The 144,179-nt window shown below is 37.8% G+C and overlaps 8 protein-coding genes and 5 pseudogenes across 9 annotated transcripts in view; all 13 read right to left on the reverse strand.

Moving 5' to 3' along the window:
- Window positions 1-20,854: 20,854 nt before the first annotated feature.
- On the reverse strand, window positions 20,855-28,520 carry LOC146486309 (uncharacterized; annotated as a pseudogene). The gene is made up of 6 exons (XR_014859568.1): window positions 27,132-28,520; window positions 25,879-26,142; window positions 25,289-25,413; window positions 23,892-24,938; window positions 22,534-23,542; window positions 20,855-22,080 (listed from the first exon to the last, which is right to left on the reverse strand). The product of XR_014859568.1 is annotated as an uncharacterized LOC146486309 (transcript).
- A 1,701-nt stretch (window positions 28,521-30,221) lies between these two features.
- Window positions 30,222-31,701, reverse strand: LOC146486310 (uncharacterized). The gene has a single exon (XM_085097043.1). It carries the CDS (start codon window positions 31,699-31,701, stop codon window positions 30,229-30,231), a length of 1,473 nt encoding a protein of 490 aa, XP_084953169.1. The 3' UTR covers window positions 30,222-30,228.
- Window positions 31,702-36,759: 5,058 nt separating this feature from the next.
- On the reverse strand, window positions 36,760-38,569 carry LOC146486311 (QRFP-like peptide receptor; annotated as a pseudogene).
- A 1,211-nt stretch (window positions 38,570-39,780) lies between these two features.
- Window positions 39,781-41,425, reverse strand: LOC146486312 (adenosine receptor A3-like). Its single transcript, XM_085097051.1, has one exon. It carries the CDS (start codon window positions 41,423-41,425, stop codon window positions 40,478-40,480), a length of 948 nt encoding a protein of 315 aa, XP_084953177.1. The 3' UTR covers window positions 39,781-40,477.
- A 1,699-nt stretch (window positions 41,426-43,124) lies between these two features.
- Window positions 43,125-44,644, reverse strand: LOC146486313 (QRFP-like peptide receptor). Its single transcript, XM_085096170.1, has one exon. It carries the CDS (start codon window positions 44,624-44,626, stop codon window positions 43,577-43,579), a length of 1,050 nt encoding a protein of 349 aa, XP_084952296.1. The 5' UTR covers window positions 44,627-44,644; the 3' UTR covers window positions 43,125-43,576.
- A 13,347-nt stretch (window positions 44,645-57,991) lies between these two features.
- On the reverse strand, window positions 57,992-59,038 carry LOC146486314 (QRFP-like peptide receptor). The gene has a single exon (XM_085096182.1). The coding sequence runs from the start codon at window positions 59,036-59,038 to the stop codon at window positions 57,992-57,994; it is 1,047 nt and encodes a 348-aa protein (XP_084952308.1).
- A 10,645-nt stretch (window positions 59,039-69,683) lies between these two features.
- Window positions 69,684-70,818, reverse strand: LOC146486315 (uncharacterized; annotated as a pseudogene).
- Window positions 70,819-77,094: 6,276 nt separating this feature from the next.
- LOC146486316 (QRFP-like peptide receptor) lies at window positions 77,095-78,482 on the reverse strand (annotated as a pseudogene).
- An 11,621-nt stretch (window positions 78,483-90,103) lies between these two features.
- Window positions 90,104-92,873, reverse strand: LOC146486317 (uncharacterized). Its single transcript, XM_085096212.1, has one exon. It carries the CDS (start codon window positions 91,094-91,096, stop codon window positions 90,161-90,163), a length of 936 nt encoding a protein of 311 aa, XP_084952338.1. The 5' UTR covers window positions 91,097-92,873; the 3' UTR covers window positions 90,104-90,160.
- A 25,337-nt stretch (window positions 92,874-118,210) lies between these two features.
- LOC146486318 (QRFP-like peptide receptor) lies at window positions 118,211-119,260 on the reverse strand. The gene has a single exon (XM_085096514.1). The coding sequence runs from the start codon at window positions 119,258-119,260 to the stop codon at window positions 118,211-118,213; it is 1,050 nt and encodes a 349-aa protein (XP_084952640.1).
- Window positions 119,261-124,333: 5,073 nt separating this feature from the next.
- On the reverse strand, window positions 124,334-125,929 carry LOC146486319 (QRFP-like peptide receptor; annotated as a pseudogene).
- Window positions 125,930-130,749: 4,820 nt separating this feature from the next.
- On the reverse strand, window positions 130,750-131,799 carry LOC146486320 (QRFP-like peptide receptor). Its single transcript, XM_085096525.1, has one exon. The coding sequence runs from the start codon at window positions 131,797-131,799 to the stop codon at window positions 130,750-130,752; it is 1,050 nt and encodes a 349-aa protein (XP_084952651.1).
- Window positions 131,800-143,981: 12,182 nt separating this feature from the next.
- LOC146486321 (QRFP-like peptide receptor) overlaps window positions 143,982-144,179 on the reverse strand; it is a 1,050-nt gene continuing 852 nt past the window's right edge. The window contains exon 1 of the mRNA XM_085096535.1: window positions 143,982-144,179. This exon is cut by the window's right edge and continues 852 nt beyond it. Within this exon, the coding sequence (XP_084952661.1) occupies window positions 143,982-144,179 (198 nt within the window).

The following is a 144,179-nucleotide window of genomic DNA, read 5'->3' on the forward strand; positions in this document are numbered from 1 at the left end:
ATAAACAATAAGGCTAGTGATGTTTCTTTAACCCATAAGATATATTGAATAGTAATTTATTAATTTTTTTTTTTGGGGGGGGGGAGGGAGTCTAACAAGCATTGATTGTAGTTTTTTTTACAAGCTAGTATTGTAGTGTCTGAAAGTTTTTTCTTTTGTTTGATTATCAGTGCAAAATAACAATAAACGATATGATTCACTAAGAAGTATAATTTTTATGCTAAAACCTGCTGGCTACCACAAATTTCTTGCTAATATTTACTAGCAATAATAATTACATGAATGAATATTACATGAAAAAATGATAGAAGGGGTTGTTTTCACCAAATTATTCAGTAAAATCCATCTACTGCCAAAATAATTATGTTAGTAAATTTGCCAATTACAAGTGGAGTGTTTGATAAGGATATAATTATGATGAAAGTTGTCACTTTCTGCACAAGGCTGTGCAAGCATTATCTACAGGTCGTATGCCACACAAACTTGGGGTACTTGGCTTCCATGTTTATGTACAACAGGTACACTTGCAGTAGAATGAAATCGAGCAGGGGCCTTCCCCTGTATCTACTCAATAATAGCGTCCAATTAATTGAACCCTTCAAGGGAAAACTTGGTGTTCTTCCTTATAACATATAGCACAGAAAGTCACACCACCGCTCATCTATTTTTTTTTTAACAACAAATGGTACTTAAGACATGATTTCACACTTTTGCAACAGCACAATTGCTTTGGCCTCGCAACAGGAATATTTGTCTGCAAGGGAACCCACAGTTTTCTTGTCTCATACTTCGTCAATGGAGTATTTGCATGTTTTTTTTTAGATGAAGGGAAAAATAATATTTTAAAAAGGTTAGATTATTTTTACTTACATATTAATGTGCAGCACATTAACAGAGAACAGTTAAACTATCATTACCTTCACCTTTATTTTAAACTCAGTGTACATTATTTGTTGAGTTATATAAAAACTCCAAGCAATATATTATGTTATAACTTTTGTATATTTTAAGATTGAGGAAGCTTAATATTCGTAAGCCTCATATTGATTTCTTTTATTGAGCCTCCACTCCACTACTTTTACCACGCCTGTGGCGTTTGAAAAACCAACTGAAGATGATTTTGAATACATAAAGCTTATTTTTTCTTTTCATTGTTTGTCTGTGTACATGTGGGAAATAAATAAATGCAAAGATTTTAAGGTACTTCTGCATTTCGAAGTCCAGCTTCAGGCTTCAGTATTATCTACACCTGTTTTTTGACTTGTCAAGTTGGGTGGCTCTTCACTGTCACAGACAGTGTGTTGACTTTCTTGCAGAGAAGATGGTAGTAAGTAACAAACAACAAGTCCTTATTCTCAACTGCCCCTATACTGTAAAAATAATCTTTAAATCTGTATGTACTATTACATTTGAGATTAAACTTTCATCCGAAGGTAACCTAACACCACGGCCCTTTACACTTTTTAGGACAAATAACTAATTGTTCTTATTTTGCATGGAATATGGAACAGTTAGAACAAAATCTGCCAAAATTCTCAAAACAAAATCTCTCAAAATTTAAGAAAAATGTTCAACACACCATTACCTCCGCCTCAAAGGGGCAATTTTTTCTGAATTATTTTTCTTTGGCAAGCTGGCCATGGGCCGTGACTGACAAAAGTGAAACCTTTGCTCTCGTGTGCGGTGTTTGATCATCGTAGAGATGTCTTCAGCGTTTCCCTTGTGGCAAAACCGAAAGGGAATTAATCGAAACGGCAACCTCAGTGAGATGGACTCCACTCCACACCAGATCAGTCATCTCCAAATTTTTATCCACGACAAGGTTTATAGATGTTGAAGAACTTCTTTATTTTTCCATTATAACCTTCACTAGTAAATAACATGTTCGAAATATTTAGTACGTTGACGACACCAATGTCCTCTCTAATACGTTTAATGTTTCCATACTTGCGAACGGCTTCACCAATTCGTTCTCCTTCCGCTCTTCTCCCAAACTGACTGATAAAATGATATTTTCCGAAAATAATTTTTTGCAACAGCGACAGTAATCAGTTTAAACTGCTCGCATTTGGCCGTGTCATTTTACCGTCGAATGACAGTAGTGGCAAACTTCCTACGATAAAACGGCTAATGTTTAGTCGGCTAGAAATTGTTTCACTGACATAATTCAAAACCCGTCTTTGAATTGGAGTCCTTCTTATTTTTGGTATGAAAAAAATAGCATAAAATAACCGTGACACACATAAAAAATTACAAAACAGCGAGTTTGACATTTCAAATCTCCCTCCAAAACAAGGAAGTTGGTTGGGGGGTTTCCGGTTTGGTTAACTTCCGCAAATGACCAACGGACTTCCTGTCGGTCTTCCATTGTTATGCAGACAACCAATCGAAAAAAATTAAATTTTTCCATTATCCCAGAGTCTCTACTGGCGTCCACCCGCTGACCAAAAAGCCAGAGGACTCTGGGTACGAGATTGTGTCCCCAGAGTCTTCCCGGCGTTGCCCCGCTGACCAAAAAGCCTGAAGACTCTGGGTACGAGATTGGGACTGGAGTGGAGTGGACTGGATTTGTAAAACATGGACTGGATTGGTAAAAGGTGGATTGGTAAAAGGTGGATTGGTAAAACGTGGATTGGTAAAAGATGGATTGGTAAAACAATAAATGAAACAATAAACTTTATTTTGTTTGCAGATCCTTTTCTTTCTCTTTTTATCTTGATTATCAATACAGTGATCCGATCAAACAATGTCAATGGTATACATTCCAAATAATTCATTCTTTACTTTTACTATTAATTCACTTCAACATTAACTGTAACGAAATCATAATAAGCAATAATTCCCTAGTTTTCTTTATATTGTATCAGAACGTAAATGCAATATTTCCGCATTAGTTCAACGACAACAACAGTAGTATGACACTTGAGGGTATAAGCATACATTTCAAAACTGTACCATTTCTGACCCCCAACTCACCAACATTCACCGCTTAAATCAGCCCAACTCATCAATTTTCGATTTTCATACATGACACATAATTTGACCCCAACTCAACTATCATCAATACCTTTCTCAAGCCCTTTAATACAATATTTGATTTCCAAGACCACTGGCTTGATATACTTTGATACAACAGCTGAAAAAATCCTCGGTTCCATATCCTATGCATTTTCAACACACAACTCCACCTTAAACTACGTATTTTTTACCACCAACTCATCAATCGCTGATTTGAATGATGAATACAACACTTTTGAGCTCTTGTTTGGATTTAATTAACCTGTAATTGAGAAAAAAATAATCATAAATTTGAATTACAAATGTTATAATTCAAATTTATGGATGTTGTGTGACTGGGTGTCGTTACTGTCACGCGTGACGTTGTGTGACTTGTCATGAAAATGGACAAAACCCTTGTCGGGGGGTGCTCGGTTGGCTGTTTCTTGCCTAGCCCCAGCTAGGTCTTTTTCCCGCCGCTGACAAGGCGGCTGTCCCTTCCCAGTTTACCTCTGGGACAGAGGTTAAGTCCTGGGACGAACTCTGAGCACCCCCCTGGAACCAGTAGGGCCTGAGCGGGCTCACCCTGGAGGTACCGTCCACTGGAAGACATCCCCCACTACTCAGTAATTCACCATCTGCACAAGCCGTCAAACAGGTTTCAGTCAGGGGCCAACTGACACCACCCTAAAGCTTCACCAGAGTTTGTGAACTAATGTAACAATGGCCCGATTACCTATATATTACACTCAGTTCTGAAATTTTTACACTTGTGGTGCTATTTTTCTGTATATTGCGTAATATTGCTTGACTTGGATTAATACGCATGCGCTTTTCTGCACGTACACGTTGACACAACCCAAAGGGGACTGGACACTAGTCTTTTATTTATCATGTCCGCCATTTTGTAAAGAGTTTGTGTTGGTAAATTATCGTTCATGTTTTGGGATATTTGGACATTTATTTCTCCACTTTCATCATTCTGATGTTTGTAGACGCTTTTTTAGGTAAGAATATCATTTATCTTGCACCCAACAATAGATTTTATTATTGGATCGACTCGCTATCGAATATTCGTGAGGCTGTGACTGTATCGATAGAATGAGCTTATTATTTTTGCACATTGACTAAATCCTTAATTGGGATCCAAGAGTTAAAGGCATCATTGTATCCTTTCCACTTTACCAAAGCTTGTTTCTTCTTGTAATCTCTCCTGATGACTTTATCGATTCTGAATATCTCCTGATTAGCTTTCAATAATTCTGGTTCATAAAAGCTCCCTTTAATTTGTTCATCGTTTAGATCCTTCAGTTTATATGTGATTGGAGTAGTGTATTGAATTTTATCGATAATGAAGACCTCTTCTGTCCAGTTTTCTGTATAACCTCGATCGAACACTTTTCTTTTATACTTTGATATTCTAACCTTGTCACCAACTTTAAATTTTGCTTTGGTTGACAATTGTGTTAAATTTCCATGTAGATTGAAGTAAACAATTCCTTTATTCTTTTTCTTAGATGCCTCTGTCGGTGTCATTTTTATTGAACTGTGTTTAGTGTTATTATACTGATTCAATATTTCAGGCAAAATATCCAGATACATTGTATTGCCTTGAGCAGTGAATTTTTTCCACATTTTATTTTTAATCATTCGATTCCAACGCTCAACAACTGATGACTTCTCTTCATTTTCAGTCGAATACAGTGTAATGTTATGTTTATTGAGCAAGTCTTTGAAATGTTTGTTGTAGAACTCTGAGCCTTTATCAGTCCACAGATACTTTGGTTTTCGACCCTCTTTGAATATGCTTTGAAATGCTGTAGTTATAGTCTCACCTTTTTTATCTTTTAATGGGACAATCCAACCGTATTTACTGAAAACATCTATAGCCATGAGAAGATACCTGTTACCTTTATTCCATCTACTGAATTGTTGCATTTCAACAAGATCAGCAGCCCATATTTCATCAATATTATTTACAATAACACGCCGCCGAGTAAAGTTACGCCTTATGGGTTTATGCAGCTCATTAGCTAATTTTTCTTGCCAGTTTTCCTGTTTACCCGACGGCTTTTGACGTTTTTTGGAACCCCAAGACCCAGTTTCTGTTTTGTATTTATCATATTTCGAGCCAACCAGTGACCCCACTGCCGCTCATTACATGGCACATTATCCAATGCTCTCACCATCTTTTTATCAGCTTTGTTTTTACATTTTTTGTCATCTTTGCAGACTGAATAATCAACATCATGTTGCATGGCTATTGCATCTGTTTTGCCTGTTGGTTTATCATATATTTCCAATATTTGCCTTGTTTTGGGGTTTAATTTTACTTGATTTTCCAAATCATTGTATGGACCAGTGTATTTGTGCCCTGGAAGTACCCAACCAGCTTTGGGTTTTGGTAGCTTGCCAATTGCTTTGTGTATATCAATTGAACCACCACTTTTGGGTCGTCCTTTTAATCCTTTTTCATATTCATTCCAATTTGGTGGATGCCAACCAATTGAATCATAGCTTGAACAACTTGGTGTATTGTGATATTTTTTTCCAATCTTTACCACACTATCACATGGATAATCTTTGTATTTTTCTAATGTCTTTTTCCCAGCCTTGCCAGTCCAAAATTGACTCGACAATATGCCAGTATCTGTGCTAAATGCACTTTTGGCAATGTCTCCAGATTTGTATCTATCAAAGACTTCCTTTGTTGATGGAATTAATGTTCCAACAACATCCATCGACTTCGATGCAACCTTACCAGGTGTGCCAAGTTGTGCCAAAATTGTATCCAAATTACCACCATCAAGTTCTTTTCGATCAGTTTTGTACCTTCTTTTTGGTCTTACTTTGGATGATAATTTATCAAACATCTCTGATCCAGTCTTTTGAACAAAAGGAGTTGCTTTAGAGATAGCATAATCAATAGCTTTCTTCTGCAATTTAGGGTTTCTAAGTGCTTCAGACCCATAATATCGACCCATTTCAACTACTTTCTGTCCCAACCATGGTATTGCATGTTGAATTAACATATCAGCACCAGTTGATGCTAAAGTATCCATTATGCCCGCCCCTTCGGACGGGCTATTTAGTTTCCCTGTTTTTTAACAAATTTGGTTTTAGTTATACCACATTCAGCACATGTACAGAAGAACATGAGCCGACCATTTTTGGCTTGCTTGTAACCTGAAGGCTGAACACATTCAGTTTGTTTCTTTTGTTTAACACAATATGATTTGACCATTTTATATCACTATATTAGATTAATTATCATCAGAGTCAGACTCATAATCTGAGTCACTTTCATCATTGATGAATTCTCTGTCAGACTCATGCTCACTGTACTCACTTGAATCATCTTCAGAATCTGATACATAATAACATTCTAAACAAACATCTCCAAAATGATCAGTTTCTTTTTGACAATCTTCGCAAAATTTTCTCATATACTATTGATTAGATAATTTTTTAAAATATTGGATTATAAAATTATGATTGACACTTTGATTGTTCATGTCAAAATGTGCATTGTGGATTGTTTTCAATATACTTGTACCCTTTTGTCTCTCAAATAAATAATACAAACACCAATAACCACACAATACGGAATCTCTTTCTTGAATTTCATCACCTGAATACATCAATCGTTTGCCACTTGTTGACATGAATTGCATAATTTCTTTTGGCATAATTAACCCAAAACTATCAAAATATTCTGCATATTTGTCTCCGTTTCGATAAGCAACCCAATGTGTACCTGGTCCAATCTGTGAATCCAGGTTAATGATACCAACTTCACCTTTTTTCATCTTTTGTGGTAGATTATCTCTGCTGTAAATGCCTCTGAAGTGTTTTATTTTGAGTTTTTTGACACAATCAATGAGTTCAAAGTTACTGAGTGGTTTATTTATGAATTTCACAGAATGTCTCCGATTAATGGAATCCCCTTGAATGGACTGTTTTTGCCTAACAACAGACCTTTTCCTTTTTTGGTTTATTTTTTCCTTTGCCATATTGATCCCATGTACCGAAAAATGGAGGCGGTCTATAATTAACTGGTAGGACCAAACCACCACCTTTTTTGGTTGTGTTTGGAACAAAAACTGGAACTGATCTTTTGGATCTACTTCTATCCACCTGCAAGCCTTTACCCATCAATGCATTCAAAACCATTGGAATGCCAATTGAAGCCAATAATGTCCCCAAAAAACCTCCTGATTGTGCCTTAGTTGGTTTAATTACAATCTGTCCACCAGTATGTATTGCATTGACAATTTGCTTCTTTTGTGCTTCAGTGAGCCAATCTTTGTATTTTATTAATTGATCAATTTTATTTTGAGGAATGAGGTAACCACCAACTTGTCCTCTACCAAATATTTTATTGACTCCCACATTTGCAAGTCCAGAAAGTGCTCCGGTAGCTAATGGTCCAACTGCTTTTGCTGCCATTGGTAGTAATTTTGTGCCAATTTTGAACAATGATGACCAAAGACTGCCTCCTTGTTGTACAGCTTTTCGTATCTGTGTTTTGCTTATTTTAATATCTGCTCCAGTTTTGTTTTGCATTGCCTTTTTCAACCTATTTATTTGTGTTTTGGTTAACATCAGCTGATCTGGACCAGTTAATTCAGAATTTGATAATCTTATTGTTATTGCTGAATTGTTTTTTAATGCTTTTGCTAGTTTATCTTTTTGCCCAATTGATAGTTTTACTCCATGTGAATGATAAGTTGTCATATCTTTTATATAACTAACGTTACATAAAATTTTTTTGGATGGAATTAAGTTGGATTTATATCATTTTGAATGGTTAGAATAGAGTATCAAATCAATTAGCATATTTATCGAAACAATAGTTTTCCATCTTTTGGGATGAGCTCAGCTTCTTGTTCATATAATGTCAATGCATAAACTGAATATGCAGCGTTTGTTGTACCAGATAATTCATAATGAAATGTCAACTTTGTGGTACCATCTTTGATATCCATTTTTTGTTTTGTTAAATCGAAATATAAGAATGGAAATATTGTTTTGAAATTGTTGACATTCAATAAAGTTCCTTGACTGTACTCATTGTTTGCATGCACATATTTGAGAATATCTCTGTAAACTCTGGTTGGTTCAGCTTCCGGTGTATAATGAACATCAGGATATTCATTGCCATTTCCAACTGTCAGATGACAATTTGACATTTTCATATCATTTGCTACATTGAATGTATTGTACAAAAATGGATTTGCTGTTTGTGCAGCAAGATTTGCATCATTGATAATGAAAACAAACACATGTCTTGGCTTTGAAATCCCACTTGTTATCTGAAAATGGCCACTTCTTTGTGTTGATGAATTGCTTCTCTCAATATTTTCACGCAAATAAACCCATTTATGAGGCTTTAGAAATTGATTCATGTACAGTGATTGTCCTTCTGAATTGAAAGTGATTTGTGGCACAATAAGCTCCATTCTGGTAATCATTACACGACAATCAGCCCCAGCTTGCCATATTAGAATAGTATCAGATTCAATCTGCAAATTTATTTCCAATCGTGTTGATGGCAATAACTCATCTCTCAGTGCTTCAAAGAATGCGTATCGATTCAATGGTATTTCTGTATTGACAACCACTGATAGACCCAAAAGTGCTTTTCTTGCAGCAAATCCTTTATTGTAGTTATCTTCAGCCGATCGTTCTTCAGCGTGTCGACTTGTATCCAAATAGAAAAACTCATTTGTTGCTGTCGATTGAGCATATCCTGGACTATATTCCAATAGATTCTTAATATTTACACAATGATTTGCATCATTACAATCATATACCATTTTACCATTCAATCTTACATCGAAATCATGTATAAGACTGTGTGAACCATTAACAATACCATTATGGTCTTCAGCTGCTATATTCACATTTTGCATTGTTTGGACTTTAAAACCAACTGATATTCTTGCATTATACCAATCAAATGGTATTACTTCTCCTGTGTTATCGACTACGAAACGATAACCATCTTTCTTCTGTGACCTATTATTTCCTGGATTACCAGTATTCAATGGTGTCTCCAATTGGAAGAAGACATCTTCGTATCTCTCAATGTATTTTGGATTTCTGAATGATTTCATGTATACAGATATGTTACATTATTTTCATTTTCTCCTTCTTTTGAGTTTTCCGCCGGATATCATCCTATTGACTCTCTCAGCTATTTGAAAATCAGTCAGTGGCTGCTCCATTTTTGGTTGGCTCATTGTCACTGATTTTGTTTTGGAAGGTTGTTTTTTGCTCAATAATTGAATTATTTTATCACCTGCTTTATTACCAGCAAACTCACCAGTTTTGGTGACTGCTTTTTCAGCTGCAGTTTTGGCTCCTTTTTTCGCTAATTCTTTTGCTGTTTTCCCTAAAAGTTTTGAACCAACTGATCTAAAAACATCCATAATTCCTTCACCATGAATATGTTTCATCGCATAACGACCCAATTCTGGGTCAAAACGTGGTTTAAATTCACTTTGTCGTACCATATATTGATATATTATATTAAACTAGACCTGAGAATCAAGCTCATGAACCAGTCAATGCCATTCAAGTCAATTGGCCGACCCAAAGCGTCAGTCACTGTTATCCCCATTTCTGAAATAATTGATTTGGAAACTGGACTGAATAATGCTCGTTTTGGCTCAAAAGTAAATGGATAACTCCTTGTTAAATTGTCAGTGGGTATCATTATCAGTGTATTTGTGAATCGTCCATCACTGAGGCTATCAGTTATTATATCACAATTAATGTTCAAAACGTCAATATCATTGGTAATATTTGGCAATTTTGTCCCGTGTTCAGTTTGGTTAATTAACTTTGGTTCAAATCCAATAAGTGCTCCAAAATCAGAGTTTCTAATATCAAGCTTCCATTGGTTGTCTAGCTCAAAGACAACTCTATATGATGAAAGCACAAAATATAGATTGATGCCCTTGCTGGAAGATGGTTTATCTCCATTTTGAATTATTGATTGAGTGATATAATCATCAAGATCATCATATGAATACATTCCATCAACAAATGTGATTGTCTTCCAGTTTGTACCATTATCTGGGCTGTATTTGATTGTATTATTGTTGTATCCTGCATTGACATTATGCCACGAGTATGTCATTGAAACTCAATCCACAGCTAGCTCATGTCTCATTGTTGTGTCAAGCTTCAATGGTGGATCAAATTTGATAATAAAGTCTTCAGGCCGACTTCGACCTATTTTTTGTCGGTTAACAGATGAAATATGTATCGCTCTTTCTTGCATATATCATTACATTATATATTGTTGCAATAAATCAATGAGTTGTTTGTTGTTTATCAAGCCAAGTTGATTCAATTTATGGGCTATCTGTGAAAATTCCTCTTTGACTCCATTATTACCAGCCAAAATGGATCCACCAAGCAATTCCATTCTGTCAATCAAATCATTAGCATCATTGAAATAAACAACACCAGAGCCCAATTTCTTGAATTTTTTGCTGGATTTATGGATTGGAATCTCACTGAGTTGGTTCAATTCATCGAATACCATTTTGGCAATATCGCTGTATTTCTTCTTTGAATTAAATCTCTTGGTCAATAAATCGATTGTATCGAAATCAACCTTTTTGTCCATTACTTTGCGTTTATCTTTTGTTGCCACAAGTCTGAGTTGTCCCATTAATTTTGGAATATCAATCATTAGTCCAACATATTGCCCAGAAGATGATATTTTGTATGCATTTCTCTTTGGTTGAGTATAACCAGAACCTTTTTTGATGGTTTTCATTCCTTCTGGGATTATTTTAATGCGCCCTCTGTATTTTTGCAATAATTTGATATCTTCATCTATTCTATCAATTTTGTCTTTATTTTTTATCTTTCCTGAACCCTTTGATAAAGGACCCTTCTTTGCTCCAAGTTTTTTCAACATCTTGCCAATATTTTCATCACAATCATTGATATCGATATCCCCTTGCATAGAAGCTTTGAAAACAGAACTCGGAGCTGACAGATTGTATTGCATCAATTTTTGTATCTCATCATCATCAAAACCAGCATCCAAATTTGATTCAACATCAGGTGACATCATTAATGGTTTATAGCCAATTGGTAGCTTTGCTTCTGGTGATTGTGATTGTGGTTGTGTTTCAGGCTGATAAGTTAACATAGCAATGTCTTCCAAACCTGAAGTCAACGCTTTTTGGTTTTTCTCTAATTGTTCAATCAATTTGTCTCGTTTTTCATCAATTGTTTGTTTTGTTTCCTCTTGAGCTTTAATAATTGGTTTGAAAGTTTCTGATAAACCTTGTTGTAAATCTTGTTTATCATGCTTGTACTCCTTCAATGTATCTCTAACTTGTTTGGTTATTGTTCCAGCCTTAATCTTGGCTTCAGATAATTGTTTTAATCTCTGTAAATCCATTATATTATTAACTTATATTAACTTATCTCAACTTATATAATGTATTGATATACATGGAAATCCCAAATTATGACAGACATGATAAAAACACTAATTTCAAAAGATTGTATGGTTACATGCCAAGTGACACGTTTCGGATGTTAATATGTAGTAATTTAGGATCTGGAAAGACAAATTTATTGTACCATATGCTGATGAAACCCCTTTTGTATTATGATAGAATACATTTATATGCCAAAAATTTGGAGCAACAAAAATACAAGGATATGATTCAAACATTGACTGATATATCAAATAGTGTCGGGTATAATGTCCTTGTTTGTAGTAATGATGATATAATTCCAGTAGAGGAATTGAAGGATGATGATGCCCAGAAGATAGTAATATTTGATGACTTTATTTGTGAAAAAACCAGAAACCATTGATTGATTATTTCATTCGTGGCAGACACAAGAACTGCTCTGTTATTTATCTGAGCCAATCGTTTTACAAAACACCAAAAGATATTCGACTCAATTGCTCTCATTTCTGTGTCTATGACTTTCCTAGCAGCAATGAAAGAAGTCTGATACCCCGTGAGTTGGGTGTCGAAAAGGATAAATACATTAAAGCAACCAAAGAGAGAATAAAAGCGAAATAATGGTTACATCAACAGAACAACATATTACTGGACGGAAAACATTTTTTGATATTAATGTTTTAAAACCCGATAATAACGATCAAGCGGCGAATAAAAAATATGTCGATGATGAGATTAAAAAAATACCAGCACCTGATTTATCTACATATTTGAAAAAAGATGGCACTGTTGAAATGACTGGAAATCTGGATATGGGTAATCAACAAATTACTAATCTTGGAGCCAATATACAAAATACATATGATGTCGTTAATTTTGGTTTCTGTGATACTAAATATTTGCAAAAAGTCTCCAATAGTGACCTTGATATGGACAATCATAAAATCAAAGATATGGCGCAACCAACTGATGATAATGATGCTTCCACTAAAGCATATGTTGATACAGAAATAGCTAAAATACCATCTGTTGGAAGTGATTTGAGTGTATATTTGAAAAAAGATGGAAGTGTTGCAATGACTGGAAACCTTGATATGAATAACCAATATATTCAAAATATCAAAACACCAAAAGCTAATGAATCAGATAAATCTGCTAATGTTGGTTTTGTTGTCAAAGAGATAAATGATTCCAATGCCAATTTAACCCAACAATATAAGGATTACATGGCTCAATTACATTTAATAAGCAGCCATAAAACAAATGAATTCAAATATCTTACAGATACCGATGAAAGCAGTTCAGAATATAATATCACAGTGAATGGAATAGCTGCTTTCAATCAATCCCCGCATCAGAATAAAAAAGCGTATGATATCACATTGATTAAAGACAGTGGAAGCAATGATTACAGATCAAGGATAGGTTTCAATATTTATACTCTTGCTATTGGAACATACACAATTGTGTTTGAATTCTACCCACCAGAAATGACCAATATTCAATTATCATGTACTGCATCTGAAGCATACATCCACAAAGCTGTACAGCGTAATTTCACTGCTTATAGCAAATTATTGGTTCAATTCAATAACAACAGCAAACAAACTCCAGATTACATCTATTTGACGATGCATGGCACAGCTACAGCAACCCAAGTACAATGTCATCTGGTTGTTTATGGGGTGAAAGATTGGTCAGATAGTGTGTATCCAGTAGTGTATGATGGAGTTGGTAATGAGATGTTTGAATACAAAAATGGAGACATGCAGATGAAAGTTGATTTGGATATGAATGACAAAAGAATAATCAATCTTGCTGATCCAATTAATGATAATGATGCAATGAAATTTGGTTATTTTATTAATTCATTCAAAACAAAATATTATGGAACTATTGCTAGTGGTGTTTTTCAAAGAACAAATCCAACCAATAATTTTCAATTAGCTGCTGACGGAAATAAATTTTTCAATTTGTATTCAGTTGTTTTCACAAGCAATATACAAGTTTCAAATGCACAAATTTTGTTAAATGGAAAAATACAAGGTCAAACATCAAGTAGTGACACATATCATAGAATAGGAAGCATAATAAGTGGAAGTAATACATTTGATTTGCGAAAATCAACAAAATTTGTCAGTATTGGTTCAATATCAATCATGGATAGGATTGGAGCAGGAACTGCTGTGACTGGAACTTTTGAATTAAAAGTATTACATTCCGATAATAAACAAATGGAACTATCCAACAATAAAATAATGTATTCAGGAAATTGGATATCAAAAGCACCTTTTTTTTTACAACAAGGTGGAATAGATTTTTCATTTCCAGAAAAAATCAGAGTTGAATCAATGTACGTTGATTTGAGCCGACAACTTTACCATGGTGTTGGTTTCAGGTTTGGAACAAAAAAAGGCAACAAAGTTGAATACAAAATTTTTCATCAATTTATTTCCAAGTCAGCCAAATATAACATCAATCATACTTTTGATAACATTGTAAGTATTCGAGGTGCAGCAAGTGTACCATTCCGATGGATCATGATTTGTCCAATTTTTTAATTTAATGTGGTTAAATGATATAATATGCCATATATTGAAGATGAAAATGGAAACCATATTCTTGATGAGAATGGAAACAAAATAGAATTTACTGTTGAAAGCATTGATACACCAAATGATTGGAAATTTGTTTACAAAGAATCAATCCATGTCAATGATGATGGTCATTTGGATACAGAAAACAGACATTTGGTCATCAAAAATGGAGTCAATTCAAATCATGCAATTTCACTCCAACAATTGATAAACAGCAATGAAGACATCATAAAACCATATGTTGGAACCAAAATACAGCAATCAATGCTACAATTGGATGATGATTTCAAAGGGTTGTTGGATTCAACAATCAAAAAAACAATTTATCCCAAAGTGGATGAAAAAATAGATACAGCAATCACAGTTTTTGCAAATAAATTAAAACAAGACGCTGCCAATGATGACCCAATGGATGCAATCATGGCTGCAGTTGAAACAAGAATCGCCACATTATTGAATGCTTTCAAAGCTGAATTGGTTGAAGGTGTCAATGAATATCTCAACAACCAAGTTGCAATGAGAATTGGAAGAAAAAGTGGTACAATACCAAAAACAAATTACCAATGGATAAAATTATTGAGCAAAGGTGACATTGAAGGAATCAATACATTGCAGGAAATCATTGTGACAAACACATATATCAGGAGAAATGACAGATATCATCATTCCAAATCTGATTTGGTAGCATCATCATTCCATCAATTGGAATTTTTCTTTGATGTGTCATTTGAGAACTATTATTGCTATTTCAACAGTCATCCATCTGATTGGACAATGGAGTATTTTGTTGAATACATTCGGATACAACTTCCAGACAACAATGAAGAGGAGGAAGAAGAAGAATAAAATATTGTAACAACATTGTATAATGAAAGAATTACCAGAATTGCAAGAATACATTAGAACATCAATGACTGATATTAACCGTAAATCAAAACTTCCAATATTACCAAAAACGGAATGCAAAATAAAAGGTATCATAATATTCACATATTTGCATAAAAAAAATTTTAATACAGGATTACCTGATGAAGTTTATGAGGAACTTATCAAAGATGGAATTGGATTAATTGGGCCAGGAAATGGTTGTTTTACAGCTTTATTACACCGATTATTTGGTTGGCATCCATATATGAAATCACATGGGATATTGCATGATGCTTATGGTCAATTTTACAACAAATATCATCGTGACAAAGGTTATATGTATACAATTGATGAATCAAAAACATTCAATTGGATGAAAAAATGCATGTTTTTGGGTCAAATAACTGGTCTCTATTATTGCATCAAAAATAAGATAACCATATAATATATGCAAAAGAAGAGATTAATAATTGATTTCAATCATATTTCAAATCGATTATCAAAAGAAGAAATTGATGAATTGAAAGCTTATTACATGTCATATCACAAAAAGATGTGGATGTACAAAAGTGCATACAAAAGATTAAAAAAATGGGAATTCGCTGGGAATATTTCATCCATTGTGTTTGCAACTGGTGGTATTGCATCATCAATTGCAACCAGTGGAGCTTCATTATTGGCAATATCATCAGTTTCTGTCGTAATTCAAGCTTATATGAAGCATAAGAATATTGAAATAAGGTTGTATCAATGTCAATATGCTTTTCAAACTTATGGTCATCTATTGAATGAAATAAAAGAAATAATGTGAAATGGTCATTTTGATAGAGATGATTTGACAAACAAGCTTACTCAAAATGATGATTTCATTTTTTGATAATTCGCCGATTGTCGATAAATGGGGTGATAAATATGATAAAAAAAATATCAGATATTCACTTATGTATAATTGATTATGCGGATTATTTCAGGTCCAATAAGACTCATAATTTTATCCCAATAAACATTGTATAATTTCATGGTTTTTTTAGATTTTGTCAACTCAATTTGGGAAGAATCAATTTTCATCAATTGCAATATTCTATGCAAAAGATATTTCAAACTGATTATTCTCTTTCTTTTACCATTGATTTGTTGCAAGATTTTGTTTATTTCAACGAATATTTTATGAATTTTGAAATTGGTTGAACAACTGATTTCAACTTTGTTTTTCAAAATAATTTGATCTAATGTATGCGACAAATGGTATTTTCTATTATACTCTGTTTTCTTGTATATTTTGAACAAATTGGCATGAAAATTGATGTATTCTGTTTTGAAATCTTCACCAACAACTTGTCCACAATAAATGCAAGTCAATTGACCATAGATATCTCGAATGTTTTGATTTTCACAGCATTGTGGCATATTTGGTTCATCATCATTGGATGATTCTTTGTGATAGTCACAAAAGAAGCAATAATCATAGCAATGCAGGGTTTGACAGAGAGATGAATCCACCTGCATGGAATCATCTTTGATGGGAATTGGCATGTGTCTGGCACCAATCGTACCATTCTTGTTCGTTTCATTGGACATTCGCCCAGCAAAACTTTTAAAAATTGAAAATGAAAATTGAAAATTCAAAAAATGTTAAAAATTGAAAACCAAGTTTTAAACACAAATTTTGAGGCACAAGTTTTTTGTCACAAAGTTTGTTTACAATCTAAAATGACCATAAGCGAATGAATCAAGGCCATTTGGGTGCAAATATCGTTTATCATCAAAACATGGCAAAGATGTTTTATTGATGACAAAGCTTTCAAGTTCATGATTGTGGCTTCTGATTGTTTTCATTTGGTGATGCTATTGTTTCTCATTGAAAAGAACATCTTTGTAATCAGAATGTTTTATTTCTTTTTTGATAACATTCTTTTTGATTCCTTTGGCTGTTTTTCCACCATTGTTGTTGTCTTTGATGTATGAATACATTTTGGATCTCAATCCAACAAATTCAGTGATTGGGATTCCAGCAGCGTCATCTTTGAATTTGCCAATTACTTTTTTGTTTGTGGCATCAAAGAATTGATGATTGGATGGATAATCTGAATTATCAAACATCTTTCTGTTTTTCCAAAAATCTTTGTAAACATCTTCAGCTTCAATTTCATATGTAAGACTATCAGTATCAGTGAATAATAACTTAGCTTTGGCACCATATTTTCTTTTGATAAAGTTATAATGGAAGTCATACATGATAGTCTTGCTTAAATCCAGAATACACATCCCAACATATGCCGGCCTATTGAGAGTCAGTGATTCTTTGATTTTATGAACTGCAACCAGATTCTTATTAAATATTTTGCTGCCAATAAATGTTGGTTTTGAAGCTAATTTTGTCAATTGTTTTGGTGTTGTAACTAATCTAATATCTTCTCTTTTCCTGATATTTTCCATTGTTTTACCGAAGACACTGTTATTCATCAATTTGAAAAAGTCCTTCTCGAATGCATTTTTGGCTTGAGTTCTTTGATGAGTATTGAAGTCAATATATCTTTTTAGCCATGGACTTTGATTAAAGGACAGTACTCTATGGATTTTAGTTAATTCCAATCCCAATTCACGGTACAATTGCAAGTTTCTATAATGCAGCACATATTTGTTTTTATTGGCAAGAGTTGGAATCAATTTGGTGACTTGTCCAGTTTTTATACCGAATTTGTTTGCAATTTTTTGGCAATAATCTGAGAGCATATTTTGTGTCACTTTGATTTGCTCAGCTGCACATGGATAATCATTGTGCAAGTCATGCAATTCATTGGGATATTCCAAATCGACTTCCAAAAGGTATCCTTTATTACTTTCTGCATTGCGATTGAACCAATTGATTTGGTTTATTTGTTTTTCAGTCAACCATTTAAAATTACCTGTTGGGAGATATTGACTCATTGCCCAACCATATAAGTTATTTGCATCCAAATACATGAGATATTTGCTGGCTTCATTTGGATTCCAATTTTGCATATATTTATTGTTTGCTTTGCCATATCTATTGGCGATATAACTGATGCCGCCACGTAATCCTTTTTCAACAAATTGATACATATCAATATCAGTAATAAGTTCCAATTTAACATCAGTCATCTTCAACATTGCGTCCCAACTGAGCCCAGGAGATGTGAAATAATGACATGGATCCAATCGATAGTACTCCAAGCATGTTTTACTGAAGTTTTCAAATACATCCACCAACAGCAATACATCAGATTGGAGATACAAATCATGATATTCTCCCATTGTTTTCAATTCAAATGTGTCCCAAACAGTTTGAGCATGATTGTATTCTTCATCAGTAATACGCTCATTATTCATTTGACTGAAAAAATCGTTTTGACTTGGTAATTGTGTTTCATTAAATTTCTCAAAGCTGTCCATATAGTCATATGGATAAACACCTTTTTGCTTCATTAGCTTGAATTTATCATCTTTGAACACTTGTTTCGTGTGTTTAAAAGCTTCTTCAGGCAAGTTTTTAGCCAGATTACTCAAACTCTGATTCATAAATTGGAGACTATCAATGAATGCCAAATGATTGCCCAACATGAAGGCCATATATTTCTCCATATTATGAGGAATAACATTGATTTGATGCTTTTTGGTTTGTCCTTTTTTGTCTGTGAAAGTATTATTTTCAATGATTGATCCAATTTCTTGCATAATAGAATGGCTATCATATCCTTTCAAATTATGGAAAATAACTGGGATTTTATCTGTTAATTTAAAATTCAAATTATATGATTCATGAGCTGAACCACGATATTTTCCAGTAACATGACAATGATCCCTGACTGTGACATCTGATTCAATGTATTTATTTCCACAGATGTGACAAGAAGTTGCTGTTTGGAAATCATTTTCATCATCTGGAGTCATTTATTAATGGTTTATTAAACTTTGTTTTCAGAATTTTTTTGCAGTATTTGACTTCATTCAGCATGGATTCCATAAATTTGTAAACAGCTTTTTCTCCTCGATAATATTGTATTGGTTTCGTATATTTATCATCATAACAGCAAACAACAGAATCAGTATATTTTTGATATGCTTCAGTAAATGATTTTTGGTTGGATGGTTGGCAACCATGAATTGGTTCAGTGATAGCTTCAAAATCAGCATATATCACAAATGGAACTTGCAATTGTTTCTTAAAGTTTTTGAAATCAATCTTGGATCCAATTTCAGGCATTTTAAGAGCTTGTTTTCCTTTAATTTCCAGACATATTTCTTTGCGATTCAGTAACACTCTTTCAGATGAGAAACATTGCAAACAATCCATACAAAAGTGTTTCTTATTTTCGTTTTTTGTGTGACGGAACATGAATCTATTAAAATCTGTGATAAGACAATAATGTGTGTTTTCATTTTCAGAAATCAGCAGCAAATTCAAGACATCATCAAACTGTTCTTTTGAAATATAAATTGGATAAGGCTGCTTGTTTTCATAACCGAATACATTGATGTTAATACTGTTTTGGGTTTCAATTTTGTTATACTGTTTGATGGAAATAGGGAATTCAATGCCATCATAATTCAATCGTTTAACAAATGATTTATCAGTTTTTTTGATTCTTTGTGGGTTGTTATTTCGTGGATTCAAATGTCTGATATGACACCATCTGAAGCATTCATTGTCTTTATTCTGTGGATTAATAATACCATGTTTTGAATTTTGCAGTTCAGTTGAAAGTTTAAGAGCCAAATTCTGAGAAAATCTTAAATCGAAAGACACTCACGAAAAATCGGATTTTTTTTTATTTGGCCAAAACATCCCTTGGGGTCAACCAACTTAAGAAAATATATCGAAAAATTCCAACGCTTTATATAAAGGGAGAAATTTTAAAAAGTTTGAAAATCGGGTAAAATGGCGACATTGGGCTCTATAAAAAGCCCGAATTCTCGCCGAACTTCGGGGAGACGGTGAGCGCGTAAAGAAGATCCTATAAAAACGAAACATGGCACAAATATTAATTGATGTTTGCTCGTTAAAATCATGTAATAGTTTTCTCATGTTTTGGTCTGTGGCCGTTACAATCGGCATATTTATACGGTCACTATATGTGACTCTCATTGCGCGATAAATTGAAGGCCAACTTCGGCTGCAATAAATGGTTTCTTTTATCCTGGAAAGTTACAGCTTTGGAAATAAAGATTTCCCGTGTCAGTAAAATAAACTGTCCTGGCATATAAACAGCTAAAATTGTATGCAAATTTGGAGTCGATTTTAGAAATACATCTAAAAATTACATTTAAAGCTTTGAAGAACGACTTACCATTGTATGTATCTCGTTTAGTTATTCCTTGAAGTATGTTTCAGCTTTGATACAACGTGGTGAGCCACATATTGGAGTGTAAAATAGTTGCGAATATTATATTTTGAATGGAAAACCTTTGGCGGAGAAGGATTCATTTTCAAAGCGCCGGCCGAATCGAAATTGTGATGTAGAGCGAGATTTGCCGAAAAGTTATTTCAATAATATACTAAATGTGTCTTAAATATATTTTGTAATGAAAAGGAAGAAGTTTTCGCAGCAAACATTACGACCGCCAAAGGTATTCCAAATTGCATTTTAATTTTATCTGGAACTCAATATGACCTTGGAAAGTAACGCAAGCCGCTCGCAACAGGACCGTTCGTTTATTACGTACCCCACCCGCCGGGGGCGGCGGTGGTTTTTGCAAGGAAAAAAAAACAATGCCTTCTTTTGAATTCTTATCCCCACTAAAACCAAGAAAACCAAATATTACCACCCCAAGAACTAACTCGTTTTCAAAACGAACCCCAACCCTCGCACTCTGGAACGTTTGTATTTGATATGCTGAACTGTTGTGCTACGTTTCTAGACAAAAAAAATCGTTACTCCGGCAGGAAAAAAATCATTGCGCCATTAGAAGGTTGTAAGATAAGCACAAAATGGATCGAAAATCTTGAGTGCCGAAAACACAATTTTCTAAGGGAAAATGCTTTTAAATTGGGAATCTCGGGAATCCAATTTGGCACGTTTTCCGCGATATTTGCACAGGAACCTGATGCCCCACAATTGTAGCCAATACAATTTTATATTGTTTGTGCCAAAAAGCCCCCCCCCCCTCGCAAAATACGTGTTTTTCCAAAACTTTTACTCCCCCCCCTCTAAAACCACAGGGTGAACATATTAAAGCAACTATTTTTTTCCCACGCTTGAAAGAAATAGGTAACAATACTAAATTAAAGTTCACATGGTTCTTGATAGTGTAGTTATGGAGTGGTTTCGCAACTGCAACTGGCCACGGCCTTATAAAGAAGTTCAAGGTACAGTGCCTTGCGACGAATGGGTTTCTGAGGCACCTCCAATTTCAGTTCCTTACAGATGTTTTGCAGCATTGCAAGCTTCAATCTCTCCAGCGATCCATCCTTCTTCATTGCACAAATATCGTACTGATCGTACGTGATCAGATGGGGTGCTGTAGGGTGATGCAGGTGACTACTTCTCTTGCCCGTGCAAAGTTCTCTTCCTCTTGACAGGCCTGTATGTTAGCGTCGTCAGGAATCTGTTAGCGCACCTTCGCAGCTAGGCGGGAGAAGTATGATGTAATCTGCTGCGGTGTTAGGAACTCAGAGACTTTGAACAGACGGACACCGTCGGTTCCTAGTGCACGTCTCATTTCACGGGAAACAACATCCCCGTCCAATTTTTTTCCGGTGGTTTGGCCGATGGCAAACTTGGCATCAAGGTAGGCTTTCTGACTGTTGTTAAATCGATAGGGCTTTTTGACGCATTTTAGAGCCCATCCTTCTTTGATGTACACGTCGTCTAGAGCCCCCTCTGTAACTGGAGCAGTGATGGTGATGTGCCCCGCACCCTCTTCTAATTGGGCCTTGTAGCCTAATTTAGCAAGGTCTAACAAAGACCTCTTCTCTAAAGATTGCGTGCATTTTTCTAAAGACAGGTGTTTCTCTAGAGAAGATAGTCCTTGAAAGACCTTGACACACCCATCTTGAGGGCAAGAGAAAAGAGATGTTGCTTCTTCAGTGGCTCCCTGAACGTTTTCCGGTAACACTTCCGCCTTCTTTGTCTTCTCCGCGCGCTTTGTACCCACGGATTTAAAGCCACCTGGTGAGAACGTTGACGCAAGCCAGCTGTAGCCAGGTTCTAGAACTGAAATGGGAGCAATGAAGATCAAATTAAGAGCACAATTGGACATGGTTTTCACATGCTTCTGTGTCGCTAGCTTTCGAGTCAAAATATATAGGCCTCATTTGGCTTTACTGTAGATACGCGCGCCACGTGCACAATGTTGTGGAAAGAGGAAAAGGAAAAAAAGACACAGTTTGGACTTGCGCGCCCCTCAACAGAAGCATCCAATTTCCTCCCGCCTAAGAGAGTATACTCCTTCCCCTAAATCAATAGGGTTTCCTATATCTCCCTCAACTTCAATGCATGTAATAAGGTAACTTGATACTATGAATAAAAATGAATAAAAGGAATGAATTGGTAGAAGTCTGTTGTGCAATGCAGCTTTACTCTACTTTTCTACTGGAGGTTCCCAGACGATCATAAAATACACCTAAACACACACTGCATGACCCAGTTGCACGTATTTACTGCGTAAAGACGTCTCCAATGTGATCTCTTTACCACTCCCAATGCCGTACGCACGCCAGGCTGTGGTGCTGGTCCTGTCAGCACCAAATACGAAGTTGTTTAGCTTGCTGATGGCGGTTATCTTTCGGGTATTATCCACTACAGGTACCTCCCGAATGGTGTCCATGGAAACTACCCGCACCCCATCTATTCCTCCATGCGAGAGTAGAGCACCTTTCAGCTCGTGCGCTGTCGTCACATCATTCCCCTTGTTAATGTGGATCCTGACGTGGGCTTTACAGGTTGCCGCCAATCTGTCAGCAGCACCTTTTCCCCCTTGTGGGTCGGAGAAGTCAATACGCTGGATGTGGACTCCAGTGGTGGCTGCTACCATGGGGCAAGATAGAATAGTGGCAGATGAGTGGTAGCAACTGGCGTTGTCCTGCCTGAAATACGCATTCTTTATCTCTGGGTACTCCAATTTCAGAGTGTGCAATACGTCCTGCATAATCGCCACCACTGCTGAACTGTCTTGGTTGCAGGACTGGATGGTATGGATGAACCCCTGCCACTGGAGTACACCGTTCAAACGCCGATAGACCACAGAGATGTGCCAGGAAACTCCCCTTTTACCAAACCAGTCTGCTTGCGATTCCCTGTATTTCTGGGGCAAGAACTTCATCGCCCAATCGTTCACGATCAGCACAGTTTCCTGGTCAAGCTTGTCGAGAATATCTAATCGTGCCTGGTCTTGGTTAGCGGATCTTAGTATGTGACATTTCCAAGAGAGGATAGCCAGTTTAGCAGTTTCAAAGATGAACGTCGCTTCATCTTTGTCGTCCTCATTTGCAAAGGTGCTTTGGCTGATTGTTCTTGCTATGTCAGCTAGGGTTTCAGTGAGGCCCTGGCATTTGTCGCACCTGTCCATGTGCTGATGGTTGCAGGTCTGCTGGTACTCTCTTTCGGTACTGTCGCTAAGAGCAAACACAACGCAGTGATCTGCTACTTGAGAGGTGTTGCTGATATGAACCTGTTACAACAAATTGACAAACAAATTCTCACATTAGCGCAGTATCACGAGTACCGTAACATTCCATTCCAGGGGCTTACATTGCAGTATGGGTTTACAGTGAATTAAGCCAGATTTAAGAGTGACCTAAATTAACCTCCCATTAAAATAATTGTCTTTTTGTACTAAAACTGGAAGAAGGGGAGAATAACCTGGTTTAATTAGAGGTGATTATTTTTTACCTCACCTTGTGAGCAGGGAGGGGATAGGGGGTTGGGACTAGTAGGCAGCTGTCCTATAGTTAGGTTCGAGAGGGGTTAGGCTACTAATGAATATAACATGAATATAAAAGTAGTACCGTTGTCAGTACCTTGTAGTCCCCTTTCAGGTAAAACTTGTCCGCCTTGAGGGCTTCTGTAACTCTTGTCTCCCATTCCTTACCGGCGCCAAGCTGACTTATCTGACGTACCAGTGCAGCAAGATTGTCAAATGCACGAGCACCCTCTGCTGCAAAATAATCGAGCCCCTGCAGTGATTTCCTTACAGAGGCACTGCATTCAGAGAGTACTCGCAGCATAGTCGACTCACTGAAAGGTTTGAATCCCGTCTCCAAACAGTACTGGGTGTATTGTAGAACAACTCTCTGGGGGATCATCAGGCGTATCACATTGGGTACCTCGATCGTATCACCTGACGATAGCTTCAGATTTTTCAGCCCGAATGGTAGATCTTGTACCAGATCGGGACTGGTTATAAAGCCCAGAAAGTGGTCCAATTGGCCGAGTTCCACTCGAATTCGCGTAATGGGTTGTTTTTGTACTTGGGCTCCCCTTCCAAACTGCCGCTGATGTAGGTTGGCCATAGTGAAGCGGTACCTCGTCAAACCCGGAATATACCGCGATATGTCAGTGAAGCTTCCAACACCAGCCATAATAGAAAGAATTTGCCTGCATGTGTCCCAGCTGGCTGCGTTGTCGTAGGCTTCCGCTAACGCTTCTAAGTACACTTGGTCGGAATGTGGGAGCTCCTCAACGCCCAGTGCCTTATTCATGGCGGTAGAAGACGCTAAGCGTTGCCACAAACTTCCGGCACTGTCAGGGGAAACAATCTTCAGCACGGCTGATACTACTTCACTGGCTTTCTTGGTTTGGCGTAACCTAGTTTTTTCAGATGCCTCGATCCAGTTGACCCATGGTTTGCCGAGTAGTTCCAGTTTACAGGAAATCAAAAACTCGTTCAATTTCCCACGAGGTTCAGTTACAGGAGCAGACTCATCGCTAGTGGATGCAGTGCTTGCAGTGTCTGGCGATAAGAACATTTCATCGGCTTCACAGATTGCAAGCTGGCCAAATGTTTCCGAAAAGTCATCGAAAGAGTGACCGTTATCACTTTCCTCAGGAGATGGCAGCTTTTCACTCTATAAAATAATAAAGTTCTTCATTTAATATTCGACATAATAAACGGCAAATTCAACATGGTCAACGTTGCTTATTCAATTCATCGTCGTCGTTATCGTCATTGTCGTGTCTTAAGTCAATTTGGTGTGACGTCATGTTAATAAACTTTAACAGCCTAGGTTTTAAACGAAGTGTCGGCAGGATTAAAACACTATTGAGTCGTCACACCTGAACCAAAATATGTAGATTAAACTGTTTCATCAAGACTTAACTGCGTGGAAAGGTACTAAGCTGTAGAAACGTCATCTTTACGAGCGTTTTACTGCAACGTTATAAAAAATAATCCCTCTTGACTATTAGTTTTACTCACTTGTGGAACAGTTTCCTCGCATGGTTCGACAACTTGTATGTTTGGAACATCAACGACTGCTGGTCTCTGCTGCTCTTGGCTGCCAATGGCGTCGTCTATGTATTGCTTACACATACGGCATATCGCTATTAAGCAAAATAATTTATATATAAGAATTTCCCACTCAAACTTCAATCCCGCTGCCCAATTAATTAGGTTCTTCTATAAACTCTTATTCTTAGGCCATTATGCATGCTCTGAAAGGGAAGGGAAAGGATATTCTCGCTTCGCGCACGTCCACGCGAGCAGCGCGAATGTCCCCTTTCCCTCCTTTTATGGGACCAGCCACGCGGGACTTAGACTACGAGCAGTCTCTCATATTTCTAACAGATATTAGTATAAATCTACTGGTGTTCTATCACGATTGCTGCAATCTGATTGGTTACTCTACTCACTATCTATTTTTGTGATAGATAATGATTAGAGAAAAGGTGATCGACGTGCACAGTTTAACCCTCAAAATAACAATGTAATGAGGTAAAAATCGCCTCCCGCGGGGAGGTGAGCCCGCGAGGGAAAAACGAAAAATGAGAGTTCGATCAACTTGAAACCTTGAAACATCAATGCAACTACAGACGTGAAAACTCGGAACTTACGAGATCCAACTTGAACTAGCTTTCCTGTAGATCTCAACAGGAAAGCAGCTTCATTGCTTCCCAATCCTCGGTCTCCTTTGGCTGACGTTTTTTTGTGTGCAGCTGTTTCGGCGGGAACGCTGCATCTTACTTTCGAACATCTCCAGCGTATACCATATTCAGCTCTATGGCGAGGGCATATTGTCATTGACGCATGCGTTTCATCTGCTGTGAAAATGCCTAAATACCAAAAAAAAAAAAAAACAATCGAAAAATTGTGAATTATAAACAGTAGCCAAACAAAACACTCTCATGAGTACAAGAACTTGGGGCGTGGCCATCGATTTGCTGTCGAGGTGTGAAAGAGTGTTTTCATATGTAAAATTGTTGCAAACATGTGAATGATCAAATTCATCAACACAAATTATCCTATTGCCCTATCAGCGAAGCTTCAATTTAACCCCGCTCTTATCTCAATGGATAACACCCGTTCCATCTCTTCTACTGCAATGCACGCCTCTCTCCCTCTGATCCCCCACTCTGCTGCACAGTAGTTTATATCACCACACCCCACAGAGAAGGGTACAAGAGCAACGGGCAGAGTGCAAGCTTTGGAAGGAAAATGCAACCACGCGCGCGGCTCTCTCTCTTAAGCTCCGATCAATTTAATTCAAACTTCAGCATCACCCGGGCCCGAGCCGAGAATCCCCTCTCCCCCCCCTGCCTCGAATGTGTTCCCCAAATCTATCGTGCAAGGCGCGTTTTGTCTGTCTGATGTATTCTGCTGTGAAAGGAAGAAAAAGGGAATGAGGTTGCATTTATCATGCATGGTGAGAAACCAAGTGTATTTCCACCCTAATGTCAATTTGTCGCCCGGGAATTGTCCACCCCCGAGACATGGCGCGGCTTTCCCCATCATATTTTCCCACCTCCAAGCATGTCTCGCAGTCAATTCTTCATCGTCAATCTTGCGCGTCACGCGACCAAAGAAATTCTCGCCCGGTGCTAGCCGGGTTCTTATTTTTCCACTCTACGCCCATTGTGAGGCCAGTCAAACCAGCAAAGCATTTAAATTAAGGAACAGAATCGTAAAACACGGCGACGTCAGAAATAGAAGGTTTTTAAGATCTTCGTGACTACGCTATCCTATATCCTCAATGGTCCTCAACAGGGTCCAATAGCTGAACTCCTAGCAGTAGGCAGTTATAGGCTATGCAGTAATCGGTTACCTGCTCGGGCTAACAGCAACTTGCATTCGCTGTCAAGGGCTTTATCGCCACTCAGCTTGTGTTGTTCCAAATGTCTTGAAACATCTCTTTCACATTGTTTCAGGGAAATCACTTCTGTCTGCCCTGGATAATCACTGCTCAATCCGCAGGCTGTTGCGCCCTCCAGTAGGGAGGAAAAACTGCACGATGGCGAAGCCATAGAGATCAGCAAACAGAAAAAATCCCTCTAGCCAAGCGTGGCTGAAGGTTTTCTTAGTATCTTTCGTAAGTCATAATTCGATTAGCAGTAAAATTACCACAGCACGTGCAAATAAAAGAATTGTGAAATTCCGTCTGACGCAAGATCTCGGTTACGCTGATGATGTTTTCATTTACCGAACGTAGAACTCTTTTTATTTTACTTCTTTTAAATTTCCTCTTATAGGCAAAAACATAATAAGGATGGTGAGATACATTTATTTCGCTGCAACATTTACACAACATACAGCCGCTCGGGCCGACCCGAAATTGGCAACCTCATGTGATTACGTGACTTCTATAATTATTCAACATTCTTGAATGACGTCTTGTGGGTCACTTGAAGGGGTCATTCCTGTTGCTTATTACAACTGGTTGATGATTGATATCTTTGCTCATATGTGCCATAAGAAGTTGAAATTGAATTGAAACCAGTGTTTTCCAGCGCATTGGTGTTTGTATCGTTCTCAAACAAGGCGATATTACTATAAACTGCTGTACGTCGTCCGCCGTGGGAATGTCCCCAGGTTCAGTTGAATTCACAGATTCCTATGTTTTCAAAATACCGTTTAACCTCTGATTTAGCCGTCCTTACTCACGATCAACACACCACTTATGAAGGGAGAAAGTCGCTCAAGGACAGACGATGACGGTAAGTCGTTCATTTCGGGTTAAATGAAATCCTTTAGATGTCATTCACGAATCAACTCCCAATTTGCACACAATTAATAGCCGCTTGTATGCCATGACAGTTTATTTTACTGACACGGGAAATTTTTATTTCCAAAGCTGTAACTTTCCAGGATTATAGTACAATGACTAAGCTTTCTTTTAATGTAGATTTGATGATCAAACGACATATACCAGAAACCATTTTTTGCAGTCAAAGTTGGCCTTCAATTTATCGCGCAATGAGAGTCACAAATAGTGACCGTATAAATATGCCGACTGTAACAGCCACAGACCAAAACATGAGAAAACTATTACATGGTTTTAACGAGCAAACATAAATTAATATTTGTGCCATGTTTCGTTTTTATAGGATCTTCTTTACGCGCTTACCGTCTCCCCGAAGTTCGGCGAGAATTCGGGCCTTTTATGGAGCCCAATGTCGCCATTTTACCCGATTTTCAAACTTTTTAAAATTTCTCCCTATAGTGTGTGTGCGGATGACGTCACAAAATTACTGGCGGCCATGTTGGAGGACTTACGTAATCAAAATGGCGACTGAAACAACAGGGGTTGAGCCTCTGATGCTCTCAAATTATAGCGAAAATCTTGAAGGCAAGGTAAAATATAGGTATCTCGATAAAATTTCTGAGATTGGTATAGATCCGCTTCTCATCCCAGCTAAAACGTTGAGCGAGAAATGCCTTCCACCAGTTGAATCCATGGATTTAAAACTTACTTTCGTATCTTGTGCTCGATACTAGATTTATTCCAACGCACAATTTAAAGCTTACAGAAGCCTTCAAGCTTACAACCAGATGGTTAGTGGCTTCATTTCCAGTGTCATTGGATGTATGATTAACAAGAGGTTTGTGGTGTTGGCCAAAGTAAGACATTCGCAGAGACTGAATGAACCACTAGTGCAATTGTGGATTATAACAAACGAATAAGGTACTGTGATGTCAGCACATTGTGCAGGGTGTATGGCTGGCCTGGGTGAGTGTTGCTCACATATAGCAAGTTTACTATTCTATCTTGAAGTTGTCACCAGACAAAACGGAAGGTTAGCGTGTACGCAGGTTAAGTGTGGCTGGATTTTGCCAAGTTATGTTGAAAAGGCTGATTACGCCAGAGTTAATGACATCAACTTTTCTTCAGAAAGAAAACTGAAGGCAGCCTGGAGAAGTCTTTAAACGATCTTAGTTTGTGCGGCAAGAATGATAACAGTGATCAATCCTCTACAGGGATAAAAGAATCACCTACAGTACAGGGGTCAGTGCAGCAACCAACTAAGGATGAACTTGAACAGTTGTACAGTTCTCTCAATGAATGCAAAGTCAAACCTGTTTGTCTAAGTTTAGTAGAAACATATGCAGATGAATTTATTTCAAAACGAGAGGGATACCATCTATCCGAGATTTATTTGATGAGAAATACATAAACCTTAATTATACTGAGCTACTAGAACAGTGCTACAAAGTTGAAATAAGCCTCACAAATGAGCGATTAGAAATGATTGAGAAAGAAACCATAAACCAAGCAAAAAGCAGTGCTTTCTATCATCACAGGGCTGGACGAATCGGTGCATCTCAATGGCATGCAGCATGTCACACTGATCCTGCACAGCCATCACAATCTCTTATCAAAACAATTTGTTATCCCGACGTGTTTAACTTCCCTTCTGCAGCTACAAGGCATGGCTGCAAACATGAAGAGTTGGCAACAGTGGCAATCGCTGAATATGAAAAGCAGATGAAGGCAAAACATAACAACTTTAAAGCAGTCAAGTGTGGTACATTCATAAACAAAGATTACCCATTTTTGCATGCCACTCCCGATTTCATTTGTTCCTATGACTGTTGTGGCCTTGGGTTGGGTGAGGTTAAGTGTCCCTACTGCATTGATGCGAAAGAGTTTGACTCTTATGTCAAACGTGGCAATGTTTACAGTGATCTTGAGAGTTTTAAAATTTTCAACATGAATCTAAGTTTGTTGAAATTAGAAGATGTTTAAAATACCTTACAGCAATATTTCTGATATGTGACAAAATAAGGGACAATGTCAATCAGGACATTATAGCATTGCATTAATGTTATGACCCTAGAATTATGAGCATTATCAATTATTTTTTCAATAAGTGTACCAAATTGAAATGCAAAGCCACGTTTAGTTGACTTACAAAGAGTGAGTTTTAGTCAAATGGTATGATTGGAGGGCACAGATTCACTAATGCAGAACATACCCTGATGATTCTATCAATCAAAGGGGTTTCCTTCTCTTCTTTTTTCCTGCATGTGAGGTAATCTGTAGGTAATGTACTTTGCAAAATAGTGTATTTTTGTCTCAAAACTCCAATCACCCTTTCCACGTGTATTCGTACCTTTGCAATTTTTCTTGTCTTCTCCACATCGATTGGATCTAACTGACTTTTCCCTTTGGTAAGAGCAGGGATATTTAAGCTTGCCTGGTAGTACCATACGCTTTCATGGACAATGAACCCTCTGTCTGCAAGAACTAAGTCTCCAAGCAACAAGTTTGTAAAGAAACCAGAGTTTTCAGTTACAAACTTATCTGATGCCCTACCACCCCATGATTTACTGACAAATGAAATTGATCCTTGGGGGGTAATGCCAATGAGCACCTTAACGGTGTTGTGGTGCTTATAATTAGAAAATGTTTGTGCCCTTGCCAGCAAATTGGTAGGCCTGTCAATGAAAATCTCAAAACAGTCGATAATCACAGTTGTTTTTAGACCAAATGCATCTATGAAACATTTCGGCATGGTTTTCTGAAGGTCTTTGCGCTCAGGCCACACTATCAAAGGAGACAAGCGAATATCCATTACCTCGATCCATGAATTGAAGACTCTTGAAACAACAAATCGAGATACACCAAACCGATAGGCGAGATCCTGGTGAGGTACGTTTAGCCGTAATTTCATAAGGACCATAATAAATTCTTGAAACTTGCTTAAGCGAGCACGGGAGAATTGCCTAGTTGCGTGAGGAGCAATAAAGGAAAATGTTTTTATCAAAATCTCGTATGAAGGCAATCCAGTGTAAAATTTGACCTTGTCATCATCATTACAAAAATACTCTTCATCATAAACTTGTCCTGGCGCCCCCTGCCGACCAGCTAGACAGGCAGATTCGTCTGTATTTGTGGCAACATGTTTTAATTTTAACTCTCTCATATCAGCTGTAACATCTTCGATGTCATCAATTAACGCTTCAACTGGCTCGCTAGCCTCCTCCAGTTTCATAACTTTCACTTTTTCCTTTTCTTCTCTTTCGGCTTTACGTTTTCTGCGCTCCTTGATTCTGGCACTACGCTCCAGATTAGCTTGTGATTTTGCTGTTTCGTCGATTGATTTTTTCTCGTGACCAAGGTGCACAGTTGGGATCCAATCGGGATTGAATCTATCCCAAAGTTGGGCTGCTCTGCCACTGATAAAATGTTTCCCACAAACTCTGTCGTTTTCTAAAATCTTTTCTGTCAAGTCATCTCTGCTGATTGCCGCTAACCAAAGAGTACGTCTTTCTGATGACAATCTTTCCGTTTGTTCTCCTTGGTTTGTTAAAATTTTCGGAACACGGCAAAACGCTGCATTCGGACACTTGTCGCTTTTGTTCCCACAACCAACAATTAAACAAAACGACGGCATTATATCAACAAGACCAATTCACACTCTAGTTTGATCGTTCGAAGGCTGCTTGCACTGAAACGCGCGTGGATCAAGGCAATTTTTCTCATAGAAACCATTTAAATTCGAATAAAAAAATTCAGGCAGACAAATTGTAGCGTGCAATCAATGAACCGAGACAAATCGCGCAGAGATACGCCGTGAGACTGGTAGATTTTACTTCACTCGTAGTCATGTCGAAAATGAAAATGATCCCAATTTATAAGAAACTGTTGCACTAAAACCAATTTTTATTAGTTTCACCGATTTTCAACACCGGGATCATGTTTTCAAATTTAAAAGTAATCGGGCCGACAAAACAAAGTGAGCGGAATAATTGGTTTTAGAAATTGAAAAAAATAGGGCTAAAAAAATCGATATAAAGGGGCTTTGTGGTTAAAATATACCTTAAATGACAAAAAGGCACTGTGAATTAGCTACCTTTCCGATTTTAATTCACAAGGAAGGAAAGGAAAATGCGAGGTATATCTTGAAAGCACTTGCGATGTCCGCACTCTGAATGGTAAACACAGGGAAAACCCATCAAAGTGGTCCTCCAACATGGCGGACGGTAAATCAAGGGTCACGTGTCCGCACACACACTATATATATAGCGTTGGAATTTTTCGATATTTTTTCTTAAGTTGGTTGACCCTAAGGGATGTTTTGGCCAAATAAAAAAAAAATCCGATTTTTCGTGAGTGTCTTTCGATTTTCGATTTTCTCAGAATTTCGCTCTTAATATATGAACTGCCAGCAAGTTGTTCATATTGGATTACATTGATATAATGTCCATAGATTGATTTGATTAACCAAGCTGAGCCTTGACTGATCCATTTGTGAATATCTTCTATGATTTGTTCAACATTAACATCCAAAAAGGGTGTTAAGTCATCAACATTAATAATTGTTTTGGGTTTACTATTGAAATATCCAATTCTGGAGACAATTTGATTGCCTCTTTGTTGTTCAAAAGAGATTGTCAAAGTTTCAATAAATTGTAATCCTTTCATTCGTGGTGATAATTGTTTCATAAAATGTGCAACTGCTAATCTGGTTGTATTAAGTTGAACCAGGGGGTCTTTTTCATTTTTGATTCCAACTTGATAAGATTTGGTGAAACCCTGGAACGCTCTGGCAGTTTCTGTTATCTGTGTTCTTGGCAATGGAACTGGAGGTATTTTTTTCATTCTTGGAGCTGGTATTGGTCTCCTTGGATATGGTTTTGCAGGTTGGATAATTAAATCCATTAATGGGGTAATCTTTTTTGTTCTTGGAGCAGGGACAGGGGGAACTTTTTTCAATCTAGGAGCCGGAACTGGTTTATCCATGAATTGTTTTGGAGGTGCAATAATTGTATTTTCATAGTCTTGTACCATTTGTTTTACTGATTTCCTTGGCAAAGGAATTGGAGCATATTTATTTCTCCTTAGCAATGGAGTTGGAGTTTGATTTTCTTGTTTTCTCCAACGAGGTGCCGGTTTTGGTTTTTGTTTAATATTTTGTATCAATAAATCAATCAGTTGATCTTTTGCCAAAGTCGATAAATTATATTTATTCATATATGTATATGATATATTATTTTTGGATGTGCGTTTGTTTTGTGTGTGGATTGTGTGGTCTGTATTTCGCGGTACCAGGTTTTGCATAGATGAATGCAGACTGGCGGCAGCATTCATATCCAGATTTTGCGTCGAGGGAGTACTGGATCGGCTCTATTTATTTTTCTTGTTTCAGCCATGTGGCCTGAAATCCCATTGAAATCTCAGGTCACCAAATAATTACCAAAATTCCTTGCCAGGGAAATGTTTTTGCAATTGTGCTCTGTATGGAAATCGATTGTTTTGAATGTCATTAACCACCTTATCAAATGCATGATTAATCAGTTGCTTTTCATCTTCTGTGAAATTATCTGAATTGACTTCATCTAATGCTTCTAATGTCTTAGGAATACATGATTTCAAATGAATTGATTTACTGGCATTTTCCATTTGTTTTTGGGACCATTTTTTCAAACGTTCTTTTTCAACAATTTTTCTCTCATCATCCTAACATTTTCGTGGTTTTATATTGGATGATTTGAAATGATTATCTGGTAATAATGCTTCATCAATATATTCAAATTTATAAGATTCTTGATTCAATTTGGAAACAGCAGTTTTGCATTGATTTAATCCTTCAGCAATCATTTGAACAAGACCAGGATTGATTCCAAGATGTTCTTTCACTGAATACATGCTTTTAAAATAACTGATTTCATTTGTTTTACAATTAATTGCTTTTACACATTTTCTGTTTCTATGATTATTTCCAGCAAATTTGTAATCTCTATTTTTGGCTGATTTCAGACAATTTTCTTGTTGTGTCATGAGTTGTAGATTCTTAATTCTATTATCATCTTTAACATCATTAATGTGATCAATAACCATCTTATTTGGAATAATATCATGATAACATTCATAAATGAATCTATGAGCTTGTAATGTTTTTTGTTTAATATTATTAATAGAATTAACAGTAACTGACAAGTAACCATTGTCATTTTTGAATCCAGAAAATGGTTTCAATGTATCGCGATTGATTACCTTACCAGATTTTGAGGCTCCATAATTGGTATAAATTGGATGTATGTAATATACTTTATCCTCATAAATAATATAATTTTTGACTGGATTTGTCGATAATGAATTCTTACCAGCCGAAGAATCCATATTAGCGTTTTCGTATTTTAGATTATTCTTTTTCATCATAATTTATATACGTGCCAAATGTTAAGCCTTGAATGTTTCCAACTCATTTTCAAAATTATAGATGATTCAAGGTGTAACAAGAGGCTAAACACCAATGACTGAACCAAAAAAGCAACACGAGGATATATACAATAAGTTGTAAAATCGGTTGTATCAAAGTATATCAAGCCAGTAGTCTTGGAAATCAAATATTGTATTAAAGGGCTTGAAAAAGGTATTGATGATAGGTGAATTGGGGCTAAATAATGTGGTGTTTATGAAAATTCAAAATTGATGAATTGGGTGGATTTACGCGATAAATACGGGTGAAATCGGGGGTAAAAGTGGTATAGGTTTGAAAAATGGTCTAGAACCAATAAACAACTCACTACCACTACCACTACCACTACCACTACCACTACCACTACCACTACCACTACCACTACCACTACCACTACCACTACCACTACCACTACCACTACTACTACTACTACTACTACTACTACTACTACTACTACTACTACTACTACTACTACTACTACTACTACTACTACTACTACTAGTCAAACAAGCTCTCCTTATGTCGAAGAACCTTCACTTTGTTAATAATTCTGGATTTTATTTCAATTTTACGAACATGATAGGACAATACCATCCATCTAATTTAGATCCTGAATCTTTTGATAATGACACAGTCAGACGATATTCAACCTATACGAAGGAGAAATATATATATATTGGCGACTCAGCGTTGAAAATTCAAAGAAACTAGAATTTTACAAAGTTTCAAAAGATGAATACTCCACATCCGATTATTTACACCAGCTAAGAAATTATAATGAAAGGCAAAATTTAGTGAAGTTTAAAATAAGCAATCATAAACTTATGATTGAACTAGGTCGGTATCAGAGAGATCATATACCCAGGGAAAGCAGATTATGCCCATTGTGTAAATCAAATCAAGTGGAAAATGAATCTCATTTCTTGTTTCAATGTAGCAGTTACTCTTTTCAGAGGAAGACTTTCTTAAATCAACTAAATGAGATAATACCTGCCCTTGACAGGAAATCAACCTCAGAAAGCATAAAACTACTCATGAACTCTAACGATCATCATGTAAATAAGCTAGTAATGAAGTTTATTTCCTCTTGTACAGATATACGTGATACATTGTTATTATCAAATGAAAGTGATGTAACTTAGGACAATATTACTATTACCCTTGTTTCATGAATAATTACTTAGCTTTTGCAATACTGTAAAATCTTGCGGTCATGCAAATAAAGCGATTTACTACTACTACTACTACTACTACTACTACTACTACTACTACTACTAGATATAAACTAAAGTAAAAAGCTGGGCGATACTCGGTGCGAAAACCTGTGTGGTATTTTTTTCTTTTGTTTTCTATCTTTTCTTGCCCCACACGCTATTATTCCACCCGGGGATTATACCTTTTGTTTTTCTTAGTTGTACGTCTTTTTATGCCCAGGATGAGCCAAAAACCCGTTTTGGCTTTAACGCACCATTCTAATTAAATGAAGAAACACTATCCAGAAAAAAGTGCAACAGCATAATGCGGGATCTAAGTTAACAAGAGGCTGAACAAGAACCGGAAAGGTTCCTGCTGTCGCATATCAGAACTTACCTAATTAGCTGTTCACCGAACAAAAAAAATGGCACAAGAGACAAGATACCGAGAATGGTGAGGGAGCAAAAGAGACATCGCCAAGAACAAATGAACGCCATTGACGTCCAGTGAAATCTGTGGATACAATTTCAGGAAGTTAACTTTTTAGCGTATGAACACTTACAACGTATGACCAGCCGCAATATCGCCGGACCAATCTCATTAAAGGTTTGATTGGCAATTGCCAGCAAAGCTATTTTATCAATTTTAGTCGTCTATAAATGAAAAACGAGATAATTTCATTCCGCAATGCATCCTGGTCGAACAAATTCAACATAGATCGATTTAATGTTTTATTTTCATACGATTACTTTTGTTCCTACAGAGTATGGTTTGTTTTCCTTGTGAAAGCGTTCTTTCTAGACCAGATATAAATCTGCCAAATGCTATAATTTTAGGATGTGTTCGATTGACCGTATTCCGGAATATGAATAAGCGAAATAGATTTCTGTTTTTTAAGTAATTTGAGTACACATTTCTGCAAACTTTCCCTGACACATGATATTTCAAGAGTCTTTTCGTACTCCAGTAACTCCTAAAACCTCTGAGGAGGGATTTCTTGTCATTGTTGCATGTAGCCAAGGATGCTTTTTACAAGATCAACTGTTATCAATGTGCGCCAGTCTCAGAAGGAAGTTGAATAACAATACCGCTACAATTAAATGAATGATTTAACATTCAGAAGCGCACATATCACAAATGTCTGTCAAAAGGCAGATAGCATGCTGCTCTTCCCAAAAGGCTGAAAAGGAGACAATAAAATTTGCATACATTATTTCACCAATTATCGAAAGAGAAAATTAATTTGATTCGGAATCCTTTCCAGACGGCTATGACCTAAAAGCTATGTCATGGCTCTTTTAAAATGGTTGAGTTGCTAGTGATTCGAATTTGACAACTGTTCACAAAATCCCAAGAAAAACCACCGTAAATCATTTTATTTCCGAAGAGGAACCATTGTTTAACTTTGACTCAACCTTACAAATAAATTCGTAAACGATTCCACATGAATTGAAATTTGTTTACTTTATATTCGTAGGGCCATGTCGTACATCGTAGCTTGGCTCTCTGGTTGGGAATCCCGATATTTTAAAAGATTCCAAAGGCTCTGACGATATCTTTCATTCAGATGAAAATAAATGCATGGATTAAGTGATGCGTTGGAGTAAAATATAAACTTGACTGCAAAGTTCCAATGGTCTATTCCACAAGGAATTTTTTCCTGCCACGCGAAAAGGTGTAACAATCCAGTGATATCTATAGGAAGTATACACACAACAAATAAAACTATGATGGCCAGAATTTTCTTAATGATCTTAGTGTCTTCTTTTCGCCTTTGCCTTCTGAATGAGGACACTGTTTTCCAAAATGATCTCTGTTTTAGTATAGACCTGAACATGAGTGAATATAAAACCGTAATGACTGCCAAGGGGATGGCAATTAAGATAACTGATATCGCCACGAAGTAGATTCTTTGAGCTTGTAGACTGTCAAACACGGGTTCCCAGCTGAAGATGCAGTATCGTATGTTATTGACTTGTTTGAGACGCACTGTGTAAAAGTAAGTGCCGTGTAGACCCATAGATGTTAACCATATTAGTGGAATAAGGACTCGTCTCCGTCTGGGTGTAATGATGGGGTCTCCATATGGCTAAACCACTCCTGCATACCTATCTACAGTGATGACCAAGATACTTTGAATAGATACAGCGGTAGAAATGTCTTGGAAGAAATAGACAAGTTTGCATAGAATGACTCCAGCAGTCCCGTCTTTGCACGCTGGTGAAGATTTGAGCGAGCTCTCGCGGAACGGCGAATGCCGATACCATTAAATCTGAGATGGCCATATTTGCGATTAGCAAGCTGGTAGTCGTTTGCATGTGTTTGTATCTAGCAACGATGGCGATGAGTGCAGTATTTCCGAGCAGTGAAATCAGCATAATGACAGAGTAACAAGCTGCTTTGATCAGTGTTGAATCCATAGGCTCATCTTTTGTGAATGGCATGCATTTAACTCCAGTTGAGTTTGGGTTCGTTGAATTCTCAAGCGAATCATCCATGGTACTACTCCAACAGCATTAAACGGAGCTATCGAGTTGACTTTCCAAGAACTGAAATAAAAACAAATTGTTGTTTAACGAGAAGCATGCAAGTCTGTGTATTAAAAAATCTTTTAAAATTTCAATAATAATTGATAAGCCCATTGACCATATGGTCGATAAAACATCACGTGCAGTGGTTTTAAAAAACGATAAAACCTCCTTCTTATTAGTATGCGGTGTTTAATGGTTTTTCTCGTATGCTAATTGCCAACGTTCACAAAAGTCATCATTGTTATGAACTCCGTAGTTAACTAACTTGCATAAAAGGATCTTATGGTCTATCGTGTCGAAAGCCTTCTTTAAGTCAACGGAAATTACTCCATTGATGAAACCATTATCTATATTGACAGACCAGCTGTTGGTAGCTTCTAGCAAAGTTGGTAGTGTACTATGCAGAGATCTGAAGCCAGATTGACAATAAGCTAAAAGATCTCGCTCTTTTTTGTTGTTCTCCAGCAGATAAGGAGATACTAGAAACAAGATTGGTGTGACAAGCTATTATCTAAACCACGCAAACTAGATTTGAAAAGTTGTACTAGTACTCAATCTCGTGCTTGTAGTCGAATCTTAAAGTCACTAATTTAAAAGCTACGACGATGGCAACCGCGACGACAACACCTTAAAATAATAGGTTTGACGAGGAAAAACAATCACTCTGCACGTGCGTTTTAAGTTTTGGTACATTTCTCTTGCTGCAAAACAACGGCGTGAATAAACCAAATTCAAGGTTTTGTGGAAAACTAGAGCACACGACGATTAATTTTTCATTCCGTTCTTGTTTAACTTGAACGCCACTCCTACCAAGTTGGATCCTGGGCAGATTGCGTTTTTGTACAAGTTAAACAAGTTGAAATTCGTTGGCGTTGCCGCCACACTGACCGATTCACTAAGCCCCCCTAGGCTTGGAAACAAAGAAAATTAATAAGGCCTCTCGCACCCAGGGCCTGTCTTGTTTCCCTTCAGGTGGGAAGTGGTGGGTAAGGCAGCTGCAGATTTCTTGTTTTTTCAAGGAAGGATCATCAATGATACTCTGTCCGGGGTTTACGTGTTGACGTTGTTTTCTTGGGGAGCTGTTTATTTGGGGTATTTTGTGTAAAGTCTAGTTTGTTAGGGCTTATATAAAAAGGTTTCAGCGCACAGCAAAAAGGGTTACCTTTTCCCTCAAAAATGTTATACAAAAGGATAAGGGTTTGGATTTCGGGGCGGAGCCTCCCTCAAAAAAAAAAAAAAAAACTCCGTTGAGTGTCTCTCGCCCCTCACCCCCTCCCCCTTCTCGCTGTCTTGCTGCAGTCAACAATCATATTTAACAATTACTCTACCAGCGTGCGTTGGATACGAGATGCTACTCGTATCGAACAAGCGCGGATGCATAACTGTTCTATTAAAAACAACACGAACGAATCCCTATATCTTGCTAATTTTGGGGATATTTTCTTTTTCAAATATGCGTACTCTTACCGTATTTGCATGGTATTTATACCCAGCCGCTAAGCCAATCAAACATGTGGAAGTCCCTTTTTATGATAAGCTACTTTTTAATAACAACCAATTAGTTCGGAAAGTGTTCTTCAACAGACGTTGAGTGAACTAGTAGGTGTTTGTCATTGTAATATTTTCAGAACTGTCTTATTTCTTGGTAATGCCATAGATTGTTAAGAGCTGTTGTTATGTTTTTATACCCTTACATCAAGGTATCAAGGCCAGTGTACCTATTTATTTTATTACACAATGTCATATTGTCTAGTTAACGATCACTCACAGCTTTCTTATTCATTAACCAGCCGACATGAATAAATTGCAAGCGCACCGAATGATGAATAAATTAGCACGTACATAGGTATAATTGCCGGTTATAGTCCTTTTGCAGAAGACCCCAATGGTTTAAAACAAACAACAATAAAAGAGATGCCAAACGCTGGTCTGCGAATGCATGTATTCAAAAGTAAATTGTTTTCACAACAAGTTTTCAGCATTGTCAGCGTCCCTTCTAAAATCTAAACGAACCCAGAGTCGGCAAGCTTCGCTCTCGTTACACTCAACTATTCGGCTCGTTGTTTATACAGATAGGCCTGTTTGTTCAGTTGTAAACCTTCCGTGATAGATCGTTTTGTCTGGTTACGTTTTTTTCCATTTATTCTTTTTGAACAGCCTATCTTATCACTATTCCATCTTACCCTTGCTTTAAATATTGTAAACGATCGTTGCGCCGGGTTTCCGCTTATCTTCCTCGGTCCCTAATAAAGGCAACGAAGATTACTTGAACAACAAAACTCTCCTAATGTGTCTGACACGAGTTGCCTTACTTCTTTTATCTTCCAGCAGTAAAGAATCGGGTTGAGAGACGAATTTAAGTAAAGAAGACTTCCTGTAGATGCCCAAACGATTTCCGCTCTCACACCAGTCCATCCATTTACTCTGATTATTATGATGGAGACCAAAAAGGGAACATAACAAACAACCAATGCCAACTGCACCCACGCTATGCTAGAAACCGTCTTCTTGTATTTTCCGATATTCTGTGGCGTCATTCCTTGCTGATTTTGGCGGTCTTGCACCTTAGCTTGGTGCTGCTGCAATGTGAGAATTATCTTCATGTAACAGAATATCGAGATAGATAAAAAGACGACTGAAAGCACAGCTGCTATAGCGAAGAAGATATGTAACAAATGAATCCAAAAGAAGTAAATAAATCTAACTGATATCCCAGCTAGCCAAATACAAACAGTGAGTGCACGAGTTCGCCTCAGTGTTACGACGTTTTTGTATCTGAGTCTCAACTTCAGGGCGAGAAGCCTGTCAACACTGATGGCGGTCGAGGTCGCGATCGACGTTCCGCAAAGAAAAAAACTTGAACCATAATTTATTTGAATAATCTGTTGAATGGAGTTGAAGTTGAAGTTGATCTTTATGCCGCCAGCATTCAGCAGGAGGATGACAAAGAGCGGTTGTGATATGAGACCAATTAAAAGATCAGTTGCTGCCAGACATTGAAATAACAGTTTTGTCAGTGGATGAATAGAAGATGCTTTGTGAAGAGCAATAAGGATCAGAACATTACCCAGAGACGAAATGATGGAAAGAAAAACGTTCAAAGTAGCGTAAGATACAGCTACTCCAGATGGAATTATGTTTGCTTGTCTCAGCGTGCTCGTAAAGTTCCTATTTTCAGTCCAGTTCGCCATTTTTGGCTGTTTCCTAAACGGCTTCAAATCAGAAAACGCAGTTGCTTCACTGACAAACGAATTGGGTTTTAATGAGACCAGTCGTTGTTTAATTTTTGTTAGATGTAGTGCCCTTCAGGTTACAAGCCAGCTTTCGAGGTGACTACACGGCAAAGAACAAAGTTTTACCAGCGTACTTGCTTAAATATACCCATTTTAACCTGTCAGCTGTTTCAACAGCGCGTCTGTGAGTCTGTAGGTTATCGCAATTAAAATGTGGGCATTCATTGGGCACAATTTGGCAGTATTTATGTAGCCACATTACGTTTTTTTCAATTGGCAACATTCACACGGTCATAAATTTAAAAAAAATAAATATACGTAAACAGCAATAATTTTTTCGGCGAAATGGTTCTTGTTATTCAACACTCCAAAATATTTCCACCGTTCGGCTCTGGTAGTTCATCCGGCGAAAAGAGCGCTGCAACTCAAATAACAGCTACATTCGCCATTTTTTAGTGCTGCAATCGTCAAACTCGTTCGCAGGGCCCTCTCTCTCCCTCCCTCGAAGTGAGAGGAACCTGGGAACAAGGTTGTGTTATTATTTTATTGGCATAAGATATTAGCAAGACCAGTTGCCCTTTTTAAAAAAGTGTAGCTAGCTTAAGAATAATGCGAACAACACGACAAACAGAAAACTGAAATAAAAGAAGTTGTCAGTCACAGCAAATTTATTTCCTCTCACCCCACAGAATGTGGTGTTAGTCGCGGGATAGCGCAGAGATACCAGCAAATCTTCTGGAGATCTTTTCTCTTTCCCGCCTAAATTCTCCCTCCCCTTTCCCCCCACCTTTCCCGGCAAATCGACCCATTTCCTGTGCTTTCTGTCTGAACGTTATAAAAGCTTGGGTGAAAGATAGACAAAAGTGCATCTAGGAGCCGTACCATGAATTAGAAGAAACGAAATTTTGTGGATTTAAAGAAAAAGTGGATTTTACATGGGAGATTTCAGGGCGAGCAGTACCTTAGACCGGCAGATAATTTCCGTGTCGGTAGACTCCCGGATAATCCGAGACAGTCGGCATATATGATGAAGGCAACAGATTAGTACGGGATAAGTTCGTCTCATGGATTTGTCAGCGTCAGTAATGTCTGATACGAATAAGGGCCTACCACGGTTCATTATCCACTGGATATTTTTAAAAATGTTTCTTTTTCGAAAGCAGTGCAATCCGTTTCCATTCTAGGATAGTTTTTGAAACGTATTAATTTGATCTTAATTTCAATTTTTACTTTGAAACTCAGTAATTTGTGTTGTTAGTTTACCTTTCCTTTTATTAAATTTTCAATCAAGTTTTACCATTTTAATTTTAATTAGTAAAATAGCTCAAAAAAATAAACTCAGAGAAAAATTTCAACGTTTCCGTAGTTCACTGTTAAGTGAGAAACTGCCTGGCAATGAAATGAACCCATCAGAGCTCGCTGAGTGATCAATCTCAAACCTGAGACTCAGTATCTTTGATCCGTGATAAAAGCCTTTTCCAGATGTTAGGCATTGTTACAAAGATAATTCCTGAATAAGTCTGAGTAGAGAAATAAATTCAATAAAATGTTTGCTTTTATTTACCAGCATGGTTGGTTTCCACAAGACTAATAGTAACGGCGCCAGTTCAAATATAAATAATTTTATTTTATATGGATCAACTTACTTTAGCGCTAAACAAGCTAACGATGCTTTTTACAAGATCAACTGTTATAAATGTGCGCCAGTTTCGGGAGGAAGTTGAATAACAATACTGTACAATTAAATGAGTGATTTATCATTCAGAAGTGCACATATCACAAATATCTCACAAAAGGCAGATAGCATGCTGCTCTTCCCAAAAGGCTGAAAAGGAGACAATAAAATTTGCATACATTATTTCACCAATTATCGAAGGAGAAAATTAATTTGATTCGGAATCCTTTCCAGACGGATTTGACCTGAAAACTATGTTATGGCTCTTTTAAAATGGTCGAATTGCTAGTGATTCGAATTTGACAACTGTTCACGGAATCCCAAGAAAAACCACCGTAAATCATTTTTTTTTTTGCCGAAGAGTAACCATTGTTTTACTTTCACTCAACCCCACAAATAAATTCGTGATCGATTCAACAAGAATTGAAACTTGTTCACTTTAATGCTCGTAGGGCCATATCGTACACCGTCGCGTCGCTCTCTGGTTGGGAATCCCGACATTTTAGAAGATTCCAAAGGCTCTGACGATATCTTTGATTCAGAATAAAATAAATGCATGGAGTAAGCGATGCGTTGGAGTAAAATATGAACTTGACTGCAAAGCTCCAATGGTCTATTCCACAAGGAATTTTTTCCTGCCACGCAAAAAGGTGTAACAATCCAGTGATATCTACAGGAAGTATACACATAACAAATAAAACTATGATGGCCAGAATTTTCTTAATGATCTTAGTGTCTTCTTTTCGCCTTTGCCTTCTGGATGAGGACACTGTTTTCCAAAGTGATCTCTGTTTTATTATAGACCTGAACATGAGTGAATATAAAACCGTAATGACTGCCAAGGGGATGACAATTAAGATAACTGATATCGCCACGAAGTAGATTCTTTGAGCCTGTAGACTGTCAAACGCGGGTTCCCAGCTGAAGATGCAGTATTGTATGTTATTGACTTGTTTGAGACGCAATGTGTAAAAGTAAGTGCCGTGTAGACCCATAGCTATTAACCATATTAGTGGAATAAGGACTCGTCTCCGTCTTGGTGTAATGATGGGGTCTCGATATGGCTGAACCACTCCAGCATACCTATCTACAGTGATGACCAAGATACTTTGAATCGACACAGCGGTAGAAATGTCTTGGAAGAAATAAACAAGTTTGCATAGAATGACTCCAGCAGTCCCGTCAATCAGCCATCTTTGCACGCCGGTGAAGATTTCCGCGAGCTCTCGCGGAACGGCGAATGCCGATACCATTAAATCTGAGATGGCCATATTTGCGATTAGCAAGTTGGTAGTCGTTTGCATGTGTTTGTATCTGGCAACGATGGCGATGAGGGCAGAATTTCCGAGCAGTGAAATCAGCATAATGATAGAGTAACAAGCTGCTTTGACCACTTTTATACCCATAGGCTCATCTTTTGTGAATGGCATGCATTTAACTCCAGTTGAGTTTGGGTTCGTTGAATTCTCAAGCGAATCATCCATGGTACTACTCCAACAGCATTAAACGGAGCTATCGAGTTGACTTTCCTAGAACTGAAATAAAAAGAAAATTGTTGTTTAACGAGAAGCATGCAAGTCTGTGTATTAAAAAATCTTTCAAAATCTCATTAATAATTGATAAGCCCATTGACCATATGGTCGATAAAACATCACGTGGAGTGGTTTTAAAACCCGATATAACCTCCTTCTTATTAGTATGCGGTGTTTAATTTTTTTTCTCGTATGCTAATTGCCAACTTAACGTTCACAAAAGTCATCATTGTTATGAACTCCGTAGTTAACTAACTTGCATAAAAGGATCTTATGGTCTATCGTGTCGAAAGCCTTCTGTAAGTCAACGGAAATTACTCCATTGATGAAACCATTATCTATATTGACAGACCAGCTGTTGGTAGCTTCTAGCAAAGTTGTTAGTGTACTATGCAGAGATCTGAGGCCAGATTGACAATTAGCTAAAAGATCTCGCTATTTTTTGTTGTTCTCCAGCAGATAAGGAGATACTAGAAACAAGATTGGTGTGACAAGCTATTATCTAAACCACGCAAACTAGATTTGAAAAGTCGTACTCGTACTCAATCTCGTGCTTGTAGTCGAATCTTAAGATCACTAATTTAAAAGCTACGACGATGGCAACCGCGATGACAACATCTCAAAATAATAGGTTTGACGAGGAAAAACAATCACTCTGCACGTGCGTTTTAAGTTTTGGTACATTTCTCTTGCTGCAAAACAACGACGTGAATGAACCAAATTCAAGGTTTTGTGGAAAACTAGAGCACACGACGATTAATTTTTCATTCCGTTCTTGTTTAACTTGAACGCCACTCCTACCAAGTTGGATCCTGGGCAGATCGCGTTTTTGTAAAAGTTGAACAAGTTAAAATTCGTTGGCGTTGCCGCCCCACTGACCGATTTACTAAGCCCCATTAGGCTTGGAAACAAAGAAAATAAATAAGGGGTGCCCAGGCCTCTCGCGCCCAGGGCCTGTCTTGTTTCTCTTCAGGTGGGAAAGGGTGGGTAAGGCAGCTGCAGATTTCTTGTTTTTCCAAGGAAGGATCCATCAATAATACTCTGTCGGGGGTTTACGTGTTGACGTTGTTTTCTTGGGGAGCTGTTTTATGGGGGTATTTTGTTTTAAAGTCTAGTTTGTTTTGGCTAATGTAGAAAGGTTTTACTGCACTGCAAAAGGGTTACCTTTTCTGTCAAAAATGTTATATAAAAGGATAAGGGTTTGGATTTCGGGGCGGAGCATCCCTGAAAAAAAAAATTATGTTGAGTGTCTCTCTCTCCCCCACCCCCACCCCCTTTTCGCTGTCTTGCTGGAGTCAGCGGTCATATTTAGCAATTACTCTACCAGCGTGCGTTGGATACGAGATGATACTTGTATCAAACAAGCGCGAATGCATAACTGTTTTATTAAAAACAACACGAACGAATCACTATATCTTGCTAATTTTGGTGATATTTTCTTTTTCAAATATGCGTACTCTTACCGTATTTGCACGGTATTTATACCATGGCCGCTAAACCAATCAAGCATGTGAAATTCGTTTTTTATGATAAGCTACTATTAATAACAACTAATTAGTTCGGAAAGTGTTCTTCAAACAAACGTTAAGTGAAATAGCAGGTGTTTCTTATTGTAATGTTCTCAGAACTGATAACGCCATAGATTTTTAAGAGCTGTTGTTATGTTTTTATACCCCTTAAATCGAGGTATCAAGGCCAGTGTACCTATTTATTTTATTACACAATGTCATATTGTCTAGTCAACGATCACTGACACCTTTTTTATTCATTAACCAGCCGACATGAATGAATTGCAAGCACACCGAAGAAGGAATAAATTAGCACGTACTTACCTATAATTGCGTTAGAGTCCTTTTACAGAAGACCACAATAGTTTGAAATAAAAAACAATAAAAGAGTTGCCAAAAGCTAGTCTGCGAATACATGTACTCAAAAGTAAATTGTTTTCACAACAGGTTTCCAGCATTGTCAGCGTCCTTCTAAAATCTAAACGAACCCAGAGTCGGTAAGCTTCGCTCTCGTTACACTCAACTATTCGGCTCGTTGTTTCTACAGCTAGGCCTGTTTGTTGTGTTGTAAACCTTCCGTGATAGACCGTTTTGTCTGGTTACGTTTGTTTTCATTTATTCTTTTTGAAAAGCTTATCTTATCAGTATTCCATCTTACCCTTGCTTTAAATATTATAAACGATCGTTGCGCCGGGTTTCCGCTTATCTTCCTCGGTCCCTAATAAAGGCAATGGAGATTACTTGAACAACAAAACTCTCCTAATGTGTCTGATACGAGTTGCCTTACTTCTTTTATCTTCCAGCAGTAAAGAATCGGGTTGAGAGACGAATTTAAACAAAGAAGACTTCCTGTAGATGCCCAAACGATTTCCGCTCTCACGCCAGTCCATCCATTTACTTTTATTATTATTATGGAAACCAAACAGGAAACATAACAAACAACCAATGCCAACTACACACACGCTATGCTAGAAACCGTCTTCTTGTATTTTCCGATATTCTGTGGCGTCATTCCTTGCTGATTTTGGCGGTCTTGCACCTTAGCTTGGTGTTGCTGCAATGTGAGGATTATCTTCGTGTAACAGAATATTGAGATAGATAAAAGGACGACTGAAAGCACAACTGCTGTAATGAAGATGATACGTATTAAATGGATCCAAAAGAAATAATAAATCCAACTGATATCCCAGCTAGCCAAATACAAACAGTGAGTGCACGAGTTTGCTTCAGTGTTACGACGTTTTTGTATCTGAGTCCCAACTTCACGGCGAGAAGCCTGTCAACACTGATGGCGGTCGAGGTCTGGATCGACGTTCCGCAAAGAACAAAACTTGAATCATTATTTTTTTGAATAATCTGTTGAATGAAGTTGAAGTTGAGGTTGATCTTTATGCCACCAGCATTCAGCAGGAGGATGACAAAGAGCGGTTGTGATACGAGACCAATGAAAAGATCAGTTGCTGCTAGGCATTGAAATAACAGTTTTGTTGGTGGATGAATAGAAGATGCCTTGTGAAGAGCAATAAGGATCAAGACATTACCCAGAGACGCAATGATGGAAAGAAAAACGTTCAAAGTAGCGTAAGATACAGCTACTCCTGGTGGAATTATGTTTGCTTGTCTCAGCGTGCTCGTAAAGTTCCTATTTTCAGTCCAGTTCGCCATTTTTGGCTGTTTCCTAAACGGCTTCAAATCAGAAAACACAGTTGCTTCACTGACAAACGAATTGGGTTTTAATGGGACTAGTCTTTCTTTAATTTTTTGTTAGATGTAGTGCCCTTCAGGTTACAAGCCAGCTTTTGAGGCGACTACACTTCGAAAACAATGTTTTACCAGCGTACTTGCTTAAATATACCCACTTTAACCTGTCAGCTGTTTCAACAGCGCGTCTGTGAGTCTTAGGTTATCGCAATTAAAATGTGGGCATTCATTGGGCACAATTTGGCAGTATTTATGTAGCCACATTACGTTTTTTCTAATTGGCAACATTCACGCGGTCATAAATTAAAAAATTATAAATATGGGTAAACAGCAACAATTACTCGGGCCGTAAGGCAGCACGAGTTAAGTCTTTGGTCGCGTTATCAAATTATTTTTTTTTATTTTTTGGGTCGCGATGGGCCGAGAGATAAGACTTCTTGCCACGAGTTAAGTTCTCGGTCTCGTTTTATGTATTCGGGCGGTACGAGTTACGTTTTCGGTCGCGTTATCAAATTCTTCGCATTTTTTGTACTCGGGCCGTGAGTACTTAAGTAATTGGGGAAGGGAAGGGGAGGGCCATGATCTCCCTATTCTGCGAGTCGCTATTCTTTCGAATCAAAACATCTGGCGTCGGTTGTGAAGCGTTTGTGAATTAGCGCTGATCGAGAGGGTTCTGGAGTCGTTAGAACAAAAAGGTGATGGCAATGATAGCATGTCGAGTGGCGAAGAAAGCGAAAATGCGACGATGAAAGCCCGTGGATATAGTATAAGAGAAGAGGAGGTAGCTTGAACGTGGTGCACTCGGTTTCGTCTGATTGGCAAGTTAGCGAGGGTGACAGTTGTGCAAGAAATCATGAGCCTTTGGAAGGTTTGTCGCACGAGCAGCACGCGAATGAATTTAACTCCGCGCAAGATGATGTAGATGGAGGACGTGTAAAATGCGAATGCGAAATCGAAACAGAAAAGTATAGCGAGGTTTTGCAGCTTTCTTCGGGCCCTTCGCAATGCAAGATGCTGCAGAATGCTCAGAAAATTCAAAGAATTCCAAAGATTCGAATGCAGACCTCACCGCAAGCAACACCAATGTTTCACAGCATAAGAATGGTCATGTCGAATCGAAATATCGATCGCAAGTGCACGCTGAGGAAGAGGGGGAAAGAGAGACAGTTTCTGACTTAATGAACGCTTGGAATAATAGGGCAGCAGAGGTGCTCGAGGTTTAGGTGCATAGGATCCATTAACCCGTTTTAACTTTCAAAGGTCATCTTTAAGAAATGCCGAAATCCACGTTTGAGAAAACTGCTGCTCTTTAGCTTTTATTTTAATGTCCACGCCTTAGGTTTTCATCCAGAGACTTACACGTTCGTTCGAACTACGCATAATAACATCAAAATAGCCCCAAAAGAAAGTACCGCTAAATAGCTTTGATTTTGGTGACCACAATCAGACTTCATTTTCCAATTTGACTTTATAGAGATGTAATCGGTGTCGGAATGCAGACGGAATGCAGTGGAACTATCTGAACAGAAATGGACCCTGAAGGACGCAAACAAAACATTTCGCATTAAATGGAAAGTACTCAAAAAGTGCAAACCCTATAATAACACTAACAAGAAATGTAACCTATGTCTTCACGAAAAGTTTATTTTAATCTGTAGAAAAGATCTTTGTAGCCTGAACAAATGCAATGAATTACCAAGTTCATGCCCCAGCAGAAATAGATATGTACTCAAAACCTCTCGAATAACGTAAAGTAACCGTTTGTATCATGGCACGTGAATTGTATCACGCCACGTGCATTAGTATGTTATCGCCCAGCAAACGCTTGTTTTAAATCACCAGTTCGAATGATTTCACAAAAACCATGCCCTCATATAAATAGATATCTACCAAAAACCTCTTGTATAACGTAACGTAACCGTTTGTATCATGGCACGTGAATTCAATGACGGCACGTGGAATTGTATTTTATTGCCTAGCAGCTGCTTGTTTTAAATCTCCAATTTTGATTACTTTATATAGCCAGCTTTTGAATCTTTACTGTTCATTCGTTGAAGTTGCCTGATGAGTGTGGTCAGCTCCTAACCATACGAAAAAGAGCTGTAGCAATAAAACGATAAATCACTTCTGAAGCCTGAACTATATCTATCGATTTTGGGGAGGTAGCGATGCTGGAAGTTATCACTGCTAAAATATCGTACGCTTACGTACCAAGCAGTCAAATATGGCCCGAGTATAAGCTGATAACAGCTTCTTGTTTTTTCAGCGAAATGGTTATTGTTATTTGAGACTCCAAGATATTTCCACCGTCCGGCTCTGGTAGTACGGCTCTGGTGAGGAAAGAGCGCTGCGACTCAAATAACGGCTGCGTTCACCATTTTTACTACCGCAATTGTCAAACTAGTTCCCAGGGCCCTCTCTCTTCCTCCCTCGAAGAGAGAGGTACCTGGGAACAAGGTTGTGCAATTATTTCACTGGCATAAGATATTAGCAAGACCAGTCGCTATAGTGTAGGTAGCTTAAGAATAATGTGAACAATACGACGTACAGAAAACTTAAATAATGGAAGCCGTCAGTTACAGCAAGGTGAATAAATAGTGACAGGCCATTCACAGATCCTGCAAATGTGTTGCATGAATCTTATTGCTTTTCCACATGTAGTGTTAAAGAGATTAACTACAGATTGGCTTTAACCAATATATGTCTTAACGAACTGCCTCTCTTATAAGAAATAATTGGAGGTTCTTTAAACATTTCTTTAAGTTTAGGTTGTGATTCTATAAGATGCCATTTTTCCATTAGAATCTGTTTAAGGTTAGGCACAGATGGGTTGTATTGCGTTACAAAGGGCAATTTTTCTTTTTGCACTCTTGCGTTTTCTTTGAGAGCTTTCTTTCTGTCAGAGAATTTGACCTCCGAGAGTGTCATTTCTATAAGGTTGTTCAGGTAGCCTCTCGCTCGAAGGCGTAATTTGAATATTCTTATGTTTTCTACAAGAGTCTCCTCTAAAGAGTTAGTGCTTAGTAGTCTTAGGCCTTCACCTTTCACGAAGGCTTTTTCGACTCCAGGTGGGTGACAGGATTTAAAGTGCGTGTACTGGAATGTTTCAGTAGGCTTAAAATAAGTACGTGTGTCAAGGATAGATTTTTTTTTTCAAACCGTACTCCTTTGTAGATGCATGTATCAAGGAAAATGGTTTCTTTATCAGAAATATCAGCAGTGAATTTTATTGTAGGATGATAGTTATTTGCATGCTCAATGAAGTTGTTGATTTCCTCTCTATTAGTGTCCCATAGGGAAAACACGTCATCGATATATCTCTTCCATACCAACGGCTTTGCACTGTGCTGATCGATAATTGCTGTCTTAGTCCCCATAGCCGTACCATGGGTCTGGAGAAAGTTTTTTTCCATTAAATTGGACAGAGTTTTCTTGTAATATAAGTCTCGGCATTTCTTTAAGATAATGTGTTGGTATAGGGGGCGTTGCCGTGTAAAATGTGTCATATGCATGGCATATGGTCGTGATACCTTCTCCTTGTGGTATGTTTGTATATAGACTTGTAACATCCATTGAGACAACGATTGCATTTTGTGGAACTCTCGTTCCTTAAATGAAGTTACAAAACGACCTGGAAACAAAGGACACAACATTTAAAGTATTTTGCTTAAATGTTCTCGTTCTCGTTCTCGTTCATTTCTTACGCATACTTCGTGTAAACTTATGAAAGGACCCTTCAGTTTGATTATTAAAAGGATAAAGTCTTTTATCTAAAAAGATAACGAAGGTTGAGTTACTGACTTGTGTTTTCATCCAACACAAACCAATATAACTCGTCTTTTTTCTTTTCTATGACAGAGTATAGACATGTGTGACTTAACTCGACAAACAACAAAGCCGTCTTAATGTGTTTCTCGCGAGTTGACTCACTTCTTTTATCTTCCAGCAATAAAGAATCACAGATTTAAAGACGAGTTTCGAAATGGAAACTTCTTAAAGAGAACCAAAAGATACCCTCGCTTATTCCCTCCCATCTGTTTATCTTTACGATTATAATGGAATAAAGCACGGAACATGAGAAACGATCAATATCAGCCATGCTATGCCAGAAACTGTCGTCTTGTAGCGAGCTGTAGTGTTGCGCGGATTCACCGCACCGAACGACAACTGCCAAAAAGACGAAGATTACGGAACCAATAAACACTTGACTTATCTCCATACTTAAAAATCTTATAGAGCACTTTACGAACCGTCTAGAGTTCACATCACAGAAAAAAAGTTGCCTGTAGTGTTCTGCTAAGTTGGCCGGATTCAGCTCACTTCATAGTTTAGTGGCCCAGGGCTACTGTTCAAATGTTGACTTGTTCAATGCCAAATACGAGCAAAGACGTTTGCGCAGCGAAAAATCACAGCTTCGTTATATTTTAGCCCCTTTACGGTTAGTTTTAAAGGTATTACTTTTTGTCTAGGTGGTCTCGCTTCGTTGTTTCAGGCTTTAGTTCATGCCCACGAAACACACCATTTTGCTATAAAGATCGAGGGCTGCTGTCCTACTAGTTCCTCGGGCTTGCTAGTCCTGTGAAGGAAATGTGGATTGCCGAAGTCAAAGAAAAATCTTTAACCTCGTGGTATTTGAATACCTTGAGCTGTGGAATTTGTCCCATCTTTTTACATGATGGCCCACGTTCTCCGGCTAAAATATCACAAATCATGTCTTTCTCTATTTGGTTAGCAAAGAACTTTTGGAAAGAGTCAGTGATATTCGATCGGAACGTTAAGCTCATGATAGCTGTCAAACGGAACATATTCTTTTGTGCCAACATGACTATACTTTTGTCGCTTTTGACTTACTTCGGAACTCATTTTCTGAACAATGATCTTTGCTCGGTTGAAATCATTCACTGTATTATCCGTTTTAGTCCTTTTCGCCCTCTTCTTGTTCGCAAACTCCCTCCACTGCGCCGTATTCGCTACCACATGTTTTTCAGAGCACCACGCCACTCGCAGGGAATCATCATATTGATAGCCGTGGGCCAAGGGGAAAATAAGAATTGTCTCTGTATTTCACTTGGATTTTATTTAATGTTTGTTTTGCGAAAGCAATGCAATTCGTTTCCATTCTATGGTAGTTTTTGAAACGCATTTGATTTTAATTTCAATTTTTAGTTACTAAAATTAATTTGCGTTGTAAGTTTACTTTTACTTTTATTAAATTTTCAGTCAAGTTTTAGCATTTTAATTTTAATTTGAAAAATAGCCCTAAAAATAAACCCAGAAAAAAATTACAACGTTTCCGTACTTCATTGTTAACTGAGAAAGTGCCTGGCAATGAAATGAACCCATCAGAGCTCGCTGAGTGATCAATCTGAAAACCTGAGACTCAGTATCTTTGATCTGTGAAAAACGCACACCGTTACAGAGATTATTCCTGAATAATGCTGTGTTTACACTTGGACACTTACCGGGGTAATCATTTACTGACAAAACCTTGGTACATTTGTACATTGTTTATACTGGCTCAAATAATCGAGGTAAACCTGTCATCGATCACGATCACGATCAAATCGAAATGGCGGCAAATTCTAAAATCCATGCATAAAATGCCCGCGTTTATAAGAGAAGCTGTGGCTCTTGTAGTCCTTGCGTTTCATTTTCTTGTTCTTGAGCTGCAAACTCAAGTCTCAAGATTTCAGCGGCTTTTACTTTTGCAGCACCTTAAGAAGTCGAGGCGAAAGAGATTTATTTTCCTTCAAATTGCTCTTCAAAAGACAAGGCGCGCTAGCCGTGCCTGGTCATGACCGAGAAACCAATTTTAATTTGAAACCCTTTTGAACGGAAATTTGGTTGAAGATTGGTGGAAAGAGAACTTCAGGATATCTAGACGTACGTTTGATTACATTGTCCGAGTGGTTGGTCGGGATTTGGCAAACAAATTAGCAATGCAGAGATGTTAACTTTACCTCTCGAGTTGTTCGTCGTCGTGAGGATTAATGTCTTTGTTTTTTGCCATGACTCGTAGGTAGATAAAAAACAAACGTGAAAATGAAGTTGCGAAAACGTGATCGAATGAGACTGACGCAATCTGGACTCCACGGAATGTGAAATACTATGCGACCGCAAGCGGATATATCTGTCATCTCGACCATGGTTTTCCGACCTAAAATAACCATGCTTGATCACAGGGCTAATCGAACTTTTACATTGGTTAAGGTTACCGGATACCTTCGCGGGTGTCCTTCGCGAAAAAAAAAAATTTGCGCGCTGTTTTAAATGCAACAACCATAAACTATATATCAGTACAAAGCTAATGAAATGTACTATCCGGTGAAAGCCGAAAAGAGAGTGCGTCCCAAAAGCCCAAACCGACTGATGTCTCTTTGAGCGAATTTATCGGGTATGGAATTCGACCGCAGAATCAAAATTACTGCATCATATCAATCACAAGGCATTAATCTTCAAAACCGTGTGAGGCTTTTTCGACATTCCTATTGCAAGCTTGCTTCGCAATTTTACTGTCAATTTTGATGATCATTAACTTACAGATACGTTTTACGACGAAGGCCATTGCGGAAGATCAATTTTGCAAAACAGAAATCCCACACACAGTTTGTTTGCTCGGTGTCTTGGGAATCTTCGGGCCAAATTTCAAGGCAATCCGTCAAATCCTTGTACCTTATAAATTACTTTAAAGACAGCACACTCGCGTTAAAACGAAGTAGGTTTTTTCCGCTTCTAAAGGTTTACAAACATTTCACGCCCTTGCTGCGCCATATTTCAACACTGTGGATGCCGCCGATATCGAAAGCCAATAGAGTTACAGGAGACCTACTGCTGAGTCCCCTGAGATTACTGGTGTCGCGCCGGAAAATAGTTGAGTGCGCGACTGCAGTTCTATTACCGGTCAGAATTTCTCGGATTTCCTTGCGAAATGCCGGGCAGAAAAAATTCTTCGAAGTAAAAGAAAACTGCAGCGGCCTCGACGGTGAGCCCCATCGATCCGAAAGAACAGCTGCAGGCAGAAATGCGGTCACTGGGGTACGTTGAAGGACTATTTATAAGCTTATATACTATTATCCATGCGAATAAATTGCCGTCGCAAGCTTGCAGTTCAATATCCGAGTTTTTTCTGCTTTGCAGGTTTGATGAAGATATTTTCACTCGCAACCTGGAGGCCAGCGTTGAGCCCAATATGTAGGGAGGGAAAGGGCCTTAAACACGGAGCGATCCTATAAAAGGGAAGGACACGCCCCCTTTGAAGCGCTTTGTTGACTTCCAAACGGATCAGTATTATGGTGGATGTCGTCGGTAACGGTCGAGGAAAAAAGAGAGAAGAACTATCGTTTGTAAAATCGAAGAGGGAATCGATTTATCAATAAAAATAAGCTAAACGCCAACTATAAATCTTGTAAAACACCAGAAATTAGCGATATTAACGATAATAACGAAAATAATCAAGTTTCGTAGCCGCAATCGAAATATTATACGAAACTTACCTCGAAATTCGAAAGCCTTCTACCAAACACACAGTACAAAGATCGAAACCATTATAAACTGAAGCCTGCAAAGAACTGGACATCTGTATCCCTCCATCTGAACATGCCGGTCTGTGTTGTTCGCCAAAACTGGCGGGATTTATTAAAATTTGGCAGATGTTTTCCGCTAAATTATAAACGACCGCTCGAGTCGTCATGTTGGGTTCAAGTTCATTACCGCTTGTGTATCTATCGATCACGTACGTGAAAACTAACTCTACTAATCCGCTGGAAGTAGCAGTTATAAATTCTAAAGTTCTATGCACAAGTCAAAAATAAAAACATCTAAACACATTTGTCCCATTTCGTACGTGATCATGCATATTTGCATAATTTGCTAATTCGAAAAATCATCAAAGATACAAACAAAACACGACCTGATGTTGCTCTCATGTATCTTATGGATGAAATGATAATGGCAATGGCTGCCACATCAGTATTAAAATTAGCCAGTACTAAATATACAGTAAGCAATAGAGCGGCCGACTTCAAAAAGATTTCCAGCTCTGTCGTCTTGCGTGCGATCGCTCGCCGCTTGGGGAGACACTTCACTTTTCTCCTCCGTTGCCCGCTCCGTTGTTTGTTCTAGGCTTCGCTTCCGCGACTTTGTGTCCTTACTTAGCTCTCCCCCACTAAACAACAGAAAGGATCGAAGCGATTCCATCTCGGAAGCCGGTTTCAGAAGAACAACCTATTTCGAGACAGAGTTTGTTTACGAATTTTATCCTAATCATTTCAGAAATATCTCGAAAGGATAAGATTTTACCAGCCGATAAATGAATTTCCGATCTCAAAATAGACGAATAACTTAACTTTCTAAATTCTTCTCCTGTAGCCATATTCGTTGGATTGATTTTGAACAAAATAATTTGAACTAAAACAGCTTTTCCGCCGACTTCACGTCCTTTCGAATCGAAGTTGCGGGAACTTGAACGTTGCTAAAATAAGACTTTTGGTAATCAGCCAATCCGATACGCGCGTTTGGGATTTTTGATTGACAGTCTGAACGGTTCAGCCTGGTCTGATAGGATCGCTCCGTGTTTAAAGAACTCGATATATCGATTATTATATTGTACCTGGGCTTCTGCGCTATGGAGTTTCGGCAAGAGTTTTGCGCCATACTTAATTCATCGGAAACTTTCTTCTTTTTTTTCTTAGGACCAGTTTTCTTCTTAGTTTTCAACCACGGACTCTTTCCCTTCTTATTTTTCGCCATACACGATACGAAAAACAAATACAAGCGAAAACTTGGTGTGAATAAATCACAAGTTGCAAGCGTAAACAAAAGAGGAAGAGAGGCGACATGAAATGAACGACTCCGGATGTTTTACCGCGAAAAACATCACGGGAAGCCCTGACGCTGACACATTTTAATTGGCTTATAGCACTCTGGCGGGTGATAGAATTTCATATGAAAAAACTTTCTTCTTGATAATTCGCGCACGCATCAAAATTTGTAATATATATAAATTTTTTTGAAAATGAAGCGAGAAAAGTAATGTTTAATTTGGCCTTAAAATGTTTTTGGCAGAAAAAACGACTCTTGAAAGTATCCGGTAACCTTAACTTTGTATTGTCTCGGGCGGCGTTTACCATGGTAAAATATTTACCTAGGTAAGTAAACTCCAATACCTCGGTAAAATGGTAAAAGAAGGCATTGTATTTTTCATTCTCAGCATCATTTACAACTTTCTCTAGACAAACTTTGATCCTTCGTTGTGTAATTATTGACATTATTGTTCATTTATTTTCCCACCAGGGAGGATGCTGCATATTCAGCATATCCACGTCTCTACGCATATAACCATGCGTACTCTAGATATGCGTATGAGCAACCAGCTGAATTTCCCCCGCAGTATTGTGGAATGCCTATGCAAATAATGGCGCCTCAATGTGCTCAAGGTCCTCGGGTTCCACTAGTTCCACTAGTGAAGATTTATCAAGCGCCGCGCAGAATAAGAAATCCAGTCGATGGACTGAAACTGAAGAAAAAATCCCCATCGAGTTGTTCGGTGAGAACGAAGAGAAGCTTCGCTATAAAGCATATAATTCGCCAGAATGGGAATCTATTGCCAAGCAACTGCACGAGAGATGCAGGCGAGAACATGTTTTAAGCGACAAGATAGCGCAGCAAAGCAAAAATAAAATGAGCAATCTCACCAAAAAATACAAAACAACCAAAGACAAGCCCCGGACCACTGGATATGGAAAAGGGAGAGATGATGAGGGTGACAAGGATCACGCAGAGGGCAAACTTGAGTTTGTGCCTAAGCATTATCAGGGCAAGGACGAAATTCTCAGCAATCGAGAAGCCATCAATCGTCGACAGGTGTTGGAGAGTAGTTCGCCGATCGAAGCCCAGAGTTCCCCACAAATTGATCAGGACATCCGCGATAAAGAAATTTTCGGTGAGGAAGTTTCCGCTGCTGTGTCCGCTCAAAAGAGGAAACTTTTCCAATCTGATGACTGTTCACAGAATCCCAAGAAAAACCACCGAAAATCATTTTTTTCGGAAGAGCAACCATTGTTTTTCTTTCACTCGACCCTTGAACGATTCGACATGAATTGAAACATATTCACTTTAACATTCGTAGGCCTATGTCGTACATCGTCGCTTGGCTCTCTGGTTGGGAATTCCGACATTTTAGAAGATTCCAAAGGCTCTGACGATATGTTTCATTCAGAAGAAAATAAACGCATGGATTAAGCGATGCGTTGGAGTAAAATATGAACTTGACTGCAAAGCTCCAATGGTCTATTCCACAAGGAAGTTTTTCCTGCCACGCAAAAAGGTGTAACAATCCAGTGATATCTATAGGAAGTATACACATAACAAATAAAACTATGATGGCCAGAATTTTCTTAATGATCTTAGTGTCTTCTATTCGCCTTTGCCTTCTGAATGAGGACACTGTTTTCCAAAGTGATCTCTGTTTTATTATAGACCTGAACATGAGTGAATATAAAACCGTAATGACTGCCAAGGGGATGACAATTAAGATAACTGATATCGCCACGAAGTAGATTCTTTGAGCTTGTAGACTGTCAAACGCAGGTTCCCAGCTGAAGATGCAGTATCGTATGTTATTGACTTGTTTGAAAAGCAATGTGTAAAAGTAAGTGCTGTGTAGACCCATAGCTATTAACCATATTAATGGAATAAGAACTCGTCTCCTAGGTGTAATGATGGGGTCTCGATATGGCTGAACCACTCCAGCATACCTATCTACAGTGATGACCAAGATACTTTGAATCGACACAGCGGTGGAAATGTCTTGGAAGAAATAAACAAGTTTGCATAGAATCACTCCAGCAGTCCTGTCAATCAGCCATGTTTGCACGCCGGTGAAGATTTGCGCGAGCTCTCGCGGAACGGCGAATGCCGATACCATTAAATCTGAGATGGCCGTATTTGCGATTAGCAAGTTGGTAGTCGTTTGCATATGTTTGTATCTGGCAATGATTGCGATGAGTGCAGAATTTCCGAGCAGTGAAATCAGCATAAGGATAGAGTAACAAGCTGCTTTGACCAGTTTTTTTTCCATAGGCTCATCTTTTGTGAATGGCATGCATTTGGGTCCAGTGGGGTTTGGGTTCGTTGAATTCTCAAGCGAATCATCCATGGTACTACTCCAACTGCATTAAACGGAGCTTGACTTTCCTAGAATTAAAATTAAAAAAATTGTTGTTTAACGAGAAGCATTCAAGTCTGTGTATTAAAAAATGTGTTTATGTTTTCCTTGCATGCTATTATCACACAATGTCTTACCGTTTAGTTAACGATCACTCACAGCTTTTTTTTTTCATTAGCCAGGCGTCATGAATGAATTTCAAGCACGTTTGTTTCCGTTTATTCTTTTCGAACAGCCTATCTTATCAGTATTCCATCTTACCCTTGCTTTAAATATTGTAAACGATTGTCATACTTGGTGTCCGCTTATCTTCCTCGGTCCCTAATAAAGGCAACGAAGATTACTTGAACAACAAAACTGTCCTAATGTGTCTGATACGAGTTGCCTTACTTCTTTTATCTTCCAGCAGTAAAGAATCGGGTTGAGAGAAGAATTTAAGTAATGCAGACTTCCTGTAGATGCTCAAATGATTTCCGCTCTCATACCAGTCCATCTATTTGCTTTTATTACGATGATGGAAACTAAAAAGGAAACATAACAAACAACCAATGCCAACTACACCTACGCTATGCTAGAAACCGTCTTCTTGTATTTTCCGATATTCAGTGGAGTCATTCCTTGCTTATTAAGGCGGTCTTGCACCTTAGCTTGGTGTTACTGCAATGTGAAAATTATCTTCGTGTAACAAAATATTGAGATAGATAAAAGGACCACTGAAAACACAACTGCTGTAGCAAAAAATTATACGTATCAAATGGATCCAAAAGAAGTAAATAAATCCAACTGATATCCCAGCTAGCCAAATACAAACAGTGAGTGCACGAGTTCGCCTCAGTGTTACGACGTTTTTGTATCTGAGTCCCAACTTCAGGGCGAGAAGCCTGTCAACACTGATGGCGGTCAAGGTCACGATCGACGTTACGCAAAGAACAAAACTTGAACCATTATATATTTGAATAACCTGTTGGATGAAGTTGAAGTTGAGGTTGTTCTTTATGCCACCAGCATTCAGCAGGAGGATGACAAAGAGCGGTTGTGATACGAGACCAATGAAAAGATCAGTTGCTGCCAAGCATTGAAACAACAGTTTTGTTGGTGGATGAATAGAAGATGCTTTGTGAAGAGCAATGAGGATCAGGACATTACCCAGAGGCGCAATGATGGAAAGAAAAACGTTCAAAGTAGCGTAAGATATAGCTACTCCTGCTGGAATTATGTTTGCTTGTCTCACCGTGCTCGTAAAGTTCCTATTTTCAGGCCAGTTCGCTATTTTTGGCCGTTTCCTTAACGGTTTCAAATCAGAAACGCAGTTCGGCTTCACTGACAAACGAAATCAGACCAGTAGTTCTTTAATTTTTTGTTAGTTGTAGTGCCCTTCAGGTTACAAGCCAGCTTTCGAGGTGACTACACTGCTAAAACAAAGTTTTACTAGCGTACTTACTTAATTAAATATACCTTTTAATAAATATACACTTTAACCTGTCAGCTGTTTCAACAGCGCGTCTTTGAGTCTGTAGGTTATCGCAATTAAAATGTGGGCATTCATTGGGCACAATCTGGCAGTTATTTCCAATTGGCAACATTCACGCGGTTATAAATTAAAAAATTCTTAATGTACGTAAACAGCAATAATTTTTTCTGAGAGATGGTTATTGTTATTTAACACTGCAAAATATTTCCACCGTTCGGCTCTGGTGAGGAAAAAGCGCTGCGACTCAAATAACGGCTGCATTCACCATCTTTTAGTGCTGTAATTGTCAAACTCGTTCCCAGGGCCCTCTGTCTTCCTCCCTCGAAGAGAGAGGGTTCTGGGAACAAGGTTGTGCAATTATTTCATTGGCATAAAATATTAGAAAGACCAGTTGTCCTTTTTAAAAACTATAGTGCAGCTAACTTAAGAATAATGCGAAAAACACGACATACAGAAAACTGAAATAATGGAAGCCGTCAGTCACAGCAAATTCACTTCTTCTCACTTCACAGAATGTGGTGTTAGCCCGGAAAACGCCGAGACACCAACAAATCTTCTGGAGCTGGATCTCTTCTCTTTCCCGCCCATGAATAACCATGAATTAGAAAAAACGAAATTTTGTGAATTTAAAGAAAAAGTGGATTTTACATGGGAGATTTCAGAGTGACCAGTACTTCAGACCGGCAGATAATTTCCGTGTCGGTAGACTCCCAGATAATCCGAGACAGTCGGCATATATGATAACGGCAACAGATGAGTTGGGGATAAGTTCGTCTCATGGATTTGTAAGCGTCAGCGATGTTTGATATGAATCAAGGGTGATAACGTTTCATTTTCCACTGGATATCTGTTTGGATGGCCTTTATCGACTAAAACATTTGGGCTTATTCGTAAACTTAGAAAACCTACAGTTTATTCGCCGAAATGTGAGATTAAAATTTCGTAACACTGTGAACAAAACTAATTCCTTTCGTTTTCAAGGTGGAAAAAATGTCTTTAAAAATGCGAAAAGGAGGGGCGGGGGATCTAGCATTTCCGTATAGCGACCAACTAGTCGTAAATTCGAGGACGTAGAACTTTCTGCAACTTACATTTTCAGCTAAAGTATCCGAACAGAAACAAACGTGTCCTTAAAAGGATATAAAACGATCTGGGAACACAGGAGACAGCATTTTAAGTTCTTTGCTCAAATATTCTTGTTCTCGTTCATTTCTTACGCATACTTCGTGTAAATTTACAAAAATGACCCTTCAGTTTGTTTATTAAAAGGATAAAGTGGTTTATGTAAAAAGATTACGAAGGTTGAGTTACTGACTTGTGTTTTCATCCAACACAAACCAATATAACTCGTCTTTTTTTCTTTTCTAAGACAGAGTATAGACATGTATGACTTAACTCGACAAACAGCAAAGCCGTCTTAATGTGTTCCTGGCGAGTTGACTCACTTCTTTTATCTCCCCGCAGTAAAGAATCACAGATTTAAAGACGAGTTTCGAAATGGAAACTTCTTGAAGAGAACCAAAAGATACCCTCGCTTATTCCCTCCCATCTGTTTATCTTTACGATTATAATGGAATAAAGCACGGAACATGACAAACGATCAATATCAGCCATGCTATGCTCGAAACTGTCGTCTTGTAGCGAGCTGTAGTGTTGCACGGATTCACCCCTCCGAACGACAACTACCAAAAAGACGAAGATTACCGAACCAATAAACACTTGACTTATCTCCACACTTAAAAATCTTGTGGAGCACTTTACGAAGCAGCTAGAGTTCACATCACAGAAAAAAAGTTGCCTGTAGTGTTCTGCTAAGTTGGCCGGATTCAGCTCACTTCATAGTTTAGTGGCCCAGGGCTACTGTTTAGATGCTGATTTGTTCAATACTAAATACAAGCAAAGACGTTTACACAACGAAAACCCACAGCTTCGTTATATTTCAGCCCCTTCTCGGTAAGTTTTAAAGGTATTACTTTTCGTCTAGGTGGTTTCATTTGGTTGTTTCAGGTTTTAGTTCATGCCCACGAAACACACCATTTTGCTATAAATATCGAGTGAAGTTATTTTTAATGAGTGCCATCAGGACTGCTGTACTACTAATTCCCCGGGCTTGCTAGCCCTGCGAAGGAAATGTGGATTGACGTCGTCAAAGAAAAATCCTTAACCTCGTGGTATATGAACCCACGACCATTTTGCTGTTGCGTACCTGTTCCCTGTCCGGGTCCGGTATCGTTTTCCTCATCTTCTGCAGGGTTCTGTTTTTTAATAAACCCCACACAGAATACCTTGAGTTGTAGAATTTGTCCCATCTTTTTACATCATGGCCCACGTTCTCCGGCTAAAATCATGTCTTTATATCTACTTGGTTAGCAAAGAACTTTTGGAAAGACTCAGTGATATTCGATCGGAACCTTAAGCTCATCATAGCTGTCAAACGGAACATATATACGACTATACTTTTGCCGCTTTTGACTTACTTCTGAACAATGACCTCTTCTCGGTTGAAATTATTCACTATATTATCCGTTTTAGTCCTTTTCGCCCTCTGCTTGTTCGCAAACTCCCTCCACTGCGCCATATTCGCTACCACATGTTTTTCAGAACACCGCGCCACTCGCAGGGACTCATCGTATCGATAGCCGTGGGCCAAGGGGAAAATAAGAATTGTTTTTGCATTTCACTTGGATTTTATTTAATGTTTGTTTTGCGAAAGCAATGCAATTCGTTTCCATTCTATGGTAGTTTTTGAAACGCATTTGATTTTAATTTCAATTTTTAGTTACTGAAGTTAATTTGCGTTGTAAGTTTACTTTTACTTTTATTAATTTTTCAATCAAGTTTTAGCATTTTAATTTTAATTTGAAAAATAGCCCTAAAAATAAACCCAGAGAAAAATTTCAACGTTTCCGTACTTCATTGTTAACTGAGAAAGTGCCTGGCAATGAAATGAACCCATCAGAGCTCGCTGAGTGATCAATCTGAAAACCTGAGACTCAGTACCTTTGATCTGTGAGAAAACCACACTGTTACAGAGATTATTCCTGAATAATGCTGTGTTTACACTTGGACACTTACCGGGGTAATCATTTACTGACAAAACCTTGGTACATTTGTACATTGTTTATACTGGCTCAAATAACCGAGGTAAACCTGTCATCAATCCAGATCACGATCAAATCGAAATGGCGGCAAATTCTAAAATCCATGCATAAAATGCCCGCGTTTATAAGAGAAGCTGTGGCTCTTGTAGTCCTTTCGTTTCATTTTCTTGTTCTTGAGCTGCAAACTCAAGTCTCAAGATTTCAGCGGCTTTTGCTTTTGCAGCACCTTAAGAAGTCGAGGCGAAAGCGATTTATTTTCCTTCAAATTGCTTTTCAAAAGACAAGGCGCACTAGCCGTGCCTGGTCATGGCCGAGAAACTAATTTTGGTTTGAAACCCTTTTGAACGGAAATTTCGTTGGAGATTGGTGGAAAGAGAACTTCAGGATATCTAGACGTACGTTTGATTACATTGTCCGAGTGGTTGGTCGGGATTTGGCAAACAAATTAGCAATGCAATGATGTTTACTTTACCTCTCGTGTTGTTCGTCGTCGTGAGGATTAATGTCTTTGTCTTTTGCCATGACTCGTAGGTAGATAAAAAACAAACGTGAAAATGAAGTTGCGAAAACATGATCGAATGAGACTGACGCAATCTGGACACCACGGAATGCGAAATACTATGCGACCGCAAAGCTGATATATCTGTCATCTCGACCTTGGTTACCGACGTTAACACAGGGCTGATCGAACGACCATAGTATCAGTTGGCATTTACATACGCAAAATATTTACCTAGTTAAATAAACTCCAATACCTCGGTAAAACGCTCAAGTGTAAACACAGCATGAGTTTGAGTAGAGAAATAAATTCAATAAAATGGTTGCTTTTTATTTCCCAGCATGGTTGGTTCGAACCACAAGACTAATAGTAACGGCGCCAGTTCAAATATAAATAATGTTACTTCACACAGATGAACTTACTTGAGCGCTAAACAAGGTAAGGATGCTTTTTACAAGATCAACTGTTATAAATGTGCGCCAGTCTCGGAAGGAAGTTGAATAACAATACTGTAGAAGTGAATGAGTGATTTATCATTCAGAAGCGCACATATCACAAATATCTCACAAAACGCAGATAACATGCTGCTCTTCCCAAAAGGCTGAAAAGGAGACAATAAAATTTGCATACATTATTTCACCAATTATCGAAGGAGAAAATTAATTTGATTCGGAATCCTTTCCAGACGGATATGACCTGAAAGCTATGTTATGGCTCTTTTAAAATAGTCGAATTGCTAGGGATTCAAATTTGACAACTGTTCACAGAATCCCACGAAAAACCACCGTAAATATAATTTTTTGGCCGAAGAGTAACCATTGTTTTACTTTCACTCGACCCTACAAAAAAAGTCGTGAACGATTCAACATGAATTGAAACTTGTTCACTTTAATGTTCGTAGGCCCATGTCGTACATCGTCGCTTGGCTCTCTGGTTGGGAATCCCGACATTTTAAAAGATTCCAAAGGCTCTGACGATATCTTTCATTCAGAAGAAAATATATCCATGGATTAAGCGATGGGTTGGAGTAACATATAAACTCCGTCATATAAACGTCCTTCTAGAATCTAAACGAACCCAGAGTCGGTAAGCTTCGCTTTCGTTACACTCAACTATTCGGCTCGTTGTTTCTACAGATAGGCCTGTATGTTGAGTTGTAAACCTTCCGTGATAGACCGTTTTGTCTGGTTACGTTTGTTTTCATGTACTCTTTTTGAAAAGCTTATCTTATCACGATTCCATCTTACCCTTGCTTTAAATATTGTAAACGATCGTTGCGCCGGGTTTACGCTTATCTTCCTCGGTCCCTTATAAAGGCAATGAAGATTACTTGAACAACAAAACTGTCCTAATGTGTCTGACACGAGTTACCTTACTTCTTTTATCTTCCAGAAGTAAAGAATCGGGTTGAGAGACGAATTTAAGTAAAGAAAACCTCCTGTAGATGCCCAAACGATTTCCGCTTTCACATCAGTCCATCCATTTACTTTTATTATTATGATGCAAACCAAACAGGAAACATAACAAACAACCAATGCCAACTGCACACACGCTATGCCAGAAACCGTCTTCTTGTATTTTCCGATATTCTGTTGTGTCATTCCTTGCTGATTATGGCGATCTTGCACCTTAGCTTGGTGTTGCTGCAATGTGAGGATTATCTTCGTGTAACAGAATATTGAGATAGATAAAAGGACGACTGAAAGCACAACTGCTGTAATGAAGATGATACGTTTTAAATGGATCCAAAAGAAGTAAATAAATCCAACTGATATCCCAGCTAGCCAAATACAAACAGTGAGTGCACGAGTTTGCTTCAGTGTTACGACGTTTTTGTATCTGAGTCCCAACTTCAGGGCGAGAAGCCTGTCAACACTGATGGCGGTCGAGGTCTGGATCGACGTTCAGCAAAGAACAAAACTTGAATCATTATTTATTTGAATAATCTGTTGAATGAAGTTGAATTTGAGGTTAATCTTTATGCCACCAGCATTCAGCAGGAGGATGACAAAGAGCGGTTATGATACGAGACCAATGAAAAGATCAGTTGCTGCCAGGCATTGAAATAACAGTTTTGTTGGTGGATGAATAGAAGATGCCTTGTGAAGAGCAATAAGGATCAGGACATTACCCAGAGACGCAATGATGGAAAGAAAAACGTTCAAAGTAGCGTAAGATACAGCTACTCCTGTTGGAATTATGTTTGCTTGTCTCAGCGTGCTCGTAAAGTTCCTATTTTCAGGCCAGTTCGCCATTTTTGTCTGTTTCCTAAACGGCTTCAAATCAGAAAACACAGTTGCTTCACTGACAAACGAATTGGGTTTTTATGGGACCACACGTTGTTTAATTTTTTGTTAGATGTAGTGCCCTTCAGGTTACAAGCCAGCTTTCGAGGCGACTACACTTCGAAAACAATGTTTTACCAGCGTACTTGCTTAAATATACCCATTTTAACCTGTCAGCTGTTTCAACAGCGCGTCTGTGAGTCTTAGGTTATCGCAATTAAAATGTGGGCATTCATTGGGCACAATTTGGCAGTATTCATGTAGCCACATTACGTTTTTTCCAATTGGCAACATTCACGTGGTCATAAATTAAAAAAATCATAAATAAACGTAAACAGCAACAATTACTCGGGCCGTAAGGCAGCACGAGTTAAGTTTTTGGTCGCGTTATCAAATTTTTTTTGGGGTCGCGATGGGCCGAGAGATAAGACTTCTTGCCACGAGTTAAGTTCCCGGTCTCGTTTTATGTATTCGGGCGGCATGAGAGACGTTTTCGGTCGCGTTTTCAAATTCTTCGCATTCTTTGTACTCGGGCCGTGAGTAGTTAAGTAATTGGGGAAGGGGAGGGGAGGGCCCCGATCTCTCTCATTTTTTCTCGCTTCCTAAGCTCCCCCTCCCTTTCCCCGATGTATTCTGCGAGTCGCTATTCTTTCAAATCAAAACATTTGGCGTCGGTTGTGAAGCGTTTGTGAACAGTTTCCCTTAGCGCAGAGAGGGTTCTGGAGTCGTTAGAACAAAAAGGTGATGGCAATGATAGCATGTCGACTGGCGAAGAAAGCGAAAATGCAAGGATTAGAGGCCGTGGATATAGTATAAGAGAAGACGAGGTAGCTTGAACGTGGTGCACTCGGTTTCGTCTGATTGGCAAATTAGCGAGGGTGACAGTTGTGCAAGAAATCATGAGCCTTTGGAAGGTTTGTCGCACGAGCAGCACGCGAATGAATTTAACTCCGCGCAAGATGATGTAGATGGAGGGCATGTAAAATGCGAATGAGAAATCGAAACAGAAAAGTATAGTGAGGTTTTGCAGCTTTCTTCGGGACCTTCGCAATGCAAGATGCTGCAGAATGCTCAGAAAATTCAAAGAATTCCAAAGATTCGAATGCAGACCTCACCGCAAGCAACGCGAATGTTTCACAGCATAAGAATGGTCATGCCGAATCGAACGATCGATCGCAAGTGCACGCTGAGGAAGAGGGGAAAAGAGAGACAGTTTCTGACTTAATGAACGCTTGGAATAATAGGACAGCAGAAGTGCTCGATGTTTAGGTGAATAGGATCCACTAACCCGTTTTAACTTTCAAAGGTCATCTTTAAGAAATGCCGAAATCCACGTTTGAGAAAACTGCTGCTCTTTAGCTTTTATTTGAATGTCCACGCCTTAGGTATTCATCCAGAGACTTACAAGTTCGTTCGAACTACGCATAATAACATCAAAATAGCCCCAAAAGAAAGTACCGCTAAATAGCTTTGATTTCGGTGACCACAATTAGACTTAATTTTCCAATTTGACTTTATAGAGATGTAATCGGTGTCTTGATCGCTATCGTGTCACACTCAGTCCTGCGATGGCAATTCTCGTGTTTGATTCCTTCGCCGGAAAAATCCTGAACCTTCATGGGTTATCACGCGGAGCATTTTTATTACAAAACGCGAAACAAGTTCAGAAAAACACGTTCAGAAAAATTGGCGGGCCAAGGAATACATCACGCATGACAAATTATGCGAACTTACTTGCAATTTTGTTATCAGTTTTTGAATTGTTCAAGAAGGAAACCGTGTTGTCGCCAAACTTCTATCCATCGTCAACAAATGCTTCCCCAAGAGCCACCCATTAAACAAGATCTTTAACAGACACACACTAAAACTCAGCTACTCATGCATGCCAAACATGAAAACCATCATCGCATCACATAACAAACAGATACTCTCAAATGTAGCAACCACCCCAAACCAAAATCATGACCCGAGCTGCAACAGCTGCAGGAAGAAAGCAGAATGCCCACTTGATGGTAAATGCCTTCAAGCGATAGTGGTCTACCAAACGACGGTAACGACAGTAACAACAACAGAATCGTACGTGGGACTGGCATCAAACTTTAAAGAACGATACCGAAACCACCACACATTCTTCCGAAACACCAACAGACGAAAATAATGCAGTGGAACTATCTGAACATAAATGGACCCTGAAGGACGCAAACAAAACATTTCGCATTAAATGGAAAGTACTCAAAAAGTGCAAACCCTATAATAACACTAACAAGAAATGTACCCTATGTCTTCACGAAAAGTTTATTTTAATCTGTAGAAAAGATCTCTGTAGCCTGAACAAATGCAATGAATTACCAAGTTCATGCCCCAACAGAAATAGATATGTACTCAAAACCTCTCGAATAACGTAAAGTAACCGTTTGTATCATGGCACGTGAATTGTATCACGCCACGTGCATTAGTATGTTATCGCCCAGCAAACGCTTGTTTTAAATCACCAGTTCGAATGATTTCACAAATCCATGCCCTCATATAAATAGATATCTACCAAAAACCTCTTGTATAACGTAACGTAACCGTTTGTATCATGGCACGTGAATTCAATGACGGCACGTGGAATTGTATTTTATTGCCTAGCAGCTGCTTGTTTTAAATCTCCAGTTTTTGATTACTTTATATAGCCAGCTTTTGAATCTTTACTGGTCATTCGTTGAAGTTGCCTGATGAGTGTGGTCAGCTCCTGACCATACGAAAAAGACCTGTAGCAATAAAACGATAAATCACTTCTGAAGCCTGAACTGTTTTTTCCTGAGTGTATATCTCTATATCTATCGATTTTGGGGAGGTAGCGATGCTGGAAGTTATCACTGCTAAAAGATCGTACGCTTACGTACCACGCAGTCAAATATGGCCCGAGTATAAGCTGATAACAGCTTCTTGTTTTTTCAGCGAGATGGTTATTGTTATTTGAGACTCCAAAATATTTCCACCGTTGGACTCTGGTAGTTCGGCTCTGGTGAGGAAAGAGCGCTGCGACTCAAATAACGGCTGTGTTCACCATTTTTAGTACCCCAATTGTCAAACTACTTCCCAGGGCCCTCTCTCTTCCTCCCACGAAGAGAGAGGGCCCTGGGAACAAGGTTGTGCAATTATTTCACTGGCATAAGATATTAGCAAGACCAGTCGCTATAGTGTAGCTAGCTTAAGAATAATGCGAACAATACGACGTACAGAAAACTTAAATAATGGAAGCCGTCAGTCACAGCAAGGTAAATAACTAGTGACAGGCCATTCACAGATCCCGCAAATGTGTTGCATGAATCTTATTGCTTTTCCACATGTAGTGTTAAAGAGATTAACTACAGATTGGCTTTAACCAGTATATGTCTTAACGAACTGCCTCTCTTATAATAAATAATTGGAGGTTCTTTAAACAGTTCTTTAAGTTTAGGTTGTGATTCTATAAGATGCCATTTCTCCATTAGAATCGGTTTAAGGTTAGGCACAGATGGGTTGTATTGCGTTACAAAGGGCAATTTTTCTTTTTGCACTCTTGCGTTTTCTTTGAGAGCTTTCTTTCTGTCAGAGAATTTGACTTCCGAGAGTGTTTTTTCTATAAGGTTGTTCAGGTAGCCTCTCGCTCGAAGGCGTAATTTGAATATTCTTATGTTTTCTACAAAAGTCTCCTCTAAAGAGTTAGTTCTTAGTAGTCTCAGGCCTTCACCTTTCACAAAGCCTTTTTTGACTCCAGGTGGGTGACAGGATTTAAAGTGCGTGTACTGGAATGTTTCAGTAGGCTTAAAATGAGTACGTGTGTCAAGGATAGATTTTTTTTTTTCAAACCGTGCTCCTTTGTAGATGCATGTATCAAGGAAGATGATTTCTTTATCAGAAATATCAGCAGTCAATTTTATTGTAGGATGATAGTTATTTGCATGCTCAATGAAGTTGTTGATTTCCTCTCTATTAGTGTCCCATAGGGAAAACACGTCATCGATATATCTCTTCCATACCAACGGCTTTGCACTGCGCTGATCAATAATTGCTGTCTCAATCTTAGCCATGAAAATATTAGCAAAAGAGACTGCTGTTTTAGTCCCCATAGCCGTACCATGGGTCTGGAGAAAGTTTTTTTCCATTAAATTGGAAAGAATTTTCTTGTAATATAAGTCTCGGCATTTCTTTAAGATAATGTGTTGGTAGAGGGGGCGTTGCCGTGTAGAATGTGTCATATGCATGGCATATGGTCGTGATACCTTCTTCTTGTGGTATATTTGTATATAGACTTGTAACATCCATTGAGACAACGATTGCATTTTGTGGAACTCTCGTTCCTTCAATGAAGTTAATAAACCGTGTTGTATCTTTAATGTATGACTGCTGTTCTTTCATTATTGGTTGAAGAAAACTGTCAACAAAAGCTGAAATTTTTCGTACAGCGAACAACAAGTCGTAAATTCGAAGACGTAGAACTTTCTGCAACTTACATTTTCTGCTAAAGTATCCGAACAGAAACAAACGTGTCCTTAAAAGGGTACAAAACGACCTGGAAACAAAGGACACAACATTTAAAGTATTTTGCTTAAAAGTTCTCGTTCTCGTTCATTTCTTACGCATACTTCGTGTAAACTTATAGAAAAGACCCTTCAGTTTGATTATTAAAAGGATAAAGTCGTTTATGTAAAAAGATTACGAAGGTTGAGTTACTGACTTGTGTTTTCATCCAACACAAACCAATATAACTCGTCTTTTTTCTTTTCTATGACAGAGTATGACAGAGTTATGTGTGACTTAACTCGACAAACAACAAAGCCGTCTTAATGTGTTTCTCACGAGTTGACTCACTTCTTTAATCTTCCAGCAGTAAAGAATCACAGATTTAAAGACGAGTTTCGAAATGAAAACTTCTTGAAGAGAACCAAAATATACCCTCGCTCATTCCCTCCCATCTGTTTACTTTTAGAATTACCATTATAATGTAATAAAGCACGGAACATGACAGACGATCAATATCAGCCATGCTATGCCAGAAACTCTCGTCTTGTAGCGAGCTGTAGTGTTGCGCGGATTCACCCCTCCGAACGACAACTGCAAAAAAGACGAAGATTACCGAACCAATAAACACTTGACTTATCTCCATACTTAAAAATCTTATGGAGCACTTTACGAACCGTCTAGAGTTCACATCACAGAATAAAAGTTGCCTCTGGTGTTCTGCTAAGTTGGCCGGATTCAGCTCACTTCATAGTTTAGTGGCCCAGGGCTATTGTTCAAATGTTGATTTGTTCAATGCTAAATACAAGCAAAGACGTTTGCGCAGCGAAAAATCACAGCTTCGTTATATTTTAGCCCCTTTACAGTTAGTTTTAAAGTTATTACTTTTTGTCTAGGTGGTTTCGTTTCGTTGTTTCAGGCTTTAGTTCATGCCCACGAAACACACCATTTTGTTATAAAAATCGAGGGCTGCTGTCCTACTAGTTCCTCGGGCTTGCTAGTCCTGTGAAGGAAATGTGGATTGCCGAAGTCAAAAAAAAATCTTTAACCTCGTGGTATTTGAATACCTTGAGCTGTGGAATTTGTCCCATCTTTTTACATGATGGGCCACGTTCTCCAGCTAAAACATCACAAATCATGTCTTTCTCTATTTGGTTAGCAAAGAACTTTTGGAAAGAGTCAGTGATATTCGATCGGAACATTAAACTCATCATAGCTGTCAAACGGAACATATTCTTTTGCGCCAACACGACTATACTTTTGCCGCTTTTGACTTACTACGGAACTCATTTTCTGAACAATGATCTATTCTCGGTTGAAATCATTCACTATATTATCCGTTTTAGTCCTTTTCGCCCACTTCTTGTTTGCAAACTCCATCCACTGCGTCATATTCCCTACCACATGTTTTTCAGAACACCACGCCACTCGCAGGGAATCATCGTATTGATAGCCGTGGGCCAAGGGGAAAATTGTCTCTGTATTTCACTTGCATTTTATTTAATGTTTGTTTTGCGAAAGCAATGCAATTCGTTTCCATTCTATGGTAGTTTTTGAAACGCATTTGATTTTAATTTCAATTTTTACTCTGAATTTAATTTGCGTTGTAAGTTTACTTTTACTTTTATTAATTTTTCAATCAAGTTTTAGCATTTTAATTTTAATTTGAAAAATAGCCCTAAAAATAAACCCAGAAAAAAATTTCAACGTTTCCGTACTTCATTGTTAACTGAGAAAGTGCCTGGCAATGAAATGAACCCATCAGAGCTCGCTGAGTGATCAATCTGAAAACCTGAGACTCAGTATCTTTGATCTGTGAGAAAAGCACACTGTTACAGAGATTATTCCTGAATAATGCTGTGTTTACACTTGGACACTTACCAGGGTAATCATTTACTGACAAAACCTTGGTACATTTGTACGTTGTTTATACTGGCTCAAATAACCGAGGTAAACCTGTCATCAATCAAGATCACGATCAAATCGAAATGGCGGCAAATTCTAAAATCCATGCATAAAATGCCCGCGTTTATAAGAGAAGCTGTGGCTCTTGTAGTCCTTGCGTTTCTTTTTCTTGTTCTTGAGCTGCAAACTCAAGTCTCAAGATTTCAGTGGCTCTTGCTTTTGCAGCACCTTAAGAAGTCGAGGCGAAAGCGATTTATTTTCCTTCAAATTGCTTTTCAAAAGACAAGGCGCGCTAGCCGTGCCTGGTCATGGCCGAGAAACTAATTTTGGTTTGAAACCCTTTTGAACGGAAATTTCGTTGAAGATTGGTGGAAAGAGAACTTCAGGATATCTAGACGTACGTTTGATTACATTGTCCGAGTGGTTGGTCGGGATTTGGCAAACAAATTAGCAATGCAGAGATGTTAACTTTACCTCTCGAGTTGTTCGTCGTCGTAAGGATTAATGTCTTTGTTTTTTGCCATGACTCGTAGGTAGATAAAAAACAAACGTGAAAATGAAGTTGCGAAAACGTGATCGAATGAGACTGACGCAATCTGGACTCCACGGAATGTGAAATACTATGCGACCGCAAGCGGATATATCTGTCATCTCGACCTTGGTTTTCCGACCTAAAATAACCCTGCCTCATTACAGGGCTAATCGAACTTTTACATTGGTTAAGGTGTCCTTCGCGATAAAAAATATTTGCGCGCTGTTTTAAATGCAACAACCATAAACTATATATCAGTGCAAAGCTAATGAAATGTACTATCCGGTGAAAATTGTTTCGCTTTGATGTTTTCTAGCCGAAAGGAGAGTGCGTCGCAAAAGCCCAAAACGACTGATGTCTCTTTGAGCGAATTTATCGGGTATGGAATTCGACCGCAGAATCAAAATTACTGCATCATATCAATCACAAGGTATTAATCTTCAAAACCGTGTGAGGCTTTTTCGACATTCCTATTGCATGCTTGCTTCGCAATTTTACTGTCAATTTTGATGATCAAAAACTTACCGATACGTTTTACGACGAAGGCCATTGCGGAAGATCAATTTTACAAAACAGAAATCCCACACACAGTTTGTTTGCTCGGTGTCTTGGGAATCTTCGGGCCAAATTTCAAGGCAATCCGTCAAATCCTTGTACCTTATAAATTACTTTAAAGACAGCACACTCGCGTAAAAACGAAGTAGGTTTTTTCCGCTTCTAAAGGTTTACAAACATTTCACGCCCTTGCTGCGCCGTATTTCAACACTGTGGATGCCGCCGATATCGAAAGCCTATAGAGTTACAGGAGACCTACTGCTGAGTCCCCTGAGATTACTGGTGTCGCGCCGGAAAATAGTTGAGTGCGCGACTGCAGTTCTATTACCGGTCAGAATTTCTCGGATTTCCTTGCGAAAAGCCGGGCAGAAAAAATTCTTCGAAGTAAAAGAAAACTGCAGCGGCCTCGACGGTGAGCCCCATCGATCCGAAAGAACAGCTGCAGGCAGAAATGCGGTCACTGGGGTACGTTGAAGGACTATTTATAAGCTTATATACTATTATCCATGCGAATAAATTGCCGTCGCAAGCTTGCAGTTCAATATCCGAGTTTTTTCTGCTTTGCAGGTTTGATGAAGATATTTTCACTCGCAACCTGGAGGCCAGCGTTGAGCCCAATATGTAAGGAGGGAAAGGGCCTTAAACACGGAGCGATCCTATAAAAAGGAAGGACACGCCCCCTTTGAAGCGCTTTGTTGACTTCCAAACGGACCAGTATAATGGTGGATGTCGTCGGTAACGGTCGAGGAAAAAAGAGAGAAGAACTATCGTTTGTAAAATCGAAGAGGGAATCGATTTATCAATAAAAATAAGCTAAACGCTAACTATAAATCTTGTAAAACACCAGAAATTAGCGATATTAACGATAATAACGGAAATAATCAAGTTTCGTAGCCGCAATCGAAATATTATACGAAACTTACCTCGAAATTCGAAATCCTTCTACCAAACACACAGTACAAAGATCGAAACCATTATAAACTGAAGCCTGCAAAGAACTGGACATCTGTATCCCTCCATCTGAACATGCCGATAACGAACCGAGTCTGTGTTGTTCGCCAAAACTGGCGGGATTTTTTAAAATTTGGCAGATGTTTTCCGCTAAATTATAAACGACCGCTCGAGTCGTCATGTTGGGTTCAAGTTTATTACCGCTTGTGTATCTATCGATCACGTACGTGAAAACTAACTCTACTAATCCGCTGGAAGTAGCAGTTATAAATTCTAAAGTTCTATGCACAAGTCAAAAATAAAAACATCTAAACACATTTGTCCCATTTCGTACGTGATCATGCATATTTGCATAATTTGCTAATTCGCAAAATCACCAAAGATACAAACAAAACACGACCTGATGTTGCTCTCATGTATCTTATGGATGAAATGATAATGGCAATGGCTGTCACATCAGTATTAAAATTAGCCAGTACTAAATATACAGTAAGCAATAGAGCGGCCGACTTCAAAAAGATTTCCAGCTCCGTCGTCTTGCGTGCGATCGCTCGCCGCTTGGGGAGACACTTCACTTTTCTCCTCCGTTGCCCGCTCCGTTGTTTCTTCTAGGCTTCGCTTCCGCGGCTTTGTGTCCTTACTTAGCTCTCCCCCACTAAACGACAGAAAGGATCGAAGCGATTCCATCTCGGAAGCCGGTTTCAGAAGAACAACCTATTTCGAGACAGAGTTTGTTTACGAATTTTATCCTAATCATTTCAGAAATATCTCGAAAGGATAAGATTTTACCAGCCGATAAATGAATTTCCGATCTCAAAATAGACGAATAACTTAACTTTCTAAATTCTTCTCCTGTAGCCATATTCGTTGGATTGATTTTGAACAAAATAATTTGAACTAAAACAGCTTTTCCGCCGACTTCACGTCCTTTCGAATCGAAGTTGCGGAAACTTGAACGTTGCTAAAATAAGACCTTTGGTAATCAGCCAATCCGATACGCGCGTTTGGGATTTTTGATTGACAGTCTGAACGGTTCAGCCTGGTCTTATAGGATCGCTCCGTGTTTAAAGAACTCGATATATCGATTATTATATTGTACCTGGGCTTCTGCGCTATGGAGTTTCGGCAAGAGTTTTGCGCCATACTTAATTCATCGGAAACTTTCTTCTTTTTTTTCTTAGGACCAGTTTTCTTCTTAGTTTTCAACCACGGACTCTTTCCCTTCTTATTTTTCGCCATACACGATACGAAAAACAAATACAAGCGAAAACTTGGTGTGAATAAATCACAAGTTGCAAGCGTAAACAAAAGAGGAAGAGAGGCGACATGAAATGAACGACTCCGGATGTTTTACCGCGAAAAACATCACGGGAAGCCCGGACGCTGACACATTTTAATTGGCTTATAGCACTCTAGCGGGTGATAGAATTTCATATGAAAAAACTTTCTTCTTGATAATTCGCGCACGCATCAAAATTTGTAATATATATAAATTTTTTTTGAAAATGAAGCGAGACAAGTAATGTTTAATTTGGCCTTAAAATGTTTTTGGCAGAAAAAACGACTCTTGAAAGTATCCGGTAACTTTAACTTTGTATTGTCTCGGGCGGCGTTTACCATGGTAAAATATTTACCTAGGTAAGTAAACTCCAATACCTCGGTAAAATGGTAAAAGAAGGCATTGTATTTTTCATTCTCAGTATCATTTACAACTTTCTCTAGACAAACTTTGATCCTTCGTTGTGTAATTATTGACATTATTGTTCATTTATTTTCCCACCAGGGAGGATGCTGCATATTCAGCATATCCACGTCTCTACGCATATAACCATGCGTACTCTAGATATGCGTATGAGCAACCAGCTGAATTTCCCCCGCAGTATTGTGGAATGCCTATGCAAATAATGGCGCCTCAATGTGCTCAAGGTCCTCGGGTTCCACTAGTTCCACTAGTGAAGATTTATCAAGCGCCGCGCAGAATAAGAAATCCAGTCGATGGACTGAAACTGAAGAAAAAATCCTCATCGAGTTGTTCGGTGAGAACGAAGAGAAGCTTCGCTATAAAGCATATAATTCGCCAGAATGGGAATCTATTGCAAAGCAACTGCACGAGAGATGCAGGCGAGAACATGTTTTAAGCGACAAGACAGCGCAGCAATGCAAAAATAAAATGAGCAATCTCACCAAAAAATACAAAACAACTAAAGACAAGCCCCGGACCACTGGATATGGAAAAGGGAGAGATGATGAGAGTGACAAGGATCACGCAGAGGGCGAACTTGAGTTTGTGCCTAAGCATTATCAGGACAAGGACGAAATTCTCAGCAATCGAGAAGCCATCAATTGTCGACAGGTGTTGGAGAGTAGTTCGCCGATCGAAGCCCAGAGTTCCCCACAAATTGATCAGGACATCCGCGATAAAGAAATTTTCGGTGAGGATGTTTCCGCTGCTGTGTCCGCTTAAAAGAGGAAACTTTTCCAATCTGATGACTGTTCACAGAATCCCAAGAAAAACCACCGAAAATCATTTTTTTCGGAAGAGCAACCATTGTTTTTCTTTCACTCGACCCTTGAACGATTCGACATGAATTGAAACATATTCACTTTAACATTCGTAGGCCTATGTCGTACATCGTCGCTTGGCTCTCTGGTTGGGAATCCCGACATTTTAGAAGATTCCAAAGGCTCTGACGACATCTTTCATTTAGAAGAAAATAAACGCATGGATTAAGCGATGCGTTGGAGTAAAATATGAACTTGACTGCAAAGCTCCAATGGTCTATTCCACAAGGAATTTTTTCCTGCCACGCAAAAAGGTGTAACAATCCAGTGATATCTACAGGAAGTATACACATAACAAATAAAACTATGATGGCCAGAATTTTCTTAATGATCTTAGTGTCTTCTATTCGCCTTTGCCTTCTGAATGAGGACACTGTTTTCCAAAGTGATCTCTGTTTTATTATAGACCTGAACATGAGTGAATATAAAACCGTAATGACTGCCAAGGGGATGACAATTAAGATAACTGATATCGCCACGAAGTAGATTCTTTGAGCTTGTAGACTGTCAAACGCAGGTTCCCAGCTGAAGATGCAGTATCGTATGTTATTGACTTGTTTGAGACGCAATGTGTAAAAGTAATTACTGTGTAGACCCATAGCTATTAACCATATTAATGGAATAAGAACTCGTCTCCTAGGTGTAATGATGGGGTCTCGATATGGCTGAACCACTCCAGCATACCTATCTACAGTGATGACCAAGATACTTTGAATCGACACAGCGGTGGACATGTCTTGGAAGAAATAAAGAAGTTTGCATAGAATGAATCCAGTAGTCTCGTCAATCAGCCATGTTTGCACGCCGGTGAAGATTTGCGCGAGCTCTCGCGGAACGGCGAATGCCGATACCATTAAATCTGAGATGGCCGTATTTGCGATTAGCAAGTTGGTAGTCGTTTGCATATGTTTGTATCTGGCAATGATGGCGATGAGTGCAGAATTTCCGAGCAGTGAAAACAGCATAATGATAGAGTAACAAGCTGCTTTGACCAGTTTTTTTTTCCATAGGCTCATCTTTTGTGAATGGCATGCATTTGGGTCCAGTGGGGTTTGGGTTCGTTGAGTTCTCAAGCGAATCATCCATGGTACTACTCCAACTGCATTAAACGGAGCTTGACTTTCCTAGAATTAAAATTAAAAAAATTGTTGTTTAACGAGAAGCATTCAAGTCTGTGTATTAAAAAATGTGTTTATGTTTTCCTTGTATGCTATTATCACACAATGTCTTACCGTTTAGTTAACGATCACTCACAGCTTTTTTAATCAATAGCCAGCCGTCATGAATGAATTTCAAGCACGTTTGTTTCCATTTATTCTTTTCGAACAGCCTATCTTATCAGTATTCCATCTTACCCTTGCTTTAAATATTGTAAACGATTGATATACTTGGTGTCCGCTTATCTTCCTCGGTCCCTAATAAAGGCAACGAAGATTACTTGAACAACAAAACTGTCCTAATGTGTCTGATACGAGTTGCCTTATTTCTTTTATCTTCCAGCAGTAAAGAATTGGGTTGAGAGAAGAATTTAAGTAATGCAGACTTCCTCTAGATGCTCAAATGATTTCCGCTCTCATACCAGTCCATCCATTTGCTTTTATTACGATGATGGAAACTAAAAAGAGAACATAACAAACAACCAATGCCAACTGCACCCACGCTATGCTAGAAACCGTCTTCTTGTATTTTCCGATATTCAGTGGAGTCATTCCTTGCTTATTAAGGCGGTCTTGCACCTTAGCTTGGTGTTACTGCAATGTGAAAATTATCTTCGTGTAACAAAATATTGAGATAGATAAAAGGACCACTGAAAACACAACTGCTGTAGCGAAAATTATACGTATCAAATGGATCCAAAAGCCATGAGAAGTAAATAAATCCAAATGATATCCCAGCTAGCCAAACACAAACAGTGAGTGCACGAGTTCGCCTCAGTGTTACGACGTTTTTGTATCTGAGTCCCAACTTCAGGGCGAGAAGCCTGTCAACACTGATGGCGGTCGAGGTCACGATCGACGTTCCGCAAAGAACAAAACTTGAACCATTATATATTTGAATAATCTTTTGAACGAAGTTGAAGTTGAGGTTGTTCGTTATGCCACCAGCATTCAGCAGGAGGATGACAAAGAGCGGTTGTGATACGAGACCAATGACAAGATCAGTTGCTGCCAAGCATTGAAACAACAGTTTTGTTGGTGGATGAATAGAAGATGCTTTGTTAAGAGCAATGAGGATCAGGACATTACCCAGAGGCGCAATGATGGAAAGAAAAACGTTCAAAGTAGCGTAAGATACAGCTACTCCTGTTGGAATTATGTTTGCTTGTCTCACCGTGCTCGTAAAGTTCCTATTTTCAGGCCAGTTCGCTATTTTTGGCCGTTTCCTTAACGGTTTCAAATCAGAAACGCAGTTCGGCTTCACTGACAAACGAAATCAGACCAGTAGTTCTTTAATTTTTTGTTAGTTGTAGTGCCCTTCAGGTTACAAGCCAGCTTTCGAGGTGACTACACTGCTAAAACAAAGTTTTACTAGCGTACTTACTTAATTAAATATGCCATTTAATAAATATACACTTTAACCTGTCAGCTGTTTCAACAGCTCGTCTTTGAGTCTGTAGGTTATCGCAATTAAAATGTGGGCATTCATTGGGCACAATCTGGCAGTTATTTCCAATTGGCAACATTCACGCGGTTATAAATTAAAAAATTCTTAATGTACGTAAACAGCAATAATTTTTTCTGAGAGATGGTTATTGTTATTTAACACTGCAAAATATTTCCACCGTTCGGCTCTGGTGAGGAAAAAGCGCTGCGACTCAAATAACGGCTGCATTCACCATCTTTTAGTGCCGCAATTGTCAAACTCGTTCCCAGGGCCCTCTGTCTTCCTCCCTCGAAGAGAGAGGGTTCTGGGAACAAGGTTGTGCAATTATTTCATTGGCATAAAATATTAGAAAGACCAGTTGTCCTTTTTAAAAACTATAGTGCAGCTAACTTAAGAATAATGCGAAAAACACGACACACAGAAAACTGAAATAATGGAAGCCGTCAGTCACAGCAAATTCACTTCTTCTCACTTCACAGAATGTGGTGTTAGCCGGGAAAACGCCGAGATACCAACAAATCTTCTGGAGCTGAATCGCTTCTCTTTCCCGCCCATGAATAACCATGAATTAGAAAAAACGAAATTTTGTGAATTTAAAGAAAAAGTGGATTTTACATGGGAAATTTCAGAGTGACCAGTACTTCAGACCGGCAGATAATTTCCGTGTCGGTAGACTCCCAGATAATCCGAGACAGTCGGCATATACGATAACAGCAACAGATTAGTTGGGGATAAGTTCGTCTCATGGATTTGTAAGCGTCAGCGATGTTTGATATGAATCAGGGGTTATAACGTTTCATTTTCCACTGGATATCTGTTTGGATGGCCTTTATCGACTAAAACATTTGGGCTTATTCGTAAACTTAGAAAACCTACAGTTTATTCGCCAAAATGTGAGATTAAAATTTCGTAAAACTGTGAACAAAACTAATTCCTTTCGTTTTCAAGGTGGAAAAAATGTCTTTAAAAATGCGAAAAGGAGGGGGGGGGATCTAGCATTTCCGTATAGCGACCAACTAGTCGTAAATTCGAGGACGTAGAACTTTCTGCAACTTACATTTTCAGCTAAAGTATCCGAACAGAAACAAACGTGTCCTTAAAAGGATATAAAACGATCTGGGAACACAGGAGACAGCATTTTAAGTTCTTTGCTCAAATATTCTCGTTCTCGTTCATTTCTTACGCATACTTCGTGTAAATTTACAAAAAAGACCCTTCAGTTTGTTTATTAAAAGGATAAAGTGGTTTATGTAAAAAGATTACGAAGGTTGAGTTACTGACTTGTGTTTTCATCCAACACAAACCAATATAACTCGTCTTTTTTCTTTTCTATGACAGAGTATAGACATGTATGACTTAACTCGACAAAGCCGTCTTAATGTGTTCCTCGCGAGTTGACTCACTTCTTTTATCTCCCCGCAGTAAAGAATCACAGATTTAAAGACGAGTTTCGAAATGGAAACTTCTTGAAGAGAACCAAAAGATACCCTCGCTTATTCCCTCCCATCTGTTTATCTTTACGATTATAATGGAATAAAGCACGGAACATGACAAACGATCAATATCAGCCATGCTATGCTCGAAACTGTCGTCTTGTAGCGAGCTGTAGTGTTGCGCGGATTCACCCCTCCGAACGACAACTGCCAAAAAGACGAAGATTACCGAACCAATAAACACTTGACTTATCTCCACACTTAAAAATCTTGTGGAGTACTTTACGAAGCAGCTAGAGTTCACATCACAGAAAAAAAGTTGCCTCTGGTGTTCTGCTAAGTTGGCCGGATTCAGCTCACTTCATAGTTTAGTGGCCCAGGGCTACTGTTTAGATTTTGATTTGTTCAATGCTAAATACAAGCAAAGACGTTTACACAACGAAAACCCACAGCTTCGTTATATTTTAGCCCCTTCTCGGTAAGTTTTAAAGGTATTACTTTTCGTCTAGGTGGTTTCATTTGGTTGTTTCAGGTTTTAGTTCATGCCCACGAAACACACCATTTTGCTATAAATATCGAGTGAAGTTATTTTTAATGAGTGCCATCAGGACTGCTGTACTACTAATTCCCCGGGCTTGCTAGCCCTGCGAAGGAAATGTGGATTGACGTCGTCAAAGAAAAATCCTTAACCTCGTGGTATATGAACCCACGACCATTTTGCTGTTGCGTACCTGTTCCCTGTCCGGGTCGGTATCGTTTTCCTCATCTTCTGCAGGGTCCTGTTTTTTAATAAACCCCACACAGAATACCTTGGGTTGTAGAATTTGTCCCATCTTTTTACATGATGGGCCACGTTCTCCGGCTAAAATATCACAAATCATGTCTTTATATCTACTTGGTTAGAAGAGAACTTTTGGAAAGACTCAGTGATATTCGATCGGAACATTAAGCTCATCATAGCTGTCAAACGGAACATATTCTCTTGTGCCAACACGACTATACTTTTGCCGCTTTTGACTTACTACGGAACTGATTTTCTGAACAATGACCTCTTCTTGGTTGAAATTATTCACTATATTATCCGTTTTAGTCCTTTTCGCCCTCTGCTTGTTCGCAAACTCCATCCACTGCGCCATATTCGCTACCACATGTTTTTCAGAACACCGCGCCACTCGCAGGGAATCATCGTATTGATAGCCGTGGGCCAAGGGGAAAATAAGAATTGTTTTTGCATTTCATTGGATTTTATTTAATGTTTGTTTTGCGAAAGCAATGCAATTCGTTTCCATTCTATGGTAGTTTTTGAAACGCATTTGATTTTAATTTCAATTTTTAGTTACTGAAATTAATTTGCGTTGTTAGTTTACTTTTACTTTTATTAAATTTTCAATCAAGTTTTAGCATTTTAATTTTAATTTGAAAAATAGCCCTAAAAATAAACCCAGAGAAAAATTTCAACGTTTCCGTACTTCATTGTTAACTGAAAAAGTGCCTGGCAATAAGATGAACCCATCAGAGCTCGCTGAGTGATCAATCTGAAAACCTGAGACTCAGTATCTTTGATCTGTGAGAAAAGCACACTGTTACAGAGATTATTCCTGAATAATGCTGTGTTTACACTTGGACACTTACTGGGGTAATCATTTACTGACAAAACCTTGGTACATTTGTACATTGTTTATACTGGCTCAAATAACAGAGGTAAACCTGTCATCAATCAAGATCACGATCAAATCGAAATGGCGGCAAATTCTAAAATCCATGCATAAAATGCCCGCGTTTATAAGAGAAGCTGTGGCTCTTGTAGTCCTTTCGTTTCATTCTCTTGTTCTTGAGCTGCAAACTCAAGTCTCAAGATTTCAGCGGCTTTTGCTTTTGCAGCACCTTAAGAAGCGATTTATTTTCCTTCAAATTGCTCTTCAAAAGACAAGGCGCCTGGTCATGGCCGAGAAACTAATTTTGGTTTGAAACCCTTTTGAACGGAAATTTCGTTGAAGATTGGTGGAAAGAGAACTTCAGGATATCTAGACGTACGTTTGATTACATTGTCCGAGTGGTTGGTCGGGATTTGGCAAACAAATTAGCAATGCAATGATGTTAACTTTACCTCTCGTGTTGTTCGTCGTCGTGAGGATTAATGTCTTTGTCTTTTGCCATGACTCGTAGGTAGATAAAAAACAAACGTGAAAATGAAGTTGCGAAAACATGATCGAATGAGACTGACGCAATCTGGACACCACGGAATGCGAAATACTATGCGACCGCAAAGCTGATATATCTGTCATCTCGACCTTGGTTACCGACGTTAACACATGGCTGATCGAACGACCATGGTATCAGTTGGCATTTACATACGCAAAATATTTACCTAGGTAAATAAACTCCAATACCTCGGTAAAACGCTCGAGTGTAAACACAGCATGAGTTTGAGTAGAGAAATAAATTCAATAAAATGGTTGCTTTTTATTTCCCAGCATGGTTGGTTCGAACCACAAGACTAATAGTAACGGTGCCAGTTCAAATATAAATAATTTTACTTCACACAGATGAACTTACTTGAGCGCTAAAGAAGGTAAGGATGCTTTTTACAAGATCAACTGTTATAAATGTGCGCCAGTCTCGGAAGGAAGTTGAATAACAATACTGTACAAGTAAATGAGTGATTTATCATTCAGAAGCGCACATATCACAAATATCTCACAAAACGCAGATAGCATGCTGCTCTTCCCAAAAGGCTGAAAAGGAGACAATAAAATTTGCATACATTATTTCACCAATTATCGAAGGAGAAAATTAATTTGATTCGGAATCCTTTCCAGACGGATATGACCTGAAAGCTATGTTATGGCTCTTTTAAAATAGTCGAATTGCTAGGGATTCCAATTTGACAACTGTTCACAGAATCCCACGAAAAACCACCGTAAATATAATTTTTTGGCCGAAGAGTAACCATTGTTTTACTTTCACTCGACCCTACAAAAAAAGTCGTGAACGATTCAACATGAATTGAAACTTGTTCACTTTAATGTTCGTAGGGCCATGTCGTACATCGTCGCTTGGCTCTCTGGTTGGGAATCCCGACATTTTAGACGATATTTCTCATTCCGAAGAAAATAAATGCATCGATTAAGCGATGCGTTGGAGTAAAATATAAACTTGGCTTTCACTCGACCCTTGAACGATTCGACATGAATTGAAACATATTCACTTTAACATTCGTAGGCCTATGTCGTACATCGTCGCTTGGCTCTCTGGTTGGGAATCCCGACATTTTAGAAGATTCCAAAGGCTCTGACGATATCTTTCATTCAGAAGAAAATAAACGCATGGATTAAGCGATGCGTTGGAGTAAAATATGAACTTGACTGCAAAGCTCCAATGGTCTATTCCACAAGGAATATTTTCCTGCCACGCAAAAAGGTGTAACAATCCAGTGATATCTACAGGAAGTATACACATAACAAATAAAACTATGATGGCCAGAATTTTCTTAATGATCTTAGTGTCTTCTTTTCGCCTTTGCCTTCTGAATGAGGACACTGTTTTCCAAAGTGATCTCTGTTTTATTATAGACCTGAAAATGAGTGAATACAAAACCGTAATGACTGCCAAGGGGATGACAATTAAGATAACTGATATCGCCACGAAGTAGATTCTTTGAGCTTGTAGACTGTCAAACGCAGGTTCCCAGCTGAAGATGCAGTATCGTATGTTATTAACTTGTTTGAGACGGAATGTGTAAAAGTAATTGCCGTGTAGACGCATAGCTGTTAACCATATCAGTAGAATAAGGACTCGGCTCCGCCTTGGTGTAATAATTCATAAGCCTATTGACCTATCAAATGGTCGATAAAACATCCTTCTTATTTGTATGCGGTGTTTAATTTTTTTTTCTCTTATGCCAATTACCAACGTTCACAAAAGTCATCATTACTATGAACTCGGTAGTTAACTAACTTGCTTAAAAGGATGTTATGGTCTATCGTGTCGAAAGCCTTCTTTAAGATGAAACCATTTTCTATATTGACAGACCAGCTGTTGATAGCTTCTAGGAAAGTTGCTAGTGTACTATGAAGAGATCTGAACGGCCAGATTGACAATTGGCTAAAAGATTGTTGTCATTAAGGTACTTGTAGAATTGATGGAGTATGACTTTCAAATTTCAAATCAGGCACATCCCCATAACTCTCGCTCTTTTCCGTTTTTCTCCAGCAGATAGGGAGATACTAGAAACAAGATTGGTGTGAAAGTAATATATCAAACACGAGAAGGTGAGTTTCATCAGATATCTAAACACTGAGAGGTAGGTTGAAAAAACGAGGCGCAGCCGATTAAACACACTTTCGAGTGTTTAATGTGGCTTCTCAAATGATCAATAATTCTTTGAAAAATTCAAGGCTGAAGTTGGCAAAATTTTATGGTAATTAGGATCACATATCCAAACCACGGTCACGGTAGTTATTTTCTTTGTTTTCTCTTGATGAATTATTAATGAGTTTGAGAAGCGATTATCTAAACCACGTAAACTAGATTTGAAAAGTCGAACTCGTACTCGTAGTCAAATCTTAAGGTCGCTAATTTAAAAGCTACGACGATGGCAACCGCGACGACAACATCTCAAAATAATAGGTTTGACGTCGAAAAACAATCACTCTGCACGTGCGTTTTAAGTTTTGGTACATTTCTCTTGCTGCAAAACAACGAGGTGAATGAACCAAATTCAAGGTTTTGTGGAAAACGAAAGCACACGACAATTAATTTTTCATTCCGTTCTTGCTTAACTTGAACGCCACTCCTACCAAGTTGGATCCTGGGCAGATTGCGTTTTTGTACAAGTTGAACAAGTTGAAATTCGTTGGCGTTGCCGCCCCACTGACCGATTTACGAAGCCCTCCCAAGCTCGGAAACAAAGAAAATAAATAAGGGGAGCCCAGGCCTCTTCAGGTGAGAAGGGATGGGTAAGGCAGCTGCAGATTTCTTGTTTTTTCAAGGAAGGATCATCAATGATACTCTGTCGGGGGTTTACGTGTTGACGTTGTTTTCTTGGGGAGCTGTTTTATTGGGGTATTTTGTTTTAAGGTCTAGTTTGTTAGGGCTAATATAGAAAGGTTTTACAGCACTACAAAAGGGGTTACCTTTTCTGTCAAAAATGTTATATAAAAGAATAAGGGTTTGGGTTTCGGGGCGGAGCATCCCTGAAAAAAAAAACTCCGTTGAGTGCCTCTCGCCCCCCACCCCCACCCCCTCCCCCTTCTCGCTGTCTTGCTACAGTCAACTGTCATATTAAACAATTACTCTACCAGCGTGCGTTGGATACGAGATGATACTTGTATCGAACAAGCGCGGATGCACAACTGTTCTATTAAAAACAACACGACCGAATCCCTATATCTTGCTAATTTTGGAAATATTTTCTTTATTTCAAATATGCGTACTCTTACCGTATTTGCATGGTATTTATACCCAGCCGCTAAACCAATCAAACATGTGGAATTCCCTTTTTATGATAAGCTACTTTTTAATAACAACCAATTAGTCCGGAAAGTGTTCTTCAACAAACATTCAGTGAACTAGCAGGTGTTTGCCATTGTAATATTTTTAGAACTGTTTCATTTCTTTATATAATGCCATAGATTGTTAAGAGCTGTTGTTATGTTTTTATACCCTTGTATCAAGGCCAGTGTACCTATTTATTTTATTACACAATGTCTTATTGTCTAGTTAACGATCACTCACAGCTTTCTTATTCATTAACCAGCCGACATGAATGAATTGCAAGCACACCGAAGGATGAATAAATTAGCACGTACATAGGTATAATTGCCGGTTATAGTCCTTTTGCAGAAGACCCCAATGGTTTAAAACAAACAACAATAAAACAGATGCCAAACGCTGGTCTGCGAATGCATGTATTCAAAAGTAAATTGTTTTCATAACAAGTTTTCAGCATTGTCAGCGTCCCTTCTAAAATCTAAACGAACCCAGAGTCGGTAAGCTTCGCTCTCGTTACCAACTATTCGGCTCGTTGTTTCTACAGATAGGCCTTTTTGTTCAGTTGTAAACCTTCCGTGATAGACCGTTTTGTCTGGTTACGTTTGTTTCCATTGATTCTTTTTGATCAGCCTATCTTATCAGTATTCTATCTTACCCTTGCTTTAATATTGTAAACGATCGTTGCGCCGGGTTTCCGCTTATCTTCCTCGGTCCCTAATAAAGGCAACGATTACTTGAACAACAAAACTGTCCTAATGTGTCTGACACGAGTTGCCTTACTTCTTTTATCTTCCAACAGTAAAGAATCGGGTTGAGAGACGAATTTAAGTAAAGAAGACTTCCTGTAGATGCCCAAACGATTTCCCCTCTCACACCAGTCCATCCACTTACTCTGATTATTATGATGGAAACTAAAAAGGGAACATAACAAACAACCAATGCCAACTGCACCCATGCTATGCTAGAAACCGTCTTCTTGTATTTTCCGACATTCTGTGGCGTCATTCCTTGCTGATTATGGCGGTCTTGCACCTTAACTTGGTGTTGCTGCAATGTGAGAATTATCTTCGTGTAACAGAATATTGAGATAGATAAAAAGACGACTGAAAGCACAACTGCTATAGCGAAGAAGATATGTAACAAATGAATCCAAAAGAAGTAAATAAATCCAACTGATATCCCAGATAGCCAAATACAAACAGTGAGTGCACGAGTTCGCCTCAGTGTTACGACGTTTTTGTATCTGAGTCCCAACTTCAGGGCGAGAAGCCTGTCAACACTGATGGCGGTCGAGGTCGCGATCGACGTTCCGCAAAGAAAAAAGCTTGAACCATAATTTATTTGAATAATCTGTTGAATGGAGTTGAAGTTGAAGTTGATCTTTATGCCGCCAGCATTCAGCAAGAGGATGACAAAGAGCGGTTGTGATACGAGACCAATTAAAAGATCAGTTGCTGCCAGACATTGAAATAACAGTTTTGTTGGTGGATGAATAGAAGATGCTTTATGAAGAGCACTGAGGATCAGAACATTACCCAGAGACGCAATGATGGAAAGAAAAACGTTCAAAGTAGCGTAAGATACAGCTACTCCTGTTGGAATTATGTTTGCTTGTCTCAGCGTGCTCGTAAAGTTCCTATTTTCAGTCCAGTTCGCCATTTTTGGCTGTTTCCTAAACGGCTTCAAATCAGAAAACGCAGTTGCTTCACTGACAAACGAACTGGGTTTTAATGAGACCGGTCGTTGTTTAATTTTTTTGTTAGATGTGGTGCCCTTCAGGTTACAAACCAGATTTCGAGGTGACTACACTGCAAAAAACAAAGTTTTACCAGCGTACTTGCTTAAATATACCCATTTTAACCTGTCAGCTGTTTCAACAGCGCGTCTGTGAGTCTGTAGGTTATCGCAATTAAAATGTGGGCATTCATTGGGCACAATTTGGCAGTATTTATGTAGCCACATTACGTTTTTTTCAATTTGCAACATTCACACGGTCATAAATTAAAAAATTCTAAATATACGTAAACAGCAATAATTTTTTCAGCGAAATGGTTGTTGTTATTCAACACTCCAAAATATTTCCACCGTTCGGCTCTGGTAGTTCGTCCGGCGAAAAGAGCGCTGCAACTCAAACAACAGCTGCATTCGCCATTTTTTTAGTGCTGTAAAAATAAACTCGTTCCCAGGGCCCTCTCTCTTTCTCCCTCGAAGAGAGAGGAACCTGGGAACAAGGTTGTGTTATTATTTTATTGGCATAAGATATTAGCAAGACCAGTTGCCCTTTTTAAAAAAGTGAAGCTAGCTTAAGAATAATGCGAAAAACACGACAAACAGAAAACTGAAATAGAAGAAGCCGTCAGTCACAGCAAATTTACTTCCCCTCACCTCACAGAATGTGGTGTTAGTCGCGGGATAGCGCAGGGATACCAACAAATCTTCTGGAGATCTCTTCTCTTTCCAGCCTAAATTCTCCCTCCCCTTTCCCCCCACTTTCCCGGCAAATCGACCCATTTCCTGTGCTTTCTGTCTGAACGTTATAAAAGCTTGGGTGAAACATAGACAAAAGTGCATCTAGTAGCCGTACCATGAATTAGAAGAAACGGAATTTTGTGGATTTAAAAAAAAGTGGATTTTATATGGGAGATTTCAGGGTGACCAGTACCTTAGACCGGAAGATAATTTCCGTGTCGGTAGACTCCCGGATAATCCGCGACAGTCGGCATATATGATAACGGCAACAGACTAGTTGAGGAGAATTTCTTCTCACGGATTTGTCAGCGTCAGTAATGTCTGATAAGAATCAGGGATTGTAACGGTTCATTTTCCACTGGATATCTGTTCGGATGGCCTTTATCGGCTAAAACATTTGGATTTATTCGTAAACTGAGAAAACCTAAGTTTATTCGCCAAGATGTGAGATCAAAATTTCGTAACACTGTGAACAAAACTAATTCCTTTCGTTTTTAAAGGGGGAAATATGTCTTTAAAAATGCGAAAAAAGGGAAGAACTAGCATTTCCGTATAGCGATTAACAAGTAAATTCGAGGACGTAGAACGTTCTGCAACTTACATTTTCAGCTAAAGTATCCGAACAGAAACAAACGTGTCCTTAAAAGGAAATAAAACGATCTGGGAAGACAAGAGACAACATTTGAAGTATTTTGCTTAAATGTGTAAAAAAGAATGAAGATAGGCCTGCGCGACTCCCACTCGCGTGTTTTTAGCCATGTTCAGTTATAGTTTTGCTCTAACGAGTATGTCTTTCAGGGAACGCCCTCTCTTGTATGAGATTAGTGGCGGTTCCTTAAAAATCTCTCTGAGCTTTGGTTGTTGTTCTATTAAATACCATTTGCTCATAAGGATTTCCTTTAAGTTTGGCACTGATGGATGATATTGTGTTACAAACGGCAAGATTCTTTTATTTTCTTTATTCTTTTGTTGGAGGGCTTGTGATCTGTTTTGAAAATTTACTTCCGCGAGGTTTTTTTTGATAAACCCTTTAGGGTAACCTCTCTTTGCAAGGTGCTTTTTAAAGGTTCTAATTTTCTCTTCAAATAATGTTTTAGAAGAGTTTGTACTCAGAAGTCGTAAAGCCTCTCCTTTCACAAATCCCCTTTTGACACCGGTTGGGTGACAGGACGAGAAATGTGTATATTGAAATGTCTCAGTCGGCTTGAAGTGGGTTCGCTCATCAAGTACTGATTTTGTCTCGAATCTTGCGCCTTTGTAGATAATGGTGTCCAAGAAAGTTATTTCGGTATCTGAAACTTCAGCCGTGAATTTGATTGTAGGGTGGTGTTTTTTTGCTTGTTCAATGAATTGCGTAATTTCTCCTCTGTTGGTGTTCCAGAGGGAGAATATGTCGTCAATGTAGCGTTTCCAAACGAGCGGTTTGATTGCGCTTTGGCTCATGATTTCTGTTTCAACTCTGCCCATGAAAATATTGGCAAATGCGACTGCCATCTTTGTTTCCATGGCTGTTCCATGTGTTTGGAGATAATTCTTTCCATTAAACTGGAATGAATTTTCTTGTAAAATAAGCCTGAGCGCTTCTTTAAGTAGTGGAGTAGGGATAGGAGGTTTATTTTCGTAGAATGCATCGTATGCTCTGCATACTGTTTGGATTCCCTCCTCCTGTGGTATGTTTGTATATAGGCTCGTTACGTCCATTGAAACAAGAAAAATCCCCTTTGGGGCTTTTGTTCTCTCTATGAAGTTAATGAATTCAGTTGTGTCTTTGAGATATGATCTCTGCTGTTGTGCTATAGGCTGAAGAATTCTATCAACAAATGATGATAGTTTCTCTGTAGGGCCATCACATCCCGATATTGTGTGTGTAGAAGACCGGAATTCGAGGCGGGTTTGATCTTTCACAAAGCCATTTTTTAGTTGTTTCGTCTATGTGGTTTTTGTGGTAGAGTTCATTAACTAGTTTTAGAACTCTGCGGTTTGTCTCCTCTACCATTGGTTCTTCAAGTGGTCTGTAGTGTTCTTTGTTATCTAGTTGAATTTGACCTTCTTTGATTTTGTCTTGTATGCTGAGTACAACAGTGGTCGTCCCTTTATCTGCCTTTTTAAGGTTGATCTCTTTGTCGTGCTTTAAGGCCTTGAGTTCCTTTTGTTCGGCTGTTGGCAGATTATGTTTTGGCTTTGTGGGTTTGGTTTCTGCAAGTTGTATTTTAACCTCTTCTAAATAACTCTCTAGGGCAACTGATCGTTGTATTGGTGGTTTCCACGTAGATTTGACATGGAACGGATGTGGTTCTTTATCCTGCCCGTGAAACATATATCTTAGTCTCATTCTTCTTGCGAAATTCTCAAAGTCACGCAAGAGTTGTAGTTGCATTTGTTTTTCGTTAGTCACGGGTGTAGGGATAAATTTAAGCCTTTTTGCTAATAAGTTAATTTGATCTTTGGTAAGATCTTTGTTGGAGAGGTTTTTTATGTGGTTTTTGTTTGCCTCAAACTGTGCATTTATATTTCTGTTGTTTTTGATTTGTTTGCGGTCTTTGCGCTTTCTGTTCGACAAGTGTTTTGTTACTTGTTTCCGTCTGGCCCCGTCATTATTTAATGACTCAGAGAACAGGCATGTGTACTGTTTAAATTGTTTATTTTCTTTGCCTTCTACAGTTGACATTAAATCGTTGAACTCGGCTATTCTCTTTTCTAGGTTCTCTGCTATCTTGTAGATATTGCTCATTGTTTCATTGCTCTCTCTATTCATCGAGTGTGTTACTTTCTTGGTTTTTGAAAATCTAGTTACATCAGTGTTGGTGGTTTTCTTTGGAACTTTAGGTCGTTTTTCACGCTTGATTTCCGATCTAAAACGATCGGTTTCGCGGTAATGAAAACGAGTTAGAGCCTTAACGAACTCTTGTTCCGCAGTTTCGCGGATGCGTTTAATGTCAGTTTTGACTCTAATGCGAGCTCATGCCGTATACTTCAATGATTCCGGGCATGTTCCTCTTTCGGAGTGCCTTTTGAGTGCTTTTATCGCCTTTTCGGCATGATTTAGCTTCTCTTCTGCTGACAGTGTTTGGCTGTAACTGCGTTTTCTGCTCTGCTGCATGGGTTTTGGCTCTTTCCTGCTCTCCTTGTACTGCTGTTTTTTTGGCGGCCTTTGGCTGCTTTCAAGATCCTCGTGGTCCGACTCATCGGGCCCGGCAAGGAGCTCGTCTTCATTTTCACTTGGTTCCGTTACTTCCATTGGATTTTCTTCTGTTTCAGAGGCATTTTCTTTGCTTGTGCCAGGGACAGCTAGTAGTCCTTCTGACGTTAGTAAAGTTCTCAACATGTTCTGTTTAGTGATGGTCAGGCAAGACCGCGGTTTCGATCCTAATCTTGTGGATCTCTTCAGTTGCCGATTTTTTGAGAAATGATAGAGATGAGTTCTCGGTATCATTTCAAATGTTCGCGCTCCTCTTTGAGATTTTATACTCGTTGGAAGGATCGAAAATCCCTTGTTCCTATTGGTTCCTCTATTGACCAATCATATAACTGTGATTTCGATCCTTGCAGGTTAAGCTTGAGTTGTGTTTTCTGTGATGGCTAAATCGTTGAATTTCAAACATATGCTGGTATGTTACCTTAAGATGGTTGATCATGTAGGATTGTGATGTTGTTTTCTTGCGTATTGCCGAGTCAGAATGACTCTTTTGATTGTTGTATTCAAGAAAACGTATGTTTTCTTCTCTGTTTCGTTCAGTTTGCACAGCATATGTTTAGCTGGTGTGGTAAACCGCAATGAATGTTTCTCACTGCGTGAGACGGGGCCTATCTGATAAGCATACTCAGTGTAAAAAGGAATGAAGATAGGCCTGCGCGACTCCCACTCGCGTGTTTTTAGCCATGTTCAGTTATAGTTTTGCTCTAACGAGTATGTCTTTCAGGGAACGCCCTCTCTTGTATGAGATTAGTGGCGGTTCCTTAAAAATCTCTCTGAGCTTTGGTTGTTGTTCTATTAAATGCCATTTGCTCATAAGGATTTCCTTTAAGTTTGGCACTGATGCATGATATTGTGTTACAAACGGCAAGATTCTTTTATTTTCTTTATTCTTTTGTTGGAGGGCTTGTGATCTGTTTTGAAAATTTACCTCCGCGAGGTTTTTTTGATAAACCCTTTAGGGTAACCTCTCTTTGCAAGGTGCTTTTTAAAGGTTCTAATTTTCTCTTCAAATAATGTTTTAGAAGAGTTTGTACTCAGAAGTCGTAAAGCCTCTCCTTTCACAAATCCCCTTTTGACACCGGTTGGGTGACAGGACGAGAAAGGTTCTCGTTCTCGTTCATTTCTTACGCATACACTGTGTACTTCGTGTAAATTTACAAAAAAGACCCTTCATTTTGGTTATTAAAAGGATAAAGTGGTTTATGTAAAAAGATTACGAAGGTTGAGTTACTGACTTGTGTTTTCATCCAACACAAACCAATATAACTCGTCTTTTTCCTTTTCTATGACAGAGTATGACAGAGTTATGTGTGACTTAACTCGATAAACAACAAAGCCGTCTTAATGTGTTCCTCGCGAGTTGACTCACTTTTTTTATCTTCCAGCAGTAAAGAAAATGGAAACTTCTTGAAGAGAACCAAAAGATACCCTCGCTTATTCCCTCCCATCTGTTTATCTTTACGAATCGATTATAATGGAATTCGAATAGAACGCGGAACATGACAAACGATCAATATCAGCCATGCTCTGCTAGAAACCGTCGTCTTGTAGCGAGCTGTAGTGTTGCACGGATTCACCCCTCCGAACGAAAACTGCCAAAAAGACGAAGATTACGGAAACCAATAAACACTTGACTTATCTCCACACTTAAAAATCTTATGGAGCACTTTACGAACCGTCTAGAGTTCACATCACAGAATAAAAGTTGCCTGTAGTGTTCTGCTAAGTTGGCCGGATTCAACTCACTTCATAGTTTTGTGGCCCAGGGCTATTGTTCAAATGTTGATTTGTTCAATGCCAAATACGAGCAAAGACGTTTGCGCAGCGAAGAACCACAGCTTCGTTATATTTTAGCCCCTTTATTACTTTTCGTCTAGGTGGTTTCGTTTCGTTTTTTCAGGTTTTAGTTCATGCCCACGAAACACACCATGTTGCTATAAAAATCGAGGGCTGCTGTCCTACTAGTTCCTCGGGCTTGCTAGTCCTGTGAAGGAAATGTGGATTGCCGAAGTCAAAGAAAAATCTTTAACCTCGTGGTATTAGAATACCTTGAGCTGTGGAATTTGTCCCATCTTTTTACATGAAGGGCCACGTTCTCCGGCTTAAATATCACAAATCACGTCTTTCTTTATTTGGTTAGCAAAGAACTTTTGGAAAGAGTCAGTGATATTTGATCGGAACATTAAGCCCATCATAGCTGTCAAACGGAACATATTCTCTTGCGCCAACACGACTATACTTTTGTTGCCTTCGACTTACCTCATTTTCTGAACAATGATCTATTCTCGGTTGAAATCATTCACTATATTATCCGTTTTAGTCCTTTTCGCCCTCTGCTTGTTCGCAAACTCCATCCACTGCGCCATATTCCCTACCACATGTTTTTCAGATCACCGCGCCACTCGCAGGGAATCATCGTATTGATAGCCGTGGGTCAAGGGGAAAATAAGAATTGTTTCTGCATTTCATTTGGATTTTATTTAATGTTTGTTTTTCGAAAGCAATGCAATTGGTTTCCATTCTATGGTAGTTTTTGAACCGTATTTGACTTTAATTTCAATTTTTACTTTGAAACTAATTTGCGTTGTAAGTTTAATTTTACTTTTATTAAATTTTCAATCAAGTTTTAGCATTTTAATTTAATTTTGAAAAATAGCCCTAAAAAAACATCCAGAGAAAAATTTCAACGTTTCCGTACTTCACTGTTAACTGAGAAACAGCCTGGCAATGAAATGAACCCATCAGAGCTCGCTGAGTGTGATCAATCTGAAAACTTAGACTCAGTATCTTTGATCTGTGAGAAAACCACACTGTTACAGAGATTATTCCTGAATAATGCTGTGTTTACACTTGGACACTTACCGAGGTAATCATTTACTGACAAAACCTTGGTACATTTGTACAGTGTTTATACTGGCTCAAATAACCGAAGTAAACCTGTCATCAACCACGATCACGATCAAATCGAAATGGCGGCAAATTCTAAAATCCATGCATAAAATGCCCGCGTTTATAAGAGAAGCTGTGGCTCTTGTAGCCCTTTCGTTTCATTCTCTTGTTCTTGAGCTGCAAACTCAAGTCTCAAGATTTCAGCGGCTTTTACTTTTGCAGCACCTTAAGAAGTCGAGGCGAAAGCGATTTATTTTCCTTCAAATTGCTCTTCAAAAGACAAGGCGCGCTAGCCGTGCCTGGTCACCCTTTTGTACGGAAATTTCGTTGAAGATTGGTGGAAAAGAGAACTTTAGGATATCTAGACGTACGTTCGATTACATTGTCCGAGTGGTTGGTCGGGATTGGCAAACAAATTAGCAATGCAATGATGTTAACTTTATCTCTCGAGTTGTCCGTCGTCGTGAGGATACAAATGCAATATAAAAAACAAACGTGAAAATGAAGTTGCGAAAACATGATCGAATGAGATTGACGCAATCTGGACACCAAGGAATGTGAAATACTATGCGACCGCAAGCGGATATATCTGTCATCTCGACCTTGGTTACCGACCTTAACCATGCCTGATTACTGGGCTAATCGAACGACCATGGTATCAGTTGGCGTTTACATACGCAAAATATTTACCTAGGTAAGTAAACTCCAATACCTCGGTAAAACGCTCAGATGTAAACACAGCATGAGTCTGAGAAAAGAACTAAATTCAATGAAATGGTTGCTTTTTATTTACCAGCATGGTTGGTTTTTTTTATTTTTTTTATTTAGTCATTTTTTTATTTATTTATTTTTTAATTTGCCCCATTCTTTATACAATCAATAGGTTTTCTACATTATACATATATATTGTTGGCAGGAGATCCCAGCAAGTTTTTGCAAACTTTTCTTTATGGGATCCCCTATTTCTTAATATTTTCTATTGTTATATAATTTGATAGCTGTCCTGCCTGTCAAATATATATACGTACCTAATTAATATGAAGATTAATATTAGGATTATAGTAGTAAAAGATTGTGATGGCGATGTCGGTAATTTAAATTTTATGTACTGATGTCCGAGCAATAGATCTGCTTCACTTTCCGCTTAAATGAAAAGTAGGATTTAGCATCTTTCACCTCATCAGGGAGATTATTCCATAATTTAGCACCTGTAGCTTTCAGAGAGAAATTTCCATAATTTGTTCTAGTATACCGAATATGTAACTTTGCTGAAGATCTTGTATTATACTGATGAAATTGTTTGTTTTGTACAAAATAGTTTTTAAAAGTATTTGGTAACATGTCTGTTCTTTGTGAGTACATAAAAAGACTAGTTAGAAAAGTATTAAGCTGGAATATGTCTTGTATTTTTAGTTGTTTGAACAATGCAGTAGTTGAGTCTTGGTATCTTGAGAAAGTCATGAGACGAATAATTTTTTTCTGTACCTTGTAAAGACATTTTAGTGTGGATGCATGATTACTACCCCATACAATATTACAATAGGTAAAATATGGATATATCATTGTGAAGTAAACATTTTTTAAAGTAATTTTGTTTACATAGTGTCTTAACTTGGCTATAATACCAGATAATTTTGATGTCTTATTACTTATGTAGTTAATGTGATTTTTCCAAGTAATTTTATCATCTATTCTAACACCTAGGAATTTTGTCCATTTTACCTGCTCTATATCTCGTTGATTGATTTTAACGCCTAAGTGCATATCTAATTTTTTCCCCTTTGTCTTAAAAATCACAAAAGTCGTTTTACTGGTATTTAGGGTTAGTTTGTTTGAGCATAACCAATCGGATACTTTACTAATTTCTTCATTAGCAATTTGCAATAGTTGATTTATATTTTTGTGCTTAAAGAAAAGATTTGTGTCATCTGCAAACAGAATATAATGAAATAAATTAGAACTTTTATGAAAGTCATTTATATATATAAGGTACAATAGTGGCCCTAATACAGATCCTTGTGGGACTCCGCATCTTATTGTGTTAGGTTTTGATAATACATTGTTATACTTAACTATTTGTTGTCTATTTGTTAGATAATTTTGAAACCATTATGACGGTGTTCCTCTTATTCCGCAGTGTTCCAATTTACTGATTAAGATTTCATGATCAACTGTGTTAAGCGCTTTTGATAAATCTAGAAATATACCAATTGTATATTCGTTATTTTCTATTGCTGAAGTAATCTTATCGACAAGTTCTATAATTGCTTGTTGAGTTGAGCGCTTTGCTCAGAAGCCATACTGATGATCAGAGAGAATATGATGTTTGTTTAAATAAGATATTAATCTCCTGTACATAAGTCGCTCGAACCACAAGACTAATAATAATAACAGCGCCAGTTCAAATATAAATAATTTTACTTAATACGGATGAACTTACCTTAGCGCTAAACAAGCTAAGGATGCTTTTTTGACTTTTTACAAGATCAACTGTTATAAATGTGCGCCAGTCTCGGAAGGAAGTTGAATAACAATACTGTAAAATTAAAAGAATGATTTATCTTTCAGAAGCGCACATATCACAAATATCTCACAAAAGGCAGATAGCATGCTGCTCTTCCCAAAAGGCTGAAAAAGAGACAATACAATTTGCATACATTATTTCACTAATTATCGAAAGAGAAAATTAATTTGATTCGGAATCCTTTCCAGACGGATATGACAGTAGTTAGATAATTGGGCATATAAGCACACTTTTGAAAATATCACTGAATTCATACCTTTTTGGCCGCCATCTTGGATTTATGCATGACCTTGGGATTTCAGTCTTTGAATTCAACACCTAACTCCTGCAACGGAGACGTCAAAAACCTAAATCCTCGGTTTTTCAAAAACCTAAATTTTTATCTTCGTTTTTCAAAAACCTAAATCCTCACTTTCATAAATGACACCAAACTGATCCCCAACTCACAAACAATCATCGATTAAATCCAACCAACTCATCAATCGCTGATTTGAATGATGAATACAATATTTTTGAACATCAATTTGGATATAATTAACCTGTTATAAAGAAAAAAATAATCATAAATAATTTAAATTTATGGTTGTTGTATGACTGGATGCCGTTACTGTCACGCGTGACGTTGTGTGACTTGTCACGAAAATGGACAAAACCCTGAACGTGGGGTGCTCAGTTGGCTGTTTACTTGCCTGGCCCCAGCCAGGTCTTTTTCCCGCCGCTGACAAGGCGGCTGTCCCTTTCCCAGTTTACCTCTGGGACCGAGGTTGAGTCCTGGGACGAACTCTGAGCACCCCGCTGTAAACCAGTAGGGCCTGAGCGGGCTCACCCTGGAGGTACCGTCTACTGGAAGACATCCCACACTACTCAGTAATTCACCATCTGCACAAGCCGTTAAACAGGTTTCAGTCAGGGGCCAACTGACACCACCCTAAAGCTTCACCAGAGTTTGTGAACTAATATAATAATGGCCTGATTACCTATATATTACACTCAGTTCTGAAATTTCTACACTTGTGGTGCTATTTTTCTGTATATTGCGTAATATTGCTTGATTTGGATTAACACGCATGCGCTTTCATGCATGTTCACGATAACACAACCCAAAGCGGACTGGACACTAGTTTGTTAATACACGTGTCGGCCATTTTGTCGCCATTTTGTGAAGAGCTTGTGTTTTGATGTTTTCGTTCATGTTTTGGGATTTTTTGGACATTTATTTTTCCACTTTCATCGTTCTGATGTTTGTAGACGCTTTTTGAGGTAAGAATATCATTTATCTTGCACACAACAATAGATTTTTTTATTGGATCGACTCGCTATCGAATATTCGTGAGGCCGTGACTGTATCGAATAGAATGAGCTTATTTATTTTTGAACATCGACTAAATCCTTGATTGGGATCCAAGAATTAAAGGTATCATTGTATCCTTTCCACTTTACCAAAGCTTGTTTCTTCTTGTAATCTCTCCTGATAACTTTATCGATTCTGAATTTCTCCTGTTTGGCTTTCAATAATTCTGGTTCATAAAAGCTGCCTTGTATCTCTTCATTATTGAGATCTTTCAGTTTATATGTGATCGGATTGGTGTATTGAATTTTATCGATAATGAAGACCTCTTCTGACCAGTTTTCTGTATAACCTCGATCAAACAGCTTTCTTTTATACTTTGATATTCTAACCTTTTCACCAACTTTAAATTTTGCTTGGGATGACGATTGTGTTAAATTGCCAAATAGATTGAAGTAAACAGTCCCTTTATTCTTTTTCTTAGATGCTTCTGTCGGTGTCATTTTTATTGAACTGTGTTTAGTGTTATTATACTGCTTCAATATTTCAGGCAAAATATCCAGATACATTGTATTGCCTTGAGCAGTGAATCGTTTCCACATTTTATTTTTAATCGTTCGCTTCCAGCGCTCAACAACTGATGACTTCTCTTCATTTTCAGTCGAATACAGTGTAGTGTTATGTTTATTGTTGTAGAACTCTGAGCCTTTATCAGTCCATAGATACTTTGGCCTTCGACCCTCTTTGAATATGCTTTGAAATGCTTTAGTTATAGTCTCACCTTTTTTATCTTTTAATGGAACAATCCAACCGTATTTACTGAAAACATCTATAGTCATTAGAAGATACCTACTACCTCTATTCCATTTACTGAATTGTTGCATTTCAACAAGGTCAGCAGCCCATATTTCATCAATATTATTTACAATAACACGCCGCCGAGTAAAGTTACGCCTTATGGGTTTATGCAGCTCATTAGCTAATTTTTCTTGCCAGTTTTCCTCTTTACCCGACGGCTTTTGACGTTTTTTGGAACCCCAAGACCCAGTTTCTGTTTTGTATTTATTGCATTTCTTGCCAACCAATGTCCCCATTGTCGTTCGGAATATGGAACAGCATCCAATGACTTTACCATCTTTTTGTCAGCTTTTAATTTACATTTTTTGTCATCTTTGCAGACTGAATAATCAACATTATGTTGCATGGCTATTGCATCTGTTTTGCCTGTTGGGTTATCATATATTTCCAATATTTGTCCAGTTTTTGGATTCCATTTGACTTGATTCTCCAAATCATTGTATGGACCAGTGTATTTATGACCAGGTAATACCCAACCAGCTTTGGGTTTTGGGAGCTTACCAATCATTTTGTGTATATCAATTGAACCACCGCTTTTGGGTCGTCCTTTGATTCCCTTTTCATACTCATCCCAATTTGGTGGGTGCCAACCAATTGCATCATAACTTGAGCATTTCGGTGTGTTGTGATATTTGCTTCCAACTTTTACCATGCTTTCACATGGATAATCTTTGTATTTTTCTAATGTCTTTTTCCCAGCCTTGCCAGACCAAAATTGACTCGACAATATGCCAGTATCTGTGCTAAATGCACTTTTGGCAATGTCTCCAGATTTGTATCTATCAAAGACTTCATTTGTTGATGGAATTAATGTTCCAACAACATCCATTGACTTCGACGCAACCTTACCTGGTGTACCGAGTTGTTCCAAAATTGTATTCAAATTACCACCATCAAGTTCTTTTCGGTCAGTTTTGTACCTTCTTTTTGGCCTTACTTTGGTTGATAATTTATCAAACATCTCTGATCCAGTCTTTTGAACAAAAGGTGTTGCTTTAGAGATAGCATAATCAATAGCTTTCTTCTGCAATTTAGGGTTTCTAAGTGCTTCAGACCCATAATATCGACCCATTTAAACTGCTTTCTTTCCCATCCATGGTATTGCATGTTGAATTAACATATCAGCACCAGTTGATGCTAAAGTATCCATTATGCCCGCCCCTTCGAACGGGCTATTTAGTTTCCCTGTTTTTTAACAAATTTGGTTTTAGTTATACCACATTCAGCACATGTACAGAAGAACATGAGCCGACCATTTTTGGCTTGCTTGTAACCTGCAGGCTCAATACATTCAGTTTCTTTCTTTTGTTTAACACAATATGATTTGACCATTTTATATCACTATATTAGATTAATTATCATCAGAGTCAGACTCATAATCCGTCTCATAATCCTCTGACTCAGAATCTGTTACCAATGTACACCATAAACATAATTTTCCTGAAAATTCTGTGTATTCATCACACTCTTCACAATATCTTATATCAACCATTATACAAATTAATTAGATAATTTTTTAAAATATTGGATTATAAAATTATGATTGACACTTTGATTGTTCATGTCAAAATGTGCATTGTGGATTGTTTTCAATATACTTGTACCCTTTTGTCTCTCAAATAAATAATACAAACACCAATAGCCACACAATACTGAATCTCTTTCCTGGATTTCATCACCTGAATACATTAATCGTTTGCCACTTGTTGACATGAATTGCATAATTTCTTTTGGCATAATTAGCCCAAAACTATCAAAATATTCTACATATTTGTCTCCGTTTCGATAGGCAACCCAATGTGTACCTGGTCCAATCTGTGAATCCAGGTTAATGATACCAACTTCATCTTTTTTCATGCTGTTTGGTAGATTATCTCTGCTGTAAATGCCTCTGAAGTGTTTTATTTTGAGTTTTTTGACCCAATCAATGAGTTCAAAGTTACTGAGTGGTTTATTTATGAATTTCACAGAATGTCTCCGATTAATGGAATCCCCTTGAATGGACTGTTTTTGCCTAACAACAGACCTTTTCCTTTTTTGGTTTTTTTTTTCCCTTTGCCATATTGATCCCATGTACCGAAAAATGGAGGCGGCCTATAATTAACTGGTAGGACCAAACCACCATCTTTTTTGGTTGTGTTTGGAACAAAAACTGGGACCGATCTTCTGGATCTACTTCTATCCACCTGTAACCCTTTACCCATTAATGCATTCAAAACCATTGGAATGCCAATTGAAGCCAATAATGTCCCCAAAAAACCTCCTTATTGTGTCTTAGTTGGTTTAATTACAATCTGTCCACCAGTATGTATTGCATTGACAATTTGCTTCTTTTGTGCTTCAGTGAGCCAATCTTTGTATTTTATTAATTGATCAATTTTGTTTTGAGTAATGAGAAAACCACCAGCTTGTCCTCTACCAAATATTTTATTGACTCCCACATTTGCAAGCCCAGAAAGTGCTCCAGTAGCTAATGGTCCAACTGCTTTCGTTGCCATTGGTAGCAATCTTGTGCCAATTTTGAATAATGATGACCAAAGACTGCCTCCTTGTTGTACAGCTTTTCGTATCTGTGTTTTGCTTATTTTAATATCTGCTCCAGTTTTGTTTTGCATTGCCTTTTTCAGCCTATTTATTTGTGTTTTGGTTAACATCAGCTGATCCGGTCCAGTTAATTCAGAATTTGATAATCTTATTGTTATTACTGATTTGTTTTTTAATGCTTTTGCTAGTTTATCTTTTTGCCCAATTGATAGGTTTACTCCATGTGAATGATAAGTTGTCATATCTTTTATATAACTAAAGTTACATTAAAAATTTATTCCATTTATCGAAACAATAGTTTGCCATCTTTTTGAATCAACTCAGCATCTTGCTCATATAATGTCAATGTATAAACTGAATATGCAGTTGCAGTTGTACCAGATAATTCATAGTGGAATGTCAGCTTTGTGGTACCATCTTTGATATCCATTTTTTGTTTTGTTAAATCGAAATACAAGAATGGGAATAGTGTTTTGAAGTTATTGATATTCAACAAAGTCCCCTGACTGTATTCATTATTTGCATGCACATATTTGAGGACATCTCTGTAAACTCGAGTCAAATCAGCCTCTGGAGTGTAATGTACATCAGGATATTCATTGCCATTAGCCACAGATAAATGACAATTCAGCAATGTTCTGGGATCTGTTGATACACTAAATGTATTGTACAAAAATGGATTTGCTGTTTGTGCTCCAATATTTGCATCATTGATAATAAAAACAAACACATGTCTTGGCTTTGAAATCCCACTTGTTATCTGAAAATTACCACTTCTTTGTGTTGATGAATTGCTTCTTTCCACATTTTCACGCAAATAAACCCATTTATGAGGCTTCAAAAACTGACTCATATATAGTGATTGCCCCTCTGAATTGAAAGTGATTCGTGGTACAATAAGCTCCATTCTAGTAATCATTACACGACAATCAGCCCCAGCTTGCCATATTAGAATAGTATCAGATTCAATCTGCAAATTTATTTCCAATCTTGTTGATGGCAATAAGTCATCCATCAATGCTTCAAAGAATGAGTATCGATTCAATGGTATTTCTGTATTGACAACCACTGATAGACCCAAAAGTGCTTTTCTTGCAGCAAATCCTTTGTTGAACAAAGCTTGTGCAGGTCTCTCTTCAGCACTTCGGTTTGTATCAAGATAGAAAAACTCATTTGTTGCTGTCGATTGAGCATATCCTGGACTATATTCCAATAGATTCTTGATATTAACACAATGATTTGCATCATTACAATCATATACCATTTTACCATTCAATCTTACATCGAAATCATGTATAAGACTGTGTGAACCATTTACAATACCATTATGGTCTTCAGCTGCAATAGCAGTGTTGTCCATTTTTTGGACTTTAAAACCAACTGATATTCTTGCATTATACCAATCAAATGGTGTTACTTCTCCTGTGTTGTCAACAACAAAACGATAACCATCTTTCTTTTGTGACCTATTATTTCCTGGATTACCAGTATTCAATGGTGTCTCCAATTGGAAGAAGACATCTTCGTATCTCTCAATGTATTTTGGATTTCTGTATGATTTCATTTATACAGATATGTTACATTATTTTCATTTTCTCCTTCTTTTGAGTTTTCCACCGGATATCATCTGATTGACTCTCTCAGCTATTTGAAAATCAGTCAGTGGCTGCTCCATTTTTGGTTGGCTCATTGTCACTGATTTTGTTTTGGAAGGTTGTTTTTTGCTCAATAATTGAATTATTTTATCACCTGCTTTATTACCAGCAAACTCACCAGTTTTGGTGACTGCTTTTTCAGCTGCAGTTTTGGCTCCTTTTTTAGCTAATTCTTTTGCTGTTTTTCCGAAAAGTTTTGATCCAACTGATCTGAAAACATCCATAATTCCTTCACCATGGATATGTTTTATCGCATAACGACCCAATTCTGGGTCAAAACGTGGCTTAAATTCACTTTGTCGTACCATATATTGATATATTATATTAAACTAGACCTGAGAATCAAGCTCATGAACCACTCAATGCCATTCAAGTCAATTGGCCGACCCAAAGCGTCAGTCACTGTTATCCCCATTTCTGAAATAATTGATTTGGAAACTGGACTGAATAATGCTCTTTTTGGCTCAAAAGTAAAGGGATAACTCCTTGTTAAATTGTCAGTGGGTATCATTATCAGTGTATTTGTGAATCGTCCATCACTGAGGCTATCAGTTATTATATCACAATTAATGTTCAAAATGTCAATATCATTGGTAATATTTGGCAATTTTGTCCCATGTTCAGTTTGGTTAATTAACTTTGGTTCAAATCCAATAAGTGCTCCAAAATTAGAGTTTCTAATATCAAGCTTCCATTGGTTGTCCAGCTCAATGACAACTCTATATGATGAAAGCACAAAATGTAGATTGATGCCCTTGCTGGAAGATGGTTTATCTCCATTTTGAATTATTGATTGAGTGATATAATCATCAAGATCATCATATGAATACATTCCATCAACAAATGTGATTGTCTTCCATTTTGTACCATTATCTGGGCTGTATTTTATTGTATTATTGTTGTATCCTGCATTGACATTATGCCATGAATATGTCATTGACACTCGATCAACAGCTAGCTCATGTCTCATTGTTGTGTCAAGCTTCAATGGTGGATCAAATTTGATAATAAAGTCTTCAGGCCGACTTCGACCTATTTTTTGTCGGTTAACAGATGAAATATGTATCGCCCTTTCTTGCATATATTATTTGATTATATATTGTTGCAATAAATCAATGAGTTGTTTGTTGTTTATCAAGCCAAGTTGATTCAATTTATGGGCTATTTGTGAAAATTCCTCTTTGACTCCATTATTGCCAGCCAAAATGGATCCACCAAACAATTCCAATCTGTCAATAAAATCATTAGCATCATTGAAATAAACAACACCAGAGCCCAATTTCTTGAATTTTTTGCTGGATTTATGGATTGGAATCTCACTGAGTTGGTTCAATTCATCAAATACCATTTTGGCAATATCACTGTATTTCTTCTTTGAATTAAATCTCTTGGTCAATAAATCGATTGTATCGAAATCAACCTTTTTGTCCATAACTTTGCGTTTATCTTTTGTTGCCACGAGTCTGAGTTGTCCCATTAATTTTGGAATATCAATTATCAGTCCACCATATTTCCCAGAAGATGATATTTTGTATGCATTTCTCTTTGGTTGAGTATAACCAGAACCTTTTTTGATGGTTTTCATTCCTTCTGGGATTATTTTAATGCGCCCTCTGTATTTTTGTAATAATTTTATATCTTCATCTATTTTATCAATTTTGTCTTTATTCTTGGTCTTTCCTTGGCCCTTGGATAAGGGGCCCTTCTTTGTTCCAAGTTTTTTCAACATTTAGCTAATATTAGCATCGTAATCCTTGATGTCAATATCTCCTTGCATAGAAGCTTGGAGAACAGAACTCGGAGGTGCAAGATCGTATTGCATCAATTTTTGGAACTCATCATCATCAAAACCAGCATCTAAATTTGACATTGCTGGTTGATAGCCAATTGGTAGCTTTGCTTCTGGTAATTGTGGTTGTGGTTTTGTTTCTGGTTGATAAGTTAACATAGCAATGTCTTCCAAACCTGAAGTCAACGCTTTTTGGTTTTTCTCCAATTGTTCAATCAGTTTGTCTTGTTTTTCATCAATTGTTTGTTTTGTTTCCTCTTGAGCTTTAATAATTGGTTTGAAAGTTTCTGATAAACCTTGTTGTAAATCTTGTTTATCATGCTTGTACTCCTTCAATGTATCTCTAACTTGTTTGGTTATTGTTCCAGCCTTAATCTTGGCTTCAGATAGTTGTTTTAATCTCTGTAAATCCATTATATTATTAACTTATATTAACTTTTCTCAACTTATATAATGTATTGATATACATGGAAATCCCAAATTATGATAGACATGATAAAAACACTAATTTCAAAAGATTGTATGGTTACATGCCAAGTAACACGTTTCGATGTTAATATGTGGTAATTCAGGATCTGGAAAGACAAATTTATTGTACCATATGCTGATGAAACCACTTTTGTATTATGATAGAATACATTTATATGCCAAAAATTTGGAGCAACAAAAATACAAGGATATGATTCAAACATTGACTGATATATCAAATAGTGTCGGGTATAATGTCCTTGTTTGTAGCAATGATGATATAATTCCAGTAGAGGAATTGAAGGATGAAGATGCCCAGAAGATAGTAATATTTGATGACTTTATTTGTGAAAAAAACCAGAAACCATTGATTGATTATTTTATTCGTGGCAGACACAAGAACTGCTCTGTTATTTATCTGAGCCAATCGTTTTACAAAACACCAAAAGATATTCGACTCAATTGCTCTCATTTCTGTGTCTATGACTTTCCTAGCAGCAATGAAAGAAGTCTGATATCCCGTGAGTTGGGTGTCGAAAAGGATAAATACATTAAAGCAACCAAAGAGCCATTTTCATTTCTATATGTTGATAAGCCCATGAAGAGAATTAACAGGAATTTTTATGGAACAATATAACCAAATGATATAAATGGGAATATTCAACGAACATAGTTCATCGTCTTCTTTCACAACGGTTCCTCTTCAAGGAGCCGCTGGGCCTCAAGGAATAGGGTTTAAATTGACCCAAAATGGCAATTATGATATACAAAACAAAAAACTTGTTAATGTTAAACAAGGAGCTGATCCCAATGATGTTGTCACAAAGAGCCAAATACAATTGTTGGATAATGCTCCTGGTGATGTGCGAGCTAATAAAGCAGTAATTTACAGCAACAGTGGAAGTGTTCATACCAATAGTATCTATCTACAAGACACACCAGACGGGGCTGGTAGCTCCAATGATGTTCGATTATTGACTGAGCATCAGTCTTATGAAAACATTCATCTTAATATACCAGATTTGAAAAACTTTGATGGTCATGGTGGACGAGCTAAAAGTGAAATAATGGTTACATCAACAGAACAACATATTACTGGACGGAAAACATTTTTTGATATTAGTGTTTTAAAACCTGATAATAACGATCAAGCGGCGAATAAAAAATATGTCGATGATGAGATTAAAAAAATACCATCACCTGATTTATCTACATATTTGAAAAAAGATGGCACTGTTGAAATGACTGGAAATCTGGATATGGGTAATCAACAAATTACTAATCTTGGAGCCAATATACAAAATACATATGATGTCGTTAATTTAGGTTTCTGTGATACTAAATATTTACAAAAAGTCTCCAATAGTGACCTCGATATGGACAATCATAAAATCAAAGATATGGCTCAACCAACTGATGATAACGATGCTGTTAATAAACACTACGTTGATCATAACTTTCTCAACAGGTTAACACCCAATGCTCTTGGTGGTGAATTAGATATGAGAGGTCATAAAATAATCGTTCTTGGAAATCCTTCCGATCCCAATGATGCTTCCACTAAAGCATATGTTGATACAGAAATAGCTAAAATACCATCTGTTGGAAGTGATTTGAGTGTATATTTGAAAAAAGATGGAAGTGTTGCAATGACTGGAAACCTTGATATGAATAATAAACAAATCAAAGATATGGCTCAACCAACTTATGATAATGATGCTACTACCAAAAAATATTTTGATGACAAATTGGAGCAAAGTCATCTTGTCAGCAGCCATAAAACAAATGAATTCAAATATCTTACAGATACCGATGAAAGCAGTTCAGAATACAATATCACAGTGTATGGAATAGCCGCTTTCAATCAATCCCCATATCAGAATAAAAAAGCTTATGATATCACATTGATTAAAGACAGTGGAAGTAATGATTACAGATCAAGGATAGGTTTCAATATTTATACTCTTGCTATTGGAACATACACAATTGTGTTTGAATTTTACCCACCAGAAATGACTAATATTCAATTATCATGTACTGCATCTGAAGCATACATCCACAAAGCTGTACAGCGTGATTTCACTGCTTATAGCAAGCTATTGGTTCAATTCAATAACAACAGCAAACAAACTCCAAATTACATCTATTTGACGATGCATGGAACAGCTACAGCGACTCCAGTACAATGTCATTTGGTTGTTTATGGGGTGAAAGATTGGTCAGATAGCGTTTATCCAGGAGTGTATGATGGCTTGGACAATGTAATGTTTGAATATAAAAATGGAGATATGGAGATGAAAGTCAATTTGGATATGAATAATAAGATTATTTCTGGTTTAATAAATCCGATATATGATTCTGAAGCAATGAATTTGGGTTATTTTACCAACTTATTCAAAACGAAATACACTGGAACTATTGCCAGTGGTGTTTTTCACAATTTCAGTATTCCTGTCTCAGGAAATATTTATTTCAATGTGTATTCAGTTGTTTTGGTAAGCAATATTCAAGTTTCAAATGCACAAATATTGATTAGGGGGAAACTGCAAGGACAAACATCAAACACTGACACATATGACAGAATAGGAAACATAATCAATGGAAGTAATACGTTTAATATGCCCAAATCAAGGAAATTTGTCAGTATTGATTCTATGTCAATATTGGATAATATTGGAGCAGGAACTGCTGTTAATGGAACTTTTGAATTGAAAGTATTATACTCTGATTTTTTTGAAAGATATCATGCTGACAATAAAAGTTGGTTGTCAAATATTGAAACTTCAAGTGTTGTTAACGGCAACATAAAAAATGGAGTTTTTGAAAATGTTCATGGTTACAATTTTGGAACATTAGGCCCGGTTAAAATAAAAAATATTGTAATTAATACAAAAAATCAATACCAAGTTTCTTTTGTCGCCATTGCTAACAGTAAAACTTTATTTTCCCATTTAATACAATTTAATATGAAAATTGGGAGAAATTTTGTAACTACAAATACAACAATCAAACCCATGATAATTCAAATGGGGATTTTTAAAAGACGTCCAGGGTTTACTTCTCCAACTATAAACCAAGAAGTCACAGGAACTTTTGAAATTTATTTATCAACACTATTAATATAATGCCATACGTTGAAGATGAAAATGGAAACCATATTCTTGATGAAAATGGAAATAAAATAGAATACACAGTAACTTATGAAAATTTACCAGTTGGATTCAAATATAGAGAACCAATTCATCTGAATGCTGATGGTCATCTGGATACAGAAAACAGACATTTGGTGATAAAAGATGGAGTTAATTCAAATCATGCAATTTCACTCCAACAATTAATTAACAACAATGAAGACATCATCAAACCATATATTGAAACACAAATACAACAAGCTCTGGCTCAGTTTAAAGCTCAACAAGCTCAGGAAGCTGTAACGTTTCTCAACAATCAAGTTGCAATGAGAATAGGAAGAAAAAGTGGTACAATACCAAAAACAAATTACACATGGATAAAATTATTGAGTAAAGATGACATTAAAGGAATCAATACATTGCAAGAGATTATTGTGACAAACACATATATCAGGAGAAATGACAGATATCATCATTCCAAATCCGATTTGGTGTCATCATCATTTGATCAATTGGAATTCTTCTTTGATGTGTCATTTGAAAACTATTATTGCTACTTCAACAATCATCCATCTGATTGGACAATGAAGTATTTTGTTGAATATATTAGGATACAATTACCTGACAATAATGAATAAAAATATTGTAATCAAATTGTATAATGAAAGAATTGTCAGAATTGCAAGAACACATTCAAACATCAATGATAGATTTTCACCGTAAATTGAGTCTTCCAATATTGCCCAGACAGGAATGCAAGATAAAAAGTATCGTAATATTCACATATTTGCATGAAAAATATTACAACACAGGTTTACCTGATGAAGTTTACAAAGAGTTAATTCATGATGGAATCGGATTAATTGGACCTGGAGATGGATGGTTAACAGCTATTCTCCATAAATTATTTGGCTGGCAACCATATATCAGGTCTCATGGAATACTACATGATGCTTATGGCCAATTTTACAACAGATATCATCATGACAAAGGATACATGTACACCATTAATGAGAAAACAACATATCCTTGGATGAAAAAATGCATGTTTTTGGGTCAAATAACTGGTCTCTATTATTGCATCAAAAATAAGATAACCATATAATATATGCAAAAGAAGAAATTAATAATTGATTTCAATCATATTTCAAATCGATTATCAAATGAAGAAACTGATGAATTGAAAGCTTATTACATGTCATATCACAAAAAGATGTGGATGTACAAAAGTGCATACAAAAGATTAAAAAAATGGGAGTTTGCTGGTAATATTTCATCCATTGTGTTTGCAACTGGTGGTATTGCATCATCAATTGCAACCAGTGGAGCTTCATTATTGGCAATATCATCAGTTTCTGTCGTAATTCAAGCTTATATGAAGCATAAAAATATTGAAATAAGGTTGTATCAATGTCAATATGCTTTTCAAACTTACGGACATTTATTAAATGAATGGACATTTTGATAGAGATGATTTGACAAACAAGCTTACTCAAAATGATGATTTCATTTTGGATAATTCGCCGATTGTCGATAAATGGAGTGACAAATATGATAAAAAATATCAGATATTCACTTATGTATGATTAATAATGTGCATGATTTAGGGGCCAATAATGTCCATAATTTTATCCCAATAAACATTGTATAATTTCATTGTTTTTTTGGATTTTGTCAACTCAATTTGGGAAGAATCAATTTTCATCAATTGCAATATTCTATGCAAAAGATATTTCAAACTGATTATTCTCTTTCGTTTGCCATTGATTTGTGGCAGTATTTTGTTTATTTCAACGAATATTTTATGAATTTTGAAATTGGTTGAACAACTGATTTCAACTTTGTTTTTCAAAATAATTTGATCTAATGTATGCGACAAATGGTATTTTCTATTATACACTGTTTTCTTGTATATTTTGAACAAATTGGCATGAATATTGATGTATTCTGTTTTGTATTCTTCACCAACAACCTGTCCACAAGCAACACACGTTATTTGACATTCCATGTTTCTCAAATTTTGTGATCCACAACATTCAGGCATTGATTGTTGTGTTTCAACTTTGGATTCATCATGATATCCACAAAATTCACATTCATCTTTGCAATGCAGGCTTTGACACAGAGATGATTCCACCTGCTTGGAAACATCTTTTGGTTTACTCAATTTTTGATTCATTTTTGTATAACTATAGTATATAATATAATTACACAAAAATGTTTTCAAAAATATTGAAACCACAAAAGATAATACAAAGTCTCGAAATCAAATATTTGACAAAAAACAAACCAAATACCACATCACAAAAGATGAGTCAAAGTCTTGAAACCAAATATTCACCAAAAACATTGAAATTAAATATCTCATCACAAAAGATGAGTCAAAGTCTCCAAATCAAATATTTATCAAAAAATCAATAAAATCACAATTTTGTCACAAGTTTTTGTTGCAATGTTTTGATCACAAAGTTTTGTTTACCAATGTTTGAATGCCATCCTGGATGGATGTGTATTCCAATGCCCATAAGCATAACTGTAGATTCCATCTGGATGCAAATATCGTTTATCATCAAAACATGACAACGATGTCTTGTTGATTGTGTAACTACCCAATTGATGATTGTTGCTGCGGATTGTTTTCATTTGGTGAAATAATTGTTTCTCATTGAACAACACATCTTTGTAATCAGAATGTTGAATATCATTTTTGATCACATTCTTTTTGATACCTTTGGCTGTTTTTCCACCATTATTGTTGTCTTTGATGTATGAGTACATTTTGGATCTCAATCCAACGAATTCAACAATGGGTACACCAGCAGCTTCATCTTTGAATTTACCAATCACTTTCTTATTAGTTGCATCAAAATATTTGTTATCCACATTGTAATCACTGTTGTCAAACATATCTTTGTGTTTCCAAAAATCGGCATACACATCTTCTGCTTCAATTTCATATGTCAAACTGTCTGTATCCGTAAACAGTAACTTAGCTTTTGAACTATACTTCTTTTTAACGAAATTGTAATGGAAATCGTACATCAATGTTTTACTCAAATCAAGGATACACATACCAACATATGCTGGTCTGTTGAGTGTTAACGATTCCTTTATTTTATGGACTGCAACCAGATTTTCATTGAATATTTTGCTGTTTATGAAAGTTGGTTTGGAAGTCATTTTCATCAATTGTTTCTCATTGGTTACCAATTTGATGTCTTCCCGTTTTCTGATATTCTCCATGGTTTTACCAAACACTGAATTATTCATCAATTTGAAGAAATCTTTTTCAAAAGCATTCTTTGCATTAGTTCTTTGACGAGTATTGAAATCAATATATGTCTTCAACCAAGGACTTTGATTAAAGGATAATACACGATAGATTTTAGTCAATTTCAAACCCAATTCACGGTACAATTGTAAGTTTCTATAATGTAAAACGTATTTTGTTTTGTTTGCCAAAGTTGGAATCAACTTATTGACTTGTCCACTTTTGATTCCAAATTTTTCTGCAATTCTTTGACAATAATCTGACAGCATATCTTGTGTCACTTTGATTTGTTCAGCGCCACATGGATAATCATTATGCAGGTCATGTAATTCATGAGGATATTCCAAATCAACTTCCAATAAATATCCAGTCTTGTTATCTTTGGGAACTGTTTTCCAATTGTTTTTTATTTGTTGTTTATTCAACCATTTAAAATTCCCAGTTGGAAGATGTTGTGACATAGCCCAACCATAGAGATTGTTGGCATCCAAATACATGATATGTTTACTGGGTTCATTTGGATTCCAATTTTGCATGTATTTGTTGTTTGCTTTGCCGTATCTGTTGGCTATGTAACTGATTCCTCCACGAAGGCCCTTTTCAACAAATTGATACATATCAATATCCGTAATGAGTTCCAAATTGACTTCAGTCATTTTCAACATTGCATCCCAAGATAATCCCGGAGATGTAAAATAATGACATGGATCCAATCTATAATATTCCAAACATGTTTTCCTGAAATTTTCAAATACATCAGCCAGCAATAAAACATCAGATTTGAGATATAAATCATGGTATTCGCCCATATTTTTCAAATTAAAAGTATTCCAAACATTTTTTGCATGACTGTATTCTTCATCAGTAATATGTGTATTATTCATTTGACTGTAAAATTCATCTCTGGTTGGTAATTGAGTATCATTGAATTTATCAAAATTACTCATATAATCATACGGATAAACTCCTTTTTGTTTCATTAATTGCAGTTTTTCACCTTTGAAGACTTCATTGGTATATTTGTATGCATCTTCTGGTAGATTCTTTACAAGATTAGCCAATGATTGATTCATAAACTGAAGACTGTCGATAAATACCAAATTATAACCCAACATGAAGGCCATGTATTTCTCCATATTATTTGAGATTACATTAATTTTGTGTTGTCTGGTTTCACCTTTTCTATCCACATAAGTATTGGTCTCAATAATTTTACCAATTTCTTGCATTATAAAATGACTATCATATCCTTTCAAATTATGAAATATTACAGGGATTTTGTTAGTTATTGTAAAATCCCTGTTACATTGATTATGGGCTGAGCCACGGAATTCGCCATTAATATGACAATGATCTCTGACACGTTTATCTGTTTTCTTGTATTTTTTACCACAAATATGACAAGATGTTGCTTTTTGGAATTTGTCTTCATCTTCTGGAGACATAACTAATGGTTTATTGAATTTGTATTTGATAGTTTGTCTGCAGTATTTGACTTCATCAAGCATTGCTTGCATAAATTTGTAAACAGCTTTTTCTCCACGATAATATTTTATTGGTTTGGAATATTTGTCATCATAGCAGCAAACAACTTTGTAACCATAACCGCAATCAGTGTGTTTTTGATAAGCTTCAGTAAAAGATTGTTGGTTAGATTGATTACAACCATGAATTGGTTCAGTAATTGCTTCAAAATCAGCATAAATCACGAATGGTGCTTTCATTTGTTTATTATAATTTGTAAATTTTATTTTTGAGCCAACTTCAGGCATTTTAATAGCTTGTTTTCCATTGATTTCCATGCATATTTCTTTGTGTTTCAACAATATTTCTTCCTTGGAGAAACATTGAAGGCAATGCATACAAAAATGTTTTCTATGATGTGATTTGGTTTTGTGGTGCATAAATCGATTAAAATCCTTGATAAGACAGTAATGTTTATTTTCATTTTCTGAGATTAACAGCAAATTCAATACATCATCAAACTTTTCTTTTGAAACATAAATTGGATAAGCTTGTTTGTTCTCATATCCGAATACATTGATGTTGATATTGTTTTGTGTTTCAACTTTGTTATATTGTTTGACTGAAACAGGGAATTCAATGTTATCATAATTCAATTGTTTGACAAATGCTTTATCAGTTTTTTTGATTCTTTGTGGATTGTCATTTCGTGGATTTAAATGACGGACGTGACACCATCGAAAGCATTCATTGTCTTTATTCTTGAGATTTATCAATCCATGTTTGTGATGTTGAAGTTCAGTTGGGAGTTGAATATAAGAACTTCCAGTAAGAGGCTCATATTTGATAATATTGATGTAATGTCCATTGATTGATTTAATTATCCAAGCTGAACCTTCACTAATCCATTTGTGAATATCATTCATAATTTGTTCAACATTAACATCCAAAGATTCTTGAAAATCATTGGCATTAGTTATTGTTTTTGGTTTACTATTAAAATATCCAATTCTGGAGACAGTTTGGTTTCCTTTTTGTTGTTCAAAATAAATTGTCAAAGTTTCAATAAATTTAATTCCTTTCATTTGAGTTAATAATTGTTTCATAAAATGAGCAATAGCTAATCTGGTTGAACTCATTTGAATCAAAGGATCTGTTTCATTTTTAATTCCAACTTCATAAGATTTTGTATATCCCTTGAATGCTCTTGCAACTTCTGTGATTTGGGTTCTTTGTGTTGGAACTGGAGCCATTTTCTTCATCCTTGGCTTCGGGACTGGTGTATCAGCAAATTGGTTTGGAGGTGGAATTATGTTGTTTCTCGGCAAAGGTTGAAGTCCATCTCTAAATTGAACAGGTGGTTTGATGATTGTATTCTCATAATCTTTTACCATTTGTTTGACTGATTTTCTAGGTTTTGGTATTGGAACTGTTGTCTTGGTTCGAGGCTTTGGAACCGGTTTTTGTTTAGCGAGTAAAAGTGTTATTAATTGATCTTTCGTCAATTTTTTCTAAATTAGATTTGTTCATAATATAATATGTTATATTATTTTTTCGTGTGCGTCTGTTTTGCGATTCCAGGTTTGGCATAGATGAATGAAGACTGGAGGCAACATTCACACCAAGATTTCGCGTGGACGGAGTACTTGGTCGGCTCCTATTTCGTGTTACTTTATTGTGGGACATGCCCTGAAAACTCAATGAATTGAATTCTCAGGAAATTTATACAATAAAATAAATTAATTACATGCAAGATTTTTTATGACGTAATTTGCTTCCATTTTTCAATTGTTTATTGCAATATGGACATGTGAATATTTTTTCTTGCCATCTTTTACTCCGTTCTTTTTGTAAAATTCTTTTTTCTTCATCAGTGTGTTTCCGTGGTCGGATGTTTGATAATTTCAAATGATTATCAGGTAAATCAACTTCATCAATGTATTCAAAAATGTATCCTTGTTGGTTCATTTTAGAAATTGCTGTTTTACATATATTTAATCCCTCAGCAACCATTTTAACCAATCCAGGATTAATTCCAAGATGTTCATTAATTGAATACATACTTTTAAAATAACTAACTTCTTTTGTTTCACAATTTGTTGCCTTAACACATCTCCGATTTTTGTGATTATTTTATGCAAATGTATAATCTCGTTTCTTAGCTGATTTCAAAACATTTTCTTGTTGTGTCATCATTTGTAAATTCTTAATTCGGTTATCATCTTTAATATCATTAATGTGATCAATTACCATTCCTTTTGAAATTATACCATTAAAGCATTCATAAACAAATCTATGAGCTTGTATTGTTTTTTGTTTTTTATTATTTAAACTAACAGTAACTGATAAATAACCACCATGATTTTTGCATCCAATTACTTGATTCATTGTTTCACAATTAAATACCTTGCCAGATTTTCTTACGCAATATTGATTGTAAACTGGATGAATATAATATTTTTTCCATTATAAATAACAGTATTTATACAAAATTTTTTAAAAGATGATTCCAAAATTTGTTTTTCAGATTTTATATTTTTCACTTCTCTCATATATACTTAGTATAAAGCGCGTTAGCTTTAAACCATTAAGGTAAAATAAAATACAGTAAATGTATGAGACCCCAAAAATACATCAAACATAGCCAAACAACCCTTGTATTCATTGATGATTAATCATTGTAAAGTGGAAAATTAATGTCATCCAAATCGTTACACATTCTGTAAAACATCTTATTGATAATCTTATTTTCTGTCCTTGAAAACTAACAATCATTGTCTTCCATTGGTGGAAATTCCATTAATCTATTGACTGTTTGTAATTCTTCTTCAGAGTATGAGCTGTTCAAAAATTCTTTTCTGGCTTTGTGCATGTGTTTCATATTTTCAGAGGCTGTAACCAATTGCAAATTTACAATTGAATTGTTCTGGCGATTGGAATCAATGTGATTTATTTGCAATCCAGGAGAAATATGTGTCTGATTTACGGCCTCATAGACGAATCGATGAGCGGGGCATGTATTGTTACGTCCCGGAGAAATTATATAATAACCATTTTCAGATAAGTATCCTTTTCTAGGTTCTAATCTTTTTCGATTGATTATGTAACCATCAACTGAGGCTCCGTAATTTTCAAATGTTGGATGAATAAAATATGTTTTATCATTGTGATCAAATTGGTTGTTCATATAAATTAGATTAGATAAAATTGAATAACCGGTTTAAACCGGTTTTTTTTCTCCATCATTCAAATCAGCGATTGATGAGTTGGTTGGATTTAATCGATGATTGTTTGTGAGTTGGGGATCAGTTTGGTGTCATTTATGAAAGCGAGGATTTAGGTTTTTGAAAAACGAGGATAAAAATTTAGGTTTTTGAAAAACCGAGGATTTAGGTTTTTGACGTCTCCGTTGCAGGAGTTAGGTGTTGAATTCAAAGACTGAAATCCCAAGGTCATGCATAAATCCAGGATGGCGGCCAAAAAGGTATGAATTCAGTGATATTTTCAAAAGTGTGCTTATATGCCCAATTATCTAACTACTTATGACCTGAAAGCTATGTTATGGCTCTTTTAAAATGGTTGAATTGCTAGTGATTCGGACTGACAACTGTTCACAGAATCCCAAGAAAAACCAACGTAAATCTTTTTTTTTTTGCCGAAGAGTAACCATTCATTGTTTTACTTTCACTCGACCCTTCAAATAAATTCGTGATCGATTCAACATGAATTGAAACTTGTTCACTTTAATGTTCGTAGGGCCATGTCGTACACCGTCGCTTCGCTCTCTGGTTGGGAATCCCGACATTTTAAAAGATTCCAAAGGCTCTGACGATATCTTTCATTCAGAAGAAAATAAATGCATGGATTAAGCGATGCGTTGGAGTAAAATATAAACTTGACTGCAAATCTCCAATGGTCTATTCCACAAGGAATTTTTTCCTGCCACGCAAAAAGGTGTAACAATCCAGTGATATCTATAGGAAGTTTACACACAACAAATAAAACTATGATGGCCAGAATTGTTTTAATAATCTTACTATCTTCTTTTCGCCTTTGCCTTCTGAATGACGACACTGTTTTCCAAAGTGATCTCTGTTTTATTATAGACCTGAAAATGAGTGAATATAAAACCGTAATGACTGCCAAGGGGATGGCAATTAAGATAACTGATATCGCCACGAAGTAGATTCTTTGAGCTTGTAGACTGTCAAACGCAGGTTCCCAGCTGAAGATGCAGTATCGTATGTTATTGACTTGTTTGAAAAGCAATGTGTAAAAGTAAGTGCTGTGTAGACCCATAGCTATTAACCATATTAATGGCATAAGGACTCGTCTCCGCCTTGGTGTAATGATGGGGTCTCTATATGGCTGAACCACTCCAGCATACCTATCTACAGTGATGACCAAGATACTTTGAATCGATACAGCGGTGGAAATGTCTTGGAAGAAATAAACAAGTTTGCATAGAATGACTCCAGCAGTCCTGTCAATCAGCCATCTTTGCATGCCGGTGAAGATTTGCGCGCGCTCTCGCGGAACGGCGAATGCCGATACCATTAAATCTGAGATGGCCATATTTGCGATTAGCAAGTTGGTAGTCGTTTGCATGTGTCTGTATCTGGCAATGATGGCGATGAGTGCAGAATTTCCGAGCAGTGAAATCAGCATTACGATAGAGTAACAAGCTGCTTTGACCACTTTTATATCCATAGGCTCATCTTTTGTGAATTGCATGCATTTGGCTCCAGTTGAGTTTGGGTTCGTTGAATTCTCAAGCGAATCATCCATGGTACTACTGCAACTGCATTAAACGGAGCTTGACTTTCCTAGAACTAAATTAAAAAAAATTGTTGTTTAACGAGAAGCTTTCAAGTCTGTGTATTAAAAAATCTTTCAAAACCTAATTAATGATTCATAAGTTCATTGACCTATCAAATGGTCGATAAAACATCACGTGCAGTGGTTTTAAAACCCAATAAGACCTCCTCCTTATTAGTATGCGGTGTTTAATGTTTTCCTTGTATGCTATTATTACACAATGTCTTACTGTTTAGTTAACAATCACTCACCCCTTTTTTATTCATTGGCCAGCCGTCATGAATGAATTTCAAGCACGTTTGTTTCCATTTATTCTTTTCGAACAGCGTATCTTATCAGTATTCCATCTTACCCTTGCTTTAAATATTGTAAACGATTGTTATACTTGGTGTCCGCTTATCTTCCTCGGTCCCTAATAAAGGCAATGAAGATTACTTGAACAACAGAACTGTCCTACTATGTCTGACACGAGTTGCCTTACTTCTTTCTTCTTCTAGAATCGGGTTGAGAGAAGAATTTAAGTAAAGAAGACTTCCTGTAGATGCTCAAACGATTTCCTCTCTCACGCCAGTCTATCCATTTACTTTTATTACGATGATGGAAACTAAAAAGGGAACATTACAAACAACCAATGCCAACTGCACCCACGCTATGCTAGAAACCGTCTTCTTGTATTTTCCGATATTCAGTGGAGTCATTCCTTGCTTATTAAGGCGGTCTTGAACCTTAGCTTGGTGTTACTGCAATGTGAAAATTATCTTCGTGTAACAAAATATTGAGATAGATAAAAGGACCACTGAAAACACAACTGCTGTAGCAAAAATTATACGTATCAAATGGATCCAAAAGAAGTAAATAAATCCAACTGATATCCCAGCTAGCCAAATACAAACAGTGAGTGCACGAGTTCGCCTCAGTGTTACGACGGTTTTGTATCTGAGTCCCAACTTCGGGGCGAGAAGCCTGTCAACACTGATGGCGGTCAAGGTCATGATCGACGTTCCGCTTGGAACAAAACTTGAACCATTATATATTTGAATAATCTGTTGAATGAAGTTGAAGTTGAGGTTGTTCTTTATGCCGCCAGCATTCAGCAGGAGGATGACAAAGAACGGTTGTGATACGAGACCAATAAAAAGATCAGTTGCTGCCAGGCATTGAAACCTGAACAGTTTTGTTGGTGGATGACTAGAAGATGCTTTGTGAAGAGCAATGAGGTTTAGGACATTACCCAGAGGTGCAATGATGGAAAGAAAAACGTTCAAAGTAGCGTAAGATACAGCTACACCTGTTGGAATTATGTTTGCTTGTCTCAGCGTGCTCGTAAAACTCATATTTTCAGGCCAGTTCGCTATTTTTGGCCGTTTCCTTAACGGTTTCAAATCAGAAAACGCAGTTCGGCTTCACTGACAAACGAAATCAGACCAGTAGTTCTTTAATTTTTTGTTAGATGTAGTGCCCTTCAGGTTACAAGCCAGCTTTCGAGGTGACTACACTGCTAAAACAAAGTTTTACCAGCGTACTTACTTAATTAAATATGCCATTTAATAAATATACACTTTAACCTGTCAGCTGTTTCAACAGCTCGTCTTTGAGTCTGTAGGTTATCGCAATTAAAATGTGGGCATTCATTGGGCACAATCTGGCAGTTATTTCCAATTGGCAACATTCACGTGGTTATAAATTAAAAAAATCTTAATGTACGTAAACAGCAGAGAGATGGTTATTGTTATTTAACACTGCAAAATATTTCCACCGTTCGGCTCGGGTGAGGAAAAAGCGCTGCGACTCAAATAACGGCTGCATTCACCATCTTTTAGTACCGCAATTGTCAAACTCGTTCCCAGGGCCCTCTGTCTTCCTCCCTCGAAGAGAGAGGGTTCTGGGAACAAGGTTGTGCAATTATTTCATTGGCATAAGATATTAGCAAGACCAGTTGTCCTTTTTAAAAACTATAGTGTTGCTAACTTAAGAATAATGCGAACAACACGACATACAGAAAACTGAAATAATGGAAGCCGTCAGTCACAGCAAATTCACTTCCTCTCACCTCACAGAATGTGGTGTTAGCCGGGATGACGCCGAGATACCAACAAATCTTCTGGAGCTGGATCTCTTCTCTTTCCCGCCCATGAATTACCATGAATTAGAAAAAACGAAATTTTGTGGATTTAAAGAAAAAGTGGATTTTATATGGGAGATTTCAGGGTCACCAGTACCTTAGACCGGCAGATAATTTCCGTGTCGGTATACTCCCAGATAATCCGAGACAGTCGGCATATATGATAACGCCAACAGATTAGTTGGGGATAAGTTCGTCAGCGATGTTTGATATGAATCGGGGGTTATTACGGTTCATTTTCCACTGGATATCTGTTTGGATGGCGTTTATCGACTAAAACATTTGGGTTTATTCGTAAACTTAGAAAACCTACAGTTTATTCGCAAAAATGTGAGATTAAAATTTCGTAACACTGAACAAAACTAATGCCTTTCGTTTTCAAAGGGGAAAATATGTCTTTAAAAATGCCAAAAGGGAAGGGGGGTGGGGGGTGGGCGGGAAACTAGCATTTCTGTGTAGCGACCAACAAGTCGTAAATTCGAGGACGTAGAACTTTCTGCAACTTACATTCTCAGCTAAAGTATCCGAACAGAAAGAAACGTGTCCTTAAAAGGATATAAAATGATCTGGGAACACAGGACACAACATTTTAAGTTTTTTGCTCAAATGTCCTCGTTCTCGTTCATTTCTTACGCATACTTCGTGTAAATTTACAAAAAAGACCCATCAGTTTGATTATTAACTGGATAAAGTGGTTTATGTAAAAAGATTACGAAGGTTGAGTTACTGACTTGTGTTTTCATCCAACACAAACCAATATAACTCATCTTTTTTCTTTTCTATGACAGAGTATAGACATGTATGACTTAACTCGACAAACAACAAAGCCGTCCTAAGGACGGTGCCTACTATTGTTACTGCGCATACGTTCTGTGCATCTCGAGATACTCGGGTTTCTTATGGGTGGTGCCTAATAATACAGGGATATTTTTGCCCGCTTTAAAACTATGCGGACAAAGCAGAACTTAGCAAGTGATTTTGGTGTCCAAAAAGAAAAGTGCGAGTAACCATGCAGTTTTCAGAGATAATAAAGCTTCAATTTGGAAAAAAAGCGCCGTACATTGCTTTGTATTTTACTGGTTTTTGGAATTATTGTTGCTTAATTATCTCTGAAAAATGCTTGGTTACCCCCAATTTTCTTTTTGGATTTCAATAGCCGCTGCTAAGATCTGCTTTTCCCGCATAGTGATAAACTGCGCAAAAATACTTCGCTATTAGTAGGCACCGTCCTTAATGTGTTCCTCGCGAGTTGACTCACTTCTTTTACCTTCCAGCAGTAAAGAATCGCAGATTTAAAGACGAGTATCGAAAAGGAAACTTCTTGAAGAGAACCAAAAGATACCCTCGCTTATTCCCTCCCATCTGTTTATCTTTACGATTATAATGGAATAAAGCACGGAACATGACAAACGATCAATACCAGCCATGCTATGCTAGAAACTGTCGTCTTGTAGCGAGCTGTAGTGTTGCGCGGATTCACCCCTCCGAAGGACAACTGCCAAAAAGACGAAGATTACGGAACCAATAAACACTTGACTTATCTCCACACTTAAAAATCCTATGGAGCACTTCACGAAACGTCTAGAGTTCACATCACAGAAAAAAAGTTGCCTGTAGTGTTCTGCTAAGTTGGCCGGATTCAGCTCACTTCATAGTTTAGTGGCCCAAGGGCTACTGTTTAGATGTTGATTTTTTCAATGCCAAATACGAACGTTTGCGCAACGAAACACCACAGCTTCGTTATATTTTAGCCCCTTTTCGGTTAGTTGTGAAGGTATTACTTTTCGTCTAGGTGGTTTCGTTTGGTTGTTTCAGGTTTTAGTTCATGCCCACGAAACACACCATTTTGATATAAAAATTGAATGAAGTTATTTTCAATGAGTGCCGTGAGGACTGCTGTCCTACTAATTCCCCGGGCTTCAGTTACTAGCCCTGCGAAGGAAATGTGGATTGCCGAGGTCAAAGAAAAATCTTTACGACCATTTTGCTGTTGGGTACCTGTTCCCTGTCCGGCCGGGTCGGTATCGGTTTCCTCGTCTTCTGCAGGGTCCTGTTTTTTAATAAACCCTACACAAAATACCTTGAGTTGTGGAATTATTCGTCTCATCTTTTTACACGATGGGCCACGTTCTCCGGCTAAAATATCACAAATCATGTTCTTTCCCTATTTGGTTAGCAAAGAACTTTTAGAAAGAGTCAGTGATATTCGATCAGAACCGTGACATTAAGCTCATCATAGCTGTCAAACGGAACATATTCGTTTGTGCCAACACGACTATACTTTTCTCGCTTTCGAATTACTTCGGAACTCATTTTCTGAACAATGATCTATACTCGGTTAAAAGCATTCGCTGTTTTGTCCGTTTTAGCCCTTTTCGCCCTCTGCTTGTTCGCAAACTCCCTCCACTGCGCCGGCATATTCGCTACCACATGTTTTTCAGATCATCGCGCCACTCACAGGAAATCATTGTATTGGTAGCCGTGGGCCAAGGGGAAAATAAGAATTGTTTTTGCATTTCACTTAGATTTTATTCGATGTTTGTTTTTCGAAAACAATGCAATTCGTTTCTATTCTAAGGAAATTTTTGAAACGTATTTGATTTTAATTTCAATTTTAACTTGGAATTTAATTTGCGTTGTAAGTTTACTTTTACTTTTATTAAATTTTCAATCAAGTTTTAGCATTTAAATTTTAATTTGAAAAATAGCTCTAAAAAATAAACTCAGAGAAAAATTTCAACGTTTCCGTAGTTCACTGTTAACTGAGAAACTGCCTGGCAATGAAATGGACCCATCAGAGCTCGCTGAGTGTGATCAATCTGAAAACCTGAGACTCAGTATCTTTGATCTGTGAGAAAAGCCTTTTCCAGATGTTAGGCATTGTTACAAAGATTATTCCTGAATAAGTCTGAGTAGAGAAATATATTCAATGAAATGGTTGCTTTTATTTCCAACCATGGTTGGTTCGAACCACAAGACTAATAGTAACGGCGCCAGTTCAAATATAAATAATTTTACTTCACACGGATGAACTTACTTTAGCGCTAAACAAGCTAAGAATGCTTTTTACAACATCAACTGTTATAAATGTGCGCCAGTCTCGGAAGGAAGTTGAATAACAATACTGTAAAATTAAATGAATAATTTATTATTCAGAAGCGCACATATCACAAATATTTCACAAAAGGCAGATAGCATGCTGCTCTTCCCAAAAGGCTGAAAAAGAAACAATAAAATTTGCATACATTATTTCACCAATTATCGAAAGAGAAAATGATTCAATTCGGAATCGTTTCCAGACGGCTATGACCTGAAAGCTATGTTATGGCTCTTTTAAAATAGTCGAATTGCTAGAGATTCCAATTTGACAACTATTTACAGAATCCCAAGAAAAACCACCGAAAATCATTTTTTTTCCGAAGAGCAACAATTGTTTTTCTTTCACTGGACCCTAGAAAAAAATTCGTGAACGATTCAACATGAATTGAAACTTGTTCACTTTAATGTTCGTAGGCCCATGTCGTACATCGTCGCTTGGCTCTCTGGTTGGGAATCCCGACATTTTAGAAGATTCCAAAGGCTCTGACGATATCTTTCATTCAGAAGAAAATATATCCATGGATTAAGCGATGGGTTGGAGTAACATATAAACTTGACTGCAATTTTCAAATGGTCTATTCCACAAGGAATGTTTTCCTGCCACGCAAAAAGGTGTAACAATCCAGTGATATCTATAGGAAGTATACACATAACAAATAAAACTATGATGGCCAGAATTTTCTTAATGATCTTAGTGTCTTCTTTTCGCCTTTGCTTTCTGAATGAGGACACTGTTTTCCAAACATGAGTGAATATAAAACCGTAATGACTGCCAAGGGGATGACAATTAAGATAACTGATATCGCCACAAAGTAGATTCTTTGAGCTTGTAGACTGTCAAACGCAGGTTCCCAGCTGAAGATGCAGTATCGTATGTTGTTGACTTGTTTGAAAAGCAATGTGTAAAAGTAAGTGCCGTGTAGACCCATAGCTATTAACCATATTAGTGGAATAAGGACTCGTCTCCGTCTTGGTGTAATGATGGGTTCTCGATATGGCTGAATCACTCCAGCATACCTATCTACAGCGATGACCAAGACACTTTGAATAGATACAGCGGTGGAAATGTCTTGGAAGAAATAGACAAGTTTGCATAGAATGACTCCAGCAGTCCCGTCAATCAGCCATCTTTGCATGCCGGTGAAGATTTGCGCGAGCTCTCGCGGAACGGCGAATGCCGATACCATTAAATCTGAGATGGCCATATTTGCGATTAGCAAGTTGGTAGTCGTTTGCATGTGTTCGTATCTGGCAACGATGGCGATGAGTGCAGTATTTCCGAGCAGTGAAATCAGCATAATGATAGAGTAACAAGCTGCTTTGACCACTTTTATATCCATAGGCTCATCTTTTGTGAATGGCATGCATTTAACTCCAGTTGAGTTTCGGTTCGTTGAATTCTCAAGCAAATCATCCATGGTACTACTCCAACAGCATTAAACGGAGGTATCGAGTTGACTTTCCTAGAACTGAAATAAAAACAAATTGTTGTTTAACGAAAAGCATGCAAGTCTGTGTATTAAAAAATCTTTTAAAATTTCATTAATAATTGATAAGCCCATTGACCATATGGTCGATAAAACATCACGTGCAGTGGTTTTAAAACCCGATAAAACCTCCTTCTTATTAGTACGTACTGTTTAATTTTTTTCTCGTATGCTACTTGCCAACGTTCACAAAAGTCATCATTGTTATGAACTCCGTAGTTAACTAACTTGCATAAAAGGATCTTATGCTCTATCGTGTCGAAAGCCTTCTTTAAAGTCAACGGAAATTACGTACTCCATTGATGAAACCATTATCTATATTGACAGACCAGCTGTTGGTATCTTCCAGCAAAGTTGTTAGTGTACTATGCAGAGATCTGAAGCCAGATTGACAATTAGCGAAAAGATCTCGCTCTTTTTTGTTGTTCTCCAGCAGATAAGGAGATACTAGAAACAAGATTGGTGTGACAAGCTATTATCTAAACCACGCAAACTAGATTTGAAACGTCGTACTCGTACTCGATCTCGTGCTTGTAGTCGAATCTTAAGGTCACTAAATTAAAAGCTACGACGATGGCAACCGCGACGACAACATCTCAAAATAATATATAGGTTTGACGAGGAAAAACAATCACTCTGCACGTGCGTTTTAAGTTTTGGTACAGTTTTCTTGCTGCAAAACAACAACGTGAATGAACCAAATTCAAGGTTTTGTGGAAAACTAAAGCACACGACGATTAATTTTTCATTCCGCCCTTGTTTAACTTGAACGCCACTCCTACCAAGTTGGATCCTGGGCAGATTGTGTTTTTGTACAAGTTGAACAAGTTGAAATTCGTTGGCGTTGCCGCCACACTGACCGATTCACTAAGCCCCCCTAGGCTTGGAAACAAAGAAAATTAATAAGGGGAGCCCAGGCCTCTCGCGCCCAAGGCCTGTCTTGTTTCCCTTCAGGTGGGAAGGGGTGGGTAAGGCAGCTGCAGATTTCTTGTTTTTTTAAGGAAGGATCATCAATGATACTCTGTCGGGGGTTTACGTGTTGACGTTGTTTTCTTGGGGAGCTGTTTTATTGGGGTATTTTGTTTTAAAGTCTAGTTTGTTAGGGCTAATATAGAAAGGTTTTACTGCACTGCAAAAAGGGGTTACCTTTTCTGTCAAAAATTCTATATAAAAGAATAAGGGTTTGGGTTTCGGGGCGGAGCCTCCTTGAAAAAAAAAATTATGTTGAGTGTCTGTCGCCCCCCACCCCCACCTCCCTTCTCGCTGTCTCGCTGCAGTCAACTGTCATATTTAACAATTACTCTACCAGCGTGCGTTGGATACGAGATGATACTCGTATCGAACAAGCGCGAATAGCAAAACTGTTTTATTAAAAACAACACGAACGAATCCCTATATCTTGCAAATTTTGGGGATATTTTCTTTTTCAAATATGCGTACTCTTACCGTATTTGCGTGGTATTTATACCCAGCCGCTAAACCAATCAAACATGTGGAAGGCCCTTTTTATGATAAGCTACTTTTTAATAACAACCAATTAGTCCGGAAAGTGTTCTTCAACAAACGATAAGTGAACTAGCAGGTGTTTGTCATTGTAATATTTTCAGAACTGTCTTATTTCTTGGTCTTGGTAATGCCATAGATTGTTAAGAGCTGTTGTTATGGTTTTATACCCTTATATCGAGGTATCAAGGCCAGTGTACCTATTTATTTTATTACACAATGTCTTATTGTCTAGTTAACGATCACTCACAGCTTTCTTATTCATTAACCAGCCGACATGAATGAATTGCAAGCACACCGAAGAATGAATAAATTAGCACGTACATAGGTATAATTGCCAGTTATAGTCCTTTTGCAGAAGACCCCAATGGTTTAAAACAAACAACAATAAAAGAAATGCAAAACGCTGGTCTGCGAATGCATGTATTCAAAAGTAAATTGTTTTCACAACAAGTTTTCAGCATTGTCAGTGTCCCTTCTAAAATCTAAACGAACCCAGAGTCGGCAAGCTTCGCTCTCGTTACACTCAACTATTCGGCTCGTTGTTTCTACAGATAGGCCTGTTTGTTGAGTTGTAAACCTTCCGTAATAGACCGTTTTGTCTGGTTACGTTTGTTTTCATGTATTCTTTTTGAAAAGCTTATCTTATCACTATTTCATCTTACCCTTGCTTTAAATATTGTAAACGATCGTTCCGCCGGGTTTCCGCTTATCTTCCTCGGTCCCTAATAAAGGCAACGAAGATTACTTGAACAACAAAACTGTCCTAATGTGTCTGACACGAGTTGCCTTACTTCTTTTATCTTCCAGCAGTAAAGAATCGGGTTGAGAGACGAATTTAAGTAAAGAAGACTTCCTGTAGATGCCCAAACGATTTCCGCTCTTACACCAGTCCATCCATTCACTCTGATTATTATGATGGAAACTAAAAAGGGAACATAACAAACAACCAATGCCAACTGCACCCACGCTATGCTAGAAACCGTCTTTTTGCATTTTCCGATATTCTGTGGTGTCATTCCTTGCTGAGTTTGGCGGTCTTGCACCTTAGCTTGGTGCTGCTGCAATGTGAGAATTATCTTCGTGTAACAGAATATCGAGATAGATAAAAAGACGACTGAAAGCACAACTGCTATAGCGAAGAAGATATGTAACAAATGAATCCAAAAGAAGTAAATAAATCCAACTGATATCCCAGCTAGCCAAATACAAACAGTGAGTGCACGAGTTCGCCTCAGTGTTACGACGTTTTTGTATCTGAGTCCCAACTTCAGGGCGAGAAGCCTGTCAACACTGATGGCGGTCGAGGTCGCGATCGACGTTCCGCAAAGAAAAAACACTTGAACCATAATTTATTTGAATAATCTGTTGAATGGAGTTGAAGTTGAAGTTGATCTTTATGCCGCCAGCATTCAGCAGGAGGATGACAAAGAGCGGTTGTGATATGAGACCAATTAAAAGATCAGTTGCTGCCAGACATTGAAATAACAGTTTTGTCGGTGGATGAATAGAAGATGCTTTGTGAAGAGCAATAAGGATCAGAACATTACCCAGAGACGCAATGATGGAAAGAAAAACGTTCAAAGTAGCGTAAGATACAGCTACTCCAGATGGAATTATGTTTGCTTGTCTCAGCGTGCTCGTAAAGTTCCTATTTTCAGTCCAATTCGCCATTTTTGGTTGTTTCCTAAACGGCTTGAAATCAGAAAACGCAGTTGGTTCACTGACAAACGCATTGGGTTTTAATGAGACCAGTCGTTGTTTAATTTTTTGTTAGATGTAGTGCCCTTCAGGTTACAAGCCAGCTTTCGAGGTGACTACACTGCAAAAAACAAAGTTTTACCAGCGTATTTGCTTAAATATACCCATTTTAACCTGTCAGCTGTTTCAACAGCGCGTCTGTGAGTCTGTAGGTTATCGCAATTAAAATGTAGGCATTCATTGGGCACAATTTGGCAGTATTTGTGTAGCCACATTACGTTCTTTTTCAATTGGCAACATTCACACGGTCATAAATTAAAAAATTATAATTATACGTAAACAGCAATAATTTTTTCAGCGAAATGGTTCTTGTTATTCAACACTCCAAAATATTTCCACCATTCGGCTCTGGTAGTTCATCCGGCGAAAAGAGCGCTGCAACTCAAATAACAGCTACATTCGCCATTTTTTAGTGCCGCAATCGTCAAACTCGTTCGCAGGGCCCTCTCTCTCCCTCCCTCGAAGAGAAAGGAACCTGGGAACAAGGTTGTGTTATTATTTTATTGGCATAAGATATTAGCAAGACCAGTTGCCCTTTTTAAAAAAGTGTAGCTAGCTTAAGAATAATGCGAACAACACGACAAACAGAAAACTGAAATAAAAGAAGTTGTCAGTCACAGCAAATTTATTTCCTCTCACCCCACAGAATGTGGTGTTAGTCGCGGGTGTTTTAGCATTTTAATTTTAATTAGTAAAATAGCTCAAAAAAATAAACTGAGAGAAAAATTTCAACGTTTCCGTAGTTCACTGTTAAGTGAGAAACTGCTTGGCAATGAAATGAACCCATCAGAGCTCGCTGAGTGATCAATCTGAAACCTGAGACTCAGTATCTTTGATCTGTGAGAAAAGCCTTTTCCAGATGTTAGGCATTGTTACAAAGATTATTCCTGAATAAGTCTGAGTAGAGAAATAAATTCAATGAAATGTTTGCTTTTATTTACCAGCATGGTTGGTTCGTACCACAAGACTAATAGTAACGGCGCCAGTTCAAATATAAATAATTTTACTTTATATGGATGAACTTACTTTAGCGCTAAACAAGCTAAGGATGCTTTTTACAAGATCAACTGTTATAAATGTGCGCCAGTTTCGGGAGGAAGTTGAATAACAATACTGTACAATTAAATGAGTGATTTATCATTCAGAAGTGCACATATCACAAATATCTCACAAAAGGCAGATAGCATGCTGCTCTTCCCAAAACACTGAAAAAGAAACAATAAAATTTGCTACATTATTTCACCAATTATCAAAGGAGAAAATTAATTTGATTCGGAATCCTTTCCAGACGGATTTGACCTGAAAGCTATGTTATGGCTCTTTTAAAATGGTCGAATTGCTAGTGATTCGAATTTGACAACTGTTCACGGAATCCCAAGAAAAACCACCGTAAATCATTTTTTTTTTGCCGAAGAGTAACCATTGTTTTACTTTCACTCAACCCTACAAATAAATTCGTGATCGATTCAACATGAATTGAAACTTGTTCACTTTAATGTTCGTAGGGCCATGTCGTACACCGTCGCTTTGCTCTCTGGTTGGGAATCCCGACATTTTAGAAGATTCCAAAGGCTCTGACGATATCTTTCATTCAGAAGAAAATAAATGCATGGATTAAGCGATGCGTTGGAGTAAAATATGAACTTGACTGCAAAGCTCCAATGGTCTATTCCACAAGGAATGTTTTCCTGCCACGCAAAAAGGTGTAACAATCCAGTGATATCTATAGGAAGTATACACATAACAAATAAAACTATGATGGCCAGAATTTTCTTAATGATCTTAGTGTCTTCTTTTCGCCTTTGCCTTCTGGATGAGGACACTGTTTTCCAAAGTGATCTCCGTTTTATTATAGACCTGAACATGAGTGAATATAAAACCGTAATGACTGCCAAGGGGATGACAATTAAGATAACTGATATCGCCACGAAGTAGATTCTTTGAGCTTGTAGACTGTCAAACGCGGGTTCCCAGCTGAAGATGCAGTATTGTATGTTATTGACTTGTTTGAGACGCAATGTGTAAAAGTAAGTGCCGTGTAGACCCATAGCTATTAACCATATTAGTGGAATAAGGACTCGTCTCCGTCTTCGTGTAATGATGGGGTCTCGATATGGCTGAACCACTCCAGCATACCTATCTACAGTAATGACCAAGATACTTTGAATAGACACAGCGGTAGAAATGTCTTGGAAGAAATAAACAAGTTTGCATAGAATGACTCCAGCAGTCCCGTCAATCAGCCATCTTTGCACGCCGGTGAAGATTTGCGCGAGCTCTCGCGGAACGGCGAATGCCGATACCATTAAATCTGATATGGCCATATTTGCGATTAGCAAGTTGGTAGTCGTTTGCATGTGTTTGTATCTGGCAACGATGGCGATGAGTGCAGAATTTCCGAGCAGTGAAATCAGCATAATGATAGAGTAACAAGCTGCTTTGATCAGTTTTATATCCATAGGCTCATCTTTTGTGAATGGCATGCATTTAACTCCAGTTGAGTTTGGGTTCGTTGAATTCTCAAGCGAATCATCCATGGTACTACTCCAACAGCATTAAACGGAGCTATCGAGTTGACTTTCCTAGAACTGAAATAAAAAGAAAATTGTTGTTTAACGAGAAGCATGCAAGTCTGTGTATTAAAAAATCTTTTAAAATCTCATTAATAATTGATAAGCCCATTGACCATATGGTCGATAAAACATCACGTGGAGTGGTTTTAAAACCCGATAAAACCTCCTTCTTATTGGTATGCGGTGTTTAAATTTTTTTTTCTCGTATGCTAATTGCCAACTTAACGTTCACAAAAGTCATCATTGTTATGAACTCCGTAGTTAACTAACTTGCATAAAAGGATCTTATGCTCTATCGTGTCGAAAGCCTTCTTTAAGTCAACGGAAATTACTCCATTGATGAAACCATTATCTATATTGACAGACGAGGTGTTGGTAGCTTCTAGCAAAGTTGTTAGTGTACTATGCAGAGATCTGAAGCCAGATTGACAATTAGCTAAAAGAAAAAGATCTCGCTATTTTTGTTGTTCTCCAGCAGATAAGGAGATACTAGAAACAAGATTGGTGTGACAAGCTATTATCTAAACCACGCAAACTAGATTTGAAACGTCGTACTCGTACTCAATCTCGTGCTCGTAGTCGAATCTTAGGATCACTAATTTAAAAGCTACGACGATGGCAACCGCGATGACAACATCTCAAAATAATAGGTTTGACGAGGAAAAACAATCACTCTGCACGTGCGTTTTAAGTTTTGGTACATTTCTCTAGCTGCAAAACGACGACGTGAATGGACCAAATTCAAGGTTTTGTGGAAAACTAGAGCACACGATGATTAATTTTTCATTCCGTTCTTGTTTAACTTGAACGCCACTCCTACCAAGTTGGATCCTGGGCAGATCGCGTTTTTGTACAAGTTGAACAAGTTAAAATTCGTTGGCGTTCCCGCCCCACTGACCGATTCACTAAGCCCCCCTAGGCTTGGAAACAAAGAAAATTAATAAGGGGTGCCCAGGCCTCTCGCGCCCAGGGCCTGTCTTGTTTCCCTTCAGGTGGGAAAGGGTGGGTAAGGCAGCTGCAGATTTGTTGTTTTTCCAAGGAAGGATCATCAATAATACTCTGTCGGGGGTTTACGTGTTGACGTTGTTTTCTTGGGGAGCTGTTTTATGGGGGTATTTTGTTTTAAAGTCTAGTTTGTTTTCGCTAAGATAGAAAGGTTTTGCAGCACTGCAAAAAGGGTTACCTTTTCTGTCAAAAATGTTATATAAAAGGATAAGGGTTTGGATTTCGGGGTGGAGCATCCCTGAAAAAAAAAATTATGCTAAGTGTCTCTCTCTCCCCCACCCTCACCCCCCTTTTCGCTGTCTTGCTGGAGTCAGCTGTCATATTTAACAATTACTCTACCAGCGTGCGTTGGATACGAGATGATACTTGTATCACACAAGCGCGAATGCATAACTGTGTTATTAAAAACAACACGAACGAATCCCTATATCTTGCTTATTTTGGTGATATTTTCTTTTTCAAATGTGCGTACTCTTACCGTATTTGCACTGTATTTATACCATGGCCGCTATACCAATCAAACATGTGGAATTCTCTTTTTATGATAAGCTACTTTTTAATAACAACCAATTAGTTCGGAAAGTGTTCTTCAAACAAACGTTAAGTGAACTACCAGGTGTTTGTTATTGTAATATTCTCAGAACTGCTTCATTTCTTGATAATGCCATAGATTGCTAAGAGCTGTTGTTATGTTTTTATACCCTTACATCGAGGTATCAAGGCCACTGTACCTATTTATTTTATTACACAATGTCTTATTGTCTAGTTAACGATCACTCACAGCTTTTTTATTCATTAACCAGCCGACATGAATGAATTGCAAACACACCGAAGAATGAATAAATTAGCACGTACTTACCTATAATTGCGTTATAGTCCTTTTACAGAAGATCACAATGGTTTCAAATCAGAAAACGCAGTTGGTTCACTGCCAAACGAAATGGGTTTTAATGGGACTAGTCGTTCTTTAATTTTTGTTACATGTAGTGCCCTTCAGGTTACAAGCCAGCTTTCGAGGTGACTACACTTCGAAAACAGAGTTTCACCAGCGTACTTGCTTAAATATACCCATTTTAACCCGTCAGCTGTTTCAACAGCGCGTTTGTGAGTCTTAGGTTATCGCAATTAAAATGTGGGCATTCATTGGGTTCAATTTGGCAGTATTTATGTAGCCACATTACGTTTTTTCCAATTGGCAACATTCACGCGGTCATATATTAAAAAAAATTCTAAATATACGTAAACAGCAATAATTACTCGGGCCGTAAGGCAGCACGAGTTAAGTTTTCGGTCGCGTTATCAAATTATTTTTTTTATTTTTTGGGTCGCGATGCATGGGCCGAGAGATGAGACTTCTTGCCACTAGTTAAGTTCTCGGTCTCGTTTTTTGTACTCGGGCGGCACGAGTTACGTTTTCGGCCGCGTTATCAAATTCTTCGCGTTCTTTGTACTCGGGCCGTGAGGAGTTAAGTAATCGGTGAAAGGGAGGGGAGGGTCCCGATCTCCCTCATTTTTTTCGCTTCTTTAGCTCCCCCTCCCTTTCCCCGATGTATTCTGCGAGTTGCTATTCTTTCGAATCAAAACATTTGTCGTCGGTTGTGAAACGTTCGTGAACGGTTTCCCTTAGCGCCGAGAGGGTTCTGGAGTCGTTAGAACAAAAAAGTGATGGCAATGATAGCATATCAAGTGGCGAAGAAAGCAAAAATGTAAGGATTAAAGCCCGTGGATATAGTATAAGAGAAGAGGAGGTAGCTTGAACGTGGTGCATTCGGTTTCGTCTGATTGGCAAATTAGCGAGGGTGACAGTTTTGCAAGAAATCATGAGCCTTTGGAAGGTTTGTCGCACGAGCAGCACTCGAATGAATTTAACTCCGCGCAAGATGATGTAGATGGAGGGCATGTAAAACGCAAATGGGAAATCAAAACAGAAACGTATAATGACGTTTTGCAGCTTTCTTCGGGACCTTCGCAAGATGCTGCAGAATGCTCAGAAAATTCAAAGAATTCCAAAGATTCTAATGCAGACCTCAAAAAAAAAAAAAAAATAGACCGTTTCTGACTTAGTGAACGCTTGGAATAATAGGACAGCAGAGGTGCTCGATGTTTAGGTGAATAGGATCCATTAACCCGTTTTAACTTTCAAAGGTCATCTTTAAGAAATGCCGAAATCCACGTTTGAGAAAACTGCTGCTCTTTAGCTTTTATTTTAATGTCCACGCCTTAGGTTTTCATCCAGAGACTTACAAGTTCAAACTACGCATAATAACATCAACATAGCCCCAAAAGAAAGTACCGCTGAATAGCTTTGATTTTGGTGACCACAATTAGACTTAATTTTCCAATTTGACTTTATAGAGATGTAATCGGTGACGCGATTGCTATGGTGTCACACTCAGTCCTGCGATGGCAATTCTTGTGTTTGATTCCTCCGCCGGAAAATTCCTGAACCTTTATGGGTTATCGCGCGGAGCATTTTTATTCGAAACACCAAACAAGTTCAGAAAAATTGCCGGGCTAAGGAATACATCACGCATGACAAATTATGCGAACGTACTTGCAATTTTGTCATCAGTTTTTGAATTGTTCAAGAAGGAAACCGTTTTGTCGCCAAACTTCTTGAATTTGTGCCCTAGAGCTCACAGAGCTTGGTTTGGCTAAATCATGTTTTATATCGTTGATACATCGGAGTCAAAGAATTTGAGCTTATATTGATAAGTTGATATTAGAGTGTTTATGTCAGTGTATGCTAAATAAAGGAGATTTAAAAATTGTCAATTGTACAGAAATTTTTATCCATCGTCGACAAATGCTTCCTCAAGAACCACCCATTAAACAAGATCTTCAACAGACACACACTAAAACTCAGCTCAGTACTCATGCATGCCAAACATGAAAACCATCGATTTTGGGGAGGTAGCGATGCTGGAAGTTATCACAGCTAAAAGATCGTACGCTTGCGTACCACGCAGTCAAATATGGCCCGAGTATAAGCTGATAACAGCTTCTTGTTTTTTCAGCGAGATGGTTATTGTTATTTGAGACTCCAAAATATTTCCACCGTTGGGCTCTGGTAGTTCGGCTCTGGTGAGGAAAGAGCGCTGCGACTCAAATAACGGCTGCGTTCACCATTTTTGGTACCGCAATTGTCAAACTAGTTCCCAGGGCCCACTCTCTTCCTCCCTCGAAGAGAGAGGGCCCTGGGAACAAGGTTGTGCAATTATTTCACTGGCATAAGATATTAGCAAGACCAGTCGCTATAGAGTAGCTAGCTTAAGAATAATGCGAACAATACGACGTATAGAAAACTTAAATAATGGAAGCCGTCAGTCACAGCAAGGTAAATAAATAATGACAGGCCATTCACAGATCCCGCAAACGTGTTGCATGAATCTTATTGCTTTTCCACATGTAGTGTTAAAGAGATTAACTACAGATTGGCTTTAACCAGTACATGTCTTAACGAACTGCCTCTCTTATAAGAAATAACTGGAGGTTCTTTAAACATTTCTTTAAGTTTAGGTTGTGATTCTATAAGATGCCATTTCTCCATTAGAATCTGTTTAAGGTTAGGCACAGATGGGTTGTATTGCGTTACAAAGGGCAATTTTTCTTTTTGCACTCTTGCGTTTTCTTTGAGAGCTTTCTTTCTGTCAGAGAATTTGACTTCCGAGAGTGTTTTTTCTATAAAGTTGTTCAGGTAGCCTCTCGCTCGAAGGCGTAATTTGAATATTCTTATGTTTTCTACAAGAGTCTCCTCTAAAGAGTTAGTTCTTAGTAGTCTCAGGTTTTCACCTTTCACGAAGTCTTTTTTGACTCCAGGTGGGTGACAGGATTTAAAGTGCGTGTACTGGAATGTTTCAGTAGGCTTAAAATAAGTACGTGTGTCAAGGATAGATTTTTTTTCAAACCGTGCTCCTTTGTAGATGCATGTATAAAGGAAGATGATTTCTTTATCAGAAATATCAGCAGTGAATTTTATTGTAGGATGATAGTTATTTGCATGCTCAATGAAGTTGTTAATTTCCTCTCTATTAGTGTCCCATAGGGAAAACATGTCATCGATATATCTCTTCCATACCAACGGCTTTGCACTGTGCTGATCGATAATTGCCTCTCAATCTTAGCCATGAAAATATTAGCAAAAGAGACTGCTGTTTTAGTCCCCATAGCCGTACCATGGGTCTTGAGAGTTTTTTTCCATTAAATTGGAAAGAATTTTCTTGTAATATAAGTCTCGGCATTTCTTTAAGATAATGTGTTGGTATAGGGGGAGTTGCCGTATAGAATGTGTCATATGCATGGCATATGGTCGTGATACTTTCTTCTTGTGGTATATTTTTATATAGACTTGTAACATCCATTGAGACAACGATTGCATTTTGTGGAACTCTCGTTCCTTCAATGAAGTTAATAAACCGTGTTGTATCTTTAATGTATGACTGCTGTTCTTTCATTATTGGTTGAAGAAAACTGTCAACAAAAGCTGAAATTTTTCGTACAGCGAACAACAAGTCGTAAATTCGAAGACGTAGAACTTTCTGCAACTTACATTTTCTGCTTAAGTATCCGAACAGAAACAAACGTATCCTTAAAAGGGTACAAAACGACCTGGAAACAAAGGACACAACAGGGGGGGCTGGCAGCTACCTTTGATCTTGCCGCTTTTCGGAAAGTGATGATCGCCCCAGTAAAGAAATCTGTCAATCATTCGAAAACCGTAACGAGCATGCGCGAAATGCGAAGGATTCATGTTATTTTGTCTGTGGGCGACTCGACGGTGGAAAACGCATTCGCATTAAGTCATTGTTACTTCACTGTTAGCATGTTATTTTGCGGTAGTACGAAGTTTGAACACTGCGATTAATCAAGACCGCTGGAATGAGGTGCCAGCTTTGTTTTAGGTTAGTAGAGTCGTCAGCAATGAAATTGCGAGCGACATGTTTTCAGCGAGTGTATGTGGTGAAGGATATGATTTGTAATATAGCGAACGATTATTGTTTTCGTCGTCTCAGGAAGATATTGTACGTCGACAAAATAGTAGAGTTCAATTTCGATTCTTGTTCAGTTCTGAAGAAACAAGAAGCCACGCAGTGTTTCACGACTGTCATCGCGAAAGCCCAGAATGTAAGCTTATTTCTCAAGATCGGCTTGGAACTTTAATGTAAGCTTATTAAAAGTATTTGTCCCACATTTTATGCGTACCAACTGTTGAAAGCGTCGTTACGAATGAAACAGCATGCTTATTTTATGGAATTCTCCCTCTGTTTAAATGTTGCGTGACGATAGTTATTCCTGTAAGTTTAATTTTAATGCACAAATTGTTTTTTTAAAAATGCATACACAAGGAAAACGGCTTGAGTCCTGAAGAAATTTTTAGATAAGAAAATTTTGCAACTGGAAAGGGTAGCTGATAAAGATCTCAGAAGAAAATTGCTCAACATTATTGTGAATAGAGCTACCAGGTTTGTATGGGCGGTTGCAACGGTGTTTGTCTCTTGTCTGTATGGGGAGATTAACTTACGTGAAAAGACATTCAGGTCCTTATTCTCTCCTGCAAAAAATTGGGAAGTTGAGTTCAGTAGCACCGGGTGAAAAATGTACTGGTACGCTGAGATCTTGCAGAAACCACATGCATGTGCAGAAACCTTGGAAGGTACATGTAAATATTATTGTATTACCTGTCACCCTTTACAATACAGATGTCCATGAACACCTGTATCGGTATGGTGGCTTTCCCCCATTGGTGGGTGCCAAAATGTGGCCGCTGGGAATACACCCTAAAACCCAACTGCAAGGGAGATACAGTACCAAATAGATCCCGGGATGGTAAATCAACCATGGTTTCTCTATGTATTGAACAGCCATTTCAAAGAAGACAATCTAAATTATCACCCCTTGATTACTGAAGTGTTTCTAGCAACTTGAGGATTAACCCAGCTGACCACATTACTCTGCAGTATAATTATGTCATCAAATCATGACAATATACATCAGAACTGTAACATATTGCAATACTGTTTAATTGGTACATATTGTGTGACATAGTCAAGTGTAATAAGCATATTGTAAATTATGCAATTACTGCACATTTTCACACACTTGCAGAGTGTAATGACTGGCTGGAGTATTGCTGCGCCCTGCCTCTTTTATGTTCTAGTTCTCACCCCAGAGGTATGACAGACAAAATCTAAATTAATGAAAGATAACTTCACCTCTTTAAAATGATGAGATTTATTACTAAGCATACATAATGAATTCAAAAGTCAATATTTGTGGCTCACTTGGCAAAGTTGAAGAGCAAAATGCTGCTAACATCACCTCTCAACTGCTCACCATTTAGAAGAGATAAGAGAAAAAAATCTGTTGTTGAGAGTATGACAGTAACATTTTAAATCTAGCAAAACACAAAATTAGATCACCAGAACCTCCACAGTTTGTTGATTCCCAGTGGGTAGTTGCTGTAAAGGGAGGAGATTCTACAGTGTACTTAAATGAAAAAATCTATAGGGAAGGTAACGATAAAGTGGAATGGAAGAAGTCTTACTGGTCTAGCCCTGTGAACTATGTGGGTCAGCTAGTCGTTGGTTACAGTGTTTTCGTTTTTCGCTGCAGAATTTGCATCCGTGATCCCTCTTGATGACCAAACTTCAGGTAAAAGAGAGACCGAAACTTTCCTTTGATGTTTGGACGTCGAATAGCCAAATTGTTTGCCAATCCGCACAGACGCGCCTTCACATAAAATCGCCGCCATGTTTGTTTATCAAAAAATCGGTACTTAGTCTCGCTCGGCCAAATTTCTTAACTGGGGCGATCATGCAAACTCGGATCCAGGCCTCGCTGCCGACCCCCCCTGGGACACAACAATTAAAGTATTTTGCTTAAGGACGGTGCCTACTATTGCTACTGCGCATACGTTCTGCGCATCGCGAGATACTCGGGTTCCTATGGGTGGTGCCTACTAATACAGGAACATTTTTGCGCGGTTTAAAACTATGCGGATAAAGCAGAACTTACCAAATGCCTTTGGTGTCTCTAAGGAAAAATGCATTTTTCAGAGAAAATTAAGCTTCAATTTGGGATTAAATCCCATACATTGCTTTATATTTTGGCACTTTTTAGAGATATTGTTGCTTAATTATCTCTGAAAAATGCGTGGTTACCCCCAATTTTCTTTTTGGATTCCAATAGGCCTTGCTAAGATCTGCTTTTCCCGCATAGTCATTAACCGCACAAAAATACTTCGGTATTAGTAGGCACTCTCCTTAAATGTTCTCGTTCTCGTTCATTTCTTACGCATACTTCGCGTAAACTTATAAAAAAGACCCTTCAGTTTGATTATTAAAAGGACAAAGTGGTTTATGTAAAAAGATTACGAAGGTTGAGTGACTGACTTGTGTTTTCATCCAACAGAAACCAATATAACTCGTCTTTTTTCTTTTCTATGACAGAGTATAGACATGTGTGACTTAACTCGACAAACAACAAAGCCGTCTTAATGTGTTTCCCACGAGTTGACTCACTTCTTTTATCTTCCAGAAGTAAAGAATCACAGATTTAAAGACAAGTTTCGAAATGGAAACTACTTGAAGAGAACCAAAAGATACCCTCGCTTATTCCCTTGGACTTGTGGCAAAGAATATGGACAAAGAAGAAAGAAAACGCAGAAGACATCCCTGAAAAGATTGCCAGTACTTTGAAAAGTGTTGATCCAGCTTCTTTTCCAAACGTCTTCACCATCCTACAGATTCTTGCAACAATCCCTGTTACATCTTGTTCCTGTGAGAGAGCAATATCTTGCCTTCGCAATCTGAAGAATTATCTAAGGGGCACAATGGGAGAAGAGAGATTGAATGGCTTGGCAATTATGCATGCTCATAGGGACATTCCCTTAGATTTGGATGAAATCATTGACTTATTTGCTTCTCTTCATCCCAGACAAATGAGAATGACCAACATTTTATGCAGTGATGACTAAGAACGTCCACTTTGCCCTGCAACTTTCCTTTACTTTGAACTTAAACCTAACTCTGGTAAACTGAAACACCTATGATATGTTGAACATTATTTTTACAAAATGTTTTTTAGTAAGTGTTGGCCAAGAAAAGTTGCTAAATTATGTGGATTTCAAGCACATTTTTAAACTTGTTTTGATCCTAAATATATTTACAAATATGCACCAGATTGCATTACAGAGCATCCAAGTTTCAAAAATTTTCTGGGGAAGCATGCCCCCAGACCCCCCTAGCGAGCTCAGGGCTACGCCCTTCCATTTCAAGTCTCATGGAAAACTTAATTTTGGTGGAAACTAGTCACGAAAATTGCTGGATCCACCCCTGTTTACGATTACAATGGAATAAAGCACGGAACATGACAAACGATCAATATCAGCCATGCTATGTTAGAAACTGTCGTCTTGTAGCGAGCTGTAGTGTTGCGCGGATTCACCCCTCCGAACGACAACTGCCAAAAAGACGAAGATTACGGAACCAATAAACACTTGACTTATCTCCATACTTAAAAATCTTATGGAGCACTTTACGAAGCGGCTAGAGTTCACATCACAGAAAAAAAGTTGCCTGTAGTGTTCTGCTAAGTTGGCCGGATTCAGCTCACTTCATAGTTTAGTGGCCCAGGGCTACTGTTCAAATGTTGAGTTGTTCAATGCCAAATACGAGCAAAGACGTTTGCGCAACGAAAACCCACAGCTTCGTTATATTTTAGCCCCTTTACGGTTAGTTTTAAAGGTATTAGTTTTTGTCTAGGTGGTTTCGTTTGGTTGTTTCAGGCTTTAGTTCATGCCCACAAAACACGCTATTTTGCTCTAAAAATCGAGGGCTGCTGTGCTACTAGTTCCTCGGGCTTGCCGATGTCAAAGAAAAATCTTTAACCTCGTGGTATTTGAATACCCTGAGCTGTGGAATTTGTCCCATCTTTTTAAATGATGGCCCACGTTCTTTGGCTAAAATATCACAAATCATGTCTTTATATCTACTTGATTAGCAAAGACTGAACTTTTGGAAAGGGTCAGTGATATTCGATCGGAACATTAAGCTCATCATAGCTGTCAAACGGGACATATTCTCTTGTGCCAACACGACTATAGTTTTCTCGCTTTTGACTTACTTCGGAACTCATTTTCTGAACAATGATCTCTTCTCGGTTGAAATCATTCACTATATTATCCGTTTTAGTCCTTTTCGCCCTCTGCTTGTTCGCAAACTCCCTCCACTGCGCCATATTCGCTACCACATGTTTTTCAGATCAAAACGCCACTCGCAGGGAATCATTGTATTGATAGCCGTGGGCCAAGGGGAAAATAAGAATTGTTTTTACATTTCACTTGGATTTTATTTAATGTTTGTTTTGCGAAAACAATGCAATTCGTTTCCATTCTATGGTAGTTTTTGAAACGCATTTGATTTTAATTTCAATTTTTAGTTACTGAAATTAAGTTGCGTTGTAAGTTTACTTTTACTTTTATTAAATTTTCAATCAAGTTTTAGCATTTTAATTTTAATTTGAAATATAGCCCTAAAAACAAACCCAGAGAAAAATTTCAACGTTTCCGTACTTCACTGTTAACTGAGAAACTGCCTGGCAATGAAATGAACCCATCAGAGCTCGCTGAGTGTGATTAATCTGAAAACTTGAGACTCAGTATTTTTGATCTGTGAGAAAAGCACACTGTTACAGAGGTTATTCCTGAATAATGCTGTGTTTACACTTGGACACTTACCGGGGTAATCATTTACTGAAAAAACCTTGGTACATTTGTACATTGTTTATACTGGCTCAAATAACCGAGGTAAACCTGTCATCAATCACGATCACGATCAAATCGAAATGGCGGCAAATTCTAAAATCCATGCATAAAATGCCCGCGTTTATAAGAGAAGCTGTGGCTCTTGTAGTCCTTGCGTTTCATTTTGTTTTTCTTGAGCTGCAAACTTAAGTCTCAAGATTTCAGCGGCTTTTACTTTTGCAGCACCTTAAGAAGTCGAGGCGAAAGCGATTTATTTTGTTTCAAATTGCTCTTCAAAAGACAAGGCGCGCTAGCCGTGCCTGGTCATGGCCGAGAAACCAATTTTGGTTTGAAACCCTTTTGAACGGAAATTTCGTTGAAGATTGGTGGAAAGAGAACTTCAGGATATCTAGACGTTCGTTTGATTACATTGTCCGAGTGGTTGCTCCGGATTTGGCAAACAAATTAGCAATGCATTGATGTTAACTTTACCTCTCGAGTTGTTCGTCGTCGTGAGGGATTAATGTCTTTGTCTTTTGCCATGACTCGTAGGTAGATAAAAAACAAACGTGAAAGTGAAGTTGCGAAAACATGATCGAATGAGACTGACGCAATCTGGACACCACGGAATGCGAAATACTATGCGACCGCAAAGCTGATATATCTGTCATCTGGACCTTGGATACCGACGTTAACCATACCTGATCACAGGGCTAATCATGTTGGCATTTACATACGCAAAATATTTACATAGGTAAGTAAACTCCAATACCTCGGTAAAACACTCAAGTGTAAACACAGCATGAGTTTGAGTAGAGAAATAAATTCAATAAAATGGTTGCTTTTTATTTACCAGCATGGTTGGTTCGAAACACAAGACTAATAGTAACAGCGCCAGTTCAAATATAAATAATTTTGCTTCAAACGGATGAACTTACGTGAGCGCTAAACAAGGTAAGGATGCTTTTTACAAGATCAACTGTTATAAATGTGCGCCAGTCTCGGAAGGAAGTTGAATAACAATACTGTACAATTAAATGAGTGATTTATCATTCAGAAACGCAAATATCTCAAATATCTCACAAAAGGTACCTAGCATGCTGCTCTTCCCAAAAGGTTAAAAAGGAGACAATAAAATTTGCATACATTATTTCACCAATTATCGAAGGAGAAAATTAATTTGATTCGGAATCCTTTCCAGACGGATATGACCTGAAAGCTATGTTATGGCTCTTTAAAAATGGTCGAATTGCTAGTGATTCGAATTTGACAACTGTTCACAGAATTCCAAGAAAAACCGCCGTAAATATAATTCTTTGGCCGAAGAGTAACCATTGTTTTACTTTCACTCGACCCTACAAATAAATTCGTGAACGATTCAACATGAATTGAAACTTGTTCACTTTAATGTTCGTAGGGCCATGTCGTGCATCGTCGCTTGGCTCTCTGGTTGGGAATCCCGACATTTTAAAAGATTCCAAAGGCTCTGACGATATCTTTCATTTAGAAGAAAATAAACGCATGGATTAAGCGATGCGTTGGAGTAAAATAAGAACTTGACTGCAAAGCTCCAATGGTCTATTCCACAAGGAATTTT

The sequence above is a fragment of the Pavona decussata genome, unplaced genomic scaffold, assembly GCF_977016875.1.
Source record: "Pavona decussata unplaced genomic scaffold, jaPavDecu1.1 SCAFFOLD_21, whole genome shotgun sequence".
NCBI classification, from domain to species: domain Eukaryota; kingdom Metazoa; phylum Cnidaria; class Anthozoa; order Scleractinia; family Agariciidae; genus Pavona; species Pavona decussata.

Excerpts from the sequence above, each read along its gene's own strand:
- LOC146486320 (XM_085096525.1), bottom strand. The coding sequence starts at position 131,799 with ATGGATGATTCGCTTGAGAATTCAACGAACCCAAACTCAACTGGAGTT.
- LOC146486318 (XM_085096514.1), bottom strand. The coding sequence starts at position 119,260 with ATGGATGATTCGCTTGAGAATTCAACGAACCCAAACTCAACTGGAGCC.
- LOC146486313 (XM_085096170.1), bottom strand. The coding sequence starts at position 44,626 with ATGGATGATTCGCTTGAGAATTCAACGAACCCAAACTCAACTGGAGTT.
- LOC146486310 (XM_085097043.1), bottom strand. The coding sequence starts at position 31,701 with ATGCCGTCGTTTTGTTTAATTGTTGGTTGTGGGAACAAAAGCGACAAG.
- LOC146486317 (XM_085096212.1), bottom strand. The coding sequence starts at position 91,096 with ATGGACGTAACGAGCCTATATACAAACATACCACAGGAGGAGGGAATC.
- LOC146486314 (XM_085096182.1), bottom strand. The coding sequence starts at position 59,038 with ATGGATGATTCGCTTGAGAATTCAACGAACCCAAACCCCACTGGACCC.
- LOC146486312 (XM_085097051.1), bottom strand. The coding sequence starts at position 41,425 with ATGGCGAACTGGACTGAAAATAGGAACTTTACGAGCACGCTGAGACAA.